Raw genomic sequence first — 128,359 nt, 5'->3', positions numbered from 1 at the left:
CGTGTACATCGGTGAAAAGCTTATATCCCTTATATCTTTTAAATACCGAAATACGTTTCAAATTTCACATATTGAACTGACGTCATCGGCTCCAAATCCAGAACACAGTTATATACTCAGTAGCCCCTCAAATCGGAACACACATAACGTTTCCGCCTTTAGTACATACAGTGATATAGTGTGTGATAATATGTTTGTGCATCTGTAAAAGTCGGGATAAATAATGAATTATATATCTTATGAACCCTCTCTTTAAAAACCTACCTCTACCCTAAATATTTCCCCACTCCTTCTATTGCACTAACGGTTCCCCTACTCCTCATTTTACACAAAAGATGTCCCCACCTCTACCTTCACACACTTTTCTCATAATTACCACAATGTGGCTGTAATACAACTGATCGTTATATAGGAACAAAACTTTGTGTAATTACAAAATCAGTTGTCTCGCAGGTCCCGGTCTGTACACCCCCCTCCCTCCGCGCGCCCATCACCGGTTTGTTCGCTCACCGGCTTAAATTGCACCGAGGGCCCCGGGGACTAACAAATATTAACTCAGAGATGGAGACAGCCGACTTATGTTCAGAAATTACAACTGTTGAGTGTCCGCCCAACTCTTAAAAGAACCAGTCAGGTTCCCGAAAGGGTTAGCCAAACCCAAATGAAGGGAATTTCTTCACTCTGGTCATTGGAAGAAAAAATGTAAAAAAACACACAAAAAACATGACTCAAAGTCAAACCACAATAAATGTCCCCGACCGTTTTCAGGTCATATTCTCCGCGTCTAAAAACAAAGAAATAATAGATCTCAACAGAATATATGATCACAAAACGAAAAAGTATTCCTTATCCTCTCCCAAGATCTTAATCAGATCCCAAGAGCTCAAAATATTGCCAGGGAGCTGAAGAAGAGACATATTATTATAATAAAAAAAGGTTGTTGTCGGGGACACTCTCACAGAGTCAATTGACGTGCCCAAAAGCATAAACGAAATCAAACTAAAATGGGATAACCCAATGTGGCTACGAATGTGACTAAGTATGACTGAACAGCTGCTGTTTAGGCTGCAGACGAGCCGGATATTTTGAAACGAGGAATCTGCATGGTGTGACCTATTAATTTCAAGATTTCACGGATCCAAAGCCAAATAGTGACAGAACTTAGACATTACATTTGTTTCACAGAAATTGTGGATCGTGTATGATTTTCTTAATTGTACGTGTTCTGAAATGAATTTCATCAAGTTTTACAAGCTGTCACTTCTTTTTTGGACATTGTTTTCGTGGACCTTTGAAAGGGGAGTGTTTTCTGATAGACTTTCAAATCCCCTCCTGCCAAACGGTGGTGGTTGACGGAGATGGCAGCGAATATCGATCAGAAAAAGGTTTGTATACAACATGTTGTCATGAATAAAGGTTTTTCAAACAATTTTTACAATGTTATATTTTATTTAAATTGTCGGTTGTTTCAATGAGGAAGAAGCTTAAATTGTTCCTATTCTGGTCACCATAGAACATTTCTCTAACAGTTGCATAAACATTTCCTTGGTATGTAAAAGATATGCCTTCGTTAAATCTTCTAATGTCATCATCGAAGCAGTCAGGGTTGCGGCCTAGAACGCCCCAAACATCCGATTTCAAACTACCGTATTTCCTCTATTTGACGCAACGCCGTCTATTAATTTCGCGAGGGCCCTTGACTCGGCGTGTATTAGAGACCTGGCTTGTATTAGAGACCTAGGGTATTATAGAGGAAATATAGATTCGCACGGTCTCACCTTTGATTCATACGAAACGACAGCAGTGAACCATTGTTCTTCATCATTTTACCTCACTCCGAGAGTCTGGTTTTGGACAAACTATATATACTTAATAAGTCACATCCAGTAGATCCAGTTTTTGGATTATGTCATTTGCGGCTTTGGAAAACACATTCTTATTCTAAACTTTAGAGTCCCATGCTTGCAGCTCTAAAAACACATTATTCCACAATGTACATTAAATTTGAAAGTCCTATGGTTCGATCTCAGTTTCAAGCCAATCGGTTTTGGCACATTAACTAGTTTGGATTATGTCACTTCATGTTTCGGAAAAGACTTCCAAATATCTTCAGATTTGGGGCCAAGGAAGAATCCAATATGGCAGCCAAATCCAATATATTCTCCATGGATGAATGGCACTCTGGTAGACAATATGCAGTAAATGTCTGATGGCTTTGAGTGGTTAGGGACAATTAAATGTGATTACTATTTTCACCACATTTGAAAAGTGGTGAACCAATAACATGTGCCACAACACCCACCTTGCTCTGCACCTCCTCTCAGACTAGCAACCACATCTAAGAAGCTTTTAGTATGACTTAGCCAGCATGAAATGCAGGTCTTTTGACATGTTGGTACAATACAGCTGACGGAGGACAATTGGAATCAATTGAATTACCTTTCGGAGTGAATACGTCATCAACTTTTGTATAGATACTGACCCAATCATTCATTAAACACCATATGACAGTCATCGTGATCAGCACATCATGTTTGGTTGGTGCATCACCAAAGCGATTGGGCGTCTGTTACCGCCACTTTTCAACTGAAACTTTCAATAGAAAATGATAGCTCAATTAAAAGCAAAGCTTCCAGGCTTTAAGCATATCTGTTGATGTTTCGGAAAGCATATGAACCTCAATTATTTAGGACCCGTGCCTCTCACACGATTGGACAGTGTTTGGTTCTAGGTGAATAAGGTAAAACATTCTTAGTAAATATAGTTTTAATTGCCACTCCTGCTTTAACAACTAAAAGAGTTACACATTTACAATACCAGACCTTCAAAACCAAATTTCTACAAAGGTTATAGTTTTATTTTGCAACAAATTGCCGTTGATGTAAAGGCGGTTTATGGATGCAATCTCCACATTTTCGTCTTGGTTGCGCTTCTTAAATTGGATTTTGTTGTTATTACTGTAAGTTAGATTCCTTATCGCTTGCAGCTATCTTCGTTAATTCATAATCGCGATATTTCGTGAATCTATTTCAAGTGGCGAAGAATAAAGCGTCAACAACCAGATCAAAACATTATGTGAACATGCTACTTGAGGCAAAGATATAGTCAACCAAACTAGCTCTTGACGAACCTATGCAGGTTTAGACCTCGCATCTCTATTCTTCATATATTAATACTGCGTGCAGTACACACACACATATACATACACGTGCACGCACGGAGGCACACATGTCTGCACGCACACACACACAAACACAAACACACACACACACTGAGTTTTAGTGCAATGCTCTTAAATGTTAATCCCAATGTTACCCCTATACATGTATAAGCTAGTTGTCGGGTTTGATTAAAAGGATCTTTGAATAGAAATATGTTCCCCGTTGTATCACCATGCAATTATCCGCCTTGGTAAACCCAGACAAATAATCAGGGCGAATCACAGATTTCAGCTAAAAGCGTTTTGGGGATGTTAGTTCAATAACTTATCAATTAATGCGGTTGATGTTCTTTTATTTTACACTGGTTTGTTCTGAACACAACACCTCATCTCAAAATAACCATATTAAAAACAAAAAAGTATCTCAATAGAGCCATGTTGAATGTCATGTTGAACACAATACCTCATCTAAATATAGCCATATTGAATACAACACTTCATTGAAATATAACCATGTTGAATGCAACACCTCATCGCAATGTAAACATGTTGGATACAATACCTCATCTCATTATAACAATGTTGGATACAATATCTCATCTCAATATAACCATGATGGATACAATACCTCATCTCAAAATGAACATGTTGGATACAACACCTCATCTCAATAAAACCATGTTGGATACAACACCTTATCTCAATATAACCATGTTGGATACAACACATCATCTCAATATAACCATGTTGGATACAATATCTCATCTCAATATAACCATGATGGATACAATACCTCATCTCAAAATGAACATGTTGGATACAACACCTCATCTCAATAAAACCATGTTGGATACAACACCTTATCTCAATATAACCATGTTGGATACAACACATCATCTCAATATAACCATGTTGGATACAATATCTCATCTCAATATAAGCATGTTGGATACAACACATCATCTCAATATAACCATATTGGATACAACACATCATCTCAATATAACCATATTGGATACAACACCTCATCTCAATATAATCATGTTGAATACAATACCTCATCTCAATATAACAATGTTGAATACAACACATCATCTCAATATAACCATATTGGATACAACACCTCATCTCAATATAACCATGTTGAATACAATACCTCATCTCAATATAAGCATGTTGAAAACAATACCTCATCTCAGTATAAGCATGTTGAAAACAATACCTCATCTCAATATAAGCATGCTGGATACAACACCTCATCTCAATATAACCATGTTGAATACAATATCTCATCTCAATATAAGCATGTTGGATACAACACATCATCTCAATATAACCATATTGGATACAACACATCATCTCAATATAACCATATTGGATACAACACCTCATCTCAATATAATCATGTTGAATACAATACCTCATCTCAATATAACAATGTTGAATACAACACATCATCTCAATATAACCATATTGGATACAACACCTCATCTCAATGTAACCATGTTAAATACAATACATCATCTCAGTCGAACCATGCTGGATACAATACCCCATCTCAATATAACCATGTTGAAAACAATACCTCATCTCAATACAAGCATGCTTGATACACCACTTCATCTCAATATAACCATGTTTAATACAACACCTCATCTCATTATAACCAAGCTGAATGCAATAAATCATCTCAATATAACCATAATGAATGCAATACCTCATCTGAATATAGGCAAGTTGAACACGAGACCTTATTTCAATATAACCATGGTGAATAGCAAATAGTTCTGCTATATGACGGCGGTCTGTAAATAATCGAGTCTGGACCAGACAATCCAGTGATTGAAATCACGAGAATTCACCTACGCAATTGGATTGAGTTTGTGAGTTGGGTTTAACGCCGTTATTAACAACGTTCCCATTATACCATGGCGCCTTAGACGTCTGAGCTACCTGTGCCCCCTAGTTTTATATATAACTACTTAACGCGTTTCTACGATTTTACGTTTTTAGATCTTGTAATTCTTATCAAGATAATGGAACTATGCATAACTATGCTGATGATGGGTTCGAATCCAACATTCGTCCTATCATGGTCCTTTGTTTGTCAGCACCATTTCATTATCATTGACTTAGGCAGTAATTAATTAACACATAGGACTCTCAGGTTAATGTAACCGGATAAGCAGTTCGTAGACAATTTTCACTTTGATGAAGTTTCCAAGCATGGGATCGAACCCAGACGTAAGGTCGCTGATAGGTCTAAGGGTCTGAAACCTGCGCACAACTACTGAACCACCTATTATCCACGTGGTGACTAGCTGCTCAGTATCTTCTGTCACTTTCAAAGGTGGGTTAAAAAACAGAGAATTGGAACAGTTTTTCAATTATTCTCAATCGATTTCGAGCTAATGACACAACTCGTTGTCATATGTGAAATGTACATAGCACACCGATATTACATCCTGTTATTTCTGTGTGTTGGTACATCCACCCTTAATATCAGTTGCTACAGAATTGGAGTTCATTGTGCACACAGTGTATATCAGTAGGTGGTACAGGTAAATGTTATTTCTATGTTATCAGATAATATCTATTACCTGATAGGAAAATATGCTTCGAACAGGGAACCTGTTTCTACACAAATTTCCCTTTAATCAAACCCGATAACTAGCTTTTGCATGTACAGGTGTGAGATTGGGAGTGAGTGAGTGACTGTGCGGAATAATGCCGCTTTATTTTCCTAGCCCAATCAGATACACCACTCAGACACAGTGTACCGACAGTCCCCTCAATGCTGAGCGACAGTCAGGATAACAAGTGCCAATTTTTAACGTTTTTTTGGTATGACGCCTCCGAGGATCGAACCTCCGACTTCTAGCTCTCCAGGCACACGGTTTACCCACTAGACCATGGAGGCGGTACGTTTTCGTGAGTTACATTGATCACAAATTCGCTGGTACTGATATGGTACTTTTGCAGTATACACGCCTCGAACAAATCAATACCTTGGGAACCATTCTCTTGGTATAATCTTGCACGTCGTTTTTGACAAATATCTGACAACATTTAGATTTAGATTTGCATTTTGCTAGACATCAAACTCTCTTAACTAATAGTGTGAACCGGTTCCATTGTGACGTCTGTTATGGCCGCTTAACGATGGGCGATAGATCTTAGAAAAGTAATAAAGTTTGCCCCCACAATACAATACTAGTTCAGGGCAAAAATATACGTTCTTACAATACACAATAAAGCAAACTTTGTTTCTTAAGTCAGTAAACAAATTGATGAAAGAACAATGACGAAATCGATGGAGTTATCTCCCTTTTGGTACACGCTTGAAATGCCGCTGTATTGTTGCACCAGTGCTGGGTAAAGGATGTTGAAGGGTGCACACACTACGGCGGTTGGCTGGAACGTGACAAAACAGACAGGAGTGTTTGGATATGTTACTTTGTAACACATGACCGTATTGGATATCATCATCAGTTCTTTACAGCCATGAAGGTGGGTGTATTAAATGCTATATGTGTCTGTACTTCTGTTTAGGAAAAAGTCTGTCAACTGCGAATGACACGTTAATACCAGAGAATTAGGTTTGAATATGGAAAGGTCATAAACTTATATGAGGAAATGTCGACACAAATAGTTATGCGTCCCTACATTCGTTAGGAGTAGAGTATTCGGCTCTGGTCGATACGTTTTGACTTTCCTCCGTTTTTAAATGACGAAAACACTGACGCACTAATTCCACATTCCCAAACATGCAATCTTACCAGGGGAGTTTCTAATCATTTAGACACGTTAACTTTGAACTCAGGATGTTTGCATATATTAAAAGATCAAAGTGTTTGACTGCATGCCCGTGATCGATTATCCTCGCTGCGACCCATCCTTATTAACAACATGAAAAAATGAACACCCAAACCTATTGACTCGATCCGTGCAGATTTCGAACCCGCATCGTTTGATGTCTGGACGTCTATTTCTCCACCTCAGCTACAAATTCTTGTTTATTCTTGAAATATTTTCCACAGGAGAATGTTTTGTTAAAGTGTAAAAATAGGGATGTGTTTCAGGTAGTGGAATGTCGACGTAACTCTCCATTTCTTTAAAATAATGGGACTCGGCCACTGCTGGGCCTCTGATCCATTACTTTTTAGGAATGGTGAGTTCTTCAGACATTCCGCTCCAAGTATGACACGCATGTACAAAATGTAGCATGGCAGAGTTCATCCCTGCTACATCCGGGCTTGAGTGCATAAATATATGACAGCAAATGCAGTTATATATACAATGTTAGAAACACATTCTATATACGCATAAATGTGGCATAATGTGGTAACAGTTCTTAAAATATGTGACTAGGACATTAAGTTCCAACGTGCCTCGAGTACAACACAGGATCGAGAATACAATTGCAATGACAGAACAATTTCTTGAAATATTAAGTGCATGTTAAGTACGTCATGTTGCCTCTACCCGTTACTACACAGGGTAAGGTCTAATCAGTTGTAGGTTTAGGATGGGGAGACATTTTAAATGGATTATGTTTCAGGACATTCGATGTCTTTGTATTTCCATTCCTTTGACATAACCATATGTTTGTCTCAAAACCAAATGACACAAATTACGACCAAAACAGTAATCTACGAAAAGGTGATTACTATACTCAAGAAAATAGCCGATTTATCGATTTTGTGTTTAACATTTCCATAAGAAAAAACATCTCTGCTACAAACTCTATCGATTAGGGATGATACAAGATGTTCAGGAAAAGGTGAGCATAGGTCGCAAGTCATATGTTGCCCAAACACCCTAAACTTTTTTGGAGGCTCGATTGTGCCTCAACATTTTTGAAAGGTAGATACCAAATGAGCCGTATGAATATTCCTCGACATAAAGGGGGAATTGACTATCATCATACAATATTGTGAATATGTTTCGTCAAACTGAATCTTAATGGACAGATTTGAACAAGGCTGTTTCATTGTCCCTTTTATTGCTAGTTCAGGTGCGACATTGAACGACATCAGGTTATCAATTTACCTAAAGTTAAACTTGTTGGTTAAATTCACATGTTTTAAAATTACAATACGAGCAGTAATTCCGATGCATAATAGAGAAACATATCAGTAAGGAGGGGCGCATTCTCAACTCAGATGAAACATCTGGTAATGATAATTCAACATACACATAAAGGAACTACATTTGGCTTCATATAATATGTAGAATAGCAGGGCAACAGGGAGAAAATACAGATACATTATTCTTTTATTTGTGTCACATGATCATTTAATTCACTGGGTGTCCGAAAGTGGTACGTGATAACATTTATGGACTGGGAATAAACCACTTCAATTAGCTCATTTTTATGAAGTTGGAAGTATGGACGTTTCCAGACATTTTTGTATATTATTAGGATGTAAATAACATGGGGTTCGGCCATAAAAATATGAATTGTGTCACATAAACAATGGTTATCCCGCGATATGCCAAGGAGAGGCACGGGCCACCGAGCCGTTGGTGCCCGTGCCTGTAATAAAACAGAAGATGAGATTGGGTTAAATGGCCGAGGGTGTGCAGGTACTAGTGGGCTACTTAGCTGCTAATTGTATATACCAAAAATGCTACCGTTGCCATGGCCACGCGCGTGGCCGACGGCGATTGCAGCTAGCGCTGCTGGCCGGAGACTGCTACCGCTGTCCGGCCCCCACGGTAGCATATTTAAACGCTACCATTGCTTGGCAACTCCCACGTTGCCAAAAGCAGCTCCACGCTGCTGGCCTAAGTCAGACTGCCGCTGCCCGGCCCCAGGTAGCCGGCCAAAGCAGATCACACTGCCCGGCCCCATTAGCAAAACCATTGTGCGGCTCCCGCCGCGGACCCAACTGTCAGCTACCGCTTGACAAGACGACTTCCGCCGCCGGGCCCATATACGTGGCAACTGTTTGCCCCAACGTATGTTATTCTACGATTCCCCGGCTGAAAAGTCGGGAAAGACAAGGTTCCCACTGAGAAGCAGGTAACCCCGGAAAGGTTCCCGCTGAAAAGCAGGTAGCCTTAAGCACGAGTATTAATTTGGAAGCAAGTTAATTTGTTACTAGCAGTGTAGCCCACAAGAACCCCGCCGCAGTGTAGCCCACAAGAAACCCCGCACACCTCGACATAGTTTATTGTTGAGACAGGTATTGCATATGTACAGATATACAGCTATTAAGAAGTCATGTTTAATTACATATATCAGAATCGTTTAGAAGTATGTACATATATACAAGCGCTCTGAAAACCTATTTTACATATGTACAGGTTTATTTACATATATACAATCCGCTCTGCTGGTACCTGTAATAGAATAAACGCTGAAGAAAAGAAGTGATTAGCATTCCAGGTGAAGAGGACACGTCAGGCTGAAAAGGAAAGAAAAAGGAGTGGCAAGCTGGGTGGGTGGGTGGGAAAGCGATTAGATACAGTGACACACGTGTGTACTTGGGGAAGGGCTGCTCGCGAATGACGGACTAACAAAGGGCGGGATGATGCTTGCGCGGGATTATTCCCCGGGCACGGTGCCGAGTGGTGGCCCGGGGTGATTGAGTTACGAGGGGTGATTGGGTTACAGACGTAATTAGCCCATGGTTTGGATACGCGCGATAAAGTCATTTAGTAGTTAGTACTAAATGTAATTATCCCGCGATATGCCAAGGAGAGGCACGGGCCACCGAGCCGTTGGTGCCCGTGCCTGTAATAAAACAGAAGATGAGATTGGGTTAAATGGCCGAGGGTGTGCAGGTACTAGTGGGCTACTTAGCTGCTAATTGTATATACCAAAAATGCTACCGTTGCCATGGCCACGCGCGTGGCCGACGGCGATTGCAGCTAGCGCTGCTGGCCTGAGACTGCTACCGCTGTCCGGCCCCCACGGTAGCATATTTAAACGCTACCATTGCTTGGCAACTCCCACGTTGCCAAAAGCAGCTCCACGCTGCTGGCCTAAGTCAGACTGCCGCTGCCCGGCCCCAGGTAGCCGGCCAAAGCAGATCACACTGCCCGGCCCCATTAGCAAAACCATTGTGCGGCTCCCGCCGCGGACCCAACTGTCAGCTACCGCTTGACAAGACGACTTCCGCCGCCGGGCCCATATACGTGGCAACTGTTTGCCCCAACGTATGTTATTCTACGAATCCCCGGCTGAAAAGTCGGGAAAGACAAGGTTCCCACTGAGAAGCAGGTAACCCCGGAAAGGTTCCCGCTGAAAAGCAGGTAGCCTTAAGCACGAGTATTAATTTGGAAGCAAGTTAATTTGTTACTAGCAGTGTAGCCCACAAGAACCCCGCCACAAAGCACCAGAGTGCTACCCCACACCCACGGCCACGCGATACGCGGAGATAGCATTGTTGCCCGGCTTGCTTATGCACTGAAAGGAAACACTAACCTGTGGAGATAATATCCTTACTGGCGCAAAACGAGCGCCAGGGCATGCAATAAATTGTCCGTAAACACACACAGTCCTTTGTCACTGAGGTGGACGCCCTCCCAGGCGTACCATGTCTTGTCAGATGCCAGGATCTGGGGATGTGGCACTGTTGTACCGCCGAGCTCTTTGACTCGGTTGGTCAGTCGGCGGTTGATATTCTTCCGCATCCCCTCGATCTTTCGTGGATCCCTGGCATCGTGCCAGTAGCGCCTGGGCAGCATTGAGGATACGATGATCTTGGTGTCAGGAAGCTGGAGTTGTATCCGAAGGATTGATGCCACCATGTCAAGGTAGAGTTGGCTGCCTTTGACCGAGCACAGGTCGTTGGAGCCCAGGTGAATGATGAGGGCTCTGGGGCTGCGCCGTGTCGCCTTGACCTGTGCATCCAGAATGGTGTCCAGCTCCTTCCACCTCATCCCCCCTCGTGCCAGCCATAGCATCCTCGGTTGGTTCGGGCTGGTGCCCTTCAGGAGCAAGTACTGCCGTGCCCTGGCCATGTAGCTGGATCCCACCATCCAAACTGTAAACAATAAGAAGTGTAGTAAGTACCATGAAAGACTATTTGATTTAATTGTGCAACATTGAATTTGTTGGTAGGCGTATGTAAGCATTGTAGCAATCTGATTTCCACCTGCCGTATTGTTGTATGAGGTGTTCAGGCACCCCGTTCATGGCTGCTGATGTGGCTGCCCCAATGCGGAAGGAGTGCGAAGAATAGCAGGCCGTGTTTATGTTGCTGTGTGCTAAGGCCTTTTTTAGGAGTGCCTGGAATTGGTACCTTGTAACGGGGGAATGGTCAAAGTGGACGAATGCATGTTGTGGGCCGGAGGGGCGCGCCTCCAGGTAGTGCTTGATGGCGACTACCGGACATAGCGGATTACCTGGTATAGGTGACATTGTAACTGTTGTCCCCATCCTGTACTGATCAGACTTTGAGTGTGGTAAATGGATTGAAAGCTGCTGGGGGTTGCCCGAGAAGCTTAAATTCTGGATGGCGCAACCTGTTTTTGAGGGTCCAGTTTGGACGAGTTCGCTAACCCTAAAGAAACCGAAGAAGGCTGTGCAGTAAACTGCCTTGAACAGCCTGGCTTCATATGCTGATGAGCATACGTGAGGCAGATTGTTGGTTACTACCTGCAGCAGATCTGCAGTGATCGGTTTTCTGGTGTCTGGTCGGCCCGCTGATTTGTGTAAGCCGGTTACAATCTTGCCTATCAGGAAATGGTTTGTACAGTCGGTGAGCCCGTGGAATTTGTGGTGTGAAGACAGCGCTGCAATGTAAGTCTTGACTGTGTTAGGGGAGTGGTGAGTGACTGACAGATAAGCAATAAAGTTTACGACCTGATCCAGCGGGACTGGCCACACCTCTTGTAGCTGGTGTGCGGACCGGAACTGGTGCAAGGCATTGATGCCTTTTTGGTAAGTGGCCCATGTATTAGTAGACAGAGATTGTTGTAGGAGTCTGCCGGCTTCCTGCCTCAGATCAGCCATATGTTGCACGGGATAGGTGTGGGGTTCTGGTCCGCGGCTGGTGCTGCCTCTCGGAAGCGTTTGAGCTGAAACCTCGAGAGAGCATCGGCAATAGTGTTAGCAGTGGAACATACATACTTTGCCTTAAACATAATATTATATCGGAGACACTGCAGGATTAGGCGACGGAGTAGGCTCATCACTCTGGGGGCCTTGGTTGACTGCTTGTTGATTATTGTTACGACGGCTTGGTTGTCGCAGTAAAAGAGGACCTTTTTGTTTGCGAGTTGCTTGCCCCAGATTTGGATGGCCAGTGTGATGGGGAACAGCTCCAGGAGCGTCAAGTCCCGTGTAGTTCCATCCGTCACCCACCGGGGTGGCCATGCGCCGTTAAACCATTTGCCCTGCATGTAGGCCCCAAAGCCGGCGCCACCCGCTGCGTCTGAAAACAGCTGGAGGAAATCGCTGTCCACCCATAGTTGGTCCTGAAACACTGAAATGCCGTTATAACTCGTAAGAAATGTTAACCACATTTGTAGGTCTTCCTTGACCCAGCTGGTAATCCTAATGTGGTGAAATGGTTGCTTACCTTTGCTAAGCAGATCGATTAGCCTGCGGCTGAATGCCCTTGCCATTGGTATAGCCCTGCACATAAAGTTAAGCTTGCCTATGAGGGACTGAAGGGCCCTTTTTGTGACCTTGATGTTACCTGTTGACAGGATGTCTTGGATTTCCCTTGTTGCCTCCTTGATCTTGGGCTCTGGGATTCTGATCTGCATTGCAATGGTGTCGATTTCCAGCCCTAGGAATGTCAGTTTGGTTGTGGGGCCCACCGTCTTGTCGTGCGCAATAGGAACCCCAAGCTGTTCAAGTGTATTCACGCATCCGTTGAGGTTGTCTGAGCAGTGGCTGGTGCCTGCTGTGCCCCCCGTTAGGAAGTCATCCAGGTAATGCATGACCGGACACGTTGGAAGATGCGATTGCGTGCACCATTGCAAGAAGGTACTAAACGTTTCAAATATGGCGCAAGATATGGAGCAGCCAAATGGTAAGCATTTATCGAAATAGAACTCACCTTCGAATCTGATGCCTAGCAGCTCGAAATCGGATGGGTGGACTGGTATAATTCTAAAGGCCGACTGAATGTCGAATTTTGCTAGTAATGCTCCCTTTCCCAGTTGTTGCACCATCTGGGTAGCTTCATCAAATCTGGCGTACACAACGGAGCAGGCCTCTGTGTCTATGAAGTCATTTATAGATTTACCCCTGGGATAGGATAGATGGTGAATTAGACGGAATTCCTCCGCATGCTTACCCAGGTGCTGACCATATCCTGGCTGCTTCTTGGGCACCAGGCCTATTGGGGATACTTGGAGGTTGTCTAGGGGGGTGTCCTTGAAGGGGCCCGCCATCCTGCCAAGGTCGACTTCCTTTTGTAGTTTTTGTTTCACGTAGCCTGCCGTATCTTGGTGTGTGGCTGATCGCAAGTTTCGTGCCAGGCGACCCGTGCGGCTTCCCTGGAACTCGAGCTTAAAGCCAAAGCTAAAACCTACCCATAAATAATTTGCATCTCTGTAATTGACCCTAGCATATTGGCGTAACCAGGGTGCCATTTCATTGAGATCCACGGGGGAAGGGGCCATTGAATTTACCTACCTTGCCGGCTGGTTTTCTGTTAGGAAAGGGCTGATTGGGCTTGTATGGGGTCGGTTGGACCCCATTCCCTCGAAAGCAGGTCCTAGAGCTATGGGAATGTTTGCCACACTTACCGCATTTGTGAGTGTACTTACAGTTGACCCTGCTACAGCCAAATTTATTGAAATCCCAGCATACCTGACTGGCGATGTCCCCCTGTACGCGTGTCATTGCGCCCCGTCCGCCTGATTCTGGTTGTAGTACCGGCTGTGTTACCATGTACTTCAGCCACAACTCCCCGTCGATGTTGTCCCAGCGTCGTGAGGGGTCCCTTGACATTCTGTGTCGGAATTGTTGGTCGTAGGTTGACCAGGCATCCCCCCCGAATCGAAGTGCCGCCGTTCTTATGGTTTCCATGTAGGACAGCAACCCCTGGGTTGTGCGGACCTCGGAGTGCCTACTAACGTAAGTACACATGAAAATGTGGAAAGCTGAAGTCCAGCTTGCCAGGGACAGGCGCTTTGCTTGCTGTTTTATTGGTTTAAAAATTACCTTACCTGAGGAGTCATACGCCATGGTAATCGTACCGTCCTCGTGACTTCCCTCGGTGTTTGGTAGTATTGTGCCGAGGTCGACATACTCGCCACGCCAGATTTTTTCCCTCACCTGTTGTTTGACGTGCGCGTCTATTCCGTCCGCACGGAAGGAAAGGGAATCCCCGTATCCAGCGATGTGATTGGCTGGGGCCGCGTCACCGTCGGCCTCGTTGTGCGCATCGGGGATTCTCCCTATGTTGGGCGAAATGGCGGGAGAACTAAAACCAAGCCTTACCTGTTGGTTTGCGCTAACCGGGCCGGGCGCTGAATGTTCCAGCAACTGGAGTATTTTTCCCAGTTGCTCGTTTACCTGGGTAGCCGAGTTGGCAACCTGCGCGGCATTTACAAGCTGCGCCGATTGTACGTTAATTCTGTTGCCACCTTCGATATTTCCGTAATTGGCAGACTCACCATCAGCTGTTGTCTCCTGTACAATGTGTACTCCCGGGGTTTGTCTTCTGGTTGTCCTGGCCTGCTTGGCTCCCCTCACAAGCTTGTGGTTGACGGTTGCTCTTCTCTTGGGAGGCATCACGAAAAGTCGGGGTGGTGAGTTGGTATTCCACAAGCGTAAATTGTCCCGAGGGTGAAGTTCGGGAGTAGAGCGGAATAAATGCGATACGGCGAGTGCTGAAATAGATGGTATTCAAAGCGTAATCGGCGAAACGGTCGCGATTGTGTAAATGCGATACGGCGAGTGTTGGAATAGATGGTATTCAAAGCGTAATCGGCGAAACGTTCGCGACTGGGTACAAAGGAAACGTAAAATGGGAAAGCGATTAGATACAGTGACACACGTGTGTACTTGGGGAAGGGCTGCTCGCGAATGACGGACTAACAAAGGGCGGGATGATGCTTGCGCGGGATTATTCCCCGGGCACGGTGCCGAGTGGTGGCCCGGGGTGATTGAGTTACGAGGGGTGATTGGGTTACAGACGTAATTAGCCCATGGTTTGGATACGCGCGATAAAGTCATTTAGTAGTTAGTACTAAATGTAAGTAATTATAATGTTATAAATCGTTTTTGCAGTTGATGTTGGCATCTGACATCTACATTCTAATCATCGCATGGTTAATGCATCTATCAAACTGTAAGTTATGAAGTTGTAAAACCAATTGTTCATTAAATACTGATAAGTGGACCTTATTTCTGTGCAATCTATTATCAATACTAGATTATGACAGATGTCAAACAGTAAGTACATGGAAACAAGTCTGATGTGAAAGGAAAAAAAACCCGTTATTTTGATTAACTTGTATATGCGCCACGCCAGTTAACCATAAACACACATGGACAGTATGATATTTCTGACATTTCTCTGTTCTCTACAGGCACAGTTCGGCTCCTCTGTCCTGATATCTCCTACCTTGGTGTTTCTGCACAGTTGACCTGCTTGACGTCCAAACCCTTTACCAATCATATCTATGTAGGACCTGGGAACCTAAAGGCCCCAACATGCGAAACATCATTTTCGGGCTGCACAACTGTGAAAGGGTTCAATGCAAACATCATCAACGCAACTCACACTGATCTGAGGATTGTGAATGTAGTACAGCCGCATGCAGGCACATGGACATGTGAAGATGGCGCAAGAAGTGACAGTGCTTCTTGTAATTTTCAGGTCACAAGTAGGTAGACCATCTATGGAATCTGGATAATGCTCAAATATTCACTGAATAATAACCTAATACAATTGGTTTTATTTTTTATATTGTATTTATTACAAAAACTAGATAAATACAGTACGTTATACAACATCCTCATATTCAGTTACATTGTTTATATTTATACTGATTGCCTGATCACTTTCCTTCCCAGTGAATTTAACCCAATGCCAATCAGTACACTTTAAGCAATTGTTCCAAATAACTGTTAAAATATAAAAGAAAATCGCTATGGGGACCTTCCATGGTACAAGGTAGAACGCGATGTCAAACCTGGTGCCATCACTGATTTTCACTCATCCATTCATATCACTGTCATACCTCTTTTGCCGTTTACGCCCAATGGAATCTGTGTCGTCTGATAATCGTCGGAAAACTACATTTCCTTCAATTTGAAGTTTTAAATTAAAGACCTCACCCTATTCCAGTGTATGGGCAGTGGTTTCATAGACGTGTGTGTGAATATATAATGATTCTACTTACGCTGTGGAATACCCAATCAATTTCAAGATAAATATAGTCTCGTCAATAACTTGATAACAATAAAATCAAATCAGATTTGGCTACTTTCATCAATTCGAAAGAGGCACTGATGATAATCTTATGTACAAGTGTGTTGATTATTATTAGTCATTCACACTCATCAAAAGTTAACATATATGGCTGATACGTTATATAAACAGTATACTACTATGTGTATCGCTATATCGTCATATTACCGCCTCCTGTAGTGTTTACATATTCTCCTTGAAGAACGAAAGATCCCCTTGCGATGTCAAACCAAAAGACTTTAAAACATGCTACCTGTTGTTACCCTGCCTGGTGCTCACCTTATTAGTCTCGTTCAACAGTGATGTGATGATATTTCTGAATCAGATAACCTATCCACACATGTGACAATATGTCCATGCTAAGCTATAAAATAAGTGTAAAGTCTAACTGTTATGATGCAAATATAAATGGAGGACATTTCATATGTCAAATGAAATATCATGTTTCTCTTATTGAGTGACGGGGGACAGGAGATACTTTCACGAGTGGTGTAGCCACCTACTTTTCCCCGTCACGAGATGAGATAAACTTGGTATTTCACGAGACCCATGTTATATCGTATCTATTATATAATGTTTGTGTAGTTCTCTACCGGATTTATTGTTTGTATAACAAATGTAAAATGTATCTACCTAACACGCAGAGACGTATCGCCACCCTTTGTAATTACGACTTAAAAAGTAGTTCTGAGTTAGCCAAACACACATAAAAAACTCACCAAAAATATTTAGGGTCAGGCAAATTTCATACATTTTAATGTGATTACATACAAAATCAACAAAGTTACGAGAGCGCTGTTAGACGCGAAGGAATGCATGCTGGTCAAGCAACAAAAATGGCCTTTTTCGTGAAACGAAAAGTCTCCATTGACGGGTTCAATAAGACATGTACAGTTTATAACGACAAAACTTCGAGAGTAAAACAAGCAATATCAACTCGTACATTGGTCAATGTTGAACTAATGTTGACAATAGCTCAGTCAAAGTGGCATGTTCACTGCAGTGAAATATCAAGGGCTATGTTCACTGCAATGAAAAAATCACTTTTCTCAACTTCAGAAATCTCAGTCTTTCACACTGAAGTATATAATAATGCCTGTCAGTACCCTTGATAGTATGACAAGGGGACATACGAGGGGTGTTCATTAAAAATGTCCCCTGATCCACTTCCGATGGACCTATTGGAATGAAACTTGGCATAGGTATTAGTCTTTCTCCACATAGGAACCACCAAGAGTTACACACTTCTCCCATAGTTTTATGCAACTATGGAGACCTCGCTTGTAGAAGCCCTCATTTTGCGTCTCAAACCAGGACTTGACTTAAGATATCAGTGTTTCATCATCTGTGAAACGTTTTCCCTTCAAAAATGACTTCATGGTTGGAAAGAGGTGGAAGTCAGATGGTGCAAGGTCAGTAGAGTCAGGAGAATAAGGAGGATGTGGAAGGATTTCATAGCCACAGGACCACGTTTCTTTCTGGGCAACATGAGAGTTGTGTACTGGAGCATTGTCTTGCAGGAGATGGACACCTTTGGTCAGCATGCCACACCTTTTAAGCTTGATAGCGTCCCGCAATTTCCGCAGCAGTGAAGCATAATAGGCTCCTGTAATTGTGGTACCCTTTGCCAAGAAATCCATCATCACTACTCCGTGCTGGTCCCAAAACACCTCGAGCATGACCTTGCCTGCAGAGGGTTGGACACGTGCCGTCTTTGGGGGTGGTGACGCCACATGCTTCCATTGCATCGACTGAACTTTAGTCTCAGGATCATAGTGATGGACCCATGTTTCATCCTGTGTGATCAGTCTGCCAAAAAAGTTTGCCTGTTTTGGGGGGCACATGTCCAAAATATTATTTGAGCAATTGACTAGTTCCTGCTTTTGGAAAGGTGTGAGCAACCTGGGAATCCATCGTGCAGACACCTTATGCATGCTCCAATTGTCATGGATGATTTTGTCCACAGACCCTACTCTGATCTTGACATCATGTGCTAACTGGCGAACAGTTATACGTCGGTCTGCCAAAATGGCGGTCTCCACCTGATGGATAGTGTCCTCATCAATGGCTGAATGGGGGCGACCAGGAATATCAGCTGTTTCCACAGATGTCCGACTGGCGATGCCAGTGTTTAACAACGTCATACGATGGGGCATCTTCCACATAAGTTGCTTTCATTTCATCGAAAGTTTCTTTTGGTGTGCGACTTTTCAAATATAAAAAGCTAATCACTGCTCGGTATTCTACTGGCTCCATTGTCACACCCTACGCGATCATAACACCTGTAAAAGTGGTAAGATTAATAGTTCGGTGCTGCAAACTCAGACACAACCCATAGAAACATGTATCATTACACATGTGGAATTTCAACCAAATATGATAACCCTAAGTGGTTTAGGGAATTATCTTTAATGAACACCCCTCGTACAGCAGCTGTGTGCCGAAACGATTTCCAGAACCATTTACACAAGTCTGTTTTACTGTCACTCCTTAGAAGATCTTAATGAGGTCAGGCTTGTCACATTATCAAAGACCTGGAAACTGTGTTCATTGTGTTTCGTGGCTATGGTCATTATCAGGCTTAATCTGTTCTGCTCCATGTCCATGTTTAATGTAGCATAGCAGGGCGGTCGGGTAGCCTAGTGGTTAAAGTGTTCGCTCGTCACGTCGAAGACCCGGGTTCGATTCCTGACATGGGTACAATGTGTGAAGCCCATTTCTGGTGTCCACCGCCATGATATTGCCGGAATATTGCTAAAAGCGGCGTAAAACCATACTCACTCACTAATGTTGCACAGCAGTGGTCCAGCACACGCCTGTAAATAATTTCCTTACTCTGCAGTGTGTCTCTCTTATATGTGTGTGTTTTCAAGTTATTATTACCGTTTCATATAACTGCATTAATTAATAAGTTTGAATTAAGATCACACTTCCATTGCCATGGTAATAATACAAATTACCATCATGGAAGCGCCAAATTTGATATTGAGGAGGATAACTCCTCTTTGCGTCCCCGGGACAAGTAAGGGCTCAGACACGCTTCATTGAAACGGGATTGGCACTCATAGTACCGGGCAAATAAAACGAGAACAAAGGAGTACTGCTCATCAATGTCATTAGCGTGTTTATGCATGTTGGGTTATAATGTTCATATTGTTAAAATTTTAATATTCATATCAATTTTCAGTCCAGGTGAAGAAGTTCAGATATGTTAATTTTAAATTAATGCATTTAAAGTTAAACCAGTCTAAACATATTTCGACTGAAAATTGGGATTGGTGAACAAGACAACGCTTATTCTAAAAAAGCCTCTACCTGTATAAAAATCATGTAACAGAAGGAAATTATGGTTTATACATAATAACCACACAAAATATACTTTGGTTGTCAGTGATCAACTGAGGCATAATCAACAGTGTCAGGGTTTGATAGAATGATGGGATAATACGTAATATTAATTACAAGATCCATATATACATATTATATGTGAGTGTTAAGAGTATTGATCAAGTTTAAATCAACTAGAATTTGTTTCGGAAGTATGGACGTGATTTAAATCAGATGAGAGTCCAGCGCAAGGATGGAATGATGGGATTATACGTAGTATTAATCACAAGATACATTGATGAGAGTCCTTCGCACGGGTGGAGTACTGTAGTTATAGCATATCCTTTTATATAATACTTCTAATTTTATCATTATTGCGTCTTCATAGTCGTGACCACAAGGAGAGCTTTGACTTTCAGTTAAAAATCTGTTGAATGTATGTCTTTCAAGTCGCTGCACCCGAATCTGAGGCGGCAGTGGATAATTTGACAGTTTCTGATTCCAACAGTTGTGTTAATGACATGTTTGTAATTATGACTGCATGATAATGCATTTCGAAAACTGAATATGAGCCAATTGATATATTTTCTTCAGATACAGTATTCCACATTGTTAGGAGGTATTAGGAGTATTTTGCAGAGACTACCTGGTGCTAAAGTAGTTGCCATTTCGTTTATTATCAATCGAAAATTGTTCAAACCATTTTAATAATGTTCCTTTAATACCATAAGTATTTAGTCAGATAAATAATTGAGATAAAATGTTTAAGATAATAAAATGGACATACTCAAAACAATGTCTCGTTTTGATCTACTTTAGCGTTTAATCTGTAAACACATCCTCACCGTGAGTAGACTCATTAACTGCAGGTCGATAATCTCGTGGTCTGTTAAAATTAACTGTATTTTCGTTGTTGTTTTTTGGCACTTTATGTATTTGTGTTCTGATTAACTCGTTTATAAGCGTATTTCCACTTCCCTGGCCCATATCCGTGTACAATCCAACTCACTTATCAGTATAATACACCCATATCAAATCCGAGCAACATATTTTTGATATATTTACACACGCAGCTTGATGGTGAGTTCGGTGTGTCCATCTACAACAGCACGATGCATATTTGTTCAGACATATGCCGATGTTTCATGCGTGAAACATTAGATAAACTGTAAATTCATTTGGCAGCATGAGCGGCATACTGATACAATGCAGTGTGTTATATTATATAAAACTACAGTGACATATGGTGGGTATATTAACAGAGTGACAATTAATCGGCCTAAATGAAGAAAACACAATAATATTTATGCTCCTCAGGTATTTCTACTTCTGTCAACTTCGATATGTTTTCTGCTGTATGACATTATATCGTTGTTGACACCAAGTATGATGGAATGAAAAATGAAACGTTTCCTTAATAAAAACGTAACATTGCATTTATCAATGTGAAGGAAATGTAATCCGTGCATGCATAATAGTTATGTAGCATAAGGTGTACATGACCCGTGTACCAGTGTTGCTAACATATATGTTTGTCGCTGGAGTGAGCTATTGTCTAAATTTGCACTTGCCTCTTCGTACGTTTCGCCACGGTTAGTACGTCAGGTGATACGCCAGAGCAATATCAATAATTTATCAACGTATTACGGCTTATTCGTGGACATCCGTTTTTAGGATGATCCTTCCAAATAAACTTAAACGAAATGATACATACCATCCTCTATCATCAGTGGCAGCATTCGGAACGTTCTTCACGAAGAAATTCGGTCAAAAATGTGTGGAAATTGTATACACTTAAAAAACAAAGACAAATAGTAAGTAAAACCGAATCGGCAATAGCACAATAATAGTTAATGGTTTTGACAGAACAAGCCTCTGTAAAACAACAAATTCAAACACAGAATTTTGTATCTAACACTGTTGAACACAGACTGAAAATATTGATGTCTTTGAGGAAATTTCGCATGATTATTTGCCATTGCGTAATCAAAGCAAATGGGGAATTGGTAAAATTCATTTTACCAGGAGAGAAGCATGCAGCACGTACAGTGCATCTTGCAAAACATGGTTATAGATTGCGCTCGACAACAACACTACAGTCAGTTCTTTGGATTCGGTTCCAACAGACACAACACGTGAGTGATCGTCCTCCATCAGGTCTCCCCAAAACCTCCACAAGACAGGATGACCAGTAGCTGCGTGGTGACAACCCACGGAACAGACACCCCACAGACATTTCATTATCTGCCAGCTGACATCAGACAACAGGTACACGTTTATCGGTATCAACAGTTCTAGGCTACAATGGGACATCATCTGTAATGGAAGTATCACAGGTTGTGAAAAGTACTCTTTTCGGATGAGTCCGTTTCAATTTGCTGTAAAAAGATACCCAGATACCTGTTTATCGACGCACAGGTGAACGTTACATGGACGCTGCAGTGGTGGAGCACAATCGGTCCTTCAGACACAACATCATTACGCCCATTGTGTTACCGTTTCTTTGGGGTATAAGAGGTCGACCAGTGTTGATGTTTATATACATATTGATGCTTAGTAGAGGTCATCCGTGTGGATTCCGTGTAAGAATATAGGTTCCCAGTAGCTTATGCCTTTAAATGGCGAATAGATGGATCGGGCGGTCAGGCTCTTTGACTTGGTTAATTACAGTGTATTCCAATTGAATGGTTCATGCTCATGATTTCAATCACTGAACTGCCTGGTCCAAACACGATTATTTACTGACTGCCGTTATATAGCTAGAATATTGCAGAATGCCGTATTAAAACACAAACAAAATATCTTAGTGGAGGTATTTGCTTTTAAAATGATTTAATAATGCAATGTATTCACAAATCATATACACACACCATGGTGATAATTCAGCAATTTCATCATCTGATCATCTCCATATATCAATAGAAATGTTTCATTATATAATATGTTTTGAAGATATGCCAATACAATATTCCAACCATCTTCGATATATTCAAATTATGTTACCATTTTAAGGTGGTATGTAATGTTTCAGAGACACCAACATGCAGCATCACCAGTCAGGAGGACACTGATGTACTTGTCCAGTATCAGGCGCTGACACTCACAGTGGACATACAAGACTACTACTGTTCCGCAGCCCTCACCTTCTCACTCCAGACCGCGAATGTGACAACACTGCTGATGGAAGCTGGCTCTGTAGCAAGTGTTTCAAACAACAATTATTCAGTAACCCTGAATGTGACGGACTCCCACCTGGGGATTGTAAGACTGGTATTCAGCTGTCATAACAGTCAATGGAATCTAACCTGTGATGGTGTGACTGAACTCAGTGAGACTTTTACGTTATCTCAAAGAAGCAAAGAACCTGATTAGTAGGCTTAAATTGGTACAGGTCAACACCACACTTACAGTTTTTGCGCAATGCAATGAATTGAAGACGCCAATTATATAACATGTTAACATTGCAGTCCTCATTTCCATTTGTTTATAATATACTGTGAAATCAGTTTATTTCAAGACGTGTGTCTTGTTAATCAAAGTCAATATCTTCTTATAAAAAACAACTATTGTGAAATAGTCCTCAAAGCACACCAATACAATTTATGTAGCTCAAAAATAAAATATTACAACGTTTTCATTTCTTTTATTTATCTCTCGACTATTTGACAGGAAGCTACATCTGTTTCAGAGACTCCAACCTGCAGCATATCAAGTGACAAGGACACTGGCAAGCTTGCCCTGTATGAAGAGCTGCCTCTCTCAGTGGACATTATTGGCTACAACTGTCCTGTAGCATCCAACTTCACTCTACAGACAGGGAACGTCCAACAATTACTGAATGTCAGTGGTGCCGGGGCTGGCATTGATAGTGCAACACAAACCTTTACTGTGACCAAAACACACCTGGGTGGTGTAAGGCTGATATTCAACTGTCAACAGAAACACTGGAATCTGACCTGCGATGGCATAACGAAACTCCTTGAGAGTAAGTATTTCTTGATTGTCGAGGAGGCTGAGATATGAGTGGCTATTACGTCCAGATGTTTTATGATTATGACTCACGAGCACCTGGTATCACCACGATTTATTTGTGATTCATAAACACATGTTTATGACATAATCGGAATCGTTCTTTGAATTTGTATTATATTTAATTTGATTATGGAAAGGGTTTTGTCGTTTTATTGCCAGTATTGTTACTCCACTTCTGCTTTTCTATTACAAATGTGCATACACATATATACACTAATGTCCGAATACCAATTGTCTGACAAACACTGTATCAACTGGTTTGTCTGAAGTGGTAAACGTCTTCCAATGTTCTAGACTGAATACATACTGGATAAACTATGTATTAATATTTAGTGGTATTTATTTGCCTGTTGGTCGGTTGTCCAGTAATCACTATGCCCGTGTCTCTCCAGAGCACACAGTGTTTCTTAATAACTTTTACGTATGGGATGAGATTATGTTTGTTTGTTTATTGTTTAACGCCGCACCAAGCAGCATTCCAGTTATATCGCGACAGTTTGTAAAAAAAATGTATATGGACCCAACTGTCCAACATCGATCTACACAACTGGAAAAAAGATGGCATGCACCCACCAAGTGAGCCAGCCTGACCAGTGGGCTCTCACAAAAAGAGTACAAAGAACAATTCGAAACCGGATCTTCACTGAGGCAGTTTGATTTCAATTCATGTGAAAATATCAATAGTGTTGTGATAGGGATATATCATTCAAAACACGGAGGGTACATTGTTGCATATGAATATTGTAAATGTCTACTTCGGTGTTCCGGTAAGCACTACTGTTGTGCGTGTACTCGCATGTTGTGTATATATTCGTTGTGTTTATATTATAGAAATGACAGTTCAATCCCTACAAAACACGCAACCTGCATAAGGTTGACGAATGCCACAATTCCTGCATATGCAAATGCAACTTATGTATTGTTATTTGAGGAGGTGTATCTAACTATGACTTAAACGCCCTATGACGTTGCAGGAACCAAATCAGCTGATGTCCCCAAAAGAGAAGGACTAGCCACAGCCTTCATTCCAATTGTTATTGCCTGCGTTGTTGGTGCGATAGTGTTTCTCATAATCGTCGTCATCATCATCGTGTTTCTCGTCAAAAGAAAACAGGTAACTCGAATAAAACCACGGGCATCACTTGAGCCTTCTTCCCCTCCGTACACAACTGTAGGGGCACCCGGAAGTTCAGCTTATGCTACCGTGGAGCTGAATGATGCTCCAAGTTGATCAAAGAACATAACTGTAATAGATGCAGCAGGTTATGCATGTACAGGGGACTTCGTCAACAAAGCTGAAAACAGATCAAGTTCGCTAACGAAGGATGAATCACACGCGATATCGTTAGCGGCAACATCCACAGACAATCCTAAGAATGACCTTGGTGTAGTCGTACAGCACATTATTCCCGAAGATAATACAAGTCGAATCAATGAGCTCTATGCCTCTATTAACAAAACGAAAGACATGACAGTGCATAATGATGACACAGCAATCTGATAAGTTGTTTTATATTTGACGAATATTTGAATAACCTGATCATATTTTCTGCTGTTTTCTGAAATTTCTGTTTCAAGTTTCGTGTGTATTTAAACTGATTTTCCAGTAACATGTGCGGAACCACATCAAGAGACCGTTAATTGTCTAGTCATTCATGGAACAATTTGCGTCTGATGGATTCGAATGTACCACCTTGTATAAGGTACAGAGACAGGCGATTTGATGTCTTGAAGAAATTCAACAAAGCATCAATCTGAAGTCTGTCAACTTATTCCGACAAAAGATTATGTCTTACTGATCAAGGTATTCCTTTAATAAGTTACAATTATGACCTGGGTATGCTATTCATGACAAACATCCTTTCGTTTCTGATCATTGCAACATAAGTTAAACTGTGTCATTTATTCTGAAATAAGTAGTTTATCTGTGAATACTGTTCTATTATCCGTTAAATATACTGAACCGCAAAAGAAACGTCACCCTAAGTAACATTGCATGAAAAGTTGCATGAAAAGTTGTCATTTAAATATCTGGGTAATTTTGCTCAAGTTTCTAAAATTTAACAATACCTTGTCCGGAAAAATGAAATTTGATGATAAAAAAATGCAGATAACAATAAAACTGATCGCCCAAACGCACCATGGCAACGGCAATGGTAATGGTAACCTGATGCACGTGAGTTGAAAATTGAAATGTATATGCGTTCCCCCATTTCTTGCCCTAAAAAAATCCACCCAGATCGGATAACACTCATTCGTTATTGAACTGCTACCACATGCCAAGATTGACAAGAAATCAGCGCCACGAAGACCTTGGGCGATTGCAAGCTGGACTAACCGCTCGGCAGGGAGCCAATGCATTTGTCCACATGAGGACCATATACAGGCTCCAGTAACTGTACCAGACCACCAACACTACAGATGACCGACCACGTAGTGGAAGGCCAAGGGTCACCACCCGACGTCAGGTTTGTCAGATTGTGAGACAGCATCCTCAAGATCGCTTTGTTACTGCTGCGGAAGCTCCTCGACAGACCATGGAGACACACCAGCGACACATTAGTGCTGACACCGTGCGTCGACGATTGACGAGCAGACACCTCCACTGTCACAGGCCACACTGAGGACCCATTCTGACACCACGTCATCGCCGGGACCGTCTTCAGTGGGCATCACAGCACCAGCGTTGGAACCAGAAGCAGTGGAGAAGAGTCCTCTTCTCAGACGAGAGCCGTCATTGTATCTCAACAGCAGATGGCAGAGAGAGTGTCTGGCGACGTCATGGGGAACGTAATTTGGATGCTTGTGTTCTAGGGAGACGTGGGGACGTCCGAGCATCATAGTGTGGGGTGAGGTTGGTCTTGCACAGAGGGCCGACCCTGTTGTCTCCCAGAACATCGGTACAGGGAGAGGCAATGGTGTCCCAATAATGTGCAGTTCGGTACATTGATCAAGTCTTGAGTCCACACGCCATACCTCATTTGGCACATCACCGCAAGACCTAGTTTCAGCATTATAACGCTCGTGCCCACACTGCGAGAGCAACGAGAGACTTCCTCCAGCAGAATGGCATCAGAACGTCTGACCAAGGCCGACAACTACAACTGAACTGTGTTAAACGTTCCTCAGAGTGTGGGCTCAAGTGCCTATGACCTTCATCAACCGCCTCATCCATTCCATGTATCGACGTTGCACGGCAGTCATCAATGCACATGGTGGACACACGAAATACTGACTTGTGATGCCATTTTCTCAGAGACTAGGGTTGTGTTTCACTTTCAGAACATCTGACATTATAATTTCAACCTTGATGATCAGTTTTGCCAAGTTTTATCTTTTTAGTATGTCTCAAGGTATGTTTACAGTGGTTGGAAAAATAACAATGTGCATTGATATGATTGAATGGTGGCTGCATTTAAAAAATATACATGTTCAGGACAACAATACCCTATATACAGTTGTATATATATTACATATATGTCGACGTGGAGAAGTCACTAGCTCGCCGCTACATGGGCTATTTCTTTTCTTTTGTCGTTGGATAAAACAGGTGACAAGATCAGAAGACACACATACATATGATAACGTAGATGTTACTGTGTGACAGGGTAAACGGAGGGTCGCAGCCGGATATCCCTCTTCTGACCACACTGTACACCAGGCTGAGGACAATGTTGTAGTCGGCTCGGGAGGATCTGCTTCTGGTAATGATCAACAAGAACCCGGATTGCGTATTAATCCTGTGTACATCCCTACTACTGTAGGTGGCAGCCTGGAATCCTATAACGGCACAACAGGGACATCCACAGAGACAGGTGTGATGGGTAGGTTGACGCCTTTACATGCCACAAGTTTCACATTCCAATTTCATGTAGGGTTATCATACTAACACTGTCAATACTGCCTGTGGGCCTTATGATGCTGAAAATACAAACTTAGACACAAAATCCTCTTCTGAGAATATCAAGTTTATCAACCTAGTTGTAACCTTAGCGATTTCAGGCTAAAAAAGAACGTGTTGTCTTGCATCGGCGTGTCATTTTAAAATCAGACATTTACATTGCCAAACCCCCCAAACAAGATTCCCTGTTATATGTACATGTATGCGTTGTTTTTCATGTTATACAATGTTCGTCATATAGCATTGTAGTATTGGTCCGAAAACAAAGTGTACACAGTTGTCTTTGTTGCTATTTTATAACTCGAGTGACATCATCCTATTGTCTTTACTGGGCCTTCATTTTTCTATTAATCTCATAAAAAAATCATTGAAATCCCCGGCATTCCATTAGGATGTCTGGTCTTGCCATCAGAATACTACGGACATTCTGTAGGACCGTTGGCATTCTGTAGGAATGAAGGATTTCACGGATTTTGTCTGCCCTTGAACGTCTCACAAAAGTAGTGTTACGTCAGCAAAGATCAATAAATCATATGTTTTAATAAGTAACTAGCGTTGATATTTATTTGACTCGTTAAAAGTCACGATTTGTTTTACTTCAAAATGATATTACTTCAATCGAACCAGCAACTTCACATGGCTTGTTTCGTATTGTAGCCCACTGTATGGGTGATGGAAGTACGTTCAATCTTACATGTCACTGCCTTCAGTTGCCGGCTTGCTGCACATGGTCTTTCTCTTGCCCGCTGTCATCGAAGTCGTTTTATACCGCAACTACACTATTGTTTTACTATAAGTGTCTCGAATATTTCTTATTCTTTCTCGTATTTATTGCCTTTTTTTAACCCTAAACTCAATAACAGTTTTAGTAAATACGTTTATGGCAAACATGGAGGTCAATAGTGATATGAGTGCATTATCGTTTTGCAATTTGCATCCATCGTGGATCAAAGTATGAGTTTCTCTTTTAATTTACATCAATTTATTAATAATGTTTTGTTGTTTTTAAATTCCATTGCACTTGTGATATGATTTGTTCGTATATTTTTGTTGACTATTTAACGCCACACATAGCAATAGTCCAGCTATGTCACGTCTATAAATAGTCGAGTGTGGAGCAGACAATCCATTGAATGACATCATAGGCAACCAAACTGACATACAATCACGTAACGGAGCCTGACCAGGCCTCTTACAACAAGCATATACATATACGACGTTCGGGCCCAGTTCTAACCCAGACTCTCCATGAGTGACACTAAAATGAAACTGTTTTTCTACTATTTGTTTGGAATCTTCATTATTTTACAATAATATATTTCAAAAACAGAATATACTCATTATCATGTCTTGGCCATTCTATATTCTAATTCAAGTGAATCAATCATAATCAATCGTTGTCCCAATGTATGATCAGAGGCCTTGTTGACATCTGTTTCAGATGGTGATTACCTACATCCTGAGGCGATGGGAAACTATCTTGCTCTTGATAGAAATGCTGTCCAGCCTACGAACATTTATGAACATCTGAGAATATATGAACAAATTGCCAACATGTGAAATGATGACATTCTGCAACGAAACGGGTGTCTACTTTGTCTCACCTTGTACAAATTGTATGAAATACATGCCCAAAATTGCAAAAGATCACACAATTATAACCATCACATGAGTTTCATATTATAATTTATAACTAATATTCAACATAATTTGTCACAAAGGACCAAGTGTTGTTTATTAATCTGACCTCCATGTCAGAATGATGAGATCTGATTGGTTCACGTGACCTTGATAAACTACTATGTATCCTGTCTGGGAGGGAAATAAATTGCTGAGTGGGTGAATATATCCCTTGTCCCTTATACCCCGCCACAAACCAACCAGGCTGCACGTTGATTTATGAGAGGGAGAATAAAACCCTTATACACTGCTACGAAGCAAAAAGCTGCACGTGTTTAAGGAGTCAATGCAAGTTACGTAACACAACACAAGTTAACCTCAGCTCAATTGAACAAATGTTTTCTATCAATTTTTAAGGTGTTTTTAATTATTTTCCAATGGCAGATTGTTCGTTGTACGAGCGTATCACTCGGCGTTTACTAGGTTTTATTCATCCGCCTCGTGGAATAAAACCTAACGCGGGGCGCATAAAACCACATATACTCCTCGTGATACTGCTACATCTTATTATGATCCACCCTTATATTAAACAATGGGGGGCACGGGTGGCCAGGCCGTCTAAGGCGCCGCGATTCGCTGTGCAGAATTACGTCCCCTGGGCACGCCAGAAACCTACGATTGTGGTCTCGAATCCTGGTTAACCCCGAATAATGTTTCTAAGTTTGTCAGCACCATACCCCTGCTCGTGGGTTTCACCGGAGTGGGAAACGTCTGAGACCTGGATCACTTCAGGTTTTTCTCCCACATCAAGCTGACACGCCGTGATATAACTGGAATACTTGTAAAAGCGGCGTTAGACCAAACTCACTCATTCGCTCAATCAAATAATATGCCATACCCCCTGTCCTTCATCGTGTCTTGATACATTTTGAATTCAAAAACAGTTAATTTGCCTGGCCTTGACAGAATACATGGTTTATTATTTGTTTGTCATGGTAAACATTCTGAAATAACCAATCCATGTTATAGGATCGTGATGAATATGATTGTTGACCCTCCTTCTAATACTAATCTCTTGAACGAAAAGAATGTCTGTCTTGTGGCAGCGTTATTGGGAAAATCCTATCTATAATACGTGGCTGCATTATGTTACCAGAGTGACAACTCTATGAAGGCCAACTCCTATTGGAATTCCGTATTCTTTGTGGTTGTTTTTTTACTTGAGTGCAAAAAAAGAAGTTGAAATTCGTACAGATGCTGGTTAATTCCTTACCCCAGTGTGCCAGTCAATGAAATATAAATATATTTAGTTTACAAATTTATAATGTATTCACATTCTATGTTATACCCTTTGCCACAGGTTAATAAAGCTCTTGTTTTTTCCACAAAATTAAAATGTATTATTTGTTGTTTGATTGCAACAAAATACAAATTGATACAAATTACTGCATACCTTTCTGTCTTCCATGCGGCGTGGAGTAGCCTCCTGGTTGAAGCATTCGCTCGTCACCCCGAGGGCCTGGATTCTATTCCCCATTTCTTGTTTTCCCCGCCGAGATATTGCCAGTCTATTGCTAAAAGCGTCATATAACCATACACATTCAATCGCTTCACTTCCACACCAATTGAGACGCGTGATCCGGGGTAGAATACAAAACGTCTTCAGCAACCCATCCTTGCCCTAAAAGGCGACTATGCCTGTCGTGAGATGCAACTAACGTGATCGGGTGTTGATCCCCACTGCGCGGATCGAAGATCATGATATCAATCACTGGATTGTCTGGTCCAGACTCGATTATTTAGAGACCGCCGTCATATAGCTGGGATATTGCTGAGGGCGGCGTTTAACAACAAACCAACAAACCAAAGAACCAAACCCATTGGGATTCAGTTCAGAAAGACATCCCCAGTGTCTCGTGATTGTCGAAAAAGCCGACGAGTTCAAGTGCAAACATGTAATATATTGCACACGTGTTGAATATAGCTTAGCTATAACTTGGACAACTCCAAATACAGTTTTTTAAGCAAGATTTGTGTTATGATTATGGAAATTGATCGCTCAGTATGTGTGTGTGCGTGCGTGTGCGTATGTGTGAGTGTATGTATGTGTGTGAGCCTCAAATCACAAAGTGCAGAGATGGTTAAACAGGAAAAATGGTTTTTACATGTTGTAGGGTAGCCAAGGGGTTAGGAGGTTTACTCGTCTTGCCAGAGATTACCCATGTTGGAACTATCTGTCAAGCTATTTTCCAGTGTCCCCCACTGTCATCGAGATTGAATGTTGCTAGTGCGCCACACTCAACAACTCATTTTCTTCATACGATCATGTATTATGCCAGTGAAAGGGAAATAATTGATCAATGATAAACATAAGTTATCTGTACTTGGGCGAAGGGAGGCTATGAGTTCGTTAATCCTACTGATTCAAACATAATCATTATGTTAACAAACTTCACATTGACGCATATACACATGAACACTGTTGTGAAAAGGAATTCGTAGTTGATACTGAAGCTTCATATTTAGTACATATGTTAACAAGGATAGCCTTTCTATCAATCACGTAAGTTTTCCTTTTAGATAAGGGGTTAATTAAGCAATTTTCTTGAACATTAGGGATAGTATCATGGAATTACTGGTAATTAGACCTTTCTGGGTTTGATTATATTATCGATTGCACGGGGTCATAGGAGACAGGTTGTTAAATGTATCCAGTTATAAATCTTTGCAAAATAGAGCATATCTCAAGTTTGTATGGAACAAATCATTGCTGAAGTTTTCACCCAAGTCCGTTCTTCCGTCAGGTTATGACAATTCATACATAAGTCAAACCATAGAACAGAATAGAAATGGACGATAATATGTCGGCCATCGTCAAGACCTGTGTTCTCCTTTGATTGAACTCGAAACCATAAACAACACCAAGACTACGAATTATTTTCGGATAGACTGACCTAAGTTATATCCCTATAACAGCGCGGTGAAAGAACCTTGTAACGAGATGATAGCATGTACACATTATTTCATTAACCAAAACTGATTTCCACAAAAAAATATATCAAGTAAAGTTCGGAGCTAAATATCCAGTGTATCCTTCGCTACACTGAATTAGCATCACAGTGCTTTGCATACCATATGTTAATGCATTATCACTGTGCTCCTAATGACATGTATCTTTACAATTTTAAAATATTCTAATTTCCCAAGCGCAGAGACAATGAAACGAATTAGTAAGTGAAAGATTTAACTGAAGTAACAAATTTAAAGTCAGATTTACAATTACGTGATGCTTCAACATTGCAAAATAATTATATCCAGTTAGTTAAAGGGAATGTCGTGTGGGTGTGAAGTTTATATTCATAACAATGATGATAGTAACAGGAACAAGGAAAACCTCGCTTATCTTGTATGACTAAATATAAGTATTATCTGACAAAATGCATGTAAGTGTGACACGACCAGTGAACGTGTTATGCCTGTATAATTACATTGTATTTTTGTAATAGTCGGCCGCCCCTGTGAAGATCTTGAGAAGGAAAAGAACCCATGATTGTTGTAAGAGTCGACTAACGGAATCAGGTTCGCTGACATTGTTAACGCGTGTCATCGTACCTCAAATGCGCTGATCGATGCTCATGAAATCACTCACTGGTGGTGGTAGTGGTGTGTGTGTGTGTGTGTGGGGGGGGGGGGGGGGGGGGGGGGGGGGGGCAGAATCCAGAGGAATTCAGGTATTAGACAGTTGTCACTTTGGTGAAGTCTTCATGCTTGGGTTCGAACACATATCAATGTTCACTGCGCATCGATTACTACTACTGAGCCACCCATGACCCACTTAATGATTAATTCCTCAGTGCACACTGTAACCTTTCAAGCTAGATTAACAATCAGAGAAGAGGAAAAGTTCTCAGATTTACCCATAAACTATTTTCAGCTAACGCGTCATTTATAACGCGTCGATATTATGTCCTGTTTGTTCTGTGAATTTGAAAAATTACTTTTAACATTACAATACATTGCGCATACAACGTATATCAGTAAGCTGAATAAGGAAAATGTCGTTCCTTGTTTTCTGAATAGGTATCAATATCGCTTGATAAGATAATATAACACGAACAGGAAACTTGTGAAGCAGGCATTCCCATTCTAAGTACCCTTTAGTCAATGCTAATAACTAGCTGTTTACATGTCGTGAAACAATGGGAGACGATTTGCAGTTAAATTGTTTATACTACTTTGTTGATTAATAGTGATGTGATAATATGGCAAATAATATTAAAATATAATAGAAGCAATATCTATTAGCACAACATCAGAAGGGGACACCGGGAACAGGTATCGTAGGCCAGTTGGAAATCGAACCCACACCCTTTGCAGACCTGAATACCCCTTAAACCCATGATCATTGATAATTAAATGTCACCATATTTCCTCATACATAACCATGTGTATTCTCATTAAACCGTGTTTATATATCCCAATGTTTTAACACACTAATGTGTGTTAATATACAGTTATGTGATTACACATCAACGTGTTTCTATAATACCCATGTTTATACACTTCGACGAATGTGTATACATACCCATGCGTTTAAACATTAACGAGTGTTGATACATACCCACCTGTATATATACATTAACGTGTGTCTGTATTAACTCATGTATATGTATATTTATTAACATGTGTTTTAATATACACAAATCTATGTGCACTTTAACGTGTGTTGAAATATACATATGAGTATACTCGTTAAGGAGTGTTTTTAAAAAATAGTTACATATAACTGTATAGGCATTTACAACATTGCTTCCCATAATGTCAGAATCAATCGACAGACAGGTTAGTCCGTCTTGGTGGTATAGATCCCCATGTTTTATGTCGACGTAATATGTCGGTTGGTCGGTCTGTTGTTTAACACCGCCCTCAGCAATATTCCAGCTATGTGACGGCGGTCTGTAAATAATCGAGACCAGACAATCAAGTGATCGACATCATGAGCATCGATCCAGGCAATTGTGACCGATGACATTTATCAACCAAGTCAGCGAGCATGACCACCCGATCCCGTTAGTCGCCTCTTACGACAACCATAGTCGCCTTTTACAGCAAGCATGGATTGCTGAAGACCTAGTCTACCCCGGATCTTCACGGGTATAATCCTAGGTGAAAACATTCTTTTTAACAGTGAAAACCACAGATAGTCTTATTTCACATTTATAACGCAGTATGCTTGTTGTGTACATTGGTGAAAAGCTACCTATTTTCCTTAAATCTTTTAAATGCCGAAATACGTTTCAAATTTCACATATTGAACTGACGTCATCGGCTCCAAATCCAAAACACAGGTATCAATACTCAGTAGCCCCTCAAAAGGGAACACACATAACGTTTCCGCCTATAGTATCTATAGTAATTTAGTGTGTGATAATATGTTTGTGCATCTGTAAAAGTCGGGATAAACAATGAATTATATATCTTATCAACCCTCTCTTTACAATAAAGATTAAAAACCTACCTCTACCCTAAATATTTCCCCACTCCTTCTGTTGCACTAACGGTTCCCCTACTCTCACTTTACACTACAGATTTCCCCACCTCTACCTTCACACACTTTTCTCATAATTACCACAATGTGGCTGTAATACAACTGATCGTTATATAGGAACAAAACTTGATGCAATTACAAAATCAGTTGTATCACAGGTCCAGTTCTGTACACCCACCTCCCTCCGCGAGCCCACCACCGGTTTGTTTCGCTCACCAGCTTAAATTGCACCGAGGGCCCCGGGGACTAACACATATGAACTCAGAGATTGACTTGTGTTCAGAAATTACAATTGTTGAGTGTCGTCCACCTCTCAAAAGAACCAGTTAACCATTATTGTGAGATAAGTCTACATTATGACTAGTGCCCACAACCCTAAATGTAAAAAATGTGGTGGCATCTGATTATACATCATGTTACAATATCTATTGTGAGTACATGATGGGCATACACAGTTTGCATTTAGCCCTTGTTTCCTGGCGAGGTGGAATGCTTCATATACATAAGTTCCTGATTGCTCTGTAATAGTTTCTGCTGACATCAATGAAATGAACAATAACATCTGATTAATATCATAATATTTCTTAATGTGATGTGACCTGAGGTGGTAATTCATTTTCTAAATCATTGTCCTTACTTTATGTTTACACAACCTTTCCTTTCGCTCACTTACTCACTCCTCTCGAGAAACCCTGATGCTTCGTGTACTTATTACACAAGCCCGTAAAGGATCATATAACAAAGAATATATACTTACTTAATACAACAGCAAAATATAACATGCAATGACATAATATAACAAATAACAATTTCGTCCTCAAGCAATATTCCTAATATCTAGCATTTCAACAAACTATTTCTTTCTTTCTTTACTTTTTCTATAATTTGTTGGTTTTTTTAGTGTAGGATTTGCACGGTATTGCATTACAATGTATTCAAAGAAATAGATAATGACAGCTTGACCAAAGCTAATTGAAATAATCTCTTTTACAATTAACGATTAACAATTAACTTCTGTATAAATGGAATGTTGGGGGATAGTGTAGGATCCTCAGAATCGTATCCAAAAGAGGAAGTAATGCATCATGAAAATGATTGTGATATGTGTGTGCATTAAGGATAACTGCATCCTAATTGTTCAGTTAATAGTTGGTTTTAATTTAAATAACATGGGAACAGTATATGTGCCTAATGCAAATGCATTTAAAATTATCAGCTTTGTGGGAGTAATGTACTTCGTATGTATTATCAAAGTTAACTGTGTGGACAACTAATTATGGTGTTTCTCCATCTGTGTTTTTATGCCGAAAGACATATATCAACTGTGATAAAACCATTGCCACAGTGGTATCTTCAAAACTACTATATGTAAGTACGTATACATGCAGTTTTTCAGAAGACAAGATACACGATGCAAGTTGATCATAAATATAACATTCCTGTCAAAAAGGACAACATTATTATGGCACAAATATTTTACAAACTACTGTGTATTTATAGTAATGCCCCATGTGTTTCTCTGACACTCTAGGTGGTAACAGTGGTAGAGGTAGTAGACTTACCTGTTGTGGCAGTCACATTATACATAACATGCTTTGTTAAAATATTATTCTTATATTCATTATGATATTTGTATACATCAGCGAGGTGAAGATTTGGTGATTCTACCAAACGTAGCCAGACTGACACATGCCTACATCACAATTTGACATACGTTATGCCCAAATAAATAGATCTTTTGGCATAACGGATGTCACCTATGTTGATTAACGCTTAGACAAACATACTCAGCCTTGATGTTTGCACGAATATGATTTCATAAATACAATGGTGAACATGAGAATGTTCAAATGTCTTTGCTTCATTCATGTATATGATCTTATAAGTTTGATTTAATCTCAGCATTAGTTCTGCTGTAACACAAGGGAAAATTCCCAACATATTCCAAATATATAATTTTGTATATTGTATGACATCTAGTCTTTCATGCGGTGAGGAGTAGCCAACCTGGTTAACGCATTCGCTCGTCACCTCGGAGGCCTGGATTCTATTCCCCATTACTTGTTTCCCCGCCGCGATATTGTCTTGTCTGTTGTTAAAAGCGCCATGTTACCATACACAATCCCTCACTTAACTTCCACACCCATTGGGATTCAGGTTCAGAAGATGTCCCCCGTTTCTCGTGATTGTCGAAAGAGGCGACGAGTAGAAGTGCAACACGTCTTGAATATAGTTTAGCAATACTTTGGGCAACATGAATTACAGGTTTTTAAGCCGATATTTGTTATGATTATGGAAATGGTTCGTTCAGTTCTTTTTTATAGAAGATTATAATGCTGAGACAATAGATTGATTTAATGTTAACCTGAAACACGTTAAACACTTGATAAGGGTGTGCGTGCGTTCGTGCGTTCGTGCGTGGTTTACTCGTCTTGACAGAGATTCCCCATGTTGAAACTATCTGTCAAGCTATTTTCCAGTGTCCCCTACTGTCATCGTGACTAGATGTTGCTGGTCTTGCCACACTCATTTTCTACATTCCAACGAAATGGAAATAAATGCACCATGCTACCACGGTTTTTTATCAGTCATATACATAACTTATCTGTACTTCTTTCAGGAGTATTGGCGAAGGGAGGCAGATGTTAAGCACAGGCTATCTACCAAAACTATTGGTTCAAACATAATCATCATGTTTCAATTATCAAGTTGAACGTCACTGCACATTGACGCATATACACATGGACACAGTTGTGAAAAGGAACTCATAGATAACAATGAAGCTTCATATTTAGTGCATATGATAACAAGGATAACCGCTCTATCAATCACGAATGTTTTTTTCTTGTAGATAGCAGATAATTTATAAAAAAACTAAATGCTATGGCAAACATTTTTAAGCAATATCTCCATGTCGCGGATTGACGCTACTGCCTTATAATCTCACGAACAAAATGTCCTCCTTGAGTAGGAAGTTAATAATATCTGAAATAGGGCATTAACAAACACATGTTTTGTTGACAACGTTGCGACGTTTAAGTGGAGATAGATGGCATTCGTAAATCGTGGTAATGGCTATGAAAAGGCAACCATAGGCCAATATTTTTGTCAACTTTTTTCAAGTTCGGAAATGCCTAAACTCAGAGCTGCCGATCGGAACATTGCCCTAGGACATATCCAAAGAGGGGAATCGCAGTCTGGTGCACGCTACTTCAACGTCCACCACAGCAGCATTTCCGGCCTTTTGGACGGATACACACAGTTCAGTTCAACTGCAAAACCATCCAAGAACGGGCCTACAAAGCGTTTCCACCCCTGCGCAGGATCGCTACATTCGACTGTTCAACGTACGTCATCGCAATGCCACCGCTACGGAGACTGCGAACGCATCCCTAGTTTGAGGAGGATATCGACCCAGACTGTCAGAAACCATCTTCGCAAGGCTGGAATCCGACCTAGAAGGCCAGTTATCGTCCTTTTGCAACAGATCCATCGACAGCGACTCTTGCATTGGTGCCATACCTTACAGCTTTGGAATTTGAGAAACTGGAGACGAGTGTGGTTTAGCTTTGAATTAAGATTTCTTCTTCACCGGCGAAATGAAAGACAACGTGTTTATTGTCGTCGAAGTGAGTGTTTCCCCCCATATTGTGTACGTGAATTCGACACTTTCGGTGGCGGGAGTGTCATGGTGTAGGGGGTCATATCCTTCACCATGAAATCTGACTTGGTTGTGGTTCAGGGAAGTGTCACAGCAAATCGCTACATGAATCAACCTCACCTTCTTCCAATCATTGACCGCCAGAGGGAATTGTTTCAACAGGACAACGTTCCACGGTAGACTACCTTTATAATCCCAACATCAACGACTTGCCCTGACCGTCGAGATCTTCAGACCCCAACCCAATCGTACACCTCTGGGATGAACGCGATCGACGCGTACGTCAACATCAGAACACGCCGCAGACACTCCCAAAACTGGCCAACGCTTTACAATCAGAATGGCGCTGAACTCCGCAGGACACTTATCCAGTCAGTGCCGATGAGATGTAGAGGTGTGATTGCTGCCCGGGGCGGTTCAGCGCAACGTTGTGGCCTTATGTGACATGACAAGGAACATTTTTCAATTCATTTGTACAACGACAACATGTGACTATCGAGCTCCATATTTTCATATTTGTATCTAAGATATTGAATTAAATATATCGACTTTATTAGGTGCAATATAATTACTAAAAATCTACCTGTGCGTTTCAATTTTTGAAGAGTGTACATTAATCAAAACATAGCACAGAATGGGAAGGAAAGCGAAAATGGCAGTGATCATCAAAAGAATCACAAAAGAATTTAGGAAAGTCGAAAAGATAAACTGAACCATGACTATTAAATATAAAATAGAAACACTCCCGATATCTCCCTTCAACAGCATGAAGACTGAAATTGTAAATGATATGCACACAGTATATGTCATCCAAAACTTTTGTCCCGCAAGATAATACATTTGTATGGATCAAGGGATATTTCCTAGGATACATCGATACGTATACATTGCATCACAGAAGTTTGTGGGGGACATTTCCAAATTTGACGCATCAATGACATAAATTATGTCCGATGCAATTCTTCATTTTGGCTTGTAGCTTCTGTTCCCGTGTTTTATTCAATTGAACAGTTGACTTGCGTTTGCATGTGTTTGTGATGGGTGCAGCCTTTTGGGCAGGGTACGCTCGTCATTTTGCGAACATCTATTTGATAGTGATTCATAAGCACATGTTTGTGATTAAATCGTAATTGTACAATCGTCTCTGCTTTAGCGACAATTTGAGAAACGTATTTGATTACGACTTTTCTTAGGATATTTGTAGGAAATATGTATTTGATATGATGTTCAACTAATTTTTTTATCTTCAGTACTGTGTTTATGTGTTTGTGTATCTATAAAAGGGGTGATAATGAATCATACCTAAATGTGTGTCTTATCTTATTGTCGCCTCTGACGTTGCAGTCTAAATTATCAAGCATCTAATCTTAGCTGTGTTGGTTTGATAGGAAACATTATGATTGTCACGTAACTGAATCCTATTGATAATGTTTGCTCATTCACTTGCTGACTATATATTCCCACACCCCCACCTTTACACACTATATTCATATGCATTCTAAATCCTGGTCAAATCCTGTGTTATCAAACCAAGGATCAACTGTTAGAACATGGCATCTGATAATTGTATGGTCAAGACTTGAGTGTTTTGCGGCGTTAGACTAACAACAAACAATTACTTTTTGTATGAAAATCGTGTGAGTGGCGGGTGCAATATATTAGAATTCTGTATATAACTTACTGAGACAAGACACTTGTGCCACAGACATAAGCTTCATATGCCAGGGAACATCTTCCATCACCTGACTGCTTGTATTTTTACTACATGACAGATAATGTGCAATGATACATTTCAAAGAGCACAGCTAGACAATATCAAATTTAACACCCATGTTGATAGCTACGATGTTGGTGCAATCTGCATCGTGATTACAGCGCACAGTTATGATGTGAAGTGAAAGTGTAAACATTGGGAAACCAACAAATAATGCTTGTCTGCAATAGCCATGAATGGAGACAGGGGGTATTCAAATATAACTTTAATCATTGATCATATTTACAAGACTTTAATGAGATACACACTGATCTTTTTTGGTGATGTGAGATAAACTGCATGTACAATTTTTGCAATTGTACAGTCTTGCATTGATTTATCCTATATATATATTTCAATAAGATGGATTAAATATCAGTCTAGCCAATTTTAGATCAAACAAAACACCACAATATTTGGCCATAAGATAAAAAGATAAAAAAACATCCTTGAACTCAAAGGACAATGAATTATCCTGACACGACAACCTGTTAAGGGCGAGATGTATTTTTTATGCGCTTGTACATCAATTGATTCTATAAAACTAAAAACATCATGAACAAAGTTAATCACCACTTACATGTACAGTTCACGTGTATCATTAAACTACAGTATGATGTAACAGTGATTATACCACTGACGTACCTGTACTGTTCAAAGTTGTGTTTAATTCAAATCCTCGTCAAACGCTGTAGTTGACAAACTGATGATCAACTGTGCTGCATCCACTAACACTTGATTGTTTGGTCAAGACTCGAATGTTTACTCGATGCTTCAAAAATCGTGAATTATATATCAATATATATCACCTAATTATACATGTTAATTTCATGAATATTATTGAATTGTCTCCAATGTGGGTAATTGTATAGGGGTTATTTGTACAATGAAAATTGTTATATTTTCAGATTTAAGAACCAGCAACACAAGCGACATGCCGCCCTTCTGGCAAAACTGCAAGGGGAACAGATACTGCTCACCCTGTTGATTATAGCATGGACCAGTGGAGACAAATTGAAATTAGGGGGCGCCCCTAGATCAGAACAATGTATAAATGGATCCTGTCGGATATCCTTCTGGGCCCAGAGAGCGTATAAATAGAAACAGCAAAATTCACTTCATAGCTTTGGAGGAGAGATACCATACCTGAAGTATTATTTCGTGTTCTTTGTTGTTTTATTTGTCTTGTCTGACGGATGTTGTGTGAATGTGTTTATGATGCAGAATTATTGTGTATTAGAGCTAAGGGTATTTGAAGGCATCCCAATGAAAACTGCCGTTCCAGTATTTGAAAACTTTTTGTGCAACATTGTATTTCCTTTTTGCATTGCATTTATTCCATATGTATACATTCCATACAGGAATTATTTCATTACTGGATCAGAGTGCATTTTTAAGTCAGACCTTTTGTGTGTATTAGTATCATGATAATGTCTGGAAATTTCAGTATTGGTACTATGAATTGTTGGGGCCTTAATGAATCTAAGAAAAGAAAAGATGTTTTTAATTTTCTTAAATCTAGACAACATGCTCTCTATATGCTACAAGACACTCATTTTGTGGAGAACTGTGAGAAATTTATTCGAGCAGAATGGGGATTTGACTGTATATTTAATTCCTTCAGCGGAAACTCTAGGGGAGTAGCTATTATGATCAACAATAATTTTGATTACAAGATACATAATGTGTTCAAGGACATGAAAGGGAATTTGTTGGTTCTAGATATGACAGTTGAAGGTGTAAGGATGACAATAGCTAACTTGTATGGACCCAATAGTGATGATCCAGAGTTTTATAAGCTACTTCTTAATAAAATCAAATCATTTAACAATAAATCGGTAGTGATAGTTGGGGATTGGAATTTAGTGCTAAATCCTTCAGACGATACTCATAGTTATGCACATGTAAATAACCCTCTAGCAAGACAGCAAGTATTAGAATTAATGGGGGAGTTGGAGCTCATTGATGTGTGGCGTGAAGAAAACCCAGACGTTAAACAGTTCACATGGAGAAGGAAGAAACCTGTAAAACAAGCCAGATTAGACTTTTTTTCTTATTTCTGAAAATTTGTACTTGTCAGTTTGTAGAGTTAAGATTAATGCTGGCTATAGGACAGACCATTCACTGATAGATTTATGCTTTCAGTTGGGTCAGCAAAAAGCTACCAACACTTATTGGAAATTTAATAATTCTCTGCTGAGTGATCCGGCATACATAAATGTAGTACACTCAGTAATATCAGATGTTAAAAAGCAGTATGCAGTTCCAGTTTATGACAAGCAAAATCTTGATAAGTTGCCAAACTCTGATATACAGTTACTCATTGATGATCAATTATTTTTAGAAGTATTACTGATGGAAATTAGAGGGAAAACAATATCTTATGCTACATTTAAAAAGAAAGAGAGACTTAAGAAGGAAAAGGAGTTGACAGAAACTATTGAAAACATAGAACATAACATTGACATTGACCACTGTCTTTTGGAGCAAAAAAGAAAAGAACTAGAAGAACTAAGAAGAATTAAAATGGAAGGTGTTTACATAAGATCCAGATCTAAATGGATAGAAGAGGGAGAGAAAATTTCTAAATATTTTTGTGGCCTTGAAAACAGGAATTTTGTCAGTAAGACAATGATCCAAATTGAGAGACCTAATGGTGAAATCTTGATAGATCATAAGGAAATTCTAAAAGAAACACAGATGTTTTATCAAAATTTATATAATTCAAAGGAAAATGATATTGTTAATTTTGACTTAGAAAGATTAATAAACGAAGGTGATATTGATATTCCTACTCTAGACAAGACTATGTCCGATACCTTGGAAAATCCTCTGACCTACGAAGAGCTACTGAAGTCTTTGAAATCCATGAAAAATAACAAAAGTCCAGGATCGGATGGTTTTTCTGCAGAGTTTTTAAAATTTTTCTGGAAAGACATTGGGTATTTTTTGCTCAGATCCATCAATTTAGGCTTTAATAAGGGGGAGTTATCTGTAACTCAAAAACAAGGAATTATTATCTGCCTACCAAAAGAGAACAGACCGAAAAAATTCCTAAAAAATTGGAGACCAATCTTGCTTCTTAATGTTTCATATAAGTTGGTTTCTTCATGTATTGCAGAAAGAATAAAAACTGTTCTTCCAAATTGGATTCATTCTGAACAAACTGGTTTCATGGCTAATAGATACATTGGTGATAATACCAGGTTATTATATGACATTTTATTTTATACTGAAAAACATAAGATTCCAGGGATGCTTTTATTAGTTGATTTCGAAAAGGCTTTTGACTCTGTTGCATGGTCCTTTATACAAAAATGTCTTTCTTTTTTGGGGTTTGGAAGTAACATCAGAAAATGGATAAATGTCTTGTACACCAACATACAGTCATGTGTAACTGTGAATGGAAGAACATCCGCCTGGTTTGATATACAGAGGGGATGTCGTCAAGGGGACCCCCTCAGTCCCTATATTTTTCTTTTATGTGCCGAGATACTGGCAATATTAGTTAAGAAAAATAAAAATATCAAAGGATTATGTATTAATGGTAAAGAAAATATCATAGAACAGTATGCTGATGATACTGAATTCATTTTGGATGGAAGCAGAACCTCATTCGAAGAAACAATTCATACTTTAAAACAGTTTGCTAATATTTCAGGTTTAAAAATAAATTATGATAAGTCCGAAGTTATTTGGATAGGGAGTAGAAAGAATAGTGATGTAAGGTATATACCTGAATTGAATATTAAATGGAATCCAGCAACTTTTAGAGTTTTGGGAATTGTTTTCTCCACAGATCTTGATTTAATTGAAGATTTGAATTATAAAAGGAAACTTTATGAAATTGAACAAATCATTAAAAAGTGGATGAAAAGAATTATTACTCCTCTAGGAAAGATAGCAGTTATTAAGGCATTATTAGTTTCTAAATTGAATTATTTTTTCTTATCGTTGCCCAATCCTTCAGAGCAGTTTATGAAGGAGTTGAACAAGTTACTGTTTTCATTTTTATGGAATAATAAACCAGATAGAATTAAACGTCAAGTGATATGCAAATCCTCTGCAGATGGAGGTGTGGGAATGGTTGATGTTTTTAAGTATGTCAAATCTCAGAAAATCTCTTGGATCAAGAAGGTGTTGTCTGAAGACTATCAGACCAACTGGAAGGTGTTGTTGATGTCTTGTCATCCAAAATTATCCACTATGCACAAATACGGGTCCTCTTTTATCCAGAAATTGAGTAATCAAACTCTCAATCCTTTTTGGAAAGACTGCTTGGAGGTTTTTTATGAACTCTCTAATAAGGCTACAATTGACACCTTTGATGCACTGGTAAGCGAACCTCTATTTTATAATCCAGATATCAAGATTGACAAACCAACTGTTTTTTGGAAACAGTGGGTTGATGCAAGAGTGTATAGAATTTGCGATTTATTAGATATAAATGGTTGTTTTTTGTCATACAATGACTTTTGTAGAAAACATGAGTTCACACTGCCAATCATGCAGTTTAATAGTATAGTTTCTGCAGTTTCAAACTATATTAAGAAGGCAAACATAAAAATGGAGAACACCATTAATCCTTTAGATTACAGTTTATTATTGACTAAACTTTTCTCATTAAAGAAAGTTTCCAAACATGCCTACTATACACTTTTGGGACCTTTGGTTAGTTGGAAAGCCAGACAGAAATGGGAATTTAATTTTGGTGAATTAAACTGGAAATCCATTTTTATAAAACCTTTCAAAATAACCAAAGATACAAAGCTTCGGTGGTTTCAGTTCAGGATAACTCATAGGATACTTACAACCAACTCTTTTCTATTTTATATCAAGAATGTTGACAGTGATCGATGTACTTTTTGCAGTGATGAAAGAGAAAAGATCGTCCATCTCTTGTGGGAGTGTGATATTGTACAGAATTTTTGGAAACAGTTTATGAGCTGGATAAATGACAAATGTGGACACATTCATAATCTAAATCTTTCATCAGAATTTATTATTTTTGGCTTTAACAAAAATCTTATTACTGATAAAGTGTTTGATTTTATCATCCTGTTCACAAAATACTTTATCTACAGATGTAGAGTTCAAAATATACTACCAAATATACAGTTTTTAAAGAATGAATTCAAACTTCGCTATAAGATAGAGAAAAGACGTTTTTTGTCCACAAACAGAGGTTTGGAATTTAACAAAGACTGGATGATGTACCATAATCTTTTTGAATTTTAGGATATGTATATGTATGTGTTCATGCCTATATTATGGTATGCCCATGTGTTAGTGTCTACATTTTCGTATCATTCAATTGGAACCACTGACTTGAGATTTGAGATCTCTCTTTGAGAATATAATGCATGTGTGTGTGTGTATGAGAGTGCTTGTGGCGTCCTTGTGTGAAAGCGTGAAAATGGTGTTTGTATGAGAAGTGTGAATGGCTGTTGTTTTTATGATTAAAAAAAGGGGACTCCATCATGTGATACATATATATCATGTATTAAATCATTTATTATCGCTAGTAATATCAATCTCACATTACAAATGATGTGCAAACAGTCAATGTATCAATATGCACTATATCATGTACAATGTATCCTGAACCCTGAATAAAAAAAGTATTACAAAAAAAACAAAAAAAACAAATTCACTTCATAGTACTAAGAACTATATGCTGAAAGCACAGTCGACTGTACTTATAAAACTGATACAATCAGTGAACAAAATGATGACCGATGGAATTCCCTCTGACCTTTGCCATATGTTCCCGTGCGTTTTCAGGAGATCATTTGACTTTGAGACGGGTGCCACTAGTGGGGCAGGATACGCTCACATTTCAACATTCATTTTATTTCTTATAAATTTGGAAATGGTTGAGTCAATATCCTAAATATATATTTGGAACAAAAAGAGAAACACACTTGTGTTTACAAATTTGGTCTACAATGGTGCACCGGGCGAGAAACGTGACTTGCAATTATCACAACCACAGTGAATAGAGGTAGTTTTGGTGATATGTCAGTTTCATAAAGGAACAGTGACGTAATCGATGAAAGTTATCTCCCTTGCGGTACACGCGTAAAATGTCTGAGTTCAGTATTACTGCACCAGTGCGTGGAAAAGGATTTTGAAGGGTGAACACACTGTGGCGGTTGTCTCGAACGTGTTTCTTTGTTACCCATGACCGTATTGGATAATATCATCAGGCCTTTACAGCCATGAAGGTGGGTATATTGAATGCTATAGGTGTCTTATATGGGAAAGGTGTGATAATTGCGAATGAAACGAGGAAGGCAAAGGTAATACGAGAGAATACGTGCACATTGGTGATATGATTCTGAAGAGGAAACAGGTATGCATGAATAATAAATTTCATATATATTTAAACAATGTATGCCACTAGAAATAGACGAATTGACATATTTGGACATTGCTCATATGTAGGTAGATATGCACATTCATTAATAGTTATGCGACTCTACATTCGTTAGGAGTTGACAGCCCTGGCCAACATTCAGTAGCCAGTGTCTAAGTGTGGCTGAACAGTATTCCAGTTACATCACGGCATGTCAGCTTACTGTGGGAAGTCATGCGGGTCTCAGACGTTTACCACATTCAGGAAACCAACGAGAATGACAATGGTGTTGACAAACCTAAAATAAACCGGAATTCGAACCCACGATCATAAGTTTCTGGTGTACTCAAGGGACGCAATTCTTTGACGACTGGGCCACAAGTGGTCCCAAATGTATGCAAACCATAAATACGAGTTCTCCAACGTACATTATTATACTGAACAACAAAAGTTCCTGTGACATTGAATACGATTTAATGCAACGTTATGTTTTGTACCAAAGCTGACACAATCTCGGTTTGCAACATATAAAAGACTCCTCTAAGACTTCAGAAAATGCTTGATTTCATAAAAAGGACATGAACATGCCAAAATGTCAATTTACAAATCAAAAGCGTGTGTGTACACCTCTGGTTGCGATGCAAGCAACACATGGTCTTCGTCTCATGGAATGGACCAGACGTCGCACAATGTCCTGCGGGATATGTCCATATCTGCTGGAGCATGTTTTTAAGATCCTGGAGTGTCTGTGGAACACGTGGTTGACGTCGAAGGCGCCGATCCATCTTATCCCACATGTGATCGGTTGGTGAGAGATCAGGGGAGCGAGCCGACCAGAGGATGACATTGACATTGTTTTGCTGAAGAGAATCCAGAACAAGTCGAGCAATATGAGGCCGGGCGTTGTCATGTTGAAAGGTAATGCCTGGGCCATGATGACGCAAATACGGTAGAACAACAGGGCCGATGATCTCGTCGCGGCAGCGCTGTCCATTGAGATTTCCCTCTACCACTATCAAACGGGTCCTCTGTCTTGCTGTAATCCAACCCCATACCACAACGCTGCCGACACCGAACCGAATTTCTTTCATGACACAATGATTGACGTAACGTTCACCTTGACGTCGGTACACTCGAATCAGTCCATCGCTGTGGCTGAGCAGAAAACGAGACTCGTCAGTGAATAGAACTTGTCCCCACTACATGGCCGTCCAGCGTAGACGCTGTCTGCACCACTGAAGACGTTCTTGACGGTGGTTTCCTGTCAAAATGTGACGTCTAGCGGGTCTTCTGGCGACAATCCCTGCACCTCCGAGGAGGCGACGTACGGTTTGTGAAGATATTCGTCGAAGGCCAGGGATGCTTCTTACAGTCACTGTTTCTGGCTGGAATCGATTCCGTAGGTGTATTGTTCATTCCACTTGTCGATTATTGGTTACGTGTGGCCTGCCACTCCGAGGATGGTCTCTGACTGCATTCGGCTGTTGCCAACGTTGCCATAAACACCAAATGGTGTTTCTGTGGACGTTAAATCCTTCAAGCATACCAATGGCTTGCAGACGCTCATTTTCGGACATGCGTGGCATTTCGTAATGTTGAATAATTACGTAATTGTGTTGTTATTCTGAGTGGTTGTTGTCAGCACGATGCTGAACAATACATATGGAATCTTGTTAACGCACATGTTTTTATACCCATTCTTGGGTAGTGAAATGCATGGGGCTTGCATAAAAGTCATCTTTTTGTGACTTGATTCCAAACATGTTCCACAATATTGAAAACCAAACTTTACTTATTTGAAAAATACACTAAAATATTTGTGTCACAGGAACTTTTGTTGTTGACCATATTTCAACAATAAGACTGTGGTCTGTGTGGGGTAATGTTATCCTAGTGGAATGGCTATGGGTCAAAACAGAGCCGAATTGTGCACTTTGAGTCAAAAGCATGAAACAAGGTACAACAAGAGCGTTAACCATTTTCAAGATGGCCATCCATTATGGCTGAAATTGAGTCTGGTTCTTAGTAGTGTTCATGGAGAGTGGCTATTATCAAAAAGAAATGATACAATTACTACTTTGATATGCGTAAATATGTTGAAAAGTGGAAAAGATATAGTTAAATGGTTAATTTTCAGGTGAAAAAGGTTGAAAAAGGTTTCAAGCAATTATCTGAGATTGTGGAATAACGCTCTGTTTGATCGTTGAGTTAAAATAATTTGCCACAACAACAAGGTGATGATCAATAAATATAAAGATGGCACAGGATCAAAATACACTTAAAGGTCATACCAAATAGCTACGATTTTGGTGTTCACTGACAACAGTACGAAGGATTTCCAGAAGGGGATTTTCGTTGATTGAGGGATCGTATCAAATGTGTCACGTAAGTAATCAGAAACATTCTGACATTTTGCGTACTGTTATTTGTTTACAATGTAACAAAGAGAATTAGTCAGCAATGCAGATAACTACCGTCGTCGTTGTGCGTGATTTAGCGTCAGTCATGGCGTCACACAGGACGAAAACTTTTACGGTTTCTGTTGAATTTACAACAACATTGTAATGTTTAGATTTGTAATTCCGTAATTAGTGCAACGATACTCTTCCCATGAATATTCTCAAACGCGTGATCGAGCAACAATTAGATGAAAGTACATCTAAACAGGCAACACAGTGTCAAATCTAAATATTTTGCTTTTTTTACATTTCAGCATGTACAGTTTTCCAAGGACAGAGTTTGTTTCCACACCTAATTTATTTCGCATAATTTCATCTGGATAATTTGCATTGGTGACAAAGACCATTTGTCATTTGTTTCTAGAATATATGAGGAATTCAGGGAAGCATATATGGCATCTGAGTTTGAAATATACCTGATCGAAAAGGCGTCTCATAACCGGCATTTTGTAAACACAATCCAATATGGCGGAACGTACACTTCGGCGATCGTGTATGCGTATTTCCAAAAACATTCTAAACGATTCTAGGCTTATCAACGACGTTTCAGAATTATCATTAGTGATTTGATACCCATGATCACTAATATGCTATTTTTCTGCTTTAATTATTCGAGTAAATATCCGATATTTAGATTGCTAAACACACAGTAAATAGTGCTGTGAATTGTGATTTGGCCTGATTTACGATGTATCTAATTTTCAGAAGGCACTTTTAGTAATATTGCTCTGCCTTAAATGACAGCAAATGATAAACAGAAGGATGCATTCCAAACTACGAAGTGTATTAATTTGCGTGATGTATTTTGAATTTGAATCGACTTCAAAGTGAGGGTTGAAGAGGAGGGACATATCTGTCACTGTGGCATTCAGGAGGTGCATTACAATAAAAAAAACGATAACATTGACATAACAACAGATAATGTAACTGCTTCCTGTGCAACCTTTCGAGTTGAGTTGATTTGTTCAACTGTGTCGTATGGCCCTGTGACGCAGGGGTAGCATTATGCAGATGGCTGTTACAATGAATGCTCGTTCCACCCGTGACGAACAGGTCTGGTTGTTGATGAAATATAGTGATAGCTAAATAGACAGATTTTTTATTCATGTACCGATTTTCTTTAAATGTAATATCCAGTTATGTATGACTGTTTAATAATCTCATACCAGCTTTGACTGGAGTAGGTCAACTAGTTTTTTCAGATATTGTAGTAAACGTCGGTACCTTAAATTAACTTCCAGACTTTATGTGTGCTCATTAGCGTACATACACCAAAGCAACACATGTAATTATATATTCAGTGTTATAAACATATTAGTCATATGCATCAATGTGGCAAAATATATATCTTGAGTATGTAAATGGACATCATTATACAACATGTCTCGAGTACTACACAGACTCACCGATGGGTAACTGTTATAGTGGAATAATTAATTGAAATATGACCTGTAAGTCAATTATGTCATGTTGTCTTGACACATTACTGCACGGGGTAAGGTCTAATTATGATGTTACATGGGGAAACGATTTGAATGGATATGGTTTCATGACATTGGATCTCTTACTATGTCCATTCTTTTAACATAAGCAAGTATGTTTGTCTACAGACCAAATGACACAAAGTATGACAAATGGTGCATCTACAAAAAAGGGTAAAGCTGTATTCAAGAAATCTGTCAGATTACCCCCATCAAACCTGTCCACATTCTGTATGCAGTTTCCGGTGTAACGTTCTCCCCGACTTCTGTAGACCTGTGCACTTCCATCCCCTCGATGGAGGAGAAATCGTGATTCGTGGCTGAACCAGACATCTCTTGATCGCAGTTGAGGCCACATCCTGCGTTGACGATACCAATGCAGTTGTTGTTGGTGATATTTTCGACTCAATATGACGCGTTGAACAGGACGTCTTGCTCGTAGACCTGCTGCTTTTATACTGTTTCGTACGGTTTAGTCAGAGATTCTGCACAGTCCAGGTATTTGGGATGTAGTTGAGGTAGCTGTGGTCGTCCTTTCACGTAGGTGGCGCACTCGGATGTTGCGATCTTTGGGCGGGAGGGGTTACTGTTTGTCGACCCATGCTGTCATGCGACAAACTAATCCTATAGACTTGTGATGGTGCTGGGCGTTACATTGAAAACCCTGGCTACAGCTGATCAGGATTCCCCTGCTTGCAAGTGACCTATGACATTGTTTCTTTGCACTTCTGTTAATCTTGGCATGTTTTTGAACCTGTCACTGTGCGACTGGCGCAGATGCCAGGCAATCAAAAACCCTTGCACATAAATACCGGTCATAGTGCTGTTGCACGTGCAGTACGTGCAGCTCCATAGCCCTTCTGTTAATACACTGTGCGTTTTTCCGAATCGTACGTGTTTCCCGACTAATGGTTTGCATGACCTTGTTATGAAATTTGTCACTGACACTAACAAATTGAACCTCTTCATTTTGCACCTCTTGGTACGCAAATTGTGCTTTTATGGTCAAAATGTTTGTTTTGCTTTCCTTTTTAAGTGTATATGTCACGATGCCTAATTTAAGTTTTAACTCCTTTTTTTCAGGTGAAGCTGATATTTAACATCTACATTCTATTCATCGCATGGTTAATGCATCAATTAGATTGTAAGTTATGAAATCATAAAACAAATTGTTCATTAGACACTAATTATTAGACTTATGTGCAGCCTATTATCAACACTTGATTATGACTGATGCCTGACAATTAATATTTGTAATTTATATATTTGTTGTGAAAGAAAATAGGTATGTTAGTTTGATTAACCTTTATATGTGCTATGACTGTGGACCTTAAACATTCATTGATTCCTTGGACAGTATGAAATTTCTGACATTTCTCTGTTCTCTACAGGCACAGTTCGGCTCCTCTGTCCTGACATCTCCTACCTTGGTGTTTCTGCGCAGTTGACCTGCTTGACCTCCGAACCCTTTACCAATCATATCTATGCAGGACCTGGGAACCTGAAGGCCCCAACATGCGAAACATCATTGTCTGGCTGCACAACAGTGAAAGGGTTCAATGCAAGCATCATCAACGCAACTCACACTGATCTGAGGATAGTGAATGTAGAACAACCGCATGCAGGCACATGGACATGTGAAGATGGCGCATCGAGTGAAAGTGCTTCTTGTAATCTTCAGGTCGCAAGTAGGTAGACCATCTATGGATTCTGGATAATGCCCTAATATTCACTGATTGATAACATGATCCCCATATTGAGATTTTATGTTATATTAATACTCATTGCCTGATCACTTTCCTTCTAGGCGTGAGAATAAGGGAAATATTTAATTTAAACCTAATGCTGCTCCATACATTTCTCAATATAGCTGTTAAAATATAAAAGAAAAACTCTGGAATCTGTTTCGTCAGATAATCTTCGGGAAACTACATTTCCTTCAATTTGAAGTTTTAAATGAAAGACCTCACCCAATTTCAGTATATCTACAGTGAATAATAATATGATTTTGAATACACTGTGGTATGCCCAATCAATTTCAAGCTTAATATAATCTCGCCCAAAACTTGATAACAATAAAGTCAACACAGATTTGGCTACTTTCATCAATTCAAAAGAGGCACTGATGACAACCAGTCTTGCGATTATTACTGGTCATTCACAATCGTCAAAAGTAAACATATATAGCTTTTTCGTTAAATTAACTATTATTGTCGCTTTATTGTAATATTACCACCTCTGTGATATAGTGTATAGATATTCCCCTGGAAGAACGAGAGATCCCCTGGCAGTGTCACACCAAAAGACGTTGGAAAATGCTTCCTGTTGTGACTCTGCCTGGTGCTCGGCATTAAGGAATAAAACAAGGAATAGTCGACGCAGGGTCATTGTACTGTATCTGAGTATAGTATCCATGTTAAAATGCGACGCGATGTATCACTGGGCTAGCACTTTATAACGTGCATGATATGTAGCTACAAACACACGTGCGATTATATGTCATGTATCTGCCGGAAACCCATTGTTCCTCTGTCATGGCTTCACACTGTAACATGACAGACGAAAACGGTGCATGCCAGGAATGTTCCTGATGTAAATACATGTATTTAGGGGAGGTTAGTGGATGATAGGGAGGGTTTTACTTGCATTTGTAACTAAAATATTAATATGTTGTGAAATAATCTCACAGTTTCCAATTCGTAGGCATAGCATACTCTTTTATATACACATAATGTTTTCCTATACTGTTATTTACCTGTTGAGGGATGAACAAGTAGGTGCAAAGTATACTGGTAAGTATAACTGCATAGTTTAACTGTTAACTGACGGGGAACAGGAAACACTTTCACGAGTGGCGAATACCTCCTTTCCCCGTCACGAGATGAGCGAAACCTGATATTTCACGAGACACATGTTCCAACCTATTTATTATATACTTTTTGTGTAGTTTTCTGCCGCATTTTTTTTCATTACAAATGTCAATTTTCCCCTACCTAACACGCAGGTACGTACCTTGCGTCTTTGAAAGTAGTTCCTAGTTTACAAAATCGTAACAAACATAAATAAAAGTCACCAAATATATATACGGTCACGAAAAGTCTTTGTCATATAAAAGCAACTCCAAAAAGATATTCTTGAAAGCTACGAGACCGTCTGTTGGAAGCAAAGGAATACATGCTCGTCAAGTAACCCAAATGGTGTTTTTCGAAACGAATAGTTTCGATTAACGAGTTAAATGATAAATTTACAGTTTATGACGACATAATTTCGAGAGAAAAAACAAGCGATATTTACTCCAGAAATGACTATGTGCTTAGTCAGTGTGGAACTAACGATAAAGGACGTCAACAGTTTGTGTTTGGGCAAGACACTTACGATAAATCGAGACGATTTGAGGAGAGGTAACTCTTGTATGAAAAAAAATCCGTCAAAGTGTCATGTTCACTGCAGTGAAATATCAATCGGGAAGTTCACTGAAATAAAAAAATCATTTTTCTCAACTTTACAAATCTCAGTCTTTCACACTGAAATATATAATAATGCCTGACAATACCATTTTAAGTATGGCCAGGGGTAATGTGACATACAACAGCTGAGTACCGAAACGATTCCCAGCACTATCACCGCAACTACTGAGAAGATTTTAATGAGGCCAGGCTAGTCACCTTAATCACGTCATGGTGTTTCACTGTTATGATCATTATCAGGTTGAATCTTAGATTCGAATCCGGGAAGAAGCTCATCAATCTTCGCAGGCACAGGAGGGCTGTTTTGAATAGCATTGTCATGTTAGCACATAGCCTTCAGTTGAATGTGCCCTGGTAGCAGATGTCCTACCTTATGTGAACAAACGACCATGTTTAATATGTAACGTCCAGGCTTAATGTAGCAGAGCACTAACACAGCACTAGTCCAGGACAAGCCTGTAAATAATCGTCTTGTTCCGCAGTGTGTCACTCTTATGTGTGTCTGTGTTCCAGTTCTTGTTACTATTACCTATAAACGCATTCACATATATGTTTATGTTAAGATCACACTTCCACAGCCATGGTATTTATACAAATTACACTCGCCTGAATTGTGTCTGCGCGGAAGCTCAAACTTTTATGATTAGAAGGAAAACTCCTCTTTGCGTTCCCCAAACAAGGCAAATAAAACGAGAACAAAGGAGTACCGCTCATCAATGTCATTACCGTATTAATGTATGCTGGTTTATAATGTTCAAATTGTTTAAAGGTAAATATTCATATCAATGTTCAGTCCAGGTGAAGAAGTTCAGAGACTTTAATGTTAATTATTAATGCATTTTAGGTTCAACTAGTTTAAACATATTACTATTTCGACTGAAAATTTGGATCGGTGAACAAGACAATGCTAATTTTAAATAAAACACTCCCTATATAAAAAGAATAAGTAACAAAAGGAAATTAAGGTGTATACATAATAACTACAGAAAATTTACCTTGGTTGTCAGTTATGAACTGAAGCATATTCAGCAGTGACAGGTTTTGATAGAATGATGGGATAATACGTAATATTAATTACAAGATTCATATATACATATTATATGTGAGTGTTAAGAGTATTGATCAAGTTTAAATCAACTAGAATTTGTTGTGGAAGTATGGACGTGATTTAAATCAGATGAGAGTCCTTCGCAAGGATGGAATGATGGGATTATACATAGTATTAATCACAAGATACATTGATGAGAGTCCTTCGCTAGTTATAGCATATCCTTTTATATAATTCTTCTAATTTTATCATTATTGCGTCTTCATAGTCGTGACCACAAGGAGAGCTTTGACTTTCAGTTAAAAATCTGTCGAATGTATGTCCTTCAAGTCCCTGCACCCAAATCTTAGGCGGCAGTGGATAATTTGACAGAATCTGATTCCAACAGTTGTGTTAATGACATGTTTGTAATTATGACTGCATGATAATGCATTTCGAAAACTGAATATGAACAATTGATATATTTTCTTCAGATACAGTATTCTACATTGTTAGGAGGTATTAGGAGTATTTTGCAGAGACTACCTGGTGCTAAAGTAGTTACCATTTCGTTTTCTATCAATCGAAAATTGTTCAAACCATTTTAATAATGTTCCTTTAATACCATAAGTATTTAGTCAGATAACTAATTGAGTTAAAATGTTTAAGATAATAAAATGTACATACTCAAAACAATGTCTCGTTTTGATCTACTTTAGCGTTTTATCTGTAAACACATCCACACCGTGAGTAGACTCATTGACTGCAGGGTGATCATCTCGTGATCTGTTAACATTAACTATATTTTCGTTGTTGTTTTTTGGCACTTTATGTATTTGTAATCTGATTAACTCGTTTATAAGCGTATTTCCACTTCCCTGGCCCATATCCGTGTAAATCCAAATCGCTTATCAGTATGATACACCCATATCAAATCCGAGCAACAGATTTTTGATATATTTACCGCGCAGCTTGATGGTGAGTTCGGTGTGTCCATCTACAACAGCACCATGCACATTTGTTCAGACATATACAAATGTTTTATGCGTGAAACAGTAGATAAACTGTAAATACATTTGGCAGCATGAGCAGCATACTGATACAATGCAGTGTAATATTATATAAAACCACAGTGACATATAGTGTGTTTATCAACAGAGTGGCAATTATTCAGCCTAAATGAAGAAACACAATAATATTTATGCTCCTCATGTATTTCTACTTCTGTCAACTTCGATATGTTTCCCGCTGTATGACAATATCGGTGTTGACATCAAGTATGATGGAAGGAAAAATGAAACGTTTCCTTAATAAAAACGTAACATTGCATTTGTCAATGTGAAGGGAAAAGTAATCCGTGCATGCATAATAGTTATGTAGCATAAGGTTTAGATGACCCGTGTACCAGTGTTGTTAACATATATGTGTGTCGCTGGATTGACCTACTGTCCTAATTTGCACTTGCCGATTCGTACGTTTCGCCACGGTAAGTACGTCAGGTGATACGCCAGAGCAATATCAAGTAATTTATCAACGTATTACGGCTTATTCGTGGACATCCGTTTTTAGGATGATCCTTCCAAATCAACTTAAACGAAATAATAAATACCATCCTCGATCATCAGTGGCAGCATTCGGAATGTTCTTCACGAAGAAATTCTATCAAAAATTTGTGGAAATTGTATACACTTAAATAAACAAAAACTATGAATAGAAAGTAAACCCGAATCGGCAACAGCACTATAATAGTTAATGGTTTGGACAGAACAAGTCTCTGTAAAACGACAAATTTAAACACAGAATTTTGTATCTAACACTGTTGAACACAGATTGAAAATACTGATGTCTTTGAGGAAATTTCACATATTTTTTGCCATTGCGTAATCAAAACGAATGGGGAATTGGTGAAAGTCACTTTACCAGGAGAGAAGCATGCAGCACGTGCAGTTCATCTTCCAAAACTTGGCTATAAATTGCGTTCGACAACAATACAACAGTCAGTTCAAATCATCATGGGTCGTGTTCAAAGTTAAATCCAAGAAATGTGTAATCAAGCTACCACATTGCTGCAGGATGGCAGATCAGAAATGCGATATGTAGCCCTTTGGGTATTCCAAAAGGTTGTATCTAGCCTTTGGATTGGGTTCCAACAGACACATTCCGTGAGTGATCGTCCTCGATCAGTTCTCCCCAGAATATAGGTTCCCAGTAGCTTAAGCCTGTAAATGGCGAATAGATGGATCAGTTGGTCAGGCTCTTTGACTTTGTTAATTGCATCTCAGCGTATTCAAATTGCATGATTCATGCTCATGATTTCAATCACTGGACGATTATTTACTGACTGCCGATATATAGCTAGAATATTGCTTAGTGCCGCCTTAAAACACAAACAAAAGATCTTAGTAGAGGTATTTGCTTTGAAAATGATTTAATAATGCATCGTTTGCCCAAATCATATACACACACCACGGCGATAATTCAGCAAGTTCGACCTTAAACCTCTTATAATCTCCATATATCAATAGCCATGTTTCATTATATAATATGTTTTGAAGATATGACAATAGAATATTTGAACCTTCTTCGATATATTCAAATTATGTTACCATTTTAAGGTGGTATGTAATGTTTCAGAGACACCAACATGCAGCATCACCAGTCAGGAGGACACTGATGTACTTGCCCAGTATCAGGCGCTGACACTCACAGTGGACATGCAAGACTACTACTGTTCCAAAGCCCTCACCTTCTCACTCCAGACCGGGAATGTGACAACACTGCTGATGGAAGCTGACTCTGTAGCAAGTGTTACTCACAACACTTCTTCAGTAACCCTGAATGTGACGGACTCCCACCTGGGGATTGTAGGACTGATGTTCAGCTGTCACAACAGTCAATGGAATTTAACCTGTGATGGTGTGACTGAACTCAGTGAGACTTTTACGTTATTTCAAAGAATCAAAGAACCTGATTAGTTGGCTTAAATTGGTATAGGTCAACAACACACTGAAATTGTGAAATTGATGAATTGCTGAAGCAAATTTTACAACATGTTAACATTGCAGTCATCATTTACATTTGTTTATAAGATACTTTGAAATTAGTTTATTTCAAGACATGTGTCTTGTTAATAAAAGTCAATATCTTCTTATAAATAAACAACTATTGTGAAATAGTCCTCGTTGCACACCAATAAAATGTATGTAGCTCGAAAAATAGAATATAACAACGTGTTCATTTCTTTGATTTATCTATCCACTATTTGACAGGTAGCTAAATCTTTTTCAGAGACTCCAACCTGCAGCATATCAAGTGACAAGGACACTGACAAACTTGTCCTGTATGAAGAGCTGCCTCTCTCAGTGGACATTATTGGCTACAACTGTCCTGTAGCATCCAACTTCACTCTACAGACAGGGATCGTCCACCAACTACTGAACGTCAGTGGTGCCGGGGCTGGCATTGATCGTGCAACACCAACCTTTCATGTGACCAAAACACACCTGGGTGGTGTGAGGCTGATATTCAACTGTCAACAGAAACACTGGAATCTGACCTGCGATGGCATAACGAAACTCCGTAAGAGTCCATTAAGAGTCTTAACCGTAAAAAGGCTCAGGGGCTGACAAAATTGAAAATGACTACCATTGGAAGTTTTTGGAAATATATTCGTCGATCATTTTAATTTGATATTATCTTCGGGAATATTACCTTATGGCTCTCTGGCTCTATACGTTTTACCTCTAAGGGGAAAATTGCCAAATCTGCCTCTAACGCTTACAGACCTATTAAGATACTTAGCTGTTTTGGAAAACTTTTCACCACTGTTCTCATTACTAGATAACATAATTTCCTTCAGATAAATAATGTCTTAACCCCAGTGGAACCCGGATTTAGAAAGGATTACTCGACAAATGATAACATCTTTGTTTAAGAATTTGCGTGAACATATCCAGTGCAAAGATGTTATCATTTGTCGAGTTATCATCGATGTTATCATTTGTCAAGATAAATATTATAATGTTTTCTTACTTTGTTTAAGAATTTGAGTGAACATATCCAGTGCAAAGTAAGAAAACATTTTAATGTTTATCAATATCATGTTAAGAAACCGTTTCTCCTGTACCACCGTTTGTTTGTTTGTTGTTGAACGCCGTCCCAGCAACATTCCAGGTATATCGCGATAGTCTGTAAATAATCGTATATAGACCCAACAGTTAAGTGATTGTCAACATCGATCTACACAACTGGAAAAAGATGGCACATAACAACCAATTCAGCGAGCCTGATCAGTGCTAAAGAGTAATTCGAAACCGGATCTTCACTGGGGTAGTTTGATTTCAACCCATGTCAAAATATCAATGGTTATACGACAGGGACATATCATTAAAGCAGGAAGGGTACATTGTTTACATCAGTATATTGTCAATGTCTACTTTGGTGTTCCGGTAAACACTAGTGTTGTGCGTGTACTCGCATATTGTGTATATATTCGTTGTTTATAGTATAATAGAGCTACCAGTTCAATCCATACAAAACACGCAACATGCAATAGGTGGACGCATGCCCCAATTCCTGCATATGCAAATGCAACTTGTGTTCTGTTATTTTAATAAAGTGTATCTAACGATGACTTAAACGCCTTTATAACATTGCAGAAACTAAAACACCTGATGGACTAGTCACAGCCTCCACTCCAATTATTGCTGCCGGCGTTGTCGGTGCGACAGTGTTTCTCATTATCGTCGTCATCATCATCGTGTTTCTCGTCAAAAGAAAACAGGTAACTCAAATAAAACCACGGGCATCACTTGAGACTCCTTCCCCTCCGTACATAACTGTAGGGGCACCCGGAAGTTCAGCTTATGCTACCGTGGAGCTGAATGATGCCCCAAGTGGATCAAAGAACATAACTGTAATAGATGCAGGAGGTTATGCATGCACAAGGGACTTCGTCAACAATGCTGACATCAGATCAAGTTCGGTAACGAAGGGTAAATCACACGAGATATCGTTAGCAGCAACATCCACAGACAATCCTAAGAAGGACCTAGGTGTAGTCGTACAGCACATTATTTCCGATGATAATACAAGTCAAATCAATGAGCTATATGCCTCTATTAACAAAACGAAGGACATGACAGTGCAAAATGATGACACAGCAATTTGATAAGTTGTTATATGCTTGGCGAATATTTCAATAACCTTATCATATTTTCTGCTGTTTCCTGTGTATTTAAACTGATTTTCCATTAACTTGAGTTACCAGAGTGTAGTGAGAGGCATTATCTAGGATTCGAATGTACCACCTTGTCAGGCATAAGCTGCAGAAACGTTCGTTGTGATTTCTTAAAGAAAGCCAACAAAGCATCAATCTATGCGTAAGTCAATCAACTTAACCTCAAATAAGATCATGTCTTAGTGATCAAGTTAGCCATTAACTGCCCGACGAAAGAGGGCAGTTGAAAAGACCCAGGTCTTCTGCAAGTGATAATGCCCTGAAAAATAGCGTTACCGTTATTATAGCTAAAGTAGATGGAATTTGTTGTCAGATAAAAATAAACAACTATATCGGTTTTCAAACATTTACTGCAATCAACACGAATGTCACTGACCCACTTTTACAAGTATGGAAACGTCATAGAACAAACCAGATGACGTCACTATTGAACGTGACGTCACCTATCCTATCATATGACGTCACCTAACACGGGTCGTGATAATGGCCCGTCATCAAGAAATATGAGGGCATTATCAAGTTACAGTGGCCCGCTCACTTTTGATAACATGCGGGCGGTTTAATGATAATTCTATCTATTTTAGCTATGATATATGTTAACATGTGTCATTTATTTTCTGAAATAAGTAGTTTATCTGTGCATACCACGCCATTATCCTTTCATATCAATTTTGTTTGGATGTTTAACTTAAGAGATCTATATCTGAGATGACATAGCCACAATCACTGTCTGCTGGTACCCTGCAAGCAATGGCTGGCTTACCTGATTAAAAGCGGGACTGTTGTTAAAGTGTTAAATTTGTCTTGTGAAGTTCATTCTAGGAAGCAGGTTAATAGATATACAAACAGTTCTCAAACTCTTCCCACACTATGCTATCTTGGATGGAGATTGATAAAAATGTTCATTACATTTCTCCAGCAACTACCCAAGAGTGGTAACCATCACACTGACAAAGAGGTTATCATGCTTGTGTGTTTGGGGATGTTTGGCCGAGGATCGCTTAATACAAGGTTTATTCCTCATGCAGGATATTTACCAACCTCTATGTATGTCAATATTGAGGACTATTATTGGACATCCCTGATAACATAACAATAACATACTGTTATCAGAGGATCAACATTTGCCTCACTCTTGTATATATCATATATCGTTGTGTACATAGGTACGTATATGGACATTCATATCCTGTGTTGTCAAAGCATATTGTTCCTGTGGTACATTCACATCATGCGTTGTCAATACAGGCTTCAGATACATTTGTCATACCTCCATGTGATAAAATACTGTGTATCCCGACTTGCAGGGAAATATATTTCTCAGCGGGAGAATAAATCTCTTATACCCCGCTTCGAAGCAACAAACTTTCTTTTCGAGTCAGTATGTTCATACATGTCAGTAACATACATTCATTGAAGCAGGATCACTCGGAGTGATTTTGCTGAACATATTATTTTAATTAAAAAGATGGAATTATGAGAGAGAGAGAGAGAGAGAGAGAGAGAGAGAGAGAGAGAGATGTATCTGTGTGTATGTGGCTGTTTGTACTAGTCCGGACGAATGCCGAGTTTATAGTTCTAGCCCACTGAGATACCAAGCCGCAAATTGACATGAAAACCCAAACCAGATGCAATATACTGACCCCGAGCCGACCAGTGCTTGATTTAGGCCCTTAATGACGCGTTCCAGGTAGCATAACAATAAGTACCATATTTGACGTATTTTGGTAAGGCATTAAGGGACTGAAACAAGGATTGTTCGACTCGGAGTCAGTATGCTGTGTCTTTTTGGGGTATTCATGTAAACTGCGGCATGGTATGTCAGTGTGCTAGTACTATGAATCGGCATCAGTCGGGACTAGCACAAGCAGCACACACACACACACACACACACACACACACACACACACACACACACACATACATGCGACCGGTGATCCACGACCTTCCGGTCTGACGCTACACCACTGAGGCGGTCTTGTTGTGTGAGGAGGAACCAAACAATTCTAATTCGTTTCACGACAAAAATAACTTCTTCTCTTTTTTTTTCGTTCTATTTTCTCGAACAAATTAAGTGTATAAAAACCGCCCCTACCGAGAGACATTATTATTTCCACATATTGATATCATAGCTCTCTTGTGTAGTCTCGGTAGAATAGCCTCGCGGCAATCTACAGCTTGTCTATGTAGTTGACTTAATAGGACCGTGGTCAGCTTCTTGGGCTTGTCTTATTATGTACCTCGATGATGCGGGACGATGTCCATTTCTTTCTGTATTGGGTTGGTTTGGCCAATACTTAATTATTTTAACCCTTGGTTTTGCTGTAATATTACTGCATGTGGTGTTAAATATTCAAAACATATTGCTTTACTAAGCACTTACTACTGTAAACAATTTAAGTACAGAAAGAGACGAAAGAATCAGAAAACTGGGTCTGGATGTCAAACACATGCTACTAATCTAAGTATCACTGCTTCCGTTTCATTGCCTCGCCTGTGCTGCAAAAAAGCTGTTTTCTCTTTGCAGAATCCTTAGAGAGATAGGACATTGAATTGCATATAGACGCAGTTTGGTAAATTTCCTTGTGTGTGTTTGTATTCTACAGCTCTTGGAGGTGTATATATGTATATAACTGATCATTTGTTTGGGGTGTAGTGTCCACCCCTCCTCTCCAATACCACGTTTTCAGCCTCTGTATACAAACTGACTTTCAAAAGAAACTATACCAAGAAACATCATCTTATATTCCTTTATAATTCGGAGAATGGAAATTACATGCTGCTTGAATATTTTGCTAAAATACAACAAAACGTATCCGAAGACATAAAGTGTAAATTACCAACAAACAAAACGGGCATCGTTCTATAATTGCGTATGCAGACGTAGCACGTAATGCATGCACGTGCTAACTGGTATACAAAAATATTTTGATTCGTTAGGATTGCAGTAACCAAAACCGAACAGAAAACAGTGCCTCGTGTGTCAGCAGCACAGTGAGTGAGTAAGTATGGTTTTACGCTGCTTTTAGCAATATTCCAGCAATATCACGGTGGGGGACACCAGAAATGGGCTTCACACATTGTACCCATGTCGGGAATCGAACCCGGGTCTTCAGCGTCACGAGCGAACGCTTTAACCACTAGGCTACCCGACCGCCCCTTCAGCAGCACAGAGAGAGAGAGAGGCCTTGGTATAGCCAAGCTTCAGACTACACATTACAAGATTGCAAAGACTTTCGGTTGTACCAATGCTTCCATAAGCAGATTGATGAAACGTTCACCGCACTGGAGAGAAGAGAGCAGACACGCATATGAGTGGAAGAGCGCATGTTAACATGCCCAGTCAACGCTGTCACCTGCGTGTTGTACATCTCGGAAACAGTTTCATTCCCCGACGACATCTGCATCGTCGAGTCTCGGGCATCGTTCCAGTCGACAGTGTCTTCTCCAACGCTGACGTTGACAGTTTGGGGACTGGGGACGATGCTTATTTTCTGATGAGGGCAGATTTGCAGTGATCTTAGTGACAGGCACATCTTAAGACCAGTCTAGCGTCCTGACTTCGAGCGCTTTCTTCTTTGTGAATGGCAACGGAGACCCGCGACGACGTACTGTGCCGTGCATTGATGCACGATGTGGACATAAGCGCTCATATATATTTTATTTAATCCAAAGTATACTACCTTGCAGATACTTTACAAACTGTCGGTGGACATTGTGGCTCGTCACATTTGCCCTACCTGTGTTCTGGGTCACTGTCACTTGAACTGTTTCGGCGTTTTTTGTGGGTCTTTTTTCACAACATGAAAAAACACCACTGTTATTAATATGTTTATATATTTTGAGCATGCAGCATGTTGAGTTTTTTTGTCAATGGTTAATCGAAGTAATGGTATAGTTAATTGTGGACGTCAGTGTATATTGAATCTGTAATCGAATGCTTTCTCTGTTCGTGATGATTAATATTTCCCTGTCTTTGACATACCTTATCTCTGAAATGCGCATTCTACTTGTTTTGGTTATAGACTGCAGGTTCTTTGCTATTTTAAATATATAAATTAGGATCATATCTAAATTCGTTTGTTCTTAGGGTAACTGGTAAAAAAGGAATATCAGTGTAGGCAGAACACACCTAGAATTTTATGGAGGATAATATTTACAATCTTCAACATCAGTTATTGGTTGAAAGCGTAAATGTTGTCGGGTTTAAAGAATCTATATGTGCACGTTTAGTTTCCAGTTATGGAGGTTGGTCGAAAACTACCTGATAGCATGCAGGTTTTTTTAGCTATGGATCTGCATTTCCTCCAGGTACGATAACATGTTATATCCTGCTCATAGCTTCCAGCTAACTTGGTTTTGAGATGTAACTATTTGTTTTCTGTTGTGTACAGACGTACATGTGTGTAAATGTTTAAATAGTTGAATTATTTTTGCAAACTGAAACCCCTTTGAAATTCAGCTTTAAAGTTGGTTCCAAGCAACCTATATTGGAGGAAGGAGGCTATTAGTTGATTATTAACCTCGAAGGTGTGGATTTTCCCGTCTTATGTCGATCACTGAGCTATCAGTTCAGGACTTATAAGATGTGTTTGTTTGTTGTTTAATGACACAATTAGTAATATTCCAGCTACGGTGGTCTGTAAAAAAACCTAGCCTGCCCAGACAATCCAGTGATTGATACCATGAGCATCGATCAACGCAATTGTGATATTATGACATGCATCAACCATGTCAGGGAGCCTGACCACACGATCCCACTAGTCGCCTCTAAATACAAGCATTGTCGCTTTTTACGGCAATCATAGGTTCCTGAAGACCTATTTTAACCCTAATCGTCACGGGTCCTATAACAAGTAGGCGACAGTCTTGTTGCTGGAATGTTGTTGAGTGCGGAGTAAAACATATCGTACAAAAACAAATATGAGATATTGAATGAAACAAGACAAGCGACACTGCACTTCACTTCTTTCGTGATGATTTGTTTTTCCATAAAGGAGATATTGTGGTTAAGTGTTTCGGGAAGTCGTTTTTATACCCCACATATCCTTTGTTAATAAAGGTAAAAGGATAACCACTTCCTGAATGTGTTGACTGACACTGCATAGCGGTACTCCTATCTTAAGACGGTGGACTGTCAGCAAACCAGACAATCAAGTTATGTACCTGAAATCTTGTCACACGTTAAACGAATGTTTGAATCGAAAACCAGGAGTCGATACTGAGTGATCTAAATTATAAAATATGGCGGGCGCAACCACCGCTCTGATCTACACGAGCATTTAATGTTCACAGCGTTAAGCAGCAATGACTACAGACCTTAAAGTTTGTGTTGATATACACATGTTTATTCTTATTAGTGTTAGTGTGGGGAGGTGTCACCAGAGGAACCTTTCCTTCCTTTGAGTAAAAAAACACAAACAAGGAGACAACAGATCGCTCTAGCGAGACTGGCGGTCGTTTTGACCAAACTTTCTGAGGAGGGAACAACAGGCATGAGAGCGTCTCAAAATAAAAACAGAGGTAGCCTTAATGTTATGTATTGAAGGCATATAAAAAAGTGTAATCTGAATGGATGACACAGGCAGGCTCATGAGCAAACTCTACAGGTGTTAGTTGCTATCAAAACATTTAATCCTCAAAGGATGCCACATTTCGGTTGTTGTTATAAAACCCCAATGTAAGGCTGCGCAGAAGGGGTGAACATGCATATAAAAAACATACACAACGTACAATTGATCATGTATATATAATACATTATAGCTATGTTGATAATCTAAGCTACATGGGGCATGGTATATGTTTTTTTGTTTTATTTTGTCTTTGCTTAAAGCAGGTGACGGGATCACCAGACACACATACATATGATAACGTGGATGTAACCGTGGAAGGAAAACGGAGGGAGGCAGACAGATATCCTTCTTCTGAGGACACTGTGCACCAAGCTGAGGACAATGCTGTAGTCGGCTTTGGTGGATCTGCTGGTAATTATCAACAAGGATCCGAACTGCGTATTAACCCTGTTTACATCCCTACTACTGTAGCTGACAGACTGTCCACAACAGGGACATCGACAGAGACAAGTGAGATGGGTGGGTTGACGCCTTTGCATGGCACTAGTTTGCAAGTAGGGTTATCATGCTAATAATATATCTGCCGAATAAAGGTTATAATGCAATTGTTACAGTTTGAAAATGGATTTAATGATTCATATATATGAACATATGTATATTGATCTGTACATCTAAAATATAGACAAAATTCAAGTGACAATACTGTCAGTGTTCCTTATAATGTTGAAACAATTTGGCATACACCGTTCCATATTCTACTAATACATATATGATATCAACCTGGGTGTTACCTTTGAGATGTAAGCTTAACAAAGATTGTTCTATTAGGCATTGGTGCATCACTTGAAAGTCATACATTTTATTGCCAATAAAAAAGTCAAAGTCTCGCCGACTGTCATGGAATTCGTTTTATACAGCAACTACACTATTGTTTCAGTGTCACGATTATTTCTTATTCTTTCTGGTATTTAGTGCATTCAGACAGGTTATGCCACCTCTGCCTCGAATATTGTTGAAAATGTAAAACCTCGAGCTCGAGAAAAGCCTTTGGCTCTTGGGCGTTTCTTTCTTCCTCGAGGTTTTACATTTTCAACCAAAGTCGAGATGGCATGTTTTAATCTATAGTCCTTGGTTCGAAAAGAAATTTTGAAATAATTCCTCTCGCATTCCTTTTTCTCTTAACAATGTGCCTGAGAAACATAAAACAAATTGTATGCAGCCAGACATATATTATGTAACAGTTCTGCAGGCAATCATGGATGTCAAAAGTGATACGTGTGCATTATCGATATGGCGTTTGCTATTTGGATCACTGATATATCAAAGTGTCACTTTCTCTTTTCATACCCACCATTTTATTAATTGTGATTCGTTGTTTCTTAATTATAATATGATTTACACGTAATAATATGATTTTCTTGTATACATATGTTGGCAATTTAACGCCGCACATAGCAATATTCCAGCTATATGATGTATATACATAGTTGAGCCTGGAGCAAACAATCCAATGATTCACATCATTGGCGTCGACCAACCCAGTTGGCTTACAGTGACACCACGTCAACCAAGTCACGGAGCCTGACCAGGTCTCTTACAACAAGCATATACACACATCACCCCATGAGTAACAATAAAATGTTAATCCATTGTTTGTTTGAAATCGACATTATTTTACAATGATATATTTAATAAACAACATATATCCTGCATATGCAGTCATTTTAATGGTCATTCTAAATTATAATTCAAATAAATCAATATATTTTCCAAAACACATGTTGTCCCAATGTATGAAAACATGCCTCATTGACATTTGTTTCAGGTGGTGACCACCTACATCCTGAATCGAGAGGAGAATATGTTGCTCTTGATAGAAATCTTGACCAGCCTTCAAACAGTTATGAACATCTGAGACTATATGAACAAATTGCCAACATATGAACTACTGGTCTCCTGCAAAGAAACGGCAGTCTAGTTTTACAATGTTTTACAACACAAGTTATTTGACTCAGACCTTGCTTGACAATTTGCCAAATTGAGGATACGTGTTCCTTGTATGACATAACCAAAATTGCAAAACAATCACACAGTCATAGAGAGTTTCATATACTAATTTAGAATTAATATTCAAGATAATTTGTCACAAGTGTTTTTTTCCATCTTTCCTCAATGTCAGAATGTTGAGATCTGATTGGTTCACGTGATCTTGAAAACAATACCATGTATCCTGCCTAGGAGAGAAATAATTTTCTGGGCGGGAGAATATATCCCTTATACCCCACTACAAAGAAAACATGTTGTACGTTGATTTCTGAGCAGGAGAATACATGCTGTATATCCTGCTACGAAGGAACATGTTGCACGTGTTTTACAAGTCATTGAGTCATGTGACACAGCACAAGTTAACCCCAGCTGAATCAAACAGATGTGTCTTTTCAATCTGCAATGTGTTTTAATTATTTTACAATTGCATAGTTTTCGTTGTAGCAGTATCACAAGGGGTATTACGAGATATTATATTGTGGTATACAACCGAACGCAGGACTCATGAAACGGCATAATGATCCACCCTCATCTCAAACAATATATAATATGCCCCTGTTGTTCATAGTGTCATCATTGTCATCTATACACCTGATTGTTATTTCCTTACCCCACTGTGTCAAATAGTGAAATACAAATATTTTCGGTGAAGCATTTCATAATATATTCACATTCTAGGCCGTAACCTTTGCCACGTGTAAATAAATCTCTTGTCTTCTCCACAAAATTGAAATCTATTATTTCTTGTTCGACTACACATCGTCGAAAGAGCCAACAAGTACAAGTGCAAACATGTAACATGGTCCACATGTCTTGAATAAAGCTTAATAAGAAGTGGGACAACTTAAAATACATTTTTATAATATCGTCGGAATCGTACAATGGAAGCTGTTTTTACCAGATATTAGCTATGATTATGGATTTAGTTTATACAAAAGAAAAATGCTGTGACAAACAACTTAATTAATGTTCACCTGAAACCAGTATTGCTCAAAACGGAACGTTTTAAACCGAGTGTGTGTTTGTGTGTGTGTGTGTGTGTGTGTGTGTGCGTGCGTGCGTGCGTGTGTGTGCGCGTCTGCGTCTGCGTCTTGCAAATATATTTGCCTGTGTCCCCCGCTGTGATCGGGAATGAATATTGCCAGGTATGCATGCCATTTTCTACTTGCCATCAAGTATTGTGGCAGTGAAAGGGAAATACATGCATTTCTTGATTAATGATAAACATTATATATATCTGTACTTCTTCAAGCCATATTGGGCAAAGGGAGGTATAAGTTTAGCACAAGTATATATTTCTTTAAATGGAATGAGTTCGCTAATTTACCAACCCATTCGATTCAAACATTATCACAATGTTTACAGATATCCTTTATCAAGTTTAGCATCACTTCAAATTGACGCATATGCCCATAAACATTGTTGTGAAAAGGAATTCATAGTTAACACTGAAGCTCCATAATTAAATCATATGTTAACGAGGAAAGCCGTTCTGTCAGTCACTAAAGTTTTCCTTATAGATAAGGGATAATTAAGAATTTTTGGTGAGCATCAGGCATAGTATGTGTGCAACTTCGGGTAATTAGGAGTTGCTGGGTTTTGTTATATTATTGTTTGCATGGGGTCAGAGGAGACAGGTTGTTTAATGTAACCAGTAATACATCTTTGGAAAAAAGAGCATATCTCAATTTTGTATGGAACTAATCATTGCTGAAGTTCTCACCAAAGTCTGTTCCGTTATGAAAATTCATGCATAAGTCAAAACAGAATAGAACTGGACGATAAAACGGCAGCCAGTGTCAAGACCAGTGTTCTCCTTTGATGGAACGAGACCAGGCCTAAGAATTATTATCATATTGACTAAACTAAGTTATCTCCCTTTATTTAATAGCGTGGTGAAAGAACCTTGTAACGATATAACAGCATGTACACAATATTTTATAAACCAGGACTGTTTTATCAGATATCGCTACACTGAAATTACACCACAATGCTTTACAGGCCAAATATTAATGCGTTAGTACTGTGCTACTAGTGACACATATATCTTATGTACGCAATGTTTTTCCACCTCTGAGTTTGACCAGTTGCCAAGGAGGTGTAGACAGTAGCCGGTCTGGTGAGATAGTAGAAGATCAATATTAGCTGCGATAGTATGTGGCTTAATTCTGAACCCTAGAGGAGGAACACGTTTTTTTGTTTTGATTGAAATAGACTTTCATACGTGGGATTTAACACACAATCGTATGTTGATTCGACGGATTTGAGTAGTATAATGTAATGACGTATTGCAATGACATTGCCGGCCTGTTAAGAACTATAATATAAAATCTGGCAAGCGGCCTCTCAGACCAAACTCGTGTTTAATCTTTTAAAATGCCATGCTTCCAGGTAGTGTCATAAGCTTTCTCAAGATCGAAAAATATTGACACTGCATGTTGTTTGTTGACAATATCATTTTTCACAAACGATTCTAATCGTACTAAATGATCAATGGTACTTCGTTTTTTGTGGAAACCACATTGCATATTTGTTAGTCGATTATTGGTTTCTAAGGACCAAACTAATCTATCCTTTACCATTCGTTCCATGGTTTTACAGACACAGCTGGTTAAAGACTTAGGGCGGTAATTAGATGGATCTGTATGATCCCGACCAGGACCTATTACCGTTGCAAACACATGCAAAAGCGAGTCAATTGTTAACCTGAAAAAACACGGGAATATATAGAACAAGTCAAACTAGAAAATTGCATCATCCATTAAATGTTTCACTGATGAGTCACATTTGAAAATGTTCTCCACAGGATCTTGAATGATGCCTTGAATGTAGTAACCTTGCACGTCAGCCCTTCTGCCCAACTGTCTCGTGGAGATATATGTCACTCTATCTTTATGCATAGATCTTAATTGGAACAAACGAAGCTCAGATAAATCAGTGGCAGGGATGTATTGGGTATTGTCCGATATCAGATATACCGGAAGCTAAAGTTCAGCCTTCAAATATAGTGTTTCTCAGTGAACGTTACATTAGCACGAACCTACTCATAATGCGATTCGTTACTACATTTACATTTGCTAATGCTTCTAGTACAGAAATGAAGCAAAGGAATTAGTAAGAAAACATAACTTCGCACACTTGTGGGGAGATTTATAATGTTTTATAATGCATCGACATTACAAAATAATCTTATCATGTTGGTTTAAAGAAAATATCGCGTGTTTGAATATTCTATAGAACGTTACATTTAGCGGAAGTTTATATGCATAACAATTGAAATAGAAAGAGAAACAAGGAAAATGTTATGTGTGAATATTTAATTGAGCGTTACATTTCACGGAAGTTTAATGATTTAGACGATGAAAGGTTAAATGAGTTGACTGTACACAATGCAGCTGAAGTACAACGCGATAAAGAGCAACATCGTATTTACAATGCTATGAAACGATAATAGTGATTCCTCATCAAGTACCCCAAGCTTGTCTCTCCGTGATGATTTCTGGTCACAAGAGCACCGAGTACCCAATGCTTGTTTTCCATTGATGATTCCTGGTGTCAAGAGCACCCAATACCCCACGCTTCTCTCTCCGTGATGATTCCTGGTCACAAGAGCACCCAGTATCCAAGGCCTGTTTCCCATTGATGATTGCTGGTGGCAAGAGCACCCAGTACCCCATGCTTGTTTCTCATTGATGATTCCTGGTCACAAGAGCACCCAGTACCCCATGCTTATCTCTCCGTGATGATTCCTGGTGGCAAGAGCACCCAGTACCCAATGTTTGTTTCACATTGATGATTTCTGGTGGCAAGGTCACCCAGTACCCCATGTATGTCTCTCCGTGATGACTGATACTCACACGAGCACCCATTACCCTATGCGTGTCCCTTAATGATGATTCCTGGTCACAAAGGCACCGAGTACCCCATGTATGTCCCTCCGTGATGACTGTTACTCACTAGAGAACCCAGTACCCTATGTATGTCTCTCATTGGTGATTACTGGTTACAAGAGCACCCAGTACCCCATGCTTGTCTCTCCGTGATGATTCCTGGTCACAAAAGCACCCAGTAGCCAATGCTTGTCTCTCCGTGATGATTCCTGGTCACAAGAGCACCTAGTACCCCATGCTTGTCTCTCCGTGATGATTCCTGGTCACACGAGCAACCAGTAGCCAATGCTTGTCTCTCCGTGATGATTCCTGGTCACAAGAGCACCTTGTACCCCATGCTTGTCTCTCCGTGATGATTCCTGGTCCCAAGAGCACCCAGTAGCCAATGCTTGTCTCTCCGTGATGATTCCTGGTCACAAGAGCACTCATTAGCCAATGCTTGTCTCTCCGTGATGATTCCTGGTCACAAGAGCACCCAGTGGCCTATGCTTGTCTTTCATTGATGATTCCTGGTTACAAGAGTACCCAGTACCCCATGTTTGTCTCCCAGTGGTGATTCCTGGTCACAAGAGACCCAAGTACCCATGTTTGTCTCCCGGATCACGATGCGCGACGTGGCTGACTTAGCATCATTGTATCGTTTCAAAGTATTGCGTCTTGATTGTTGGGCCGTGTACATGAACTCTGTTCCGCCCGATACTCGGCTCTTTTGTATAACATTGCCTCGATCAGCTATGCTGAGTGTCATCAATATGTTGCACGATTGTTTTGTTGATTATTTGTTTTCTGTGAGCAAACCCAAATAAGTGGAGAAACTTTTTGAAATTTCTAAACTGTTGAAAGAATTGTCAATCCTTCATTTTAACGATTATAAGTTCGAATGTGGTTAGGCGATGGTATTTTATACCTAACCTGTATTCGTGTCTTTGCTCTGTGACGACACACTTATCAATATTCAGGTGATCAGTGATATAGTACCTTGAGTACCTTGATACGCCATCCTTTACGGCGCTTTGTGAGACAGCAAAGGTTGCTGGGGACCATCTCTAACAAGGAATAGGGGCGTGCTTCGGGGAGTGTAACAGTTGAAACTTGTGTGTAAGAGTATACATCGTTTGGCTGACACTGCATCTTGGTATACTTAAGAATGTAAACTGTCTGATATGGATTCTGTTTGCATTCTAAAATAATCTTAACAGCTTTACTCTAACTTCATTATAACCTAGCACAGAAGAATACCTAAGTTTGTTATCGATTTTAATTCAGCGAGTTATGCAGACTTAACATGTTCACAAATTGTCTTTTATCAGTTAATATTGATATGTATTCATATAACAGAAGTGGCGTTTTCCTTGTTCCTTGTAATTTGGGCATTGTTATGTATGTACACTTCCGATAAACGTAACGTTCCGTGGATCGATGCTCTTGATAATAATCAATGGATTGTTTGGTTTAGACTCGATTATTTACAGACCGCCGTCATATAGCTGGAATATTGCTGAGTGCGGCGTTTTACAAGAAACCAACCAAACAACCAACATGAAAGAAACATGCTCCATATGGTTATTTTCACATAGCACCTCCATCAGTATAGAATTACAGCATTTAAACGTGTAAACGTATTTGAATCAGGGAAAAAGGAAAGCCTTGTCATAAGGACAAGTTAGATTCCATTTAGGTATTTTATGAAGGCTTCACCAACGTTATATATTGTGATTCTTACCAAGGACGTGGCTAAATGGCATTCTATATGCACAAACATGTACAGTACTGAAAGTATATAATTTACTGATATGAAATTATGAACAATAGAGTTGTTCCCCTTTGACAATGACTCGTTCATGTTTCATATTGACAGACGACTTAGAATAATCACAGGTGTGTCTCTCGCATAACATAGACAGAAAAGATTCGTTTGTTGTTTGACGCTGCATTCCGTCAGTAACATGGTTTAGGCCAGTGGTTTATATCATGAGCATCGATCTACGCAACAGGGTCACGATGACATGCATCAACCAAGTCAGGTGGCCTGATCACCCGATCCCGTCAGTCGCCTCTAACGACATGCATGTTTGTTGAAGACCAATTCTAACCCGGATCTGTCACAGAGGACAGAATGGATGTGTGTGTGGAGCACAGTGCAATTATATGTAAATGTGGATATACATTGTGTTTAGTTGTGAAAGTGACACAATTGTATTTGTATTTTTGTCCAAATCTCTTTAATTATACATATCCCCTGGACAATGACGGACCCTTGAACTTCCTTGAAATATACCATGAAATAAAATTATGTGAGCAACTGTACGGCCGCCTGCCTGAAAGAGGCATATGACGTGTCATGGCATTATCTCTGCAAGTTCTATCAGGTCTAAAGCTAATATCATTAATACATCAATATCAAAACTGACACACACCGTGCTCAAAGCGGCGTTAAACCTACTCACTCAGACATTGCAAAATAATACGAATACGCATGACGACCGCCTGAACAAGCAATTGATATCAGTGAGTGGTTGAACGGCATATGTATAAATGTTTGTTGTGGCGACGCGACGCCGATCTAAGGTGATGAGAATGTTCCTGTCCCTGCTATCTGCAGTTATCTCAAGCTCCGTCTCCGTCCTGTAGGATGCTGGTACCAGACGGTCTGTGTCTGTCCTGTAGGGTACTGGTACCAGAAGGTCTGTATATGTCCTGTAGGGTGCTGGTCCCAGACGGTCTGTGTCTGTCCTGTACGGTGCTGGTACCAGAAGGTCTGTGTCTGTCCTGTACGGTGCTGGTACCAGAAGGTCTGTGTCTGTCCTGTAGGGTGCTGGCCTCACTATGTCTGTGTCTGTCCTGTAGGATGCTGGTGTCAAAAGGTCTGTATGTGTCATGTAGGGTGCTGTTACCAGAAGCTCCGTGTCTGTCCTGTAGGATTCTGTTACCAGAAGGTATGTGTCTCTCTTGTAGGGTGCTGTTACCAGAAGGTCTGGGTCTGTCCTGTAGGGTGCTGTTACCAGAAGCTCTGTGTCTGTCCTGTAGGGTGTTGTTATCAGAAGCTCCGTGTCTGTCCTGCATGGTGCTCTCACCAGAAGGACTGTGTCTGTCCTGCATGGTGCTGTTACCAGAAGGACTGTGTCTGTCCTGCATGGTGCTGTTACCAGAAGCTCCGTGTCTGACCTGCATGGTGCTGTTACCAGAAGCTCCGTGTCTGTCCTGTAGGGTGCTGTTACCAGAAGCTCCGTGTCTGTCCTGCATGGTGCTGTTACCAGAAGGACTGTGTCTGTCCTGCATGGTGCTGTGAAAAGAAGCTCCGTGTCTGTTCTGTAGGGTGCTGTTACAAGAAGGTATGTGTCTCTCCTGTAGGGTGCTGTTACCAGAAGGTCTGTGTCTGTCCTGTAGGGTGCTGTTACCAGAAGCTCCGTGTCTGTCCTGTAGTGTGCTGTTACCAGAAGGTCTGTGTCTGTCCTGTAGGGTGCTCGTGCAGGAAGGTCTGTATATGTCCTGTAGCGTGCTGGTACCAGAAGGTCTGTGTCTGTCTTGTAGGGTGCTGGTCTCACTATGTCTGTGTCTGTCCTGTAGGGTGCTGGTCTCACTATGTCTGTGTCTGTACTGTAGGGTGCTGGTGTCAGAAGGTCTGTGTCTGTCCTGTAGGGTGCTGGTGTCAGAAGGTCTGTGTCTGTCATGTACGGTGCTGGTTCCAGTAGGTCTGTGTCTGTCCTGTAGTATGCTGGTACCAGAAGGTCTGTGTTTGTCCTGTAGAGTGTTCGTACCAGAAGGTCTGTGTCTGTCCTGTAGGGTGCTGGTACCAGAAGGTCCGTGTCTGTCCTGCATGGTGCTGGTACCAGAAGGTCTGCCTCTGTCCTGTACGGTGCTGGTACCAGAAGGTCTCCCTCTGTCCTGTACGGTGCTGGTACCAGAAGTTCTGCCTCTGTCCTGTACGGTGCTGGTACCAGAAGGTATGCCTCTGTCCTGTACGGTGCTGGTACCAGAAGGTCTGCCTCTGTCCTGTAGGGAGCTGGTACCAGAAGGTCTGCCTCTGTCCTGTACGGTGTTGGTACCAGAAGGTCTATTTCTGTCCTGTAGTGTGCTGGTACCAGAAGATCTGTGTCTGTCCTGTAGGGTGCTGGTACCAGAAGGTCTGCCTCTGTCCTGTAGAGTGCTGGTACCAGAAGGTCTGTGTCTGTCCTGTAGGGTGCTGGTACCAGAAGGTCTGTGTCTGTCCTGTACGGTGCTGGTACCAGAAGGTCTGTGTCTGTCCTGTAGGGTGCTGGTACCAGAAGCTCCGTGTCTGTCCTGTAGGGTGCTGGTACCATAAGATCTGCGTCTGTCCTGTAGGGTGCTGATACCACAAGGTCTGTGTCTGTCCTGTAGGGTGCTGATACCACAAGGTCTGTGTCTATCCTGTAGGGTGCTGATACCAGAAGGGCTGTGTCTGTCCTGTAGGGTGCTGGTGTCAGGAAGTATGTGTGTGTCCTACAGGGTGCTGGTACCAGAAGATCTATGTCTGTCCTGTAGGGTGCTGGTACCAGAAGGCCCGTCTCTGACCTGTAGAGTGCTCGTGTCAGAAGCTCCTTGTCTGTCCTGTAGGGTGCTGGGACCAGAAGGCCTGTGTCTGTCCTGCATGGTGCTTGTACCAGAAGGTCTTTGTCTGTCCTGTAGGGTGCTGGTACCAGAAGGCCTGTGTCTGTCCTGTACGGTGTTGTTACCAGAAGGTCTGTATCTGTCCTGTAGAGTGCTGGTGTCAGAAGCTCAGTGTCTCTCCTGTAGGGTGCTGGTCTCACTATGTCTGTGTCTGTCCTGTAGGGTGCTGCTGTCAGAAGGTCTGTGTCTGTCCTGTAGGGTGCTATTACCAGAAGGTCTGTGTCTGTCCTGTAAGGTGCTGGTACCAGAAGGTCTGTGTCTGTCCTGTATGGCGCTGATACCAGAAGGTCTGTGTCTCTCCTGTAAGGTGCTAATACCAGAAGGTGATTTTCTGTCCTGTAGGGTGCTGATACCAGAAGGTCCGTCTCTGTCCTGTAGAGTGCTCGTGTCAGTAGCTCCGTGTCTGTCCTGTAGGGTGCTGTTACCAAAAGGTCTGTGTCTGTCCTGTAGAGTGCTGGTGTCAGAAACTCCGTGTCTGTCCTGTAGGGTGCTGGTCTCACTATGTCTGTGTCTATCCTGTAGGATGCTGGTACCAGAAGGTCTATTTCTGTCCTGTAGTGTGCTGGTACCAGAAGATCTGTGTCTGTCCTGTAGAGTGCTGGTACCAGAAGGTCTGTGGCTGTTCTGTAGGGTGATGGTACCTGAAGGTCTCTGTCTGTCCTGTAGGGTGCTGGTACCAGAATTTCTGTGTCTGTCCTGTAGGGTGCTGGTACCAGAAGGTCTGTGTCTGTCCTGTAGGGCGCTGGTGCCAGAAGCTTTGTATCTGTGAAGAAGGGTTCCGGTGTCATCAGGTCCGTGTCTGACCTGTAGGCTGTTGGTCTCACCAGGACCGTGGCTGTCCTGTAGGATCCTGTTGTCACAAGGACCGTGTCTGTCCTGTAGGGTGCTGGTGTCACCAGGTCCGTGTCTGTCCTGTAGGGTGCTGGTGTCACCAGATCCATGTCTGTCCTGTTGGGTGCTGGTACCAAAAGGTCTATTTCTGTCCTGTAGTGTGCTGGTACCAGAAGATCTGTGTCTGTCCAGTAGAGTGCTGGTACCAGAAGGTCTGTGTCTGTTCTGTAGGGTGATGGTACCTGAAGGTCTCTGTCTGTCCTGTAGGGTGCTGGTACCAGAATTTCTGTGTCTGTCCTGTAGGGTGCTGATACCACAAGGTCTGTGTCTGTCCTGTAGGGTGCTGATACCACAAGGTCTGTGTCTATCCTGTAGGGTGCTGATACCAGAAAGGCTGTGTCTGTCCTGTAGGGTGCTGGTACCAGAAGGTCTGTGTCTGTCCTGTAGGGCGCTGGTGCCAGAAGCTTTGTATCTGTGAAGAAGGGTTCCGGTGTCATCAGGTCCGTGTCTGTCCTGTAGGGTGTTGGTGTCACCAGGTCCGTGTCTGTCCTGTAGGGTGCTGGTGTCACCAGGTCCGTGTTTGTCCTGTAGGGTGTTGGTGTCACCAGGTCCGTGTCTCTCCTGTAGTGTGCTGGTGTCACTAGGTCCGTGTCTGACCTGTAGGGTGTTGGTGTCACCAGATCCGTGTCTGTCCTGTAGGGTGTTGGTGTCACCAGGTCCGTGTCTGTCCTGTAGGGTGCTGGTCTCACTACGTCCGTGTCTGCCCTCAATAGTACTGTTCTCACCAGGACCTCGTCTGTCCTGTAGGGTGATATTGTCACCAGGTCCGAGTCTGTCCTGTAGGGTGCTGGTGTCAACAGGTCCGTGTCTGTCCTGTAGGGTGCTGGTGTCACTAGGTCCGTGTCTGACCTGTAGGCTGTTGGTCTCACCAGGACCGTGGCCGTCCTGTAGGATCCTGTTGTCACCAGGACCGTGTCTGTCCTGTAGGGTGCTGGTGTCACCAGGTCGGTGTCTGTCCTGTAGTGTGCTGGTGTCACCAGATCCGTGTCTGTCCTGTAGGGTGCTGGTGTCACCAGGACCGTGTCTTTCCTGTTGGGTGCTGGTGTCACCAGGACCGTGTCTGTCCTGTAGGGTGCTGGTGTCACCAGGACCGTGTCTGTCCTGTAGGATCCTGGTGCTACCAGGTCCGTGTCTGTCCTGTAGGGTGCTGGTGTCACCAGGACCGTGTCTTTCCTGTTGGGTGCTGGTGTCACCAGGACCGTGTCTGTCCTGTAGGGTGTTGGTCTCACCAGGACCGTGTTTGTCCTGTAGGATCCTGGTGTTACCAGGTCCGTGTCTGTCCTGTAGGGTGCTGGTGTCACCAGATCCGTGTCTGTCCTGTAGTGTGCTGGTGTCACCAGCTCCGTGTCTTTCCTGTAGGATGCTAGTGTCACCAGATCCGTGTCTGTCCTTTAAAATGCTGGTGTCACTAGGTTCCTGTAGGGTACCTGTGTCACCAGGTCTTTGTCTGTCCTGTAGGGTGTTGGTGTCACCAGGCCTGTGTCTGTCCTGTAGGGTGCTGGTGTCACGAGGTCTTTGTCTGTCCTGTAGGGTGCTGGTGTCACGAGGTCTTTGTCTTTCCTGTAGGGTGCTGGTGTCACCAGGTCCGTGTCTGTCCTGTAGGGTGCTGGTGTCACTACTAGGTCTGTGTCTGACCTGTAGGGTGCTGGTGTCACCAGGTCTTTTTCTGTCCTGTAGGGTGCTGGTGTCACTACTAGGTCTGTGTCTTTCCTGTAGGGTGCTGGTGTCACCAGGTCCTTGTCTGTCCTGTAGGGTGATAGATTCACCAGTTCCGAGTCTGTCCTGTAGGGTGCTGGTGTCACCAGGTCCGTGTCTGTCCTGTAGGTTGCTGGTGCCAGAAGCTTTGTATCTGTCCTAAAGGGTTTCGGTGTCATCAGGTCCGTGTCTGTCCTGTAGGGTGCTGGTGTCACCAGGTCCTTGTCTCTCCTGTAGGTCGTTGGTGTCACCAGGTCTGTGTCTGTCCTGTCTGACATATAGTCGTATGCAATGTAAATAGAATGGTGGCAACCCATCTAGTGACTTTGTTTCAAAGGTTGTACAGTATGTCTGACGTGATAGCTACTGTACTGTCAAACTTCAGAATTTGCTGAAATTGGAAACCAATATAAAGTAGATTTTACTGCATTTATAAGACTGAACTTTATTAAAAAAACATGAACACAAGTACTTCGCGCGCATCAGTGTATTGTCGGAGTCGGTGATGCTGGTAACGGCGGTCGTGATCAGTGCATTTCCTCTGAAGGGAAGCTCCAACGGATTCAAAAATAGCAGGTAATAAAGAAAGTATTACACTAGCATGTGTGTCATACCTGTTTGAGGAAAGTCATACAAGAATTCATGTATTACCGTCGCTCAGGCTCGGGAAATACACGATTTTGTTTTTATTTAGAACGACTACTTAAACAGTGCCACTACTCCAATCTACTATCTACACGCAATGTCAGATAGGGATAACCGTAGGAAAGCCTGCTTCAGAATAATGTCGGACTATGATGACGTGAAGTGTTGACACTGTGACCAGGGTACATGCTGCTACTTCCTTCCTCGATCTGGAATGCAAACACGATTCTTCAAGTGCAGACTCTAGCAGAAATACAGGGACAAAGGCATCTTCTGACCTCATTTCTGATATTTGAGAACACTTGCCATTTCTCCGTCTCATTCAGCAACACCCACTTGGATCATGTATGAATAGGAATGATTGTGTCCAAGTATAAATGTACGAGAGGGATGTTTCTTCTCAAGTGTTCAAATGAGCAGATATGAGTATCATGTATGTGAGTCAATGTAATTTGGACATTGTCCTGGACCTCAAAACCTAAATAAATATACATATCTTCAGTTTACAAAATCCCTTAAATACACATCTTCTGACGGATGCAATTGATGATTGCCTTATAATATTCGTCATAAAAATACTATTTAGTGTATATTAATCTGCTGCAAAATTGAACTTACCATTTAATAAACATTAATAATAAATCGCAGTGATGTTTTTTCAAAGCCTCACCAAGTTTGATGTTTTGAAGGTGCACTCTCCTTATCCTCACAGTTCTTGTAACTGAAAGGAAACAGGAAAGATAATATTCTACCAAAAACACTGAGCAGTTATCTAACCGATCACCAAATAACAAATGTTGCAAGTGTTAAACATTTCACAAACGTTTAGCTTTTTAATGAGTGAGTGAGTGAGTGACTATGGTTTTACGCCGCGTTTAGCAATATTCCAGCAATATCACGGCGGGGGACACCAGAAATCGGCTTCACACATTGTACACATGTTGGGAATCGAACCCGGGTCTTCGGCGTGACGATCGAACGCTTTAACAACTAGGCTACCCGACTGCCCTTGCTTATTAATGACAGTTTTCGGATCATACATTCACTACATTAAATATGCATATTTCCTGATTCTAAAACAAAACTCACAACTGAGCATCTGTACACGCACTCCCTTGAACCCTTGTTCCTCTGCAATAAAACGTGTGTTTATGGATTACAAGTGTATGCTGTGACCATTACATCTTGGCTGTCTCACTTTTAGGGGTGCACAGGCAGCTGGTAGAACAATGTTACAGTCACAAATAGCGCTACGTGCTTTAACTGTCTGACTATAAGGGGTGCACAGGCAGCTGTTAGAACAATGTTACAGTCACAAATAGCGCTACGTGCTTTAACTGTCTCACTATAAGGGGTGTACAGGCAGCTGGTAGAATAATGTTACAGTCACAAATAGCGTTACATGCTTTAACTGTCTGACTATAAGGGGTGCACAGGCAGCTGGTAGAACAATGTTACAGTCACAAATAGCGCTACGTTCTTTAACTGCCAACATACTATGAGAGCATTCAAAGTCAATTATTGTGATTTGAATCCTCTGATTGACCTAGCAGATGCAATTTGTTTTAGAATTCATGGAAGAACACTTTGTAAACGAGATTATCTGTTTTTACTTCAGCCTTAAACATCGGACAAGGTCAAAACAGATAAAAAAAGTGTCTCCCATTGCAAAATTATAAACTATGAAGGTACTATTTATACCTTTGTTCATGACTGTCCAATATTCAGAATCTTTGTCTTCTCTGACGTCTTTGTATTTGAGTTTCGGTCGACAGACGTGGCCATCATACAGGATCCCTTGACAGTGTGATAACGTCACACACGATCGACCACATTGTAGCCTTGGGTCCATGATAGACATGGACATGTCTCTAGCACCCTTGTGTGTAAGTCTCAACGTGTGTACGCGACCTCCGTGTGTGAGATCACAAAGGGAGAACAGACCATTCACGTGCAGCCAGCTCGCGAGCCTCATAGTGTTGTCTGGAAAGCCAAGTAATTAAATGATTCGAAATGTGCCAATACATACGTGTGTTTGTTGTTTTTTTACGCAGCACAGGGTCATGTTACAGTTATATGAAGGCGGCATGTAAATAATCGCGTCTGAATCAAACAAGCCAGTGATCGACATCATGAATATCGACCCACGTAATTGGGATATGATGATATGCAATCACCCAAGTCACAAAGCCTGACTACCCGACCCATTTAGTCGCCTCTTACAACAGGCATAGGCTGCTCTTGGTATAAGTTCTTACGATAAGCTCGTATCGATGTCAGCAGTTGATATTCCAGATATCGATGAAACAGATCGGTTAATCCATCACGGTAATTTGATCTTTCGTTACATCCCTCAGGTACATTCCAGCGCCGAATTCAACATATAAGACATATAAGAAAGCTACACGATAGATCACAAAGAATAATGAAGAACGATAAAAAAAACCTGTTATATCATGACGTCATTTCTGGGGTTTCGAACAAACGCCAGCAACGTGATGACGTCGTAAATTGAACGGCGCTATTTTTGAAAGGCTAGTTGAGATAAACGCAATTGCCGAACGATCGCACCCAAAAGTGGGCGAGCTACGACATTCTGTACTGGGAGAAAAGGTACAGATAATGGCTGTCAATTGTTTTTGTATTGAGAATATTCAGGAAATACCAACTTAACCCCTCTTTTCATGAAAAGGAATTGTATTTTGGATCGGATTGTATCTTGGGAGTCATCATTATTTAAATAAGGGTAAACATTTTTAAAGCAAGTAAATGTTATTAACATCCTTAAATAGGCTGTCAATAATGTTGATATCTCATATAAGAAATAAACGATGCGCCCCTCTTGGTTTATTCTCCTTTGCTGAGTTATATTGTACGATTAATATCTACCTATCGCGTGTTTCGTAATCAGACACCGCAACTATTGATATGCCGTGTCTATAACCAGCAGGACTTCACATTGATATAACAGGTGCATCATATTATCACTAACATTTACATCCTTGTTGAAAACATACTGATATAGTGTTTTTATCATGTACATTAACATCGTATTTAGAAAACTATCCCAAAACGTATGGTTATTTGTATCAATTCACAGCCTGTACCTACAACTCACCTGCTGATCAATTGTCTTCTGCAAACATATGAAAAATAACTACAAATGTTTCCTAAGCTGGACAACCACGGATATGTAAAATATTTATGTTCCTCAATGATATCCTAAATGTGATTGGAGTAAACAAGATATCTATTTCACGCCACGCTAAATGGACAAGGACAACAAACGACCGATGTACTGTATTTCTTGTCGAGTGTATCACTTACAGTTTGGATACTTAGATACAGCCCTGGTTAGCAACATATATGTCCTCAAAACAATACAAAACCGTGAACCTAGTACCTGCAGCAGATGGCGTCGGGGAGTTCGTTGTAGTAGTTGTAGCAATTGCGAAGCAGTATTGAGGAAGAGTAGCAGAATTATAATAAAGGACCAGGGTTCCGTTCCACAAAGCGATGTCAGCACTACGACTATCTTAAGCATATGTTAAAGTATAGGAATTACGATCATCTTAGCGCTGAGGTCGGTTTTTGGAACAGGGACCAGCTGTCGTAGGGGTAGTAGATAGTAGTTTCAGTATTGTATAATACAGAGAGTTTTGTCGACATATCTGCTGTATAAACGGCAACATGTAGAAACAACTCATGATCTTACTCCACTTTTAGCGATATTCTAGCAATATCACGCGGGGGACACCAGAAATGTGCTTCACTCATTGTTCCAATGTCGGGAATCGAACCAGGGTCTTCTGCGTGACGAGCGAACGCTGCAACCACTAGTCTACCCCGTCGCCCGAATACTGCATTGATGATAAATCAGGGGCTAACATTGTAACACGGAACCGCATGACCATCAAATCAGGTGGATCTGAACAGGACATGTCAACATACGGCCTAAAGAAAATTTCAGTGTAGGGCCTACAGACCATGTCAACATACGGCCAACAGAACATGTCAACATACGGCCAAAAGAACATTTCAGTATAGGGCCTACAGACCATGTCAACATACAGCCTACAGAACATGTCAGTGTATGGCCTACAGAACATGTCAACATGCGGCCTACAGAACATGTCCACATACAGCCTACAGAACATTTCAGTGTAGGGCCTACAGAACATGTCAACATACGGCCTACAGAACATTTCAGTGTATGGCCTACAGACCATGTCAACATACAGCCTACAGAACATTTCAGTGTAGGGCCTACAGAACATGTCAACATACGGCCTACAGAACATGTCCACATACAACTCATACTTGTTTGATCAAAGAACTTGATATAAGTGGCATATCAAACATGTAAGGCTTGTATGTTAACTGAGGAAAAGTCTGCCAAAACCTCGCCTCATTACCATCAACTTTAGAATTGAAGAAACGTCCACTCTTTTGTATTGGGTTCAAACCCAAATATCCGTACAAAGAGTGAGTGTGTTTAGTTTAACACAACTTTGAACAGTATTCCAGTTGCATCACTGCTTGTCAGCTTTATGTAGGAGGAAACTCAAAATTGATGCAGGTCTAGGATGAGGACCACGACCACGGATACGCTGCTGACAACCTAGATACACAATCGGGGCGAACCGCGATACAAATCCCCAATCATAGGTTACTGGCGTGCCCATGGATCCAAACTCTGCATATTGAATTGCCGGGCCTTAGACGACTCGGCTGCCTGTGCTCCCATCTTTCAATTTGTGTTTCAGAATACTGCTGGTACTTAAGTTAACAGCTTACTTGAGAAAGATACATTTTGCGACAAATACATTGAAGCAAACAATATACATGGTATCTAATGCCAGCTGGCTGTTATGGAATAGTTATAATGAAGACAGGAATATGTTTACTAAAGTTCATATGACTTTATTACTAATATGTATGTGGGAATATGAATAGTGAGTGAGTGGGTGTAACGCCGCTTCATATGTTATTCCCAAACTGGCAAGGCTGAGGACGCCAAAACCTAGCTTAACACATTTCCGGGACTCGAATTCTGCTCTTGTTCATGATGAGACACCAATTTAATTACAAGGTTACCTCACAACCGCAGCAACAATAACAAGGTTACTACTATGAATATAGTGTGTGACGTTCTGACAGCAGGGAATGGTGCAACACCAGAATGTAAGACTAATGTGTGGTGCTGATGGCGATGTTATAAGGCGGCAAAGTTGTCACATTGTCAAAATTGTCACATTGACGAACGTGTAGTTACTGGAACCATATTCATTCACAGCATTTAGCCGAATGTCGTACATTGTTGCCGGTTTTAGACCATCCAGCTTCAGTTGAAGGGCGTGGTCCTCCCTGGGCATGGATGGGTGGGTGATCCATTGACCGTCAGGTTGTCTGTATTCTATGTTGAAACGTTGTTAATTGGAGCCGTTGAAACCTTTGTCCCATGTGATAATAATGGAACGCGAGTTCACGGTGGCAGCTTGCAGGTTCGTTGGTGTATCTGGCTTACCTGTATTGAACACAAATCAGGACTAAAAAGCTCACAACATCTAAAACCTCAGCTCAACAACACACCGGACAGTTCTCAGAGGTCATATAAACTAAATTTACTTCCATCATTCAAAAATCCAGTAACAAAATCCTGAAGCTTTTTCATTCATTATCCTCAGTGCAACACGGATGAAACTTCATGTCCCTAACATTGACCCCCCAACCAACCACAACACACACGCACGCACATACACACAGACACACAGACACACAGACACACAGACATACCTTAATAATGAGATTGCTGTATGGGGCAATGTGGTCAATATCAAAATCGGATGAGGAATATGACACAACGTGTTGTACACCGTAATTCACCGAACTGCCTTTGGCCCATGCTGTCTGTCTGCACAGAATCAGCCACATACTACATAAATGGGGAACTTTGAGTGTTCAGGACTCCGGTTCACGAAGCAGTCTTAGCGTTACGTTCATAGTAAGTCTATTTATACTATGGGATTTACGACTTCTCAATTGACATGCCATAATGTAACGTAAACACTGTTCAGAGCGGCGTTAATCACAACCAACTTATTTGTCACTTTAACATTTACCGTAGATAATAAGTTGAATGTCTTTGATCATGATGTTGCCCCCGACTGTACATCTACAGGTGTATGTCCCTTGCTCGGCACTGGTCAACTGGTCAAGCTGAAGGCGGGTTGCATCGGGAAGTTTTAACGTGTAGACCCTGCACACCGAGGATGGAGCAAAGAAATTTCATCATACACAGTGTAAGTGTTCTTATTGATAGTGTATGGTAAATATTCAGGACTGGTGTGGCCTTCCTTTCAAAGCCGTCATGAAAGACGTTCCTGTTGCGTTTGGAATCGTTTCTAATGTAAGATCCGATGATATCGTCATTTTTGTCCAGCCATTCGAACTTGGCATCTTGCAGTTCGTCGTCTGAAAGCCCCTCTACTTTGCAATACATAAATGCTGAATTGTCCTTCTGTCGCCTTATCCTATCTTCTGATGGAGTAATAACGATTTTAGGGGGAACTGAAATAAAGCAGCACCCAAGTTAAGGCAGACAAAACAAACAGCGAATCTGAAATTGAGAACGGATTGGCATGACTTAGTCGGCAATATCACACAGAGTCAACAGCAGCTTCCATCATCTCTATCAGTCTGCTTGTTGTGTTCATGAGTCACCCACTGGCTTCCAGTTATCTCAATCAGCTCTCTTTGTCCATCAATCAATTTATGTACATTTTTATGTTAATAAGTATATACACCTATGTTGTTTAGCACTATCCATCGCATGCTTGATAAAGGTGTTAGGATCAACACCGAAACGTCGCACTAATTGTAATAAAGATGTTGTTCATCCATAGAACTCTTCTTACTTAAGTCAAGAGTTGTGTCTCTTAGGCGTATTAGAAATCTAAGAAGATGGGTTCGAATCCCAATTCACCCTGATAATGTTTCCAGGTTTGTCAGCACCATATACGTTCTCGTGAGTTTCACGAAAGTGGTCAAATACTACTACACTACCAGATGGTACACACTACTGACCAGTGGTCAGAGATTCAACCAGGTCAGAAATGAAATGTTTTCATTCCATCAAATATTCTCCATTGTCTGTCAAGCTACAACTATGACATAACCACATTCGACTGTAAATCTCGAAATAAGAGAGGCTTCCTAAAACACTTACCGTACAATTTGAGTTGTATTTCTCTGCGGACGGTATTTCCGTCTATTATGGCACGACATGTATATGTACTCTTGTCGCATTTCCTAAGTTCGTCAAAGAACAGCGTGCTGCCCAAGAAGGTCTTCTGTGTGAAGTATCTGCAGAAAAAGAAAGAAAGTTGGTGACGGAATTCGTTCACACGCCACTTCAAGTACATCACGTCAGTTAAATGTGGGTTGAAATTAAGAGTTAGTGAGGTGGATGTACTGTTCATGTTGATCGGCGAAAGACGGCTAGGCAGACAGACATGACTGAATTCGAGAGAGTGAGTGAGAGAGAGCTACCGAGAGAAAGCGTGAGAGAGAGTGATAGAGAGAGAGAGAGAGTGAGAGAGAGAGAGAGAGATAAAGCGTGAGAGAGAGTGATAGAGAGAGAGAGAGTGAGAGAGAGAGAGAGCTTCCGAGAGAAAGTGTGAGAGAGAGACAGAGGCAGAGAGTAAAATAATAAATAAATATTTATGCACACTCTTTGAACTTTAAACAGGAAACACAGTTCAAAAGTATAATGAAACCTAGCATTTCCATCCCAAGTTGATCCACGTGACAGATATGGGTATTATGTATTATTAATAATAATGTCCGCTTCTGCCTATTTAAGATTTCCATGCCCTTGATCATATCACAGTTTATGAATGAAAAAAGGGACGTTGTACGTCATTTGAACCATCTTCATGACCACTCTGTATGTATGTACATGGACGGTATACTATATTTCTAATGCTAGCACCAATGTTTGTACTATTGATCTTATATTTTCCGCTCCATAAAATGACGATGTGGATAGACAATTGCATATTCCAAGAGCAAAATGTTTATGCACACTCCTTGAACTTTAAGCAGGAAACACCGTTCACAAGTATAAAGAAACCTAGCATTCCCGCCCCAAGTTAATCCAGGTGAGTCTCAGACATGGGCATTATGTCTTCGAGGAAGTGCCCCGTCCGCCTATTTAAGACTTACATATGCCCTTGATCATATCACAGTTTATGAATGAAAAAATGGAAGTTGTCCGCCATTTGAACCATCTGATACAAGCTTCATGACCACTCTAAATGTATGTATTCATCAACCTACAACTTTATAGCCCTATTTGGTGAATACATGTCATGTATGTTGATTTTGGTTTATAATGGGCTGCCAGACCCTTCATTGAAAAAATCTTTCTCGACTGTCTCCCTCACAAGTATGCACAATGGTGTGGTTTAATGTGTAAGTGCGGTTTAGCGCCGCTTTTGCCAGTACTTCGATTGTTAAACGGCGTGTTAGTTTGATGTGGGAGGAAAGTCCGATGTGATGCAGGTACAAGACGTTAAGAAACCCACGAGCACGAACATAGTAGCTATATGATATAGTGTTGACAAACAAAGAATCACAATCTGGGTAAATCTAGGATACGAATCATAGGATTCTGGCCTGTCTCAGCTGGGCCCTGATATCAGTATGTATGCAGACATAGAACTATTATTTTTCTATAATACTTTTTACTGATATTGTGATGTCATCAGTCACGTGTATCCCTGAAGATTGATTTTCATACATTCTTCAAAGTGTGGAAAGAATATATTTAGATCAACCTTTGTTTTCTATCCTTGGATTTCTATTACAAAGCTAGTTTACATTGATTTGTGTATATAGAAAAGTGCCTGGGGTAAATGTGTGTACACTGGAAGATACGGAGGATACATACAGAAGACACCTATATAACATTATAACACGATCGTTCGCAATAACCTTCCTCTCCACACACGTGTAGGCAACGATTCTCAGGATTGACTGGTCAAGCGAAATGATGTCTTAGTTCTGAAAATGTGAAATCCTCTCTTGATGATGACGTCACAAATTGATAGTATGATGTAACAGTGAGTTAAAATTTAACGCCGCATCGGCATTATTTCAGCCATATAGCGACACATTTGAGAAAAATATATTAAGAAACAATTTCTAAAAAAATATTTGAGCATAACAATATTATATATACAGTTTTAAAACTCGGGGTACAGGCCACCAGTACCCAAAGCTAGGCCACCTCACTGGAGATCATTAGGACTTACAGTACCTCCTGCAAGATACCCCAGCAGAATTTACGTCATCACTTTAGCTACTGGCGGTTGTGAACAATCATTCTATCCAATATTAAAAAATACTCAGCAATGAGTTAAAAACACTGGTTGATGATAGTTACAACAATTATGAAAGGAACACGTGTCCCACAGGGGGACAATAATTTTACGATACTTTAACCTCTCCGGACAGAGCCTTCAATACAGTCAGTAGATAATAGCATAACACCAAATTAAAAAAAACCAAACATTTAAATATTCACATACATTTAAAAAAAATATGTTACAGACCAATTTCTTTCAAACAGCTGACACGAGAAAAGAGATATTTCAGATTTAGGCTTTGATAATGTGAATCCCTTGTATGACGTAACAACCGGTGCACTTCCGTGACGTTTAAGATGACATGTCATTTGATTGTTCTCCACTTTCTTTAACAAGATAACAAAGGGAAATATACTGGACAACCTACTCGGAATTAGGAAGTGTCTCACCAAAAGCTTGGAGGTTCCATCAGTCACTCCCCAGACGCATACTTGATAAATTCCTCGCCTGTAATTATGGTCTTAGATATGCTAAATAGCGATATGTAGTCGGTACTTATTTGAGACAAATGGAAATGTCTGAATTAAGAAATAGAATAGAAAAATTGTGAATTTGAAGGCCTTGTGAGAAACAATAATACTGGAATCATTGAGACGTAGACATTTTGATATTCTGGAGAAGCTGGGTGTGAAAAGAAAATATGTTGACGGAAAGGATGAGATAAAGTGTTCAACCTGTTGGCTGGAGGATAGTCTGGATCATAACGTGATATGGAATAGCCGTTTGGGTACAGCCAGTCTACAGTTACATCTCTGCCGCCTGATGGTTCGGTGACTTGGCAATACAACGCTAGACCTGTGTCCCTTTCCCGCCTTATAACGGTCTGTTGTGGAAGTATAACAACCCCTGAAACAATAGGAAGAATGTTTAGACCAAACACGATGAATTCCAGACCAACTAAAAAAAGTGTATGGATTGGTAGATTGACAAATTTGAAAAATAATGTGAACAAACATTACGATTGCAACATGGCGGGAAAAATAATCTTGTAGTTATAAAATAGTGCTTATTAATCATATATGTACCACAGTGCATGAGGGTGTTTATAATTTTACTGCCACTGCCTTTTGTATTGTATGCATCTCAAAGTAACCTTTTGTGAAGTACTACTTTCAAGAGAGACCTGCTGAGAGTTTTTACATTTGAATTGAAAAACCTGCTTGGATCTATAACACTTGCATGTATATTTACAGCCTAGTATTGTGCATCTAACGTTGGTATTCGACTGGTTACAAATCACATTTTTTATAATCGAACCTGCAACCCTTACAGATCGTGTTTAGTTTGTAACCTGCTGTTACCCACTGAGCCACCGGTGCTAGTGATCAGCTTCGGTTCTCGGACTGTTCCCTCGCAGTGTATTATAGTTATGGTGTCTTTAGTTGCCTGATGCGGTGCAATATTAGATTAGCGGAAATACTGTACGAGGCGTCAAATATCGAATTTATTATGCTTTACATTTTCTGATATCTATATCGAACATTTTGCCTTGCATCACATATTTCCTCATCGGTACTACTAGCAACGCATTTGACAGTCATTGCTGATGTCAAAGGGAGACCACTCTTCAAACCTTAAAGTCCAAACCTTGTTGAAAATTTAAACTAGAATCTTTCTCAATAAAGTTCCGAATGTGATCTTAAAAACAGACTTGTCCTTGCATATGAAAAGAGGGCATACTATTGTACGTAACAGTTCTCTACAAATCTGTTTGTACCAGTAGTGTTTTACGCCGTTTGTATCAGTAGTGTTTAATGATGTATGTAACAGTAGCGTATAATGCTGTTTGTACTAGTAGTGTATAATGGTGTATGTACCAGTAGTGTTTAATGTTGTATGTACAAGTAGCGTATAATGCTGTGTGTACTAGTAGTGTATAATGCTGCATGTAGTAGTAGTGTATAATGTTGTATGTACCAGTAGCGTATAATGTTGTATGTACAAGTAGTGTATGATGTTGTATGTACTAGTAGTGTTTAATGTTGTATGTACTAGTAGTGTATAATGTTGTATGTACTAGTAGTGTTTAATGTTGTATGTACTAGTAGCGTGTAATGTTGTATGTACAAGTAGTGTATAATGTTGTATGTACTAGTAGTGTATAATGTTGTATGTACCAGTAATGTATAATGTTGTATGTACAAGTAGTGTATGATGTTGTATGTACCAGTAGTGTTTAATGTTGTATGTACTAGTAGTGTATAATGCTGTATGTTCTAGTAGTGTTTAATGCTGTATGTACCTGTAGTGTATAATGTAGTATGCACTAGTTGTGTATAATGTTGTATGCACTTGTAGTGTATAATGTTGTATATACTAGTAGTGTATAATGCTGTATGTACCAGTAGTGTATAATGGTGTATGTACCAGTAGTGTTTAATGTTGTATGTACTAGTAGTGTATAATGTTGTATGTACTAGTAGAGTATAATGTTGTATGTACTAGTAGTGTATAATATTGTATGTACTAGTAGTGTATAATTTTGTATGTACTAGTAGTGTATAATGTTGTCTGTACTAGTAGTGTATAATGTTGTCTGTACTAGAAGTGTATAATGGTGTATGTACTAGTAGTGTATGATGTTGTATGTACTAGTAGTGTATGATGTTGTATGTACTAGTAGTGTATAATGTTGTATGTACTAGTAGTGTATGATGTTGTATGTACTAGTAGTGTATGATGTTGTATGTACTAGTAGTGTATAATGTTGTATGTACTAGTAGTGTATGATGTTGTATGTACTAGTAGTGTATGATGTTGTATGTACTAGTAGTGTATAATGTTGTATGTACTAGTAGTGTATGATGTTGTATGTACTAGTAGTGTATGATGTTGTATGTACTAGTAGTGTATAATGTTGTATGTACTTGTAGTGTACAATGTTGTATTTACCAGTAGTGTATAATGTTGTATATGCCAGTATTGTATAATGCTGTATGTACTAGTAGTGTATAATGCTGTATGTTCTAGTAGTGTATAATGTTGTGTGTACTAGTAGTGTATAATGTTGTATGTACTAGTAGAGTATAATGTTGTATGTACTAGTAGTGTATAATGGCGTATGTACTAGTAGTGTATAATGTTGTATTTACAATTAGTGTATAATGTCGTATATACCAGTAGTGTACTATGTTGTATGTACTAGTAGTGTATAATGGTGTAACTGGCAGTAGTGCATAATATCGTATTTATCAGTAGTGTATAATAGTATATGTAAACATAAGTGGTAATCCCAGAAACCTGAATTGAAGCTCCAATTCTACAAACAGTGAATACATTCATAAAAGTCCTTGAGGGCTCGAAAGCGGTTGACATCTGACAAGCCAGTTAGACACTCACCATAAACATTGAGATGAAAAGACTTAAGCAGTGTGACACCACCAACTTTCCCTCTGCATGTATATGTTCCGTGGTCTTCAAGCTTCAATTGAGTAAACTTCAGCAGGCGTCGTCGACCAAGTTTCACTGTGTAGAGCCTGTAAGGAGTCAAAAGGAGACTCGTAGAATATATTCACGCAGAAGATCATAACGTGATTTGTAGGTATCTGATATCCGTATATATAATTTTAAACCCAAGACTTTATCCGTTTTTTACATGTTAAACGCTCTCAAATGCTAAATAGTGGCTGCAGACAATCTTCATCCGATGTACGTCATTCGTAGTTTTACACAGCATTCTCCTTTACTGTGTACTCCAACATCTGTGATACTGACGTTACATGACGTAATGACGTTATCAAACAATAGATTCCATCGCATCGGCCGACCTGTCTACAAAAAAACAAATACGTGTCTGTAACTTGCATGGGAACATGTGAAGACAAACTTTTTAGGTTTCACTCGCGGTGTGTTCGCCACTTTAAGTGATAAACTACGTGAACATCACTGGATCTTCTGTATCGTGGTGTACAATCTCATTCATCTTCGAACCTTGCACTGTTTAGTTTTATACGTACACAGCTATTGTGGCATTGTGGCTTATTGTGGCATCACTATCTACAGCTCAGTAGATGTGACGTCACAGCGAGGATAATGTAGCGCTAAAGCACGATCTCAAAAACTGATTATATTTGTTCTTCAAATATAATCATTTAGTGATGCGTCCGTCACATCAGCTGCGTCAGTGATTATTGTGACTTGAAAACCTGAGTGATCGATCACCTACCAAAGTCTTGGCAGAATAGTCAATGACATTCGAAAACACATAACTTTATTTATCATAAATACAAAGTTATGCGAATTAATCGAAGCACTCTCTTTCAAAGACGTGAGACGTCAAGCTGAATAGGAAGAAGTCATGCGTGAAGTTTATTTGTGAATAAAGGTTATCGCCCAAATCAGCACGAAAGATTGTATCACCCACACCAATCTGATGAGATGAAGGCATCGCTCCCTGTCTATTCACTTTCGTGAATACGAGAGAAATACGATTCGCATGCGCACATATACCGGGATGTGGTACAGCGTGAACCACTTCTCTGGCCGCCGGGTCTCGCTGACTGTTCGTATCAACAGTCGAGCTGCTTAATAATTTATCAAAACGGATGGTAAGTTAAAATGATCTGATTGTTATTTCATTTCGACCTTCATATTAGATTTTGATATTTTATGCATTTGTTATTTGTGTAATCTATTTCCTGTGATGAAAAAAAACCGAACTGTAAAACAGCAAGGATTCCGAAAAAGAATATGAATTCCCAGCGACCTGCGCTTGTCTAAAGAGGCGACTAAATGGATTGGAAGGTCAGGCATGCTGACTTGATGGTATGTCATCGTATCCCAAATGTATGCCTCAGTGCTCATGATGAGTGTAAATGTATTGTCTGGATCAGCCTATTTTTACAGACCGTCATCATATATCTGCTATACTGCTGAGTGCGGTGCAAAACAAAAACAAACAAACAAACCACGAAATGCATTCTGAATATCAAGCTCTAAAAATGACGGATGCACATCTTTGATTTGTGGACTGGAACATGATTGGCACGTTATACAATAATACAATGCTAGTATTAATAACGTATGTTCGACAAAATGATTGATGGATGTAAATAATACTTAAATTACGTACCAACATATGACAGTACTGTAAGGGAGTAATACTTTTGTAAATAATTGCAATGTAAGGCATGTTTTACAAGCGTTACAATTTTACAAATACTTGTGATGTAACTTATATATGTAGTGGTTATATGCCAGCAAAGGCTTGTGAAATAAGTTACTTATATAAAGGGGCTATGATTGTGAATCATTCGACTACAAAACTCACCTGCTGCTTTTCGGGTCATTTTTACTGAAAGGTGCAATTGATTTGTTGTTGTTGTCCAGCCATTCTAAGTTGGCAACTTGATCGTCTGAGAGTCCCAGCGCCTCACAGGTGAGGATCTGTTCACCTGTGTCTTGGACATTTCAATCATGACGTACTCTAGCAACTGTGTATGAGCGTTCTATTCGCTGGAGATAAAAAAAACAACAACCACGGCTTCCACAAAGAAAAGTCATTGATGTTTCTGTTGTAGAAAAAGACAGGCATATCACAGTTATGGTGAAGGTCAGGCATAATAATGATGATGATGATGATGATGATTATAATAATAAAAATAATTATAATAATAATAATAATAATAATAATAATACTGCAGGTTTAACATAGCAAATAATGTACTAGTTCAGTTATAACGTATGACAGAAAGCAGTATTTCAATTGTAACAGGTTAGAATGCAGTAGTTCGGTAATATCATAGGGAATAAAGCAACGATTATGACAAGGGATTAGAACGATATGATGTACATACCATAGTTTTAAATAAAAGCGAGAAAAGGTTGCAACATTTTATCATGAGCATGTATTTAAGAAACAAATAGTGACAGCAGGGTTAAGCGAAAAGTTGGGCGTATCCTGCACCCATCAAAAACACATACAAAGGCAAGTCAATTGTTCCCCAGAAAAAAAGAAAAAAAACCCACGGGAACATATGGTACAAGTAAAATCAACAGCTTTTGAAACAGTCGTATTACTTTGAAACCTGTGTGGAAAGAGCATGGACGATTGTCCTCAAACGTTGTGCAATGTACACGTCATAGGTTATGGCTGCTGGAATATGGCTCGACATGGAGGGAAAGTTGACTGCTGGGAAAGTGAAGTCATCGCTCTTGTGATACAGTCTTGTGAATATGTATGCATAATTATATATGTGAAACAGATGGGGGTGTTTCACTGGTCTCTTCAATGTCAAGTTCAGGCGGGTAAATCAGTGGAAGGTAGCTGGCAATTTGACCTTTAATGAGCAATTTCAAATCATCGACATACCTGAAGCTTAAATTTAATTTCTGGCAAAAGTCCCTTGCTTCTGATTTTGGCAGTCGGATGAGAAAGCAAGATTACAGTTATAGCCCAGGAAAGAAAGCAATATCATATTAATACCATAAGACAGAAAGCAATATATCCTGCTATAACATACGACGTGAAACAATATTAGAGTACACTATACGAAAGAAAGCACAATGCATTTTATAACACACGGCATGAAGTGATATTACAGTATATCATAGGAAAGAAAACAGTATACCTGCTATAACATACGAGTGAGTGAGTGGGTGAGTGAGTGAGTGAGTGAATGAGTGAGTGAGTGAGTGAGTGAGTGAGTGAGTGAGTGAGTGAGTGAGTGAGTGAGTGAGGTTTAAAGATATTAACCTATGAGGACAAAGGTTATTTCATGTGCGAGTCTCTTACCGTTGAAATAGTCTTGATTTATTCATAGACGTATCCCCGACCGTTCCTCTACACGTATATGTGCCTGCGTCTTCATATCTCCAATTTGTGAAGAACAAATGTAATATTTCACCTGAATGGGATGCGTGGATGCTACAAGCAAAGGAAAAGATAATGAAGATTCGGACACATTGGAGCCACATTCCTTCAAAGTGGTAACCATATCATTCTTACTCAAATGAAAGGTAAACTACCAGTGCTATATTCATTCTGGTCCCGACTCGATTATTCATAGGCCACAGTCATATAGATGAACTACTGATTAGTTCGACTTAAACATCAGATTTAAAAAAAACAACAGAATATTCTGTACCGTTTGTCCGAGTCGCGTCCAATAACATTGTTGTTCCTGTCCAGCCATTCTAACTTGGCATCATAGCTGTCTGGCAGTCCAGGAACTTGGCATTGCATTGCAAACGAACGGTGGTACGCCATTAATTCATCCATTGGTGGACCAATAACGAGTTCTTGGGCACCTGCAACAGTTACATTAATATCAAGCAATGAAAGTGATGTGGCTGTTTTCTAAAATCAAAATGGGTGACATCACCCCCGGTGCTCATTCCTGACCACATCCAGGACCATCTCGGATCTCAACCCGGTCATTAACCCTCGATGCATCCCTGACCTCATCCCTGACCTCATCCTGCACCTCATCCAGGACCTCATCCTGTACTTCATCCAGGACCTCACCGCATCCCTGACCTCATCCTGCACCTCATCCAGGACCTCATCCTGTACTTCATCCAGGACCTCATCGCATCCCTGACCCCATCTCTCACATCATCCTGTACCTCGCCCAGGACATCTACATGATGAAATATGTTCCGATCAAGACCTTTGATGACCATGCAATTAATATGGTCTTACCATACATTCACTGTAGAAACATATGTTGTTGTTCTGACCATGTCTAAAGTGCCCCAGCTGTATAATCACAGAGTTGAGGACGGCTTTTGGAACTGGCGGACATTTCCGGAACACACCTCCCCATGTGATTGCTGCATCACTTTAACCATGTAAATATTGACATAAATAGCAGTATAGACAGTTGTCACACATAGCTACTGGGCTATAATATGTCCAGTGTGGTGCCGCCTTCAAACAGTCAGCTTCAGCTCGATTCTAGCTCAATACAACTTGTTTATCAATCTGCGGATGGGGATGTGCAACACTGATAATGATGGCATGATAGAGAAAACAAGGAAAAGCGGTCAGAGATCAGCGTTATGATTATCCCCCGCCTTGAGCGATGTTAAAATCACTCACTCAAGTCACGGAGAAAGGGCCATAGCTCTGTGAAAAAAGGGAATTTAGGACACTAATGTTCGAACTCATTTGAGATTGTGACTGGTAACATCATTCTGTAAAACTGAATTTCTCTGAATTAAATAGTTTTTGAGAATATGTGTGTCCAAGGACGGACGGACAGCATTACAGTAATGTTAGCATTTCAGCTTAATACTGAATGAAACCCACAATCACACCCACAATTATATAATATGACTGTCATGTTCTTAGCTCAACTACTAACGATGTGGTGCTTTATACATTTGGGCCAACCCTGCCCACACAACATGAGTGAGTGTATTGGGTTTACGAAGATGTTCTAATTACCAAGTTGAAACAACTAACATAAGATAGTTATGCGATAAATCGCAAACGAACAATTAACAACGCAGCATGGTTTATTTCACGATAAAACATTGTTCTATCATGACGTCATTTCTGGAGATTCGAACATTCGCTCGTAACTTGACGACGACGTTATTTTTGAGAGGGGAGAGTCTCGTGAGTTGTTTCCCATAGATGATACTGGGGAATGCAGAGGGAGAATGGCAATCGGTATTGGGAGAGAGGGTACTGGTAATCGACGTGAGGATTGTGAGAATATGCGGGAAATACCCAACTTGTGCATATAATCGACTTGTCCGACATTGCCGAGGCCTGATTCTATTGAGGGAGTCATCCTTTTTTAAATGTGGATAATTTATTTTTAAAGCTTGTACATTTTATCATCGACCTCAAACAGGGTGATATAAGAAATATACGGCTCGTGATCCTTTTGGATCGTACAATAATACACTGCTGGGAGAATGAACCACTCGGGGCTGCGACCCTCATGTTTTATTCTCCATGCAGTGTTTCATTGTACGATTATGTGTACTTGATCCTTAGCAAACTTTGTAATAATATAACACATACAATTATCATTACATTAACGCATCAAGCCATGCAGTTGCTTGTAACATAATAATATGGGAACCATGTCCCAAAGTATACAACTTAGACAACCGGACACGTGACCTTTTCGCCATGAGACAACCAAGTATTATTCTCACATTATTTCTGGTAGCATCACACCATCTTTGCAGACAGCATAATTTGCGGAAATAGTTTCACATACGTTGTACATAATGTAAGCTCATCGCGAGGGGAATACAGAATATGTGACTGTGCACACCGAGCGTTTGTGTGTCGCCATTTGTGGTCATGTTTAAGCACTGCGCACTATTTGCATGTCAAGTCAATTTTCTGGAACTAGGGTGATATAACGAATATTTAGAGTGAGTGAGTGATTCAATTGTTTTTTAACAATATTCCAGTTATATCGCGGCGTGTCACCTTAATTTGGTAGGAAAGCCCGAAGAGACGTCTCAGACGTTTACTACTTCGGTAAATCCAACTAGCTGAAAAAAAATAGACATAATCCTAGGTTTCTGACGTTCCCCAGAGACGCAACTTTGCACAGCGAATCGCGGCACCTTAGGCAACTGGGCCACCAGTGCCCCTCGAATATTAAGAAAACACTTCCGACACACATTATACAACATAAAATCGCCGTTCAAAATAAACTCTACTCACAAACAACAAGGGGGCCCAAACATATTACCAACAGCAGGAGGTGTCTCATGTCAGCGTTCGACATGGCTGTGAACTGCACGTCTAATGGTTGCTCGTCAGCTGGTAATCTGTGAAGTGTTAAGTACATGTAGGGTACGAGTTGGCGTTTAGAAATGTGTCGGGCTTTTGCATGTGTAGGCGTCAAACATTTAACCTTTTAAATGTCAGATCTGACTGGTAATTGTAACAGGTTCACCAGTCTGCAGACGATTAACATGTTTTTCATATATGCCAGACTGATCCCAATTTTAAAAGGCATATGAGGTAGACGAACATCATCGTTGACACAGACATAATTTACATATATGTGTCCTGCCGTATATGCAACAAAGATTGTAATGATCTGAAAGTATCAACGCTAATGGTTAAGATGCACATCTCAGCCTCTCAGACTCCAGACCAGCCAGTTCTTGTTTTATCTCATCATACCTTGGCAGAATACAAAAAGGTACCAGGGTATCGAACCACCGTTCTTGGCATACGTTCTATACATACACCGTAACAGAAGACATTGCAATAGTTGCCTACATGCAACGATAACATAAGATAAATAAGAAATTGTAATAGTTGCATATATGTAATAAAATTAGAAAAACAAATAATACATTTCGATAATTGCATACGTGCAACAGTAAAAGAACAGAAAAGTAAGACATTTCGAATCATACGAAAAGCATGAGCTTGCTATAGTTGCGTATATGCAATAGAAACAGAAGAAATAAAAAGATATGATACAATAAGTGAAGACAGTAAGATGTGGCAATAGTTGCATATATGCAACACTAACAACAGAAACAGAAGAACATGCAATCGTTGCTTTTATGAAATAGTAACAGAAAACAAAGTAAGATATTACTGTAGTTGCACATGTGTAATAGTAACAGACGAAATAATAAGATATCACAATAGTTGCCTATATGCAATAGAACAGACGAAATGATAAGATATTACAATAGTTGCCTATATTCAATAGTAACAGAAGACAAAGTAAGATATTACAATAGTTGCCTATATGCAACAATAACAGAAGACAAAGTAAGATATTACAATAGTTGCCTATATGCAATAGTAACAGAAGACAAAGTAAGATATTACAATAGTTGCCTATATGCAATAGTAACAGAAGGCAAAGTAAGATATTACAATAGTTGCCTATATGCAATAGTAACAGAAGGCAAAGTAAGATATTACAATAGTTGCAGTTATTAGTTACATGAGTAAGAGATATGCAGTTATAGGAAAATAATAAAAGTCGTATTATCAACAATTATCATCAAAATGTCGTTGTCATAAAGATAAAACCCTGTGTTTGTGTGAAAATCACAATGGTAACGTTTGCTGTTCTTCCCAATATGGAGAATGATTTTGAAAATAATGAAAAAACATACTTTTGCGTGTTATTGTTTGTTAAATTTTAATGAAGAACTATTTTTTGCACATGCTGTCGATCACTGGAGTGACTGAGAATGCGACTGCGCCAGCTGTTGACAAATCTTCGAAAAGGGGGCAATTTTGCTTCAAAATGTATATAATAAATATAGTTTTTCATGCTTTTTGTCAAATATGACGTATGTCTGAAAGTGTGAAGTTTCAAAAACATATTTTCACGAGTTGCGAACAGCATATGCGATAATATCCGAAGAAAAAATAACATGTTGCAATAGTTGCATATGTGCGAAGTGTGAACGGTACGTTGTTGCATGCGGGAGGTCGTGCCTTTCGGCAGTGGTAGCGTCATGGTTTGGGGCGGTATCTGTGGACAGAAGACTTATCCCGTAGTTTTAAACCCCCAATCTCACAGCATAACGCTACGTGGATGATGTAATTCACCCGGTTGTTCTCCCTCAACAAAACCCATGACCATGGTCCCTTGACATGTCCCCTACTGGACATATCTGGGATCATTTGGGACCTCAAATTAGAACAAAGCAGGTTCCTATGATGACAAGAAAATGTTTATTGCAAACACTAGTAGACACAAATCACAAATCAAATACTCTCCTACTATGCTATATGCAAGAAAAGTTGAACTTGGATAAACTGAACTGAGACAAACCCCGAGGATGGCAAACAGTCCTAGAGGTTCTCATATTACAGGACAGACCGGATGTACTGCACTAGGCCCTTAATTAGCCATATGGTTGGCCGGATGTTCTAATCTCGGGAACTAGACTACCTTTCTCTGTTATGCCTTCTTCTAACACACAGGAATCCGACGTCGCCGCCGATGACGACTACAAATCCAGCTGCTGTTCCTTCCCTGTCGACCGGGATACAGGAGATCGTAACATTATCAGAATTACTGAAATTGTTTTGAACACTGAATTATACTTCTAGAGTGTGATAAACAATACTCATTCTAAATCCGTGCATGCTGACAGCCTAATAGAAGTTAACAACATGCAAGAGGTCAGGTGAAATCCACAGTTTAACATGGATTCACCACTTAGACACATTATGCCTGGCAGGGTAACATCAAGCACCATCTTTAACGTCTTATGGCATGACGCTGCCAGGAGATGGAACTGCACCAGGGGGTAATCTGATACATGCAAGAGGTTTGTGCTACATTCAAATTAGAAAAAAAAAAGAAATTCTTGCCCATGCCAACTGTTAATGCCATAAAGAGTTTGTCATGTTTAGTCCACTGACAGGACGGTGTACACTCCATATCATTGATGCGTTCTTCGTAAAATGTTGGGATTTCGGTTTGGAATGTTGCCCACAGGAACCTATGCTTGTCGTATGTGGCAACTTAATGGATCAGGTCAGGCTCGGTTCACAGCGTATCAATCTATCCCGACGCTGTGATCGTTGTTAATGACATCAATCGCTGGATTGTCTGGCCCAGACTCAATTAACACATGTTTAATTATTGCTGTGTGCGGTCTTGTGGCGAGCGTAGTTGCTGTGGAACAATTCTAAACCAGGTTCACAACAGAGTAGCAGAAACAATGAACACAGGAAGTCTGAACCATGAAAAGGGGACAAATGTTACTTACGTTATGCATGCACTATAACAATTGAAGACGAGTGTTTTATCGCCTGTTGACATATACCCCTGCATCAGTCTTGTTTATGTCCTTAACAAGGAATACCATAGGTGGCGAGAAGAAATCGTCACGTTCAATATTATTTCACGTTTTTTGTCACTTTTTCGCCCACGGAGACACCATACCACACTCATATACATTATGCTGACTGCGAGTGGGTCAGTCCTTGTATTTGGATCACAGCGTTTATTGTCAATTGCCACATAGTGATAATGTCAAATGGTTCAAATTGTTCGTGTCAATTGCCTCAAAGTATAAATGTCAATTGGTTCAGAGTGTTTATGTCAAGTTGTTAAAGTGATATTAACACTAGGCTCAGAGTTTTAATGTCGCTGGTTTCAGGGCAATAGTAAGTACTTTACACTACACATTTGTGTGTGCCAGATGTGACATTTAATACTTACATTGCATCTGAGTGCAGACATCATGTAATATATAGTACTCAGATTGCACCTTAGTGTATATATCATGTGACATTTATGATTTACATTGAATCTCAGTGTAGACATCATGTGACATTTAGGACTCACATTGCATCTCAGTTTATACCTCATGTGACATTTAGTGTATGGCATATGTACAATACTAGGCATTTGACCTGGGCTTCCGAAATCATTCATTCATTCAAAATGACTTCATTCAAAAATGAAGATTTTTGATTGATTTAATGCAACCATGCATGGACATGTTTTGAAATGTAGAAACCAAAGGCTTGAACAGAAACTAATTAGAACGTTGAAGTCATCCCCTCTGTCATACAATCTTGTAGAGCGTTTCTCATCACTCTAAATATGCAAGCATATATCTAAATTTGAAATTGACCAGTCTGTTTCACATAAATCTTTTCTTTCTAGTTGCGGTTGGTAAATCAGTGGAATGGAATGGTCTAGTTGATCTTTATTGAACGAATCAGATTATCAATATAACTGAATTTATTATATATAATTTCGCCAATCCAAGCAGAAATTCCTATTCATGAATAAACAGATCAGCATGAAGGGGAACACAGCTTGTTTACTTCTGTGAACTGCGGATGACATTTGGTTTCATTTTATACCTATTGTCTTGAAATTCTCAAGATAGAAATGTACATGTAACTAGATCAATGGTCACCAAGATTAGTAACAACTGCCCCATCTATGACAGCCTTGAGTCAGTAGTGTACACATTTTGAAAAATCAAATCAGATTGCAGTTCAAGAAAAGCCTTTAAGGTTTTTAGAATTAACATGGTATCAATTCCACTTGTCTTCAATACTTTCTTTCAATATAGAGAAAGTATTTTCTTGATTGTATTTAAGGATTATGCTTAATGCTTGAGGCAGGGATTTGGTGGTTCATTTCCTGTACTCTGGACAATATGTCTCTTTTTGTAGGGATTTCGATGGTATCCTGGAATCCGGTACAAAAGGGGAATTGGTATGTCTTCAGATTTTAAGACAAAAACACTATCAGAAGTGTGGTATACCGATGACAGACAAATAATGTCCGTTATGCGTCGGTCTTTTGCGAATTGGGGTCTTTATATTGTGAGCCGTGACTCGGCAAGGCTAGGAGATGCAGGATGTGATCTGTGGTAGGCTACCTGAACACTAAATCTCGACTCAATATACATCGCGCACGTCAACCAGATCACAATAGACATAAACTGTGAATACAATCACGGATGTCAAGATGTAGTAAAGGAATACTGCTTTTGTGAAAATATAAGAACTGGAGGAGGGCAAGACACAATACACAAAGCTATATTGGATATCTTATAAAGTATATAGCAATAATATATAACAATAATACCATTTAAATGATTCTCCCCTGACACACGAGAAGAGCGAGATGTGAGTTATTTATAAAAAGACAAAAGGTGAAAGAATTCTGGTGCCCTTAAAAATTCCAATGACCCATTGAAACGACGTCTACGCGCCAAGTTAGTTCAATGACAAATTCAATAATGTTCACTGTAAATACCCTCATAAAACTATACACTCATCGCAAGCCAATATATTTGTGAATTTAGAATAAATAAGAATTGGAGGAGGTCAAGACACAATACACAAAGCAACATTGGATATCTTATAAAGTATAAAGCATACATGGCTTGTGCATTTTAGAGTGAGAGTTTTAATACCACAGTACTTATTCTAATTTAACTCTTACATTTGTAAGACAAGAATTACAATGGAAAACGAAGAGATGCAGTGATAATACCATTCAAAGGATTCTGCCCTGAAACAAGAGAAGAGAGAGATATGAGTTATTTATTCTTTATAAAAAAGACAAAGGAGAGAGAATTCCGGTGCCCTTTGAAATCACAATGACACATTGATACGAGGTCTAGGCGCCAATGTAGTTGAAGGACAAATTCAACAATTGTCACTGTAAATACCCTCATAAAACCTAACACTCATTGCAAGCCAATACATTTAGCTATATCATGAGACATCGAAACCAATCCAAGCCGAACTGTGAGACCTAATGTCTTGATTTTTCGAACGCGAGTCAAATTCCCTGCTTATAACCTGAACCAAAAGCTTACTTTCTTCATTATTGGATCGTGTACGACGCTTCAAGACACGCTGAATCAACGACGTCTACTGGCCAGCAAATCGTCATTCTTTTGCCTTGACATACCAAGCTCTGAAAGAATATCATGCCATTCCTTAAGCAGGCGATGTAGTGAAGAAAAAACATCGTGTGCATATTTTAGTTATAGCCATGGTTGTGAAGGGATGGGGCAGTTGGGGCCAAGGTGATGCAGGGATGGAATTGTTGGGATAATGGTGTTGTAGGGATGGGACTGTTGGTTTGATGGTTGTGTAGGCTTGGGACTGTTAGAATGATAATAGTTTAAGCAATTGAATGCTGGGATGGTGGTGTAGGTAGTATGTCTGTTGACATCATGGTACTGTTTGGATGATGGTGGTGTAGGTGATGTGAGTGTTGGGAGGATGGTGGTGTAGGGATGGGACCGTTGATATAATGGTGGTGTAGGTGATGTGAGTGTTGGGATGGCAGTATTGTAGGGATGGGACTATTGGGATGGCGATAGTGTAGGTGATGGAGCTGTTGGGATTATGGTGGTGTAGGTGATGGAGCTGTTGGGAGGATGGTGGTGTAGGTGATGTGAGTGTTGGGAGGATGGTTGCGTTGGTGATGCGACTGATGGGATGACGATAGTGTAGGTGATGGGAATGTTGGAATGACGATAGCTAAGATGATGTGAGTGTTGGGATGACGATAGTGTAGGTGATTGGACTGTTGGAATGACGATAGTGTAGGTGATGGGACTGTTGGGATGACGGTAGTGTAGGTGATGGGACTGTTGGGATGACGGTAGTGTAGGTGATGGGATTGTTGGGATGACGGTAGTGTAGGTGATGGGATTGTTGGGATGGCGGTAGTGTAGGTGATGGGACTGTTGGGATGACGGTAGTGTAGGTGATGGGACTGTTGGAATGACGGTAGTGTTAGTTGATGGGACTGTTGGGATGACGGTAGTGTAGGTGATGGGATTGTTGGGATGGCGGTAGTGTAGGTGATGGGACTGTTGGAATGACGATAGAGTAGGTGATGGGACTGTTGGGATGACGGTAGTGTAGGTGATGGGACTGTTGGGATGGCGGTAGTGTAGGTGATGGGATTGTTGGGATGACGGTAGTGTAGGTGATGGGACTGTTGGGATGACGGTAGTGTAGGTGATGGGATTGTTGGGATGGCGGTAGTGTAGGTGATGGGACTGTTGGGATGACGGTAGTGTAGGTGATGGGACTGTTGGGATGACGGTAGTGTAGGTGATGGGACTGTTGGGATGACGGTAGTGTAGGTGATGGGACTGTTGGGATGACGGTAGTGTAGGTGATGGGAATGTTTGGATGGCCGTAGTGTAGATGATGTTATCCCCAGATACTGATGCTGCACCACCTAAATTGTTTTAGTCTCATGTTTTCATAGCAGTGAACATAACTCTTGATATTTCACTGCAGTGAACATAACACTTTGACGGAACTATTGCCATACAAGAGTTACCTCTCCTGAAATTATCTCCCTATATCGTAAATGTCATACCCGTACATAAACTGTTGACGTCCTTTATACGTTCGTTCCACATAAACAAGGCAAAATGATGACATATTGTAATTTTTTGAGTTGATATCACTTTTCAATATCTCTCGAAAATATTTCCTTACAAGCAGTTAATGTATCATTAAACTCGTCAATCATTTTGCAAAGTGCCGTATTTCCTTACAAGCAGTTAATGTATCATTAAACTCGTCAATCATTTTGCAAAGTGCCGTTTTGTTACTTGACCAGTGTGTATTATTTCGCTTCCCACAGCTGTCTCCTAGGTTTCAAGAATATTTTTCGTTAAAGTTGATTTCATAAATAATCATATGGACATGTATGACAATAATTTTCTTGATCCTTAATATTTTGTAAGATTTTGCAAACACAAACTACTTTTTTATTCGCAAATACGAGGGGAGGTGAACCGTCCCCGTGTGTTAGGTGGGGAGTTTCAAGGTTTTACATTTGTGATGAAATAATTTGATTTTCCGGGAGAAAACTACACAAGAAGTATATAACAAATTGGCTAGTTCATGGGTCTCGTGAAATAACATAACTCACGCGACACATGAAATATCCTCTATATATTATCTCAATACAATAGTCATACATTGCATATTGCATATTAAACAGGCATATGTACTTTCAAATATTTAGCAGTATTTTTGTTTAATTTGTTTTTCTTAAGTTGACTTAGTTTTGTTCGTGATGTATGCATGTGATAAAAGCTAGGGATGTACAATCTTCTGGTTCCATATCAATTGACACACTAATTAATGGGAAATATTATTCAATTGTGTCATGATCCGTCTATTCCCCTTAAGTAAATCAGTGTTGACTTTATTATTGTAACAAAACCGTTGAATACTCAGCTTATGGCTCAGATTTAGAAATGTACATCAGATGCATAAGTTCTCTATTTGGACATAGCTCCATAATGTATTTCAATGGTTGGTGTACAGACAACTATATGGAATAAGGGTTTAAAATAATGGAGAAACAACTTTAGCATGCCAATTCTGAGCCTCTTAATTTGTTATCAACTTCTTCTTATTCTACCACAAACTGACACCTTGTCATACACGTCTTTAAACAATCTAACCTTTCATAAGACGCTCCTACAACAGCTTATTTCTGTCAACAAATTCAAATGCCTTACCAAAATTGATGAAAGCTGCACAATGAATGTCCTTTGGTTTTCTCACAATCTTTGACACAGAGATTGTATGACAAATATATTATCAACTGTGGAATAGTCATTTCTAAAACCTGTTTGGTTTTTACATAATTTGTCATGTGCCGAATCCGTATTCTGGATCCAAGGATAGATGTGAAACCCATGACATTTTACGCGGGAATACAGCGATTATTATTTGGATCATAAATATCCCTTTCTTACACAATGGGATAAGCATGCCAACTATCAGCGAAAACAATACTATACAATGAGACATTAAACAATATTTCTGAATATGGTACAATTGAGTTAGCATGTTTAAACAACTCAGGTAGTACAGCATCAGTATCTGGGGATTTGCAATTTTTTAAATGACTCAATCTTATCTCTTGTAATTATTTTAGATATATTATCCTTACTGTTACAATAAGTACATTTATGATAAAGACGTGTCATATTATCACTGACAGTTTCATGAAACCCATCACTACTGTCACAACGAGAGGGTTTTAATTTTGTTTGAAACTGATAAACAACTTCCCTGACGAGATATTAATCTGCTCCTTGCGAATTTGCAGTGGTGTTTCTATTGTAAACCGGAACGTCTTACACTCACCACCCGCAAATGGTGTACGAATCCCGTCATGATCAGGGCATCGCATTGTTTGGCATTTCTCTTAAAAGACAAAAGTGTCCGAAAGTGACTGAATATACCTGGTTAAATCATCATTTGTTTGACGTCTACGCATCATAGTTCGACGACAAATTCTCCTTCTTTTTGTGATTATCATACAGGAATGTAAAACATATTTTTCGTTTCAAACTTTAGATTATATAACTGGAAATGTGCTTAAAGGGGATTAAAATCGAACTCGCTCACTCGTAGCACCGACTTCAGGTGGAGAAATATGCAATTTCCATCAACATCTTGGACCAATTAATGTTGCTAATCAAAAGTTAAAACATGTACCCTATATTGATCTCTTCAGTCAACATGGGTATGTGTAAAATGTCACGTGAAGTCCCTAAAACAATAAATAATAAAGACGCCAGTCTAGCTGTTGGTGATCTCTAAACGGCTTTGTGGCAGTCTCTTTGTAGTTGTTGTCGAGCCAGTTTGTTGATCCTGTACTCCTCTTGAGAACGTTTCAGTCCGGGTTCAAGTAACTTGCAAGTATGCAGCTGGTACTAACAGCAACTGTTTACGTTATGTTTTTACTTTCCACATGCAGCGCACAGGAATGTGGACTTCAGATGACAGCGAGAATGAAGATAAGACCTGTCACGTTTAGGAATATTGACATCAAGTTGTGCAAAAATTAATGTATCCAAGATCCCTTCATTATTGCATCCTGACGTCTATCGAGTGATGGATCAGAGAAGATTGCGAAGACAGGCGGATCCGAGGTTGGTCTTCATATCCCTGTAAGTTATGTTTGTGTCAAGTGGATGTTGTGTTTTGTGTTCGTCGTTTAACGCCGCAGTCAGCAATAGTTCAGCTGGATAACGGTGGTCTGTAAATATTCGAGTGATTGTCATCATGGGTTTCGATCGACGCATTGGGGATACGATGCCACGTCACCAAGCCTGACTACCCGATCCCGATGGTCTCACGGCAAGCATGAGTTGCTAAAGACAAGGCCTTAACTGGATAGGGGAGCCAATTGGATGCATGCAGATGTGTGATGGTGTGTTGATCTTACCTCGAATAACAGGAACACACATTGTATGCCATTCAATTCACATTTATTTCACAATGGCCCAAACCTTGCCCATTAACTTATCAACTATCCATATTAGTCACTAAAAACGTAATACCGAATTCCAATCTAATGATTCAATGATTATTCAACATATTTATTATTTAGCCAGAATCGTACATTGGATTCTGCTTCAGCAGATATTTCGTTTGATTATGGAAAGTATTACGTATTGTCCCACAATTCTCTTTATATTGCTGTCACCAGATCCTGGTTGAACCCTGTCCCTCCAAGGGCTGCAATATGCATTCTTGATGTCTGGAAACTGGATGTGGAAAAGGTGTCTGTGTGCAAAGTAGGTGTCCCGGGCAGAGATTTGTTCGGTGTTTATCTCATCTAATTCTATCAATTTCATCATCTCACCGAGCTGCAACGGAGAATCTAAGCCATGAACGTCACTCAAGCACACAGGTCGGGTGGACATTAACTGTATAAAGTATCGAATGACACCAGTGATGGTTGCAGCACGGATGAGACATACAGATGTGATTAAGTTACTTGTGACGAAAGGAGCTTATGTATCACACGTGAAACAAATAGGTGACAGCCTCCTTCACGTGAAGTATGACCTCTCACATGACATGGTGGACATCAACAGCAGAGGACGAAACAAGAAGACACCAGTGAGTGTGGCAGCAGAGCAAGGAAGTAGGGTAATGGTTCATTTACTTGTGAGTGAAGGAGCCGATGTGTCACTAGTGGACAGAGCCAGTCACAACATCCTCCACTTGGCCTGTCAGAAAGGGAATGTGGAGGTGGTGAAATATGTCCTGTCACAGGACCTGGTGGACATCAACAGTAGAGAGCAAGACACCTGTGATGCAGGCAGCACAGGAGGGACATGGAGATGTAGTGGAGCTACTTGTAAATAATGGAGCTGACGTGTCACTGGTGGATAAAGGCGGCAACAATATCCTTCACTACGCCTGTGACGAAGCATATCTGGAGGTGGTGAAATGTCACAGGACCTGGGGGACATCAATGCCAGGAACAGACAGCAACCAAGATAGTGAAAATGCAGAGTCGAAAAGACGTGCTTGAACTTCTTTTGTCACATGGTGGTCACTTGTAGTAGGTTAAATATTGTGCATACATTTATGTTGTTACCTTCATTGGGGTGTGGTACAGCCTACTATGGCCTGTTTAGGTACCTTATCATTTCTTCATGTATGACGAGATTTACAAATTGTATATCGTCTATATCTTTGCAATACATAAAGCTTGCAACGTTGTGGAATCTGGTAGAATGACTTTTAAATAAATAATGTGATCAGAAGAGACACATTACATCTCCAAATAATTTTGTTTGTTAGTTTACATAATCATACGTGTACAGACGGAAATTAGATACAAACAAGTGTCTGGTTACACCTATGATCATTCACCGAGCTCTAAATGAAACAGAATTTCGCTTAACTGGTGTGAAGTGGTTGTTTGCACAACCCCAGATCACATTCATCTCTGCTTGCAGTAAGGATTTAAATATTCGTTACAAATCTATAGTTCTGATACATGTCACATACTGGATCCTGAGTCTCAGTTGCCAAACGCATGATCACCTGCCCCGAGCTCTAACAAACGAAACAGACTTTCATGCCACGGATCATGCTATCTGACAGGAGACAACGATGCCTGAACGTCCGAGTGGTTATCAAATAACTTTCAGTGGTGCATCTGGATCACGCAGATTAGGCAAGCATCTTGAAAGTTACTAGGTCATCCCATGAAAGCGGCGAGCTTCATCTTCATTCACCTTTATTCACCTTTTTTCACCTTTGTTCTGCGGAACAGTTGTGTCTGTCAGAGCTCTAATTCTCTTTGGTCAACTTCAAGGCGATGCTCAGTTTACTGAGAAAAGATTCCTGAGCCTGATTCCTTTGATACCTAAAGGTAACCTTAGCCATCGGAATATGCCTATCGGGATATTAAATGATGTGATTAGTCCTTATTCATAATCCAACTGAATCTGGAGAAATGCGGATTTTGCATCCAACACAGAAACACCTTTGTATTTGGAATGGATGAAGCAACCTTTTCTACCTTAAGAATCAGGTAGTGCTTCCTGCGTGTCATCCGATTCAAGTCTTTTGGATCTAGACCTCCGCGCACCTTGTCATATCTGACGACAGGTTCTGTGACTATAGTGATGTGGCCATTAGCGTCCTTTTCATGGAGCATGCTTCTGATGTTGTCAGCCAATGTTTTTGGTTGACGTCGATGTTCATACGCTATAAACTGTATGTTCATGAAATGGAATGTGTTGCATATTTGAGTCCAGGGTACTTGTCTAGCTCTGCTTTGATGGCGTAGACTAGCATGAGGGCATGGTTGGCCAAGTCGTCTAAGGCGCAGCGATTCGCTGTTCAGAGTTGCGTCCCTTGGGCACAACAGAAAACTATGATTGTGGGTTCGAATCCCGGTTCGCCCCGATTATGTTTCTTGGTTTCTCAGCACCATACCTGTGCTCGTGGGTTTCACCGAAGTGGTAAACGTCTGATACCTGCATGACTTCGGGCTTTCCTCCAACAATAAACTGACACGCCCCTATATTACTGAAATACCATTAAAAGCGGCATTAAACCCAACTCACTCACTCACAATACATGTTTAAACTGCAACTGGATATGTCGGGTGACGTTAAAGTGAACATGACACTAACTCCAGAAAAGACTTGCAATTCAGAACCACTTCCTCAAAAAGTATTCACCGTGACCTCGCGTCACCAACTTGCAACATCAGAGACAATGTCTCTAAATAACATCTCCATGTATCGGACAGCCAAACTATATACCCATGCTCATATTTATTGCCAACCCCTAGATGTATGCGTCTATATTGGGGTGACTATAATTAAGACTATGAGTATAAAATATTATTTACACTTATGCAAAGACATAACCAGGTCAGTGATTGAATATAATGATATATATTTGTGAAATTGCACTTTATAGTCGCGGGATAAATATGTTCATATTAGAATATATGAATATGACATGTAAGACAATATTGTTGCATTCATTGAAAAATCTGTCTCGTAGATTATCTAGAGAAGCGTACATAAAACTCCTCTGAATACCCATGTTTATGTAGACTATGACTCAACGCAGACGTAGCCTCCCTTTGATGAAAGACTAACCTCATGAACCTGTCTCAGAGAAAATGTGAACACCTCTCCTTTGCTCGAGTAATTAACTTATATATATCCATGTAATATCACGTCAAACGGGTGTCTCAAATAAGGACCAACCTTCGTGTGAGAACGGTTTGGGTGCGTTATTCGAGTCGGAGACAATATGCAGGTGAGACGGTGTTTTGTTTCTGTCTGTATATGTGTACTGTTGATAACACACATATTGTTGTAACGGGTTTACCGAAACAAGGAAGAAAATCCGTACCGAGAGCTCTCGCTTTGTATTGTATGTATACTTTCCTGTACAGATGTATCGCATGGCCTCCGATGTAAGTCGTAGCACATGCCCGGTGTACAGTTCTACAATTAGAACACATGTTACTGTAAGTACATATCTTCTTTATTAAACAAACATCCTAAACAATTGCCACTAATCATATTCATGTCACTCTGTGTTTCAATCACGTTGATTGATTTATATATATATGAGAGAGAGAGAGAGAGAGAGGGGGAGAGCGAGAGCGAGAGAGAGAGAGAGAGAGAGAGAGAGAGAGAGGGGGGGGGGGGGGGGGGAGAGAGTCGCTTCACCAGAGAGGCACAATGTGTGAATACTTTCCCAGGTGTCATTTACCCATTTAATACAAATTAGTACATTTTCCCATGTAATACATATTATTACATTTGCAATATATTAATCATACAATAATCTTGACAAAATAATACCTTCTGTAAAATTAGGCTGAACTTTGAAGTGCACATACAAGATAAACGTAATACTGTCAAGTGTTCTCGATGTACATGTGTGTGAAGTACACCCAGACAGTGTCTGCATAAAGGAACATCTCCTTATTTGAACGTCTTTGTTACAGATGAAGCAGTCGGTTGACATAACAACCTTTATCTACTTACTTATACTGTTCTACAACATGAATGGCGGATACTGTGAGTAACTCTGAACAAAATATTATATAGCATGAAGGCAGTGATGAAATGTTACTTCAATTACTTTCATTTGGCTTTCCCTTTTCCATAGTTATTTTTACAAAAGAAATATTAAGGTACTGTCATGCGCCTTTATGTGGTTTCTTAAGCAACATGCATGTGCATTAAGTGCATTAGACCATCTGGTTTCTGTCCGTTTCTATGGATATATTTACAAGTCGATGAAGTATTAGTTTGCGTTGACTCGAATAACACTACCATACAAATAATCATATGGGGGAAATCAGGGGATTCGTTGACATTTACTGTTCCACACGTTTTTAGCATCAATGGTATATTTGGAAGTTGTATGATTTATTTCTGCTCCTTCTGACCTAGGTTCCACAGCTGAGCTTACCTGCCCTGACTTAGCCTACATAGAGAAGTTTGCTGTAATAAACTGCTTGACGTCGGAACCGTTCACATCTCTACAATACTTAGGGCCCGGTGGTTTCCTTGGTCCGCAGTGTTCATCAACGATCTGCATAGATGCAGATGGATACAATGCAAGCGTCACCAACAAAACCAGCAGTAGCCTCAGGATACTGAATGTGCAGCCAGGTCATGCAGGGCAGTGGAAATGCAATATCCTCCAACATGGTCCCAGTGCATCTTGCACTCTCGTGATTGCAAGTAAGTGCAACGCTTATGTTCAGAAGTAAATTCAGGCATTAACGTTACACAATCACTTTTGTACATACTTCTCTTCCACAAATATATACCAAAACAAAATACCAGAAACAACACACATATACCATTGCCTAGACCAATGGAATTAGATATAAGGATAGCGATTTGACTGTAGTCAATTAACTTTTCCTATGATATATGTATATATACTCGTAATTCAAATCTGAATGGTTTAATGTATCTGCCCAAATGAGAAGGGTGCCACTGTTCTCTAATCGCAAGGAAATCTCACATTAGTACAGACATATACTAAATAATAGAGATTTCACAATTTGTCAACATTTCGGCACAAAATATCATTGACAGCATATCAGTACATGCGTGGCAATTGTAATATCGCTGGCATAGCTTAACATACGTCGTTACCTCATTCCGAAACATTTCGTGTTGCACAGCGGCAAATATGGCAAATATGTATGTCAACTCATGCTTATTGCGTCCGTCACTTCCAAATATTAATTTTGTATGAATGTTATATGCATTGTTATACATTATTCAAAGGATAGTTTGTGTAAAATATGTCATTAGTTTGATGGAAAATTACAGAATACTTCATTATAGTTCATTATGAGTCTCGTAATGAATATAGAGTAATGGTAAATTATTTATATTACAACAAAGGTCCTGTCAAGAATCATTATGGAAGTTTTGGATGTAACTCTTAAAAATATACATAGCAAAAATTCAGTGTTTGTGATTTTCAACCAAGTACATATTTCGTTTGAGTGGCGACAGCGTCAAAACAAAATATTAAGTGTCACAAAAGTTAAGCTGGATCGGCGTTGCCTTTGTTATTGTATTATAAAACGAACTCAGGCCTTTGATACAGTTGCATTCTCTCCGGTTTGAGTTATGGGTAATGGATTTTTTTAAAGAGGGTCCAAAAAGACTCGTTTGATGCAAGTTAAGAAATATGCACGACAGACACAACAGTGTATGTGGTATTCAAATAAGTTTCGCTTTGATTGAGTGGCAACAGAGTCCAGACAAAAGTTAAACATGATAACAGTCACTTGTCAGATTGGATCGCCATATGCATATTTTATATTCAGTTTATAAAACATTTCAATTTTCTCGTTGAGTGTGTTTCCCTTTGTGTTTATCTGAATTAAAACAGTGCTTTGTTGAAAAATAACTTGATCTACGAACGATCGTAAGCTCAATTTATAGAGTGCTAAGAGGTTTAGCTATGGTGGGTTAGCCTAAATAAACTACATGATGACAGTGTGAAATTGTATTGCAAAACGATTAATGTCTCCACATATATTTTCATGTGTCAGTCGAAAGAGGCGGAACACAATGAATAGCTTTGTTCACATAAGACGTTGCTTCATGTTATGATGCTCTCTTGATGCTAAAGCTAAAGCCACATACTTCAATCATTTCACCCTGCTGCTATGTAAATCAACATTAAACATGAAGATGAAACTGTATTGAGGGGTATCATTCATATATGTTTAGAATGTGCGAATTTGTCCATCTTTCGGAAATTACGGTACTTCCTTTGCATAAATACAAAACTCCAGACTTCACGATGAATCTGCTGTATATCCCCAGTATTTCCATTGTAATTACCGCAACACTGATACGTACTCTTGTAATGTGTAAAATTTGCGTCTCTGTACCAAAGTGTGTGGTTGTCAATAACTATTCAATTTGAATATTTTGAAGTGATTCAGATGCAACCAAAAACGTTATTTTGTAGCTTTTATTTATTTATTTTGAACGCATGTGGTACTCAATTTCCAACATATAAGTGGGTCATGTCAATTGTCACAGTACGGCGATAGCCCTAACAAAAAATATTAGACTTGGTTTCTCAAGTGCAAAGAGTATGTCTGTATTCATGAGTGACTGCAGTGTCGTTTACAATGTGGTCAATAACGTAAATGCCCTGCGCATGATAAATAGCATGTAATCCATTCCAAATTAAGGACAAAGTTGAAATATGGATATCAACTGCTTCATTCAATTACATGAACCAGAACAATTACCTATTGTGCTGTTGACTTCAAGGAGGATACCCTTAAATAGAACTTGATACTCGGCATGTAAATACTTAATTCCTACATTATCCTAAATGAAGACATATATGGGATACTTCCTGGCTCAAATAATGTCAATGGCATGCTTATATTCTCTATTTGAAACCAATTGTGTGAGTAGTGTTTAAAATGATAAACAAGGCTCATACATATTCGTTTCAAGGCGTCAATTGTGATATCGTAGTATCGTAAATATAGTAAGCACCTTCATGAAGTTTTGTGTAATTTAATTGCCGGAAACCTGGGTCGTGAAGTCACGCTGTAACCTGACGCATTCGTCCTAGGGGTATTACGTATCACTTATTCCACGGCAATTGAAGTTCTGAAAAACACATACATTCGCATGTCGGGCATTTCACGTCAGGCTCGCTGATTTTGTTGTTGCATGTCATAGTCCAACTGTGTAGATCGATGCTCATGACATCAGTTACAGGATTGTCTTGACCAGACTCGATTATTTACAGACGACCGTCATATAGCTGGAATATTGCTGAGGGGGGCGCATCAGAAACAAACAAACAAAGCAAAAAACAAACTTCTGCCATGCGACGGCAGCATGTAAAAAAACCAGACAATATGGGGATGGGTTAGAAATCCAGTTGTACGATAGCGCGTTTACTGAGTTTGCAGAAACTAACTACAAAATCATAGTTAACACGGAAGACTAGTTTCAAAAATGTATTTGTGTTTATATGTGTTGAAAGGAAAGTCGACAATTTAATAATGTTAAATCACATCTCTATCGATTGCAAGTTTCCTCACAGATAATGGATACCATTGAAAACGCCTGTCATCTGTATGTGTATGGACTATTGATTGATTATTGATAAGATCGAAATGACATTTCCAAGTTACATTTCTTGTTAACAAAGGGTGGTTTGAATGTTCTGTTCTTATAGCACAAGCTTAAATTCATAATTAGTTTCACAGGATAAATTCCAAAGTGTTTCTCAATCTTTGGTGGAGAATAATGGTGGAAACCGCAGTAATTTCATAATTCGATCATTTACATATGTCAAGTGAGTGTGAGTGAGTTAAAATTTAATGTCGCATCAGCATTATCTCAGCCATATAGCGACGAGACCAAGTTAATATATTTACAATTTAGTCATTAATGCAAAGTTTTGTTTAAAAACAAGTTGTAAAACATATTTGAGCAAATTATATTTAGAAACAATTCATGAAAATATTTGAGCATAACAATATTATATATACAGTTTTAAAACACGGGCTCTAGGTCACCAGTAACCAAAGCTAGGCCACCTCGCTGGGGATCATGGGGACTTACAGTACCTCTGCTTCCTGCATGATAACCCAGCAGGATTTACGTCATCAGTGTAGCCACTGATGGTTGTGCACAATGCTAGCAAATATTAAAAAAAATACTCATCAATGACTTGGCTTAAAAACACTGGTTGATGATAGGTACATTGATTACGACAGGACTACGTATCACACAAGGGGGCAATATTTTTACGATACTTTAACCTCCTGGACAGAGCCTTCAATAACGTCTGTTAATAGTAGCATCACACCAAAGTTAAAAAAAACCATTTAATTGTTCACATACATATTTAAAATTTATTATACAGACCAATTTCTTTAAAGTAATTTATGATGAGATGCCCGCTGACACGGGAAAAGAGATCTTTCAGATTTATGCTTTGATAATGTGAATCCCTTTCGATTGCAAAGTCCACACAGTCAACATATATCAAGTGGTGTGAAGTGTCGCTTAAGGCATGTCAACAGATGTTCTGAAGAAAAGACAAATACATTCAAATCTCGGGCATTTAGCTTAAAACGTGTTTTTGAAATGAGATGAAATAACTGAATCCTATTACACATGTGACAATATATGTATAATAAGTGCATAGTTCCACTGTTATAATGTATATATGAATGCTTGACAGTACCAATGTGACATGCAGTAGCTGTGTACGTAAATATTAAAGCACTACTAACACAGGTCTGTTTTATCATAACTGCTGAGAAGATCTTAATGAGGCCAGGGTTGCCACCTTAATAAAATACCTGAAAGCTATGTTCTTGACGTCAAGTGGATATGGCGCTGACAGATGGATTGTCATGTTTCTTCGATTCGAACCCGTGACTCAGCGCATCTTTTATTTTGATATTTCCATGTTGGCACATGGGCGGGGTTAAGCTAAGAACTAAGTTAACTTCATCAATACAAGTCTGCCCTGACAGCAGATGCTCCACCAGAAGACGGTGTTTAATATGCGACGTCCAGGCAAAATGTAACAAAGCACAAGTCCGGCTATGTGACGAAAGTCTGTAAATAATCGTCTTTCTCCGCAGTGTCTCTCGTATTGGTGTCATAGTTATTGTCACTGTTTCATATCAATGCATTAATTTATGTGTTTGAATTAAGATCACACTTCCATAATCATGGCAGTAAAACAGAAATTACACTCGCCTAAATCTGACCAGCTTATCAGAAATACACCTAAATCGTATCCGAAGCAACACAGTGTTGATATTATCACACACTCAGCTCAATGTTGAGTCCGATGTGTTAAACGATAACAGTGTCGTGTTTATAAGATGTAGTTTAGATATATATTCGAAGAGTTATTCGTGAAACGTGACTGTAAATGCAGTATAATATCATATACTGCGATATGGTCATGTGTTGGCATATAACAGCTTGGCAATGCACCTGCCTAAATGAAGAAACAAAATAACAGTTATGCTCTTCCTGTATATCTACTACTGTCAACTATTATCATTGCTGACACCAAGTATGACGGTATAAAATGCAACGTGTCCTTAATAACATTGCATTTATCAATATGAAGAAATGTATTCGGTGCATGCATGATAGTTGTGTAGAATAAGGTGTACATGACCCGTGTACCAGTGTTATTAACATATCTGTTGGTCGCTGCATTTGGGGCATCGTCTCTCTAAATTTGCGATTTGGCGTTTCGTCAGTGAAGCCACGACAAATACGCCAGGGAATACACCGAAACAATATCAAGTAATAAATCAATCTAGTATCCGTGGACATCCGTTTTGACTATGATCCTTCCAAATACACACAACGTAATAATATACACCATCCTCGATCGACAGTGGCAGTGGAATGTTCTTCCCGAATAAATTCGGTCAAAAGTTTAGACATTTTACTGCGTTGATTCAACAAAGCCTGCACATCAAACGTAAAAAAATAATCTGCGTACAGAACAAGACAGTGTAAAACGACAAATTCAAACACAGAACCTGAGTCTAACACTGTTGAACACAGACGGAAAGTACCGATGACTTTGTGGAAATGCCACGTGATTATGTACCATTGCGTAATCTAATCAAAGCGAATGAGAAAATGGTGAAAGTCACTTTACCAGGAGAAAGCGTGCAGCACCTGCAGTTCGTCTTGCAAAACGTGGGTATCAATTGAGTTCGACAATAATGCAACAGTCACTCCAAATTGTCATGGGTCGTGGTCGAATTTTGCAATCCAGCTACAGGATATGTTTATCGACGCACAGGTGAACGTTACATGGACGCTGCAGTGGTGGAGCACAATCGGTTTGGTAGTGCGTCCTTCATGGTCTGGGATGTCATGAGCATGAATGCTAAGATGGACTTCATTCATGTGCAAAGCCAGAAATACGGACACGGCATCATATTATGTAATGTGACCGTTTCTTTGGGTATGAGAAGTTGACCAGTAATGATGTGTATATAAATATTGATGCTTAGTAGAGGTCTCCCGCGTGGATTCCGGGTAAGAATATAGGTCCCCAGCAACTTAAGCTTGTGAATAGCGACTAAATGGATCGGATGGTCAGGCTCTGTGACTTGGTTAATTGCATCTCAGCGTATTCCAGTTTTGTGGATTTATGCTCCTGATGTCAATCAATTGACTGACTGGTCCAGACACGATTATTTACTGCCTGCCGTTATATAGCTTAAATATTGCTGAGTGCTGCCTTAAAGCACAAACATAAAACCTTAGTAGAGAACATAATTCAGCAGTTTCTATCTTAAACCTCTCATACTCTCCATATAGTTATGTCCGATAGGATAATGTTTTTGAACATATGTCAATTGGATATTTCAATTTTTTTTGATATATTCGAACTATGTTACCATTTTAAGGTGGAATGTAATGTTTCAGAGACACCAAATTGCAACATCACCAGTAAGGAGGACACTGATGTACTTTCCCAGTATCAGGCGCTGACACTCACAGTGGACATACAAGACTACTACTGTTCCACAGCCCTAAACTTCTCACTCCAGACCGGGAATGTGACAACACTGCTGACAAAAGCTGACTTTGTAGCAAATGTCACTCACAATACTTCTTCAGTAACCCTGAATGTGACGGACTCCCACCTGGGGATTGTAGGGCTGGTATTTAGCTGTCACAATTATAAGTGGAATCTAACTTGTGAAGGCGTGACCAAACTCGGTGAGTTTTATATTATATCAAAGAAGCACATAACCTAATTACAAGGCTTGAGTTGGTAAGGCTGAACGGAGCAAAGAATGTCTTAACACAGTGAAATTGATAACCCATACGTCAGCATCCCAGGGCATTCATATGCACTGTCAAATCAGAAGGCTTGAGCGGATAACACTAAACGCCACGATTACCGTGAACAGATATTTAATTGCACAAATAGCATTGCATTCATCATATATAGTGTGTTGTTGACACTTGAAATCAGTGTATTCCAACGCAAGCATTTATCTAAAGGCCGTTATGGTCGTTCTATCCACACCAAAAAAAATGTGATTGTTTCTACACCCTCTACAGTCTATAATACAATCATCGTTTCTAAATGTACCCCTTTCGCCTAACAGTTCCAAAGTCCCCGAAATGCAGCATCACCAGTGACAAGGACACAGAGACGCTGACCCTGTATGAGGAAGTGACACTAACAGTGGACATTGCTGCCTTCTACGACATACGAGGCTCCTACTGTTCTGTAGATTCCAACCTCACACTACAGACCGGGTATGTCACACAATTACTGAATGTTGCTGGAACCGGGGCTGATCATGATCTTTCACCATTAACCTTCAATGTGACCGAAACACACTTGGGTGGTGTAAGGCTGATATTCAACTGTCAACACAAACACTGGAATCTCACCTGTGAGGGAGTAGGGGAACTCAATAACAGTAAGTTTTTAATAATTCTTGAGTGGCTACTACTAACACCACATGCATATATATGTAGTGTATATGGATATCTCATTTGCGCAGAAATAATGATTAAAGTCCGAAAACGCATGGAATGATACACACTTTACCAACTGGTTTGTCTGAAGTGGTAAACTGTTCTTATGTTCCAATGTTCTTATCTGAAATACTGAATAAACTATGCATGCATATTTAGTGGTATTGATTTGTTTGTATGTCTGTTGTCCAGTGGACAGTGTCCCAGTGTCTCCCCAGAGCACACAGTGTTTGTTAATAACCTTTACGTAGGGGAGGAGATTATGTTTGTTTGTTTGTTTATTGTTTAACGCCGCACCAAGCAGCATTCCAGTTATATCGCGACAGTCTGTAAATAATCATATATGGACCCAACAGTTCAGTGATTGACAACATCGATCCACACAACTTGAAAAAGATGGCAGGCACCAGCCAAGTCAGCGAGCCTGACCAGTGGCCACTAACAACACGCATGGGATCTTTACTGGGGTAGTTTGATTTCAATCCATGTCAATATATCAATGGTTATACGACAGGGACATATCATTTAAACATGAAGGGTAAATTGTTAATGTCAGTATATTGTCAATGTCTACTTTGGTGTTCCGGTAAACACTACTGTTGTGCGAGTACTCGCATATTGTCAATGTATTCGTCGTGTATATTATAGAAATGAGAGTTCAATCCCCCAAAACACGCAACCTGCATGAGGTGGACGCGTGCCCCAATTCCTGCATATGGCGGCGGCTGGGCCGCGGTGATTTATACAATGTACACGAGACATATTCTCGTAGTGTAGAAATCGATTAAGGGTATTGTAATCTGACGTTTAACAGTCGCCAACTCGTGAGATTTTCATTCTCCATGTCAACATGTTGTTACAGTCATTATTCACGGCAGTAGTATGCGCATGCAGTTTGGCTTTGTGTCTGTTTTTAACAAATGCAACTTCTGTATTGTTAATTAAGGAGGTGTATCTAACTATGACTTAAACGCCTTTATAACGTTGCAGAAACCAAAACAGCTGCTGTCCCAGGAAACGTTGGACTAACCACAGCCTCCACTCTAATTATTGCTGCCTGCGTTGTTGTTGCGATAGTGTGTTTCATCATCGTCGTCATCATCATCGCGTTTGTCGTCAAAAGAAAACAGGTAACTCGAATAAAACCACAGTCATCGCTTAAGCCTTCTTCCCCTCCGTACATAACTGTAGGGACACCCGGAGGTTCAGATTATGCTACCGTGGAGCTGAATGATGCTCCAAGTGGATCAAAGATCATAACTGTAATAGATGCAGCAGGTTGTGCATGTACAGGGGATTTCAAAGCTAAAAACAGATCTTGTTCGCTGACGAAGGATGAATCTAACGAGATATCGTTACCTGCAACATCCACAGACAATCCTAAGAATCATCTCAGTGTAGTCGTACAGCACATTATTCCCGAAGATACAAGTCAAATCAATGAGCTCTATGCCTCTATTAACAAAACGAAGGACATGGCAGTGCATAATGATGACACAGCAATCTGACAAGTTGTTTTATATTTGGCGAATATTTGAATAACCTTATCATATTTTCGGATGTTTTCGGAAGTTTTTGTTTTAAGTTGCGTTTGTTTCTAAACTGATTTTCTGTTAACATGTGCGGAACCACCCCAAAAGGTCATTCATTTTCTCGTTAACAAGTCACAGTCATGGAACAATTTGCCTAATATTTTACACGCATAATTACCAGAGTGTAGGGACAGGCACTATTGAGGTTTCGAATGTGCTACGTTGTCAGGTATGATTTGCACAGGAATGCGTTGTGATTTCTTTAAGAAGTTCAACAAAGCATCAATCTATGCGTAAGTCTATCAACTTAACCTCAAATAAGATTATGTCTTACTGATCAAGTTAGCCATGAAAAATAGCGTTAATGTCCATTGTTACCATCGTGACCTGGGTATGCTATTTATGACAAACGTATGTTCATTTCTGATCTTCGTAATATGAGGGTAACGCTTTTGTACAGGGCATTATCGTTTGCAGCAGCCCTTTATCTTCCAGTAACTTCCCGACGAAGAAGGGCAGTTGAAAAGACCGAGGTCTTCTGCAAGTCATAATGCCCTGAAAAATAGCATTACCGTTATTATAGCTAAAATGGATGGAATTCGATACAAACCAGATGATGTCACTATTGAACCTGACGTCACCTATCCCTATCCTATGACGACACCTAACAACGGGCGTGATAATGGTCCGTCGTCAAGAAATATGAGGGCATTATCAAGTTACAGTGGCCCACTCATTTTTGATAACATGCGGGCGGTTTAATGATAATTCCATCCATTTTATAATATCAGTTAACCTGTGTCATTTATTTTCTGAAATAAGCAGTTAATATGTGCATACCATGCCATTATCCATTCATATTAATTTTGCTTGGATGTTTAATTTGACATAACCACAATCACTGTCTGCTGGTAGCCTGCAAGCAATGGCTGGCTTATCTGATTAAAAGCGGGACTGTGGTTAAAGCGTTCGATTTGTCTTGTGAAGTTCATTGCTAAAACCGGCATAAATGGAAATTCACTGATTCATTCACTCAACCGTGTTACTTCATCTATGTTTCAATGTACCAGTAAGCAAGTTGATAGGCATACAAACAGCTCTCAAAATCTTCCCCCACTATGTTGTCTTAGATTCGAGATTTATAAGTTATATTTTATTATGTTTATTACATTTATTCAGGAACTACCCAAAAGCTCATTCAAATACTTCAGTCCTGAATGTAACTTGTATTGCTCAATGTACGATTCACAACACCGATCCAAATATGAGAGAAGAAAAAAAATAATGTTTTCATGACATCAATGATTTACTTGTGGGGAATCACCATAATGTGTTGTAGGTAGGAGAGGTGTTTGAGATAGGATGGTTTCTATAAAATGAGGAGCTGAACACTTAAATGTCCCTTCATGACGCATTTCATTCATTTCATCAAACATGTCCAGCAAGCAATGAATCATTGTATGTCAATATTGAAGACAATTGTTGTTTTGCGTATATGTTGCTTCGACACTGTATATGAAAGAGATTTCAGTTGGGACTATATTGGCTACTGTCACTGTCCGACTGATACATCACTTACCCTGTGAAGTAATAAATATTAATGCGCGCATTCCAGGAAAACTCGCAATGCTTCGGTAATGTTTGTGAGAGAGGGAAAGCGATTTTGAAGCACAAATTTAAAAATACACTATATGATAAAGAGGTTATCACGCTTGTGTGTTTGCGGATGTTTGGCCAAGGCTCGCTAAATACAATGTTTATTCCTAATACAGGATATTTACCAACCTCTATGCATGTCAATATTGTGGACTATTATTGGACATCCCTGATAACATAACAATAACATACTGTTATCAGAGGATAAACATTTTCCTCCAGGTAAAATGACTCATCATATCCTTGTCATATATTCTGGCTAATATGACTGTGCCACATTAATGAATCATATCGCTCGTGTTGTGTACATAGGTACGTATATGGACATTCATATCCTGTGTTGTCAAGGTATATTGTTCATGTTGTACATGCACATCATGCGTTGTCAAGACAGGCTAGAAATACATCTGTCATACCTCCATGTGAGAATAGCGAGATCGTGATCCTGATAAAATACTGTGTTTCCCGACTTGGAGGGAAATATATTTCTCAGCGGGAAAATAAATATCTTATACCCCGCCGCGAGCAAGACAGGCTGCATGTGGATTTCTGAGAGAGAGAGAGAAAGAGAGAGAGAGAGAGGAGGATGTATATGTGTGTATGTGTGTGGCTGTTTGTGCTGGTCCGGACGAATGCCGAGTTAATAGTTCAATCCCACTGAGATACCATGCCGCAGTTAGACACGAAAACGAAAACCAGATGCAATATACTGACCCCGAGCCGACCAGTGCTTGTTTTGGGCCTTAAATGCCTCGCTCCAGGTAGCATAACAACAAGTACCATATTTGAAGTATTTTGGTAAGGCATAAAGGGACTGAAACAAGGATTGGTCGGTTCAGAGTCAGTATGCTGTGTCTTTGTTGGGTATTCATGTAAACTGTGGCATGGTATCTCGGTATGCTAGTACTACAAATCGGCATCAGTCGGGACTAGCACAAGCAGCCACACACAAACACACACACACACACACACACACACAAACACACACACACACACACACACACACACACACACACACACACACACACACACATATATACATGTACGTCGCTATATAAGTGCAATAATCTTTGACGCGACGTTAAACCCCATTTCACCTCACTTCACATTTTGCTATGACGACCTTCCGCTCTCCGGGCTGACGCTCCATCCACTACATCACCGAGTCGGTCTTGTTGTGTAAAGAGGAACCAAATAATTCTGATTCATTTCAAGATAAACATAAGTTGTTGTTTTTTTCATTCTTTTTTTCTGGAACAAACTATGTGCATCAAAACCGCCCCTAAAGAGAGACATTATTATCTCCACATATTGATATCATAGTTCTCTTGTGTAGTCTCTGTAGAATAGCCTCACGGCAATCTACAGCTTATCTAAAGAGTTGACTTAATAGGTCCGTGGTCAGCTTCTTGGGCTGGTCTTATTATGTACCTTGATGATGTGGGACGATGTCCATTTCTTTCTGTATTGGGTTGGTTTGGCCAATACTTAATTATTTTAACCCTTGGTTTTGCTGTAATATTACTTGGTGTTAAATATTCAAAACATATTGCGTTACTAAGCACTTACTACTGTAAACAATTTAATTACAGAAAGAGACAAAAGAATCAGGAAACTGGGTTTGGATGTCAAACACACACTACTAACCTAAGTATCACTGCTTCTGTATAACTGCCTCGCCTGCGCTGCAAAAAGCTGTTTTCTCTTTGCATAATCCTTACAGAGATAGGACATGGAATTGCATATAGACGCAGTTTGGTAAATTTCCTTGTGTGTGTTTGTATTCTACAGCTTTCGGAGGTGTATATATGTACATAACTGATCATTTGTTTGGGGTGTAGTGTGCACCCCTTCTCTGCAATACCACGTTTTCAGTCTCTGTATACAAACTGACGTTCAAAAGAAACTATATCAAGAAACATCATCTTATATTCTTTTATAATTCAGAGAATGGAAATTACATGCTGCTTGAATATTTTGTTCAAATACAACAAAACGTCTCATATCCATCACTGAATTATCTTTTCCAGACTCTGTTATAAGTTTGTGTTTTGTTTCGTTTGTTGTTTAACGTCACACTCAGTAATAATCCAGCTATATGACAATGGTCAGTAAATAAGCGAGTCTGGACCAGACATTCCAGTGATTGATACCATGAACATCGATCTACGCAATTGTGATTCGATGACATGCATCAACCAAGTCAAGGAGCCTGACCACCCGATCCCGTTAGTCGCATTTATGGCAAGCATTGGTTGCTGAACCTATTTGACCCTAATCGTCACGGGGCCGATTAGTAGGCGGAATGTTGCTGAGTGAGCCATTAAACTAATCATGATAAAAACAAATCTGAGATACAAAATGAAATAATACATGTGACACTGCACTTCATTTCTTTCATTTATTATTTATTCACTTTTTTATATCGCACTTTATATTAAATTTTAGTGGTTAGAAGGTAAAACTATGTTTTGAAGATAAGACCGTCTCTATGGTCTAGTGGAAAGAGCGTCTGATCGGAAACCGGAGGGGCGGTAGTTCGATCTATAAAATATTGAACATGCAGTTAATCTGGCTGGCCCTCTGCATTAATGAGATACGTCAAGGACTGTTCGGTTCAACCACATTTCACCTCACCGCACCTTTTTGAAGATTCGATTTTATCTTTTTTGAGGACACCTGCACATATTGCATATTATATGACCCATGATTACACCATATAGCTGATTAAAGATAAAATAAATTTGCATGGAAAATAGTTCATTGGTCAACATTGTAAGTGATCATTTATCAGGAATATTAAGTTTTAAATCGGGACTGGTAATATGTAAAGTTATTTTCAAGCTTGGAATGCAATGTTACTTAACAGCTGTGAAGAAATCAATAATTGGACGTAGTTATATTATGTTTGTTTGAACGTTGAAATAATTAGATAATTAATCATTCAATCTGTCATAGACAATTAAGACTGAAATAGTAGAATCATAAAAAAAATATGTCGTATTAGAACATAAGTTCTAATGCTGGGGTTGGGAGTGGGCGCTGGGCGAGTGTGTATTTCTACTGGAGAGATTGGGTATCTTCCTTGCTAATTATAAAGTTTAATTCAATGAGGCGTTTTGTACCGGTTTGTGTTCGCTGAAGATAGTACCAGTAGCAAATGTATTTCTTGCCACTCCAGCCCTCGTGTGAAATATTGGTTTCTAATATTTTTTTTATAGACATACAGTATATTATCACTACCTTCATGAATTTTGTTTGGTTCTGTTATGTTGTTTTTCCTAATGCACATGCTTGATACAATCTTTTGTTCAAGTCAGTTTACAGGTTTACCAATCATAGTGATCATCTTGTTGAAATAACATGTTAAATGGTTTTTTTCCTACAACTTAATAACAATTGAATAACAAATTCTCGTTTCGTCTATGCTTCATAAATTCGGGTGCAATATTGGTTTCTAATAAAAAAATGTATAGACATATAGTATATAATCACTACCTTCATGAATTTTGTTTTGTTCTGTTATGTTGTTTTTCCTAATGCACATGCATGATACAATCTTATGCATATGCATGATACAATCTTGTGTTCAAGTCAGTTTACAGGTTAACAATCATAGTGATCATCTTGTGGAAATAACATTTTAAATGGTTTTATTCCTACAACTTAATAACAATTGAATAACAAGTTCTCGTTTCGTCTGTGCTTCATAAATTCGGGTGCTATTTCCCTGATCAACCCAGGTAATCTTTAAACTTTGAACGTTGTGTGGAACTGAATTATGTTGTTGTTTTTTTAGGATATGATACACTTTGTTAAAAACATGTACAGAAAGAGATAATCATTGAACTGATTTGGCTAAATTGTTCATGATTTTGCAAATGCCATATTTACTTTTTTGTATTAAATAAACTGATATTCTTTGGTTTTATATCTAACTTCCTTTTTTGAGTTAACGTCGGTATAATGTTTTCGCTTATGACATTTTCAGGTGTATGAGTATCGATGAAGTCCGTAAATGGCATGGGAAAGAGTTCAAGTAATATTGAAACCGGGTTTGGTGTACTTCCTCGTTCTCGATACAGCAGTTCACACATAGAGATAACGAAACATTTATTAAACACGCAGGATAAAGGAATACATTTTCACCACACCT

At 39.8% G+C, this 128,359-nt stretch overlaps 5 protein-coding genes and 4 pseudogenes across 5 annotated transcripts; 4 read left to right on the top strand and 5 right to left on the bottom strand.

The window, feature by feature from the left end:
* Positions 1–10,364: 10,364 nt before the first annotated feature.
* Positions 10,365–13,828, bottom strand: LOC139458174 (uncharacterized; annotated as a pseudogene).
* LOC139457983 (integrase/recombinase xerD homolog) lies at positions 11,065–12,224 on the bottom strand (the record flags this gene model as incomplete). The annotated part of the gene is made up of 1 exon (XM_071239312.1): positions 11,065–12,224. A coding segment is annotated over one exon (1,020 nt), but the record flags the coding sequence as incomplete, so codon positions are not given.
* Positions 13,829–13,835: 7 nt separating the features above from the next.
* Positions 13,836–15,331, bottom strand: LOC139458173 (uncharacterized; annotated as a pseudogene).
* Positions 15,332–15,520: 189 nt separating this feature from the next.
* Positions 15,521–29,371, top strand: LOC139457012 (uncharacterized; annotated as a pseudogene).
* An 8,738-nt stretch (positions 29,372–38,109) lies between these two features.
* LOC139457011 (uncharacterized) lies at positions 38,110–67,943 on the top strand. The gene is made up of 7 exons (XM_071238465.1): positions 38,110–38,326; positions 52,083–52,379; positions 57,820–58,116; positions 58,474–58,764; positions 59,844–59,968; positions 66,258–66,507; positions 67,823–67,943. Exons 1-7 carry the CDS (start codon positions 38,110–38,112, stop codon positions 67,939–67,941), a joined length of 1,596 nt encoding a protein of 531 aa, XP_071094566.1. The 3' UTR covers positions 67,942–67,943.
* Positions 67,944–74,535: 6,592 nt separating this feature from the next.
* Positions 74,536–79,426, bottom strand: LOC139457010 (mucin-2-like). Its single transcript, XM_071238464.1, has 3 exons — positions 79,089–79,426; positions 74,828–78,842; positions 74,536–74,712 (listed from the first exon to the last, which is right to left on the bottom strand). The coding sequence occupies exons 1-3, from the start codon at positions 79,424–79,426 to the stop codon at positions 74,536–74,538; spliced, it is 4,530 nt and encodes a 1,509-aa protein (XP_071094565.1).
* Positions 79,427–86,142: 6,716 nt separating this feature from the next.
* On the bottom strand, positions 86,143–95,337 carry LOC139457008 (fasciclin-2-like; the record flags this gene model as incomplete). Its single annotated transcript, XM_071238463.1, has 6 exons — positions 95,286–95,337; positions 94,494–94,617; positions 92,564–92,700; positions 89,899–90,070; positions 87,022–87,158; positions 86,143–86,363 (listed from the first exon to the last, which is right to left on the bottom strand). Coding segments are annotated over exons 1-6 (843 nt in total), but the record flags the coding sequence as incomplete, so codon positions are not given.
* Positions 95,338–109,406: 14,069 nt separating this feature from the next.
* On the top strand, positions 109,407–109,961 carry LOC139457007 (serine/threonine-protein phosphatase 6 regulatory ankyrin repeat subunit B-like; annotated as a pseudogene).
* A 2,283-nt stretch (positions 109,962–112,244) lies between these two features.
* LOC139457006 (uncharacterized) lies at positions 112,245–122,523 on the top strand. The gene is made up of 6 exons (XM_071238462.1): positions 112,245–112,250; positions 112,390–112,464; positions 112,951–113,023; positions 113,402–113,695; positions 119,945–120,241; positions 122,006–122,523. Exons 1-6 carry the CDS (start codon positions 112,245–112,247, stop codon positions 122,521–122,523), a joined length of 1,263 nt encoding a protein of 420 aa, XP_071094563.1.
* Positions 122,524–128,359: the final 5,836 nt, after the last annotated feature.

Source organism: Haliotis cracherodii, unplaced genomic scaffold (assembly GCF_022045235.1).
Source record: "Haliotis cracherodii isolate W230 unplaced genomic scaffold, xgHalCrac1.p SCAF_12, whole genome shotgun sequence".
NCBI lineage: Eukaryota > Metazoa > Mollusca > Gastropoda > Lepetellida > Haliotidae > Haliotis > Haliotis cracherodii.
This window is presented reverse-complemented; position numbering and strand designations above follow the sequence as displayed.

Coding starts and splice junctions, on each gene's coding strand:
- LOC139457010 (XM_071238464.1), bottom strand. CDS start 79,426: ATGTCAGACAGGACAGACACAGACCTGGTGACACCAACGACCTACAGG. Junction 78,843..79,088: donor GTGACACCAGCACCCTACAG/GTCAGACACAGA, acceptor AGCATTTTAAAG/GACAGACACGGATCTGGTGA. Junction 74,713..74,827: donor GGACAGACACGGAGCTTCTG/GTAACAGCACCC, acceptor TTCTGGTACCAG/CACCGTACAGGACAGACACA.
- LOC139457011 (XM_071238465.1), top strand. CDS start 38,110: ATGCCTAAACTCAGAGCTGCCGATCGGAACATTGCCCTAGGACATATC. Junction 38,327..52,082: donor GCTACATTCGACTGTTCAAC/GTACGTCATCGC, acceptor TGTTCTCTACAG/GCACAGTTCGGCTCCTCTGT. Junction 58,765..59,843: donor CGATGGCATAACGAAACTCC/GTAAGAGTCCAT, acceptor ATAACATTGCAG/AAACTAAAACACCTGATGGA.
- LOC139457006 (XM_071238462.1), top strand. Junction 113,696..119,944: donor TTGCACTCTCGTGATTGCAA/GTAAGTGCAACG, acceptor GTAATGTTTCAG/AGACACCAAATTGCAACATC. Junction 120,242..122,005: donor TGAAGGCGTGACCAAACTCG/GTGAGTTTTATA, acceptor ATAACGTTGCAG/AAACCAAAACAGCTGCTGTC.